General features: G+C 43.5%; 1 protein-coding gene across 1 annotated transcript; it reads right to left on the bottom strand.

The window, feature by feature from the left end:
• Positions 1-34,409: 34,409 nt before the first annotated feature.
• Positions 34,410-106,212, bottom strand: RAB32 (RAB32, member RAS oncogene family). Its single transcript, XM_073557675.1, has 3 exons — positions 105,706-106,212; positions 40,899-41,179; positions 34,410-35,793 (listed from the first exon to the last, which is right to left on the bottom strand). The coding sequence occupies exons 1-3, from the start codon at positions 105,932-105,934 to the stop codon at positions 35,644-35,646; spliced, it is 660 nt and encodes a 219-aa protein (XP_073413776.1). The 5' UTR covers positions 105,935-106,212; the 3' UTR covers positions 34,410-35,643.
• Positions 106,213-144,179: the final 37,967 nt, after the last annotated feature.

The raw sequence follows: 144,179 nt of genomic DNA, 5'->3' as shown, positions 1-144,179 counted from the left end.
CCCAGGACATGCAGACCATGATTCAGAGGAAGACTCGGATTCTGATATTGAAAGCGACACCGATGTAGGCGATGACTCGAGAGACAACCGGGTCACACGCTCCTTCATTAAGCGGATCCTGTCCAAGGCCCTTAAACCCATCAGAAAAGAGCTTGCTGAAATTAAACAGGACCTGTCGCAACAGGGTCACAGACTGGAAGACATGGAACAAAGTCAAACTGTCATGATCCAAGGTGGATCTGACAAGTAAATGGACAAAGTGAACTTTTTTTCCTTTGGCTTGTTGCCAAAGTGGGTTGATTGCCCCTGGTGGCCATTAGAATTATTACACGTGGTGTCGTTCATTCTAAGGTGCCCTGGTGATGGTGAGCGGTAGTGCACTTTAGTTTCTTTGGTTTAATGTGCACTTAATTACAAATCAGGTGTGAGGCTCTATAAAAAGAATCAGGTGTGTTCAATCACTGTTGGTGATATTGTGAGTTAGTCATTCTCAAGGAAGCCTGGGTGAAAGAAGGAGCTGAATGAGAGTCCTGGGCAGCCCAGCCAGAGGGGTTGAGTCAGCTATGGAGTCTGCATGGAGGGCTGGAATGGTGTGGTGGAGTCACAGTTTATGGTGTCAGCAGGAGGTGCTTGCATGGCTTGGTGGAGTGGCGACGATGGTGAGAGTTGCACTCAGCATGCTGGACTTGGTTGCTGAAAACTGGACTCAAGCATGCTGGACTTTTTGGCAGAAGCTGGACTCATCTTTGGGACTGTTTACTGGGCAGCTGCAACTGGTGGTGGACTCTGCTCCAAAGCTGCACTATGGTGATGGATCCGATTATGGTGATGGATCCGGGTGGAGGAGAAGATGCACGCAGGTGGTGGGCTCTGTTGCTAGGAGCGTATGCAACAGAGCAAAGCTAAGTGGTGTTCCCCCTGTATTGTCATTTTCCCTTGTGTGTGTTTAGTTCAGTGATGGGATTAGTTTCCGCACCGACCAATTCCCTAGTGAGGGTTTAGGGTCAGGGCGAGTCAGGGTTTTAAGGTTCCTGTGCGTTGCCCGGTGCGGAACCGGCATAGGGAACGTTAGGAGTGCAGGGACTCTGGCTCAGGGGAGTGCAGAAGGTCTCCACGTCCCTATTCCCTATCGCAGGGCCCACCATTGTTAATGTTACCTAGGTTCCCCTTTATTATTTAAATTCGCCTTACTGGAGGCGGGGTTTCCAGACTATTGTATAAATACGTGTTTTGCCTAAATTCGCCAGTTGGAGGTGGTGTATCCAGCTGCACGTCTTATTATTTAAATTCGCCCAGCTGGAGGTGGTGTATCCAGGGTCACGTGTGTCATATGGGTTCGCCTTGCGGTACTCGCTGCGTCCAGACACACGTGACCATGACACAAACAGCATTGGCTCAGCACTCTAACAACCTCCTAGACAGCTTAAAAGCCCACGAAAACCAATTGCATGATATACAGTCCACACTAGAGGACCATGAGAACCGTGAACGTAGAAACAGTATTCGAATCAAGGGCCTCTCAGAATCTGTTGCATCTGATGCTCTGGCTAAAGCGGCCAAAGAGATCTTTGGAAAGCTATTGATAGAGGGGGATCCCATGGACATTGAGCTTATTCTAGTCCACAGGTCTCTACGCCCTAGACCAAAACAGGGCGACCCCCCAAGAGATGTTCTATGCCGCTTTCTAGACTTTCGTACAAAAGATCTGATTATGCGCAGAGCTCGAGAGTCAGAGGAGATAGTCTATGAAGGCGCAAACTTGAGACTGTTTCAAGACCTCTCAACCACCACCCTCAAGAAGCGATGGCTTGTTAAACCATTAACAGAGGCTCTAATCCAGAAGGGCTACCGCTTCCGATGGCTGTTTCCTTTTGGAATCTCTATCTCCGCAGATGAAAAAACACTCCAGGTCAGGTCGTCTGCTGACATCAAAGATGTTTGCAAAACGCTGGATATTGTCCTCGAGACCTACCCCGACTTGGAGGCTTTCCATACAGCTTCTCTTATTCGCCCTCTTCAACCCCCTTCTCCATGGCTTACTGCGAGCTCCCCCAAAGCGCAGAGGCCAAGAAGGAAGACGACGAAGACACCATCATCAAAAGGGGACACAGAGGCAACATGAACTTGTGACCTGCCTCTCATCTGATCTGAGTGCTTCCTTACTGTTATTAAGTGTTATATAACTTGAATGATCTTCAACTTAGAGTTATAACAGCTAACGTCCTAACGCACCTTATCCTTTTTTTTATTTTTTATCCCGTCACTCCCCACCCAACCTTCCTGAACCAAGTACCTTCCTGTTACTCTTAAGTAGCTATAGAGTTTGCATATCTTTTCTTATTGAGGTAACTTACTTGATGTGCTAATACAACTCCCTTCTTTTGTTTTTTTTTCTCCTATTTTCATTTCATTTTCATCCCTCACCCACCCCTCCCTGGTTTTCCCTGCCCCCACCCCCCTATACTCTATCTTGCCACAGAGTATTGGTCCATCTAAGCTATAGGTACTTCTTCACGTTTATGAAGCTTTAATATTTCCCCTATCGGTCGACAAATATGACTAACAGATCGATAGTTATGTTCTATAATAGTTCGTTAAGAATCGTTTCAAAACTGAATCTAATGATGTTCATCTTTTATTTCCTTTCTTTATTCACCCTTTCTTCTCTTCCCTCCTCCTCTTCCCCCGCACATCTGACTAGTTCTGACATCACAGCACGAATGAGGTAGCAAAGGAAATCTACTAAGTGTAGCCCGGCCACCTCCTACCACATTACCTATGGATACTCGAGATAAGGTATTTACCTTTGCAACATTCAATGCGCATGGCATGAACTCGCCGTCCACTAGGCGCCATACATTGACCCTACTTAAGAGACAAAGAGCAGACGTTCTATTAGTACAAGAAACTGACCCTCTGGGGAGGTATTTAATGATTAAGGGCCTGCTAGCCGGGCACTTGGTCACTATCTGCAGTCTATATGCCCCTAACAAGAAACTGCTGAAGTGGCTGTTGGCGGCATTGAAAAAAATTGAAGACTTTAAAGAAGGTATACTTATCATAGGAGGTGACCTAAATGTCGCGCTAGAGACATTAATAGACACAACAAGAAAGAAAAGTGCAATATCCTTCAGAGATCTTAGCAGAATAAAACAACGGATCCAATCCTCACAAATGATTGATATCTGGAGATACCTGCACCCAAATGACCTAGATTTCACTTTTTATTCTCACCCCCACGGGTCCTACCATAGGCTTGACTATATCTTTATCCCCAAAAGATTTCTCTCCAATGCAAAAAGATCCAATATCTTACCTAACATATTCTCCGACCATTCAATAGTAACACTAGAGATGTCTCTGGCTAGGCCTTTCCCCTCCTGCAGAACTTGGCAGCTCAACGAATCGATCCTGAATATTCCCTCGGCGCATGACCGAATCACTAAAACACTCATCCAATATTTTGATCAAAATGATAATGCTGAAGTCTCAGCCCCGACTTTAAGGGAAGCCCATAGATCAGTTATTAGAGGAGAACTGATTTCAATTTCCTCCTACCTGAATAAACAAAGACAACAGCAGGTAAACACATTATACGCTGAAATAGCTACACTTGAGATTCAACATAAAAAACAAACTGAATCCCAAATTCTGGCCCAACTATCTCAAAAAAGACAGCAATTGAAGGACATTTTAAACTCACAGTCTGCAAAATGGTACGCTTCTTGGCGAACCAGAATGTTTGTACATGGAGACAAAGCTTCTAAGCTAATGATCTCAAAAATCCGGCAGCGCCAATCTCGCACATATGTCCACTTGATTAAAAATTAGAAAGGCACCCGTACCCTCGATTACGATCAGATAAAATCAGAGTTCTTAAACTATTATAAACAACTCTACAACCTACGCCCATTTGAATCGTCCCAGGAGAGGGCCAAGAGAAGACAGCTTATTGAGTCTTTCTTGACCCGTTTAAAATTGTCAAAACTCTCGGATTCGCAGTGGCAATGGCTTGTTGAACCTTTTCGTCTGGACGAGCTCCAGTCCACCCTATCAGGCTGTCCGTCAGGTAAGGCACCAGGCCCAGATGGACTCCCCTCCATCTATTACAAGACTTTCCCCTCGATTCTCCTCCCTCGTCTATTAAACATGTGCAATTCTATACTGGGGGATGGCTCTTTCCCTACTCAGGCTTTCGAAGCCAGAATATCGTTAATCTATAAAGAAGGCAAGGATGCCGAATTGTGTAGCAGCTACCGTCCGATTTCCTTGCTGAATGTTGACCTAAAGCTGTTCGCTAGTATGGTTGCACGAAGAATTGCTAAATTCTTACCAGAATTAATCTCGTTAAACCAAACGGGCTTTGTTGGGGGAAGAGAGGGGAGAGATAATAAACAAAAAATTCTTCATCTTATGCATTTTGTGAAGCAGAGAGACCTCCCCTTGGTGCTTCTTGGGACAGACGCGGAAAAGGCTTTCGACAGGGTGGACTGGACCTATCTAGGTGAGACGTTGGCCGGCTTTGGCTTCCCCTCCCATCTCATTTCGGCCATAATGAAGATGTATAGAGACCCCTCAGCACGTATTGGGATCAATGGTTCCTTGACTGACACATTCGCTATTAAAAATGGCACAAGACAGGGCTGCCCTCTCTCTCCAATTCTTTTCATCTTAACAATGGAACCACTATTATGTGCAATTCAGCAGAGTTTGGAGATTGAGGGTGTCACAATAGGTAAAATCCACCATAAGACTGCTGCATTTGCCGACGACCTGTTGGTCTTGTTGACGAACCCCCTTCGAGGCTTTCCTGCTTTGATGAGAATCTTTGAGGAGTATGGTAACCTCACCAACTTTAAAGTAAACGCGTTAGAATCTGAAGCTTTAGACCTAAATATACCCGCCCACATGTTGAATAAGTTAAAAGAAGTATATCCATTTACTTTGCCCAGTAGAAGTATTACCTATTTAGGTACTAAAATAGCCAGATCCGATAAAGAAATCTTCCAACTCAATTATTACCCCTTATTGGACAGAGTTCAGACCTCTATTAGGTCATGGAGAGATCCTTTCCTGTCATGGATGGGGAGGAAGAACCTTATAAAAAGCCTGATACTCCCCAAATTTACGTACTTATTTTCAACCCTACCCATCCACGTCCCAAACTCTTTCCTCTCTAGAGTTAACTCTTTATTTTTCAAATACATATGGAAGGAAGCGAGGCCCCGTATAAACTCACGCACGTTGTCGCTGCCGAGGCGCAGGGGGGGGATGGGAGCCCCTGACATTAAAAACTATTATTATGCAGCTGTGCTTTCCCGGTCGGTAGACTTGATAAGAGACACAAGTGACAAATATTGGGTCAACATAGAAAACATTATCTCGCCTGTGCGTCTTAGGTCCCTTTTACTAACATGTACAAAGGGAAGGAAGTTTTCCTCCTTCTCCAACCCCCTGACCCGAGCTTTGCTTAGGGTCTGGTCGAATCTCCATGCCTTCTTGACTCCTCCCTTGTCCCCATTACTGAGACTCTCAGACGTCTTTCAACCTCCGTTGGATGTTCTGAGGGAGGGAGGGGACCTAGCGCGGAGACTGGGACATATTTCCATTGACCAGATTATGACTGGGGGGGCGCACCTCCCGTTATCGGAATTGAACGACCTCTTGACACCCTCGAGCATTAATTTTCTACAATATAACTCTCTGAGAGAGCTATTGAAACACATACAGTGGGGCAAAAAAGTATTTAGTCAGTCAGCAATAGTGCAAGTTCCACCACTTAAAAAGATGAGAGGCGTCTGTAATTTACATCATAGGTAGACCTCAACTATGGGAGACAAACTGAGAAAAAAGAATCCAGAAAATCACATTGTCTGTTTTTTTTTCATTTTATTTGCATATTATGGTGGAAAATAAGTATTTGGTCAGAAACAAAATTTCATCTCAATACTTTGTGATATATCCTTTGTTGGCAATGACAGAGGTCAAACGTTTTCTGTAAGTCTTCACAAGGTTGCCACACACTGTTGTTGGTATGTTGGCCCATTCCTCCATGCAGATCTCCTCTAGAGCAGTGATGTTTTTGGCTTTTCGCTTGGCAACACGGACTTTCAACTCCCTCCAAAGGTTTTCTATAGGGTTGAGATCTGGAGACTGGCTAGGCCACTCCAGGACCTTGAAATGCTTCTTACGAAGCCACTCCTTCGTTGCCCTGGCGGTGTGCTTTGGATCATTGTCATGTTGAAAGACCCAGCCACGTTTCATCTTCAATGCCCTTGCTGATGGAAGGAGGTTTGCACTCAAAATCTCACGATACATGGCCCCATTCATTCTTTCATGTACCCGGATCAGTCATCCTGGCCCCTTTGCAGAGAAACAGCCCCAAAGCATGATGTTTCCACCACCATGCTTTACAGTAGGTATGGTGTTTGATGGATGCAACTCAGTATTCTTTTTCCTCCAAACACGACAAGTTGTGTTTCTACCAAACAGTTCCAGTTTGGTTTCATAAGACCATAGGACATTCTCCCAAAACTCCTCTGGATCATCCAAATGCTCTCTAGCAAACTTCAGACGGGCCCGGACATGTACAGGCTTAAGCAGTGGGACACGTCTGGCACTGCAGGATCTGAGTCCATGGTGGCGTAGTGTGTTACTTATGGTAGGCCTTGTTACATTGGTCCCAGCTCTCTGCAGTTCATTCACTAGGTCCCCCCGCGTGGTTCTGGGATTTTTGCTCACCGTTCTTGTGATCATTCTGACCCCACGGGGTGGGATTTTGCGTGGAGCACCAGATCGAGGGAGATTATCAGTGGTCTTGTATGTCTTCCATTTTCTAATTATTGCTCCCACAGTTGATTTCTTCACTTCAAGCTGGTTGGCTACTGCAGATTCAGTCTTCCCAGCCTGGTGCAGGGCTACAATTTTGTTTCTGGTGTCCTTTGACAGCTCTTTGGTCTTCACCATAGTGGAGTTTGGAGTCAGACTGTTTGAGGGTGTGCACAGGTGTCTTTTTATACTGATAACAAGTTTAAACAGGTGCCATTACTACAGGTAATGAGTGGAGGAAAGAGGAGACTCTTAAAGAAGTTACAGGTCTGTGAGAGCCAGAAATCTTGATTGCTTGTTTATGACCAAATACTTATTTTCCACCATAATATGCAAATAAAATGAAAAAAAAACAGACAATGTGATTTTCTGGATTTTTTTTTCTCAGTTTGTCTCCCATAGTTGAGGTCTACCTATGATGTAAATTACAGACGCCTCTCATCTTTTTAAGTGGTGGAACTTGCACTATTGCTCACTGACTAAATACTTTTTTGCCCCACTGTACGTTACTGCCCAGACACCTTACGCAAACTAAAACCATATGAAACCCTCTGCTCTAAATCGTCTAGGCCAACTAAGGTCCTATCAACAATCTACCTGATGCTTCTATCTAAAGATCTGCCCCCGGGGAGAGCTTACATTGCACATTGGGAAAAAGACTTGGGCTATAAACTCTCATAATCACAAATTGATCACATCTATGCGCATCCTCATGGCCCAACGAGCTGTGTGAAAATTCAAGAGAATGCTTTCAAAATTGTATCACGATGGTACACTACACCAGCGCAGACCTGCGTTTGGCAGTCTGGGGCGCAGGAGAGTTGTTGGCGCTGCGAGGGGAGTAAGGGAGATTTCTTACATATTTGGTGGACATGTCCTGCCATCCAACCCTTCTGGGCGTTAACAGAGAAACTTGTTAGTAACATAACAGAGGTCTCGGTGTCGCTAGCGCCGGAAACAGCTTTACTAAACCTCCCTTTGAGTTCCAAGCAGGAGGGGAGTTCCATACTAATTCTTAATATTATTGCTGCGGCCAAACTTTTAATCCCCACTTATTGGGGTTCAATCCAGACTCCTACTCTCCACCAACTGCTGTCAAAAGTAGACCAATTGTATCATATGACCGAAGTTGTTGCCTCGGTGAATCATTCACAGCGCTCCTTCGAAGAAAACTGGCGCTTATGGATCAAATACAGATCCTCCTTCAATCCATGAGCCGCACGAAACTCAACCTGTGATATTGTCAGACCCCCCCTCCTACCCCCTCCTGTATCCTCCCTTACTGCTTCCTCTACTCCCTCTCTAATTATTTCTCTCTTTCCTTTCTCTGTTCTTTTTTCTTTTGCTGCAAAAAAATAAAAAATAATATATATATATTGTTACTGGTATTACACCGTCTGTACACTTGTGTATGAAAACTGAATACTTCTTGATCGGTGTTGTTATACTTTTAAGCTATCAATAAAAAGATCATTGAAAAAAAAAGATTAGGGTTAGGGGTGGGTTGGGGTTGGGATTAGGGTTAGGCTTGTGGTTAGGGTTAGAGTTGGGATTAGGGTTAGGGGAGTGTTGGGGTTAGGGTTGTGGTTAGAATTAAGGGGTTTCCACTATTTAAGCACATCAGGGGTGTCTAAATGCGACATGGTGCCACCATTTATTCCAGCAAATTTTGCGTTCAAAAAGTCAAACAGTGCTCCCTCCATTCCGAGCCCCGACGTGCGCCCAAACAGTGATTTACCCCCACATGTGGGGTATCAGCGTACTCAGGAAAAATTTCACAACAACTTTGGTGATCTAATTTCTCCTGTTACCCTTGGAAAAATAAAAAATTGGGGGCAAAAAAAATTTTTGGGCGGAAAAAAAATGATTTTTTATTTTCACGGCTCTGCGTTATAAACTTCTGTAAAGCACTTGGGGGTTCAAAGTGCTCACCACACATCTAGATAAGTTCCTTGGGGGTTTAGCTTCCAAAATGGGGTCACTTGTGGGGTTTCTACTGTTTAGGCACATCATGGGCTCTGCAAACATAACATGACGCCCGCAGACCATTCCATCAAGTCGGCATTTCAAAACGTCACTTCTTCCCTTTCGAGCCCCGACGTGTGCCCAAACAGTGGTTCTCCCCACAACAACTTTTGGGGTCCAATTTCTTCTGTTACCATAAAAAATAGTGGGCTAAAAAATCATCCTTTGAGGAAAAAGAATGATTTTTTATTTTTACGGCTTTGCGTTATAAACTTCTGTGAAGCACCTGGGGATTTAAAGTGCTCACTATGCATCTAGATAAGTTCCTTAGGGGGTCTAGTTTCCAAAATGGGGTCATTTGTGGGGGAGCTCCAAAGTTTAGGCACACAGGGGCTTTCCAAACACGACATGGTGTCCGTTAACGATTGGAGCTAATTTTCCATTCAAAAAGTCAAATGGCGCTCCTTCCCTTCTGAGACCTGCCGTGCGCCCAAACAGTGGTTCCCCCCCACATATGGGGTACCAGCGCACTCAAGAAAAGCTGGAGAACAACTTTTGGGGTCCAACTTATCTTGTTATCTTTGGGAAAATAAAAAATAGCTAAAAAATCATTTTAAGGAAAAAAAATGATTTTTTATTTTCATGGCTCTGGGTTTATAAACTTCTGTGAAGCACTTGGGGGTTCAAAGTTCTCACTACACATTTAGATAACCTCCTTGAGAGGTCTAGTTTCCAAAATGGGGTCACTTGTGGGGGGTTTCTACTGTTTAGGCACATCAGGGTTCTGCAAACGCAACATGATGCAACATGACATTGCATCAAAGTCTGCATTCCAAAATGGCGCTCCTTCCCTTCTGAGCTCTCCCATGCACCCAAACAGTGGTTCTCCCCCACATATAGGATATTGATGTGCTCAGGACAAATTGCACAACAACTTTTGTGGTCCAATTTCTCCTCTTAGCATGGTGAAAATAAAAAATAGTGGGCTAAAAAAATCATTTTTGAGGAAAAAAATGATTTTTTTATTTTCACTGCTCTGCATTATAAACTTCTGTGAAGCACTTGGGGGTTCAAAGTGCTCACCACACATCTAGATAAGTTCCTTCAGGGGTCTAGTTTCCAAAATGGTGTCACTTGTGGGAGGTTTTCACTGTTTAGGCACACAGGGGCTCTCCAAACGCGACATGGTGTCCGCTAACTATTGGAGCTAATTTTCCATTCAAAAAGTCAAATGGCGTTTCTTCCCTTCCGGGCCCTGCCGTGCGCACAAACAGTGGTTTATGACCACATATGAGGTTTCGGTGTATTCAGGAGAAATTTCCCAACAAATTTTAGGATATATTTTATCCTGTTGCCCATGTGAAAATGAAAATCTGAGGATGAAAAAAATTTTTGTGAAAGAAAAGTACTTTTTTTTTACGGATCAATTTGTGAAGCACCTGGGGGTTCAAAGTGCTCACTATGCATCTAGATAAGTTCCTTGGGGGGGTCTATTTTCCAAAATGGGGTCAGTTGTGGGGGGATCTCCAATGTTTAGGCACACAGGGGGTCTCCAAACGTGACATGGCAACTGCTAAATATTCCAGCATATTTTCCATTCAAAAAGTCAAATGATGCTTCCCTACTGAGCCCTGTCGTGAGCCCAAACATTGGTTTATGACCACATATCAGGCATTGGTGTACTCAGGAGAAATTACCCAACAAATTTTAGGATCCATTTTATCCTATTGCCCATGTGAAAATGAAAAAATTGATGCTAAAAGAAAATTTTTGTTGGAGAAATTAAAATGTCCATTTTTTTCCTTCCACGTTGCTTTAGTTCCTGTGAAGCACCTGAAGGGTTAATAATCTTCTAGAATGTAGTTTTGAGTAGCTTGAGGGGTGCAGTTTTTATAATGATGTCACGTTTGGGCATTTTCTGCCATATAGACCCCTCAAAGTGACTTCAAATGTGAGGTGGTCCCTAAAAAAAATGGTTTTGTAAATTTTGTTGTAAAAATGAGAAATCGCTGGTCAACGTTTAACCCTTATAACTTCATAACAAAAAAAAGTTGTTTCCAAAATTGTGCTGATGTAAAGTAAACATGTGGGAAATGTTATTTATTAACTATTTTGTGTCTCATAACTCTTGGTTTTAACAGAATAAAAATTAAATTTTGAAAATTGCAACATTTTCACCAAATTTCCGTTTTTCTTTCACAAATAGACGCAAAAATTATCGACATAAATTTACCACTAACATGAAGCCCAATATGTCACGAAAAAACAATCTCAAAATTGCTAGAATATGTTGAAGCATTCCTGAGTTATTACCTCAAAAAGGGACACTGGTCAGAATTGCAAAAAATGGCCAGGCCATTAAGGTCAAAATAGGCTGGGTCATGAAGGGGTTAAATGAAAAACTGCGGAAAATGCAGTCCCTTCTAGGACACTACAAAAGGCAGGTATAACTTGTGACAACTGGTCCTAAACACTCCCGTAGGCACCAGGTCCTGGGGGTGACAGCTACCTCCTCTGCACAAGTATCACTGTGCATTTACATGGAGGAATAGTAAAGATTATTGATGATTTATTACACAGACTTTTAAAGGGCTGCCACTAGTAATTTTGGGGCCCCATACTGGCAAAATTTATGGAGCCCCCTTGAGACTCTGCCCAGGCTCCACCCCCAATTCTGCCTCCACCCTAGCTCCTCCTCCACCACACAAACCTTCCAAAATCCCTCCGCCCTTTCTTGGAAAAACGTCACTTCTGCACCACGCCCTCACCAATCATATTAACACCATATCACATACATAGCCATCAGCTTTAGTTTTGACCAAAAGATTTTTTAAGCCTGCCACCACAACAAGGTAGACTCTATTGACAGGGCCCTACTCTATAACCTATTAAACATTTGGTAACTTTTTTAACCATTATTGTGCATCCATCTTCAGACAATGACCAGATAATACTGTGTTAGTGCCTGTCTAACTCTAACCTACTCCAGCAAGGTGGCAAAGGCAGTCTCTTATATTAGGTTGGTCACATATTACGTCAATTGTTATGAATGAGTCACCGAAGGAGGAAAAAACAAAAATACAAGCTAAGTCCAGAAAACCGGAGAGGTTGGTAGCTATCGGATTGCAGACCCCTGATCCTATCCACAACAACTAACAGTAGCCGTGGGGGGTTCCTACAATGCCCTAGACCCCTCGATCACAGCCGGAGAACTAAATAGGCCTAAAGAAAGAAAGGGGAAATCTAAACTGCCCCAGAGCAGACCCCAAAGCAATAGGCAGCCCCCAACATATAATGACGGTGAAGCAAGATGAAAACACTAACACAGATAGAAAGATAGGTTGAGCAAACGATGGGGCCCAAGCTAACTAAAAAGGACAGGATAGAAAAGCTGCTGTCTGCAATCCGCAAAAAACCCTACCAAAAAATGTCCCAACCGTCTGATAGGAAAAACAGGCCCTGAAGTCGCTAGGACTTCAAAATGACTATATCAGCACTCAGGTAAATTCTGAAGACAGAGCAAAGAGACAAACTGATCAAAGACAAAAAATGGAACTCAGCACACCCCCGACCGGGGATGGCTGAACTCCAAAAAACAAGGTAAACAAAACAAAACTAATAAGTTCAATAGCAGTGCAAAAACTTATCTTTGGGAAGCAGGAATCAGACTGGTCTCCAAGAATCCAGCAGAGAAATCACCAGCGACTCAGAAGGGCGTCGGCTGCCTTATATCCAATCAGCAGTTCCTGTTACCCAGTCATCATCTACCAGATCAGGTGTTTGGTAATCAGCCTCACTACCTTCCTTCACCAGAAGAGGGAGTTCATCAGACATCGACGGTGAAGGGGAAAATGAACTCACCAGTACCTCCCCCTTGAGGAGGGGTCACCGAACCCTCATCCACGCCACCAGGGCGATCAGAATGGGCCCGATGAAAGGCACAAACCAATCTTTCTGCATGAATATCGGATGCAGGGACCCAAGAATTATCCTCCTGGCCATAACCCTTCCATTTAACCAAATACTGGAGTCTCCGTCTAGCCAGGCAAGAATCCAGTATCTTCTCAACCTCATATTCCACATTACCTTCAACCAATACCGGGTCAGGAGGTGCCACCACAGGAACTACTGGCTCAACAAACCTCTTTAACAGAGACTTATGAAACACGTTATGGATCTTAAATGTAACAGGAAGAGCCAATCGAAAAGAGACTGGATTAAGAATCTCCAAAATCTTGTATGGTCCAATAAATCTAGGTTTAAACTTTGGAGAAGCCACCTTCATAGCGATATTTTTTGATGACAACCAAACCATATCACCCACCTTAAACTGGGGACCAATGGTCCTATGCCGGTTGGAAAACCGCTGGGCCTTTTCCTGGGAGAGAGACAACTTATTCACCACTTGGTCCCAGATCTGGTGCATTCTCTCCACCACAGTGTCAACACCTGGGCAGGCAGAAGGCTCCACCTGCCCTGAAGAGAATCGAGGATGAAACCCAAAGTTACAAAAAAAAGGTGACATCAAAGTGGCAGAACTAGCTCTATTATGTAAAGCAAATTCGGCCAAGGGCAAAAATGAAACCCAATCATCCTGATCAGCAGAAATAAAACATCTCAAATACGACTCCAAAGTCTGGTTTGTTCTCTCCGTCTGCCCATTGGTCTGAGGGTGAAACGCAGAGGAGAAGGACAACTGAATTCCCAGCTTGGAACAGAAAGTCCTCCAAAATCTAGACACAAACTGAACTCCTCTGTCAGATACAATGTTCTCAGGAATCCCGTGCAAGCTAGCCACCTGTTGCAAAAACAAGGGCACCAACTCTGAGGAAGATGGCAACTTAGGGAGTGGTACAAGATGGACCATCTTAGAGAATCTATCACAAATCACCCAAATAACAGTCATTCTCTGAGAGACAGGCATATCAGAGATAAAATCCATTGAAATATGAGTCCATGGCCTCCTGGGCACCGGCAAAGGCATCAACAACCCACTAGAGCAAGAACAAGGTTTAGACCGAGAGCAAGTCCCACAGGACTGCACAAAATTCCTGACATCACGAGACAAGGCGGGCCACCAAAAAGACCGACTCACCAAATCTCTAGTACCAAAAATACCTGGATGACCAGCCAATGCAGAGCAATGAACTTCAGACATCACTCTCTTCCTCCACTGGTCAGGAACATACAATTTTCCAATGGGACAACGCTCAGGTTTGTCCTCCTGAAACTCTTCCAGAGCACGTCTCAAATTGGGTGAGATGGCAGAAAGAACTACCCCCTCACCTGAGATGGTAGCAGGCTTGGTCACAACAGGAGAATCAGCAAAGAAACTCCTAGAGAGGGCGTCTGCCTTGACATTCTTAGTGCACGGAAGAAAAGAGACCACAAAATCAAAACTTGTGAAAAACAAGGCCCACCTAGCCTGTCTAGGATTCAAGCGTTTGGCCGACTCCAGGTAAATCAAATTCTTGTGGTCAGTAAGGACCACGACTTGATGTTGAGCTCCCTCCAACCAATGTCTCCACTCCTCAAATGCCCATTTCATGGCTAACAGTTCCCGATTCCCCACATCATAGTTACGTTCGGATGAGGAGAACTTTCGGGAAAAGAAAGCACAGGGATTCATTTTAGATGTTACAGGATCCTTTTGGGACAAAACAGCTCCTGCACCAATCTCAGAAGCGTCCACCTCTACTTGAAACGGGAGTGAGACATCAGGTTGCCGCAAGACTGGAGCAGAAGTGAACCTTCACTTCAGCTCCTGAAAGGAAGAAACAGCCTCCGGAGACCAATTCAGCACATCAGCACCCTTCTTAGTCAAGTCAGTCAATGGTTTGCAATACCAGAAAAATTAGCTATAAATTTACGATAAAAAGGGGATTTCTTTGTTCTTTAATCAGAAATTGGAAAATCCCCAATGTTTAGCACTAGACCTGTAGTGAGGGTCAGCCCTAAAGCCCCCATTACACATATCGATATCGCTAGCAATATGCTGTAACATCACTGGCTTACCTCCGACCGGCTCCCCCGCTGGTTATCGCTGATCACGCGAGAAGGTCCTAGCCCATTTCTCATCGGGCGCTTCCTGCTGGGCTTCCTGTGGCGCCGACGAGCGACGCGTGGACGCGGGCGGGAGGACGTCAGGATCGCCGCGTCTGACAGGTAAGTAGCGACCCCTGACCCCTGCTATGTCGCTGGTGAGATCTGCCTGTGTGGCAACTCACTAGTGACCACTTAGCGATGCACCAGCAATCCATATCGTTGTCGGGATCGCTGGTGCATCACTAAGTGTAACGGTACCTTAAGAGTAAGCGCATGAGCAGCACATTCAATGTGGACTTTCCTTAACAAAATCATGTGACACGTGTGGATCTTGTCACATACAAGTGACACACTGTGGATTTTAAAATGCGCATTTGAGTGGGAATCTCCTGCTCGTTTGTATTTACTCACACACACCACACATTTCCTGGAGGAGTATCAATGCATATTTATAAGTAGCTAATGGTCCCAACCTCCAGGACTGCGCTTTATGTTACATTACCATCACAAATTTGTTCTGTCAAAACCCCACAAAAGAGCCCTGACCCTAAAAATGCCACAGAGTGGACCGAGAACCAGTGGGGCTATAAAGTCCCCAGTCAATTTTACACCGCAAAAACACCATCATATGAGAAGTGTGAAGCTTTTATGGGGTGGGAAAGAACAAGTTCGCATAAGGTCAAACCAAAGCAGACTTCTCCGCTGCCTTGCACATTGTGAGAATAGAGCAGTTGGGGGGGCTTTGTTTACTGTATTGGGAGTCATCTGGGGACAAGTGAAAGACCCCTAGATGACATCTCATGCACATAGGGCAACCTGTAACAGTGGGGTAAGTGGGCAGGAGCCGGCTCTGCAGCACAGAATATAGGGCAGTCTACCCCTGTGGGGTACAACATGGGGATTTACCCTAAGGCTCCCTGCCCCACAATGGCACTGCAGCCCCTCAGGGGGAGACAGGTTTATTGAGCTGGACGGAGCCGCTGCTCCACAGAGCCGTGCACACCCAGCATCAGAGCCACAGTCATATCGCAGCTGCTGCAGAACTCCTATCTGAAACGCGGTTTCCCTTATCCCTTTCACACGGCCATAAGCGCCCACCGCCCACGTTACTTAATAACTTTCAAGTGGGCCCCCCCAATGCCAAAATACACGCACATCTCCGTACACCTCGTACATGCGCAACTCCGCTCCGTACACTTCGTACATGCGCGGCTCTGCTCCGTACACCCCGTACACACGCGGCTCCACTCCGTACACTTCGTACATGCTCGGCTCCGCTCCGTACACATCGTACATGCACGGCTCCGCTCCACACATCTCGTACACGCGTGGCTCCGCTCTGTACACCTCGTACATGCGTGGCTCCGTACACCTCGTACACACGCGGCTCCGCACACACACGGCTTCGCTCCGTACACTTCGTACACACACGGCTCCACTTCGTACACCTCGTACACACATGGCTCCACTCCATACACCTCGTACGCAAACGGCTCCGCTCCGTACACCTCGTACACAAACGGTTCTGCTCCGTACACCTCGCACACACTTGGTTCTGCTACATCCACCCTGTAAACCCCTCCTGACCCTACACAGAAACTTTACCTCATCTATCAGTACACCATGACAACCAGCACAGCAGAGTCCTGCATACATCGAGGCCCCGATCATCGAGGCCCCTGACCATGTGACCCCTGACTCCTCCCCTCCTGTGACCTCATCACAGGTCCTGTGCACACACAGCAGACAGCGCTGGACACGACCATGATGCATGGGGGGGCCTGCAGGCGCTGCACGCTGGGTCAGGATTTAATAAGAGAAGCCTGAACAAAATGTAGGGGGCCCCGGGCCCGAGCGCGGACCCGGCTGCCAGTGTGCTCGGGCGCCGGGGCGGTCCCCCCTAATCATCGGGGCCCCGTACACGTGTACGGGTTGTCATGCACTGATGGCGGCCCTGGACGTTTACATGAAGCTTTACAGACAGCAGAATATAGATGAGGATGTACAACCCAGGGATTGTAGTACTTTACCCCCTTCTCAAACACGGTGCTGTTGTAGAGCTTGAACAGCCACGTTACCAACTCATGTTTGGTCTCCTGAAAATCCATCACATACAGAGATACTGGGGATGTGATGTCCTCTATGAAGCAGCCCTGGATGTTACAAATAGCCCTGGAAGAACAGAAGATCATACATGAAGCCTTAGGTCATATCTCAGAACATATAGAACATTTACCTCTTCATTCCTTTTCCCTACAATTTAAAAGGGATTTCCCAATAAAGGATGAAGTTATCCCAATGGTAGAAGGTCAGGAATACAAATACAATAGGGGCAGCCAGCAATAAGCTATGAGTGCGGTTAGGTGGAAGTATTAGCACTGAAATAAGTCTCCCAAAAATGTCAATGTCATTGCTATGTGAGCGGGCCTGGAAGGTCTCATTGGGTGCCAGGAGTTCTACAGGGCAGAGAGGAGGAATAAGTACACCCTGACATGGGTTGGGAGTAAAATAAGGAGATGTGGGAGTGCTGGATTTTGTGAACTGACCGGATGGCAGAGGATGTCCACCAGTAGGGGGCACCACTTCTTAGTTTATAGTGATTGGTTGGTGATACACACATACATACATTCATTTTTATATATAGAGATAACTTTATTTTACTCCTCCTCGGAGGTGGATCTCTCCAGGTATCCAGATGATTCTGCATCTGGAAGGAAACATGAAGCAGTGAAAATCTTTTAAGCTTTGGTCATTTTTACATTAGGGCATCTATATAATATTTTTAAAGAGAGTAACAAAATTTGCAGTCCTTGATTTAAAGGGAGTGAAAAGGTATCAGACATTCAGGGCCACTACTCCTTTTTATTCTACAGTGCCATGGCTGTGACCACTTGTTGGCTATCCGGGCCAAGATGCACCTGTCTATTGTTAGATTATGTTTAGGGGAAATATATGTAATCTTTATAGATTGTGATATAATCCATAGTTTTGGACACTGACCAGTGACAGGAGATGACGGTGCTGTTATAATATAGTCATCACCATTGCTGTCAATATAAATCTCTGGAAATCCGCATTGTTCAGGGGCATCGTCAGCTTCGATGTCCGAAGTCCTGAGTCCTGTGAATAACATAGAACAGAAAATAGATTGATGGACTGTGTCAGATACCAGAAATCTAGGTTGTGTCTAGAAAACACAGTTAATTAGTTCTTACTTTTTGGAGATGATGTTTCCTCCCCAATAGAATAATCCTTGTCATCAGACACAACAATGACATTGTAGTCACTGTGAAAACAAATAGAGAAATAGGAATCAATGGGGAAAATTCTAATTTAAAGCTAAATGAATTTATGGCTACAATTATTGATATAAATGGATCAGATAAAATACTGTAATTCAGAGCCCAGTAACCACCAGGATCTCATATGAAGCTGCGATGAAGGACTCTGATTGTTCCCAAGGGAAATGTCTTCCAATGGGACCTGAGCTCAGAGGTGGAGAAGATGAGATTCATCCTACCTGTAGATGTCATTGCTGCATGACGGTAAAGATGTAATTACATCTGAGGAAGTAAAAAAAACATGTTATTATGCAATAAGTGATAATTAAAGGGATCTTCCAGGATGTAAAGATTGGTAGCAAAACTTAGGATATACTCATAATGATTGGTGTGCAACTAATCAAAATAATGAATTGGCTGCAGTGCCCCTGGAAACATTATCATTGCCCCCGTCACTGTTTATAACCCAGCCCCATTGTGTGAGCTGCAGTACCAGAATCGGATGCCCAAGCAATCTAGCCTGAGCTTACAATGAAGGATGTTTTCAAGGATCCAACCCCCATTGATCAAACACTGACAGCTTTTACTAAGAATAGGCCATTCATGTTTAAGTCACACACAAGACATTTATAAAAATAAGAAAGTATAGAGGCAGCAAACCCTACAATCCCAAGCAAAGCTGTTCTTATAAACCCATTATTGTTAGGGCACATATAAGCAGACTGGATTGTGTCAGGGATCAGTATCTGGGTCTCTTAGATGCTATTCCAGTATCACATTCAGCTTCCTGTTGATGTTCCGGAAGTTTTGATCTTTTTTTGGGATCGGACTTGAAATAGAGAACAAATATAAAATGTCACAGAGATCATCAGAAACATGAGTAAGGGTATGAAAATAACACTACAGCACACGAGGTAACGGATCCAGGGTGCGGGGGGCATGTTTTTCTTATATTAATACTAGTAATGTTAGTGACAGTCTAGCAAGATGACTATAACTTCTTTTGCGATTTCCTAAGGTCGCAGCTTATTAACCCAATACCTAAACAGGAAAATTACTCTTCATTATCAGGAATTAAGAAGCCAATAATCTGCAATATTGGTCATTCTAACACATAAATCATTGGACCATAAATGAGTTATATATAAGAATAATGCAGAGAAGTGACGGCTTAGGCTAGGTTCACATTTGCGGCTAGGCGAGCTGCGGAGGGTTGCGGACGTCTTGCATGAAGCTCCGCCCACGGCCATGCCTCCTCCAGTCAGCGCAGCCTACGGCCGCATACTTCTGCATGCGGCCTGCATACTCTATCTTTAGCATTGGGTACGCAGGTCATGCCGCAGTATGCGGATGCCTCCGCATGCGTCGTTTTGACGATGCGACAAAAAAAAACAAATTCCGACATTGTGCGTTTGACGCGGGTCGCCACATCGTCAAAACGACGCATGCGGAGATTTCCGCGTTGGATGCAGCGAACATGCGCTGCGCCCAAAGTGCTGCCACTTCCAGATAGTCTGCACATACCCTTAGGAACCTGGTTGGAGCCTATGGCCAAGCAGTGGAACAATTGCTGTAGCTACAATAGCTGTAATGAGACACGGGAGGACAGGGGGACCCAGGACCCCGGACAAAAATAAAAACAGCAATAGATGTGCCACAGACACTGGCAGAAGAGGGGTGATGCTCTTCCCCAATCTTCTAAACTAGATGGAGGCCGGCAGTAATGTCACGATGGGGTCAGGCTTTGCAGCGTTGAGAATCTGTCCCCCCATTGTGCTCACCCACCTATCCACTCTCTCTTTCCCCTTGTGCTGACTTCTCCTGTCTGTGCTCTTTTCTTTGACCTGTCTAACCCATGTGCTATCCCCCTTGTCTGCTGTCTCTCTCCTTCCTGTGCTGTGTTCTCCCCTCATGTGCTGTCCTGTTTGAGCTGTCTCCCCCTGTGCTGTCTCTCTCACCCCAGTGCCCTTTCTCTCTCCCCTATCTGCTGTCTCCTCCTCTCATGTCATCTCTTTTTGACCTGTGTACCCCATGTATGTGTGTGTGTGGTGCGTACGGCTTATACAGTGTGTATGTGTATATGTGGTGCGTACGGCGTATACAGTGTGTGTGTGTGGTGCAAGGGTGTTCCGTTGGTGGTACCCCACAAGAGGCTGGTGCCACCAGCAGTTTCCTTATTGAGACAATCATCACTTGGGTGTCCCAATATGGCGATCGTGAACTTCTGTTGCTTGGAATTCTGGGATCTGGACACATCAGGACGGAACAGGATGTGAAGACATTACAAGGTAAGTATACATTAAGATAATGCAGTAAGCTCCTGAGCTCCATCTAGTGGCTTCCGCAGTCAGGTTTTACTCTTTTGTATATATAGGGAGTTATATAAAAAAAATGGTGCTATGACCACCGAAAGATATATTAAAAAAATAACATCACAGAATTTAAAACCTATTTCAATAAAAAAACAACAATGTGTAATGAAACTGATCAACCCCCTTTTTTGTACCCATTAATAAAGCTACATAAGGTTTCCCATTGAGCAGATGTGAGGGCTTCAACCAATTTTTTGGAGATTTTGCCTCAATATTTTCTACCTATATCCTTTTGCAACCTTCTATTGTAGTGTCTTCAAAACCTTCTTCAAGTTCCTGAAATAAAAAACAAGGTTCATCTCTGGGTCCCTTCTTTTATTAGTTGGAGACAGGATGCAGAATATACTAGGTTTGGCTCATCTTTTTCCCAAACTGATATGTTATATATATTAGCTCTGGAGGGGTGAGAAAGAAGAGAAGACATTTATATTATTATTACCTTTTATTACCGAACAATCTTTATTTTGTGATGTAAGAGTATGACTAACAGGTATAACTGATTAAGTATCTATCCTAATTATTATTGGTCTACCATTTAGAGATGGGTGAGAAAGTGGGACAGTGACTAAAGTTTTCATGATGGAATACATTCCTCCAGAGGAAGACAACAACAAAAACTTCCTGAAAGAACTTGCTAAACAGGTAAGGTAATAGATGTGAAGTTGTACAATCAATTTTTCTTGTGTGTGACCAGGATACATTGATTGATCTCCGCAGTATAGTCTCTGCCAGTGCAGTTCCCATATCATAATCTCCTGGCCCTTAGAGATCTAAAATGTATGAGTGTGTGAATGCATGAACGTTCCAACGGTGGATCTCACTGTATAGACCTGTGAATGTAATGATGTGATGAAGCATAAGGGAAATATGACTTCACAGATTGGAAAATACCGTAACTAGTGTCCAGAGTTGAGTCACCCATGAGAATTGCATTGTATTGCAATTTGTTAGCAAATGTCACCCGTGATCTTCTTTGTTCACTATGCACCATCCAGCTGGTCTAGGAAACTTGTTTAGGCTATGTTCACACTGGGAGTTTTAGTTGCGTTTTTTGCTCCTTTTTTATGCTAATTTTCAGCTGCTTTTTACAGTACCAGCAAAACCTATGAGATTTCAGAAATCTCATGCACACACATTGTTTTTTTGTCATCAGGATTTTGTGCTTGGCTGAGTTGTTTTTACATAGAGCAGGTCACTTCTTTCAGCATTTTTCACCCATTGACTTGAATGGATAGGGAAAAAACGCTGCAAAAACGCAGGTTGTCTTTTTTGCAGGGTATTTGCTGCAGAAAAGTCAAGGACAGCAGGATGTGACCTCACAGTCAGCTCTGCTACAGCTAGATGGCAGGCTGCATGGTTTCATGATGCGCCCATACAGACTGTCATCCAGCAGAGACATTGAGCAGCGGACCAGGACTCCATTCACTTGAATGGGGTCCCGAACATACAGTGTTTGCCACGCTGTCATGTGCATGACAGCACGGAAAACACTTCTGATTGGCGGTGAAATCGCAGTTCAAATTCACTGCAGTGAAATTCTCCCGGTAAACTTGCCTGTGCACTGTTAGACTTTCTCACTGTGCTAGCAGTGATCTCACCAAGGTCACCTCAGTTCATTTGCCTGGCTGGGGACACAGCCTCAGTGTCAGTGACCGGCAGTAACCTCGATGACGTTGTAAGATTCAGCCAGGACCATAGTTGTGGCCAAGAACTCCGGGGCAACGGACTCCTGGCCTCCACTCACATATACATAACAGTTTTCTGTAAGCATACCTGTCGCTTACTCGAGCTCCCCATCAGGGCTTTCTGTTATGTGCTGCACATTCTCCTCAGATGATGTGGAACAGAGTCACAGTCCTGTTCAATACTTGAACAATCAACTTTACTGTTTCCTTTACACACATGGCATACATATTCACTCCAGCATCAGCATCAGGGTTGGCAATGGATATTTTAGCATTTTATGTTAGCATGCAACTAACAGAATGGTTTTTAACAGGGAGAAATGCAAAGTACCACATCTGGGCAATAAAAATGAAAAAAGCATATATAGAATGGGAGGAATAGGGCTAAGTGACAGCACATGTGAAAAAGACTTGGGTATACTAATAGATCACAGACTGAATATGAGTCAACAGTGTGATGCAGCAGCAAAAAAGGCAAATGCAATTCTAGGATGTATTAACAGAAGCATACAGTCTAGATCACGTGAAGTAATTATTTCCCTCTACTCTTCTTTGGTCAGACCTCATCTGGAATATTGTGTCCAATTTTGGGCACCACATTTTAAAAAAGACATCAACAAACTGGAGCAAGTTCAGAAAAGAGCGACCAGAATGGTGACCGGTCTGCAAACCCTGTCTTATGAGGAAAGGTTGCAGGATTTGGGAATGTTTAGTTTGCAAAAGAGAAGACTGAGAGGAGACTTAATAGCTGTCTACAAATATCTAAAGGGCTGTCACATTGTAGAAGGATCAACTTTATTCTCATTTGCACAAGGAAAGACTAGAAGCAATGGGATGAAGCTGAATGGGAGGAGACACAGATTAGATATTAGAAAAAACTTTTTGACAGTTAGAGTGATCAATGAGTGGAACAGGCTGCCACGAGAAGTGGTGAGTTCTCCTTCAATGGAAGTCTTCAAACAGAGGCTGGACAGACATCTAACTGGGATGATTTAGCGAATCCTGCTTTGAGCAGGGGGTTGGACCAGATGGCCCAGGAGGTCCCTTCCAACTCTACGATTCTATGATTCTATCAGGGTTGGCAATGGATATTTTCTCTTCTGTCCCTGTCTTTCCCTCTCTCCCACTAAGCTTGCTTCCGGGATGGACCGTACTCTCCGGTCTTTCAGCATCAACTCTGCTTAGTCTTACTTCAGTGGGGGACCCTCTTAACCATTTACCCCAGTCTCAAGAATATCCACAGATTAAATAAGCCACCACATTCTGAGTGACCTGCCCATACTGCTTAGTCTTCTGGCAACTGCAGACACTAATTCTGCACTGTCCGCACATCTCCTTGTGTTACTCCCCGATGAGATACTGGCCCGAATTCTGTATGACTGGGCTCTTGACTTTAACGTTCTGGAGCCAACAGCCCTGTCAGTGCGCTCCCACCCCAATAATTCAAATTCCAGATGCTCTCTGGCTTAACAGCTGTTAGCCCCTCCTACTTTAACTATTTACAAGCTGTGCATCTCTCACCCCATCTAGTGGGAAAACTAGGGTACTACATTTTCCCTTTCTATATAACAATGTCCAATGTTAAATACATAACAGATACAATAAGTAGACATTTACATGGCATGTACAATAAATACGAATAACGTTAAAGGGAAAGGGTACATAACATCCGACATTAAATATATATATATACATATATATCTGTACACTTTGCAACATCACTGCTAGTCACTGAGGCTGCACTCGCAGCAGCTCATTCATCAGTGATTCTCAGCCTGGACGGTCGCATCTTGGCACTGTCTAGGTTGAAAACTGTTTAAACCCAGACAAGGATTAGGTCCATGAAATAGCCTTGAAGTCAATTGTCCAATTACTTTTGGTCCCTTTAAAAACAGGGTGGCACATGTTAAGGATCTGAAACTCCTAAACCCTTCATCCAATTTTAATGTGGATACCCTCAAATGAAAGCTGAAAGTCTGAACTTCAACTGCATCTGAATTGTTTTGTTTAACAACTTTATTTTATTTGCATGCACAAAGACAACACAAGTTAGCCCAAAAACGCATGAAAAAAACGCACCAAAACATGTTTTTGCCGCAGCTTCTTTCCTGCCAAGAAATCAAGTTTTGCTGCAGAAAAAAATGCAGCAAAAACGGCCAGTGTGAACTTACCCTTAAAGTACTCTAATTTAAGTCATTTATGACAATATAAACAATTCCGTTGCAGGATACAATAAAATTGAATATTTAATCATATGAATTTTATTTATTTAGCGCCAACATATAACACAGCACTTTACAATTAAATATTTGAACATTTTCTATATTTTTGGAGAAAATTATTTCTCCTGCAAAGCCGAAGAAGAAAGATGTCACTTTACAGAGACCATCAGTCTAGGATGAATCTATAAAAACTAAGATACAATTTACTACAAGTAGCAGCAATATATCACATATTTATATATGCAGTTTATACAGTCGTGGCCAAAAGTTTTAAGACCTACACAAATTCAGGTTTTCACTAAGTTTGCTGCTTCAGTTTTTATTTTAGCAATTTGCATTAACTTCCAAGATTATTCTGAAGAGTGATCAGAGTTGCAAAATAATGCATAGTGCTTCTTTGCCATTAAAATTAACTTAATTACAAAACCCCCTTATCCCCTCATTTCAGCCCTGCCAAGAAAATTACCTGCTTACATAATTTCATTGAGCTTCTTGTTAACAAGAAAACGCTAATGAGGGCAAAGCAGCTGATATCACTCTGCCATGGTTATTGAATTATAAGAGCAGACTGGTTGCTTTAAAGACCCCGTTACACCTAACGATGTCCCAGCGATCTCACCAATGATCCGACATGGATGGGATCACTGGGACATCGCTAGGCTGATCGCTGGTCACATAGACAGCCCCTTCAGCGATCAGGACCAGCGAGCAAGCTGGTTTCCAATGTAAACAGCGGGTATCTAAGAGCCGCGCGGCTCTTGGATACCCGCTGTTTACCCTAGATACCAGTGTGCGCTGGTATCTAGGGTAAACAGTGGGTATTCAAGAGCCGCATGGCTCTTAGGTACCCGATGTTTACGTTGGAAACCAGCGTCGCTGGTCTATCGCTGCCACACGCAGTGATGCGTGCTGGCCAGCGGGAGACCAACGATCAAAAAATGGCCCAGGACAATCCTGCAAGATCAGCAATACCCGGCAGGGGGGCTGGTCGCTGATCCCCGTCACACAGAGCGATATTGCTGGAGTGATCGCTGATGCGTCACAAAATCAGTGATCTCGCTGTGTGTGATGGGGCCCCAAGAGTAGGCTGGTAGGGGATGTGAGGCAGCAGAAGTGTTGAGCTCCCACCATCCTGATAAATATCCTGAGTAATACCTGGCTCCTGCTGATGTCTTGTGCCTGAAACAACTGCTTTGGTGAAGCAGAGCCCCCAAACTTCAGAGGTGTTGCTGCAGTGAGGGCTCCGGTCTGCTGGGTCCTGTAGACACCGGGGAACAAGATCCTCAATGATAAGCGGTGGCAGCCATCTTGCGGTCCTCTGAAGGCGGCAGAGTCTGAATTTGGCAGTGTAAATTGAAAGGAACCCCCACGACACCAGGGTTCTACATTATGAAGTTTATTTTTATTTTACTCATTTATATAGCGCCAATAATTCCACAGCGCTTTACAGACTTTTTTTATGCGTTTCGATGAGATCTCAAGAATCTCAATATGTACAAAAATTCTCTCCTGCTTTGTTTATAACAGAAAGAAAAGATTTGGGGGGCTATATACACTACACAAAAAATAAATACATGTTACCATAGAAAAAAGACGACTGAGGGGTGATCTAATAACCATGTATAAGTATATAAGGGGACAATACAAATATCTCTCTGAGGATCTGTTTATACCAAGGAAGGTGACGGTCACAAGGGGGCATTCTCTGCGTCTGGAGGAGAGGTTTTTCCAGCAACATAGAAGAGGATTCTTTACAGTTAGGGCAGTGAGAATCTGGAATTCCATGCCTGAGGAGGTGGTGATGGCGAACTCAGTCGAAGGGTTCAAGAGAGGCCTGGATGTCTTCATGGAGCGTAACAATATTGTATCTTACAGTTATTGTTAGGTTCTTTAGAAGGACGTAGATCTGGGGATTTATTCTGACAGAATTTTAAAGACTGAACTGGATGGACTATTGTCTTTTTTCGGCCTTACTATGTTACTAAATAACACAATGTAACTCCAAGTCAATCACACTTCTGTGAAATCAACTTGTCCACTTATGAAGCAACACTGGTTGTTCCATTTGTACAACAGCAGGAGATTCACAGACAACAGTTAGATATTCAATTAGCAAGACAATCCCTATAAAGGACTTGGTTCTGCAGGTGGTGACCACAGACCATTCCTCTGTTCTCATCCTTTTTTGCTGTTGTTTTAGTCACTTTTGAATTTGGTCATTGCTCTCACCCTTAAATGTACAGTAGTATTAGGGGATGTCTACAACCTACCGAAGTTGCTCAAGTAGTCCAGCTCATCCAGGGTGGCACATCAATAAGAGCTGTGACAAGAAAGGTAGCTGTATCTGTCAGTAGTATCCAGAGCATGGAGCAGATACCAGGAGACATGGAGGGGGCTGTAGGAGGGTAACCCAGCAGCAGGACCGCTACTGCCTTTGTGCAAGGAGGAACAGTAGAAGCAGTGGCAGAGCCCTGCAAAATTACTTCCAGCAGGCCACTAACATCCACGTGCCTACTCAAACCATCAGAAACAGAGGGTGGTATGATGGCCCACCATCCACAAGTGGGCATGTTCTTACAGCCTAACACCGTGCAGGGCAATTGGCAAAGAACACCAAGATTGGCAAATTAAACATTGGTACCATGTGCTCTTCACGGATAAGTGCAGATTTACACTGAGCACATGTAACACACAAGACAGAGTCTGGAAATGCCACGGAGAATGTCCTGGTGCCTGCAAAATCTTCCAGCATGACCAGTTTGGCAGTGGGTCCGTAATGGTATGGGGAGGCATTTCTTCGGAGATCCACACAACCCTCCATGTGCTAGCCAGTGGTACCCTGACTGCCATTAGGTATCAGGATGAGTTCCTCAAACCCATTGTGAGACCATATGCAGGTGCACTGGGTTCCTTCAGATGCACGACAATGCCAAGCCTCATGTGACGGAAGAGTGTCAGCAGTTACTACATGATGAAGTCATTAATGCTATGGACTGGCCTGTCCATGCCCCAGACCTGAAACAATCAAGCACATCTGGGACATCATGCCTCATTCCAAACCCCAATGCCACGCTGCACCACATACTGTCCAGGAGTTGAATGATGCTTTAAGCCATGTCCAGGAGGTGATCTCTCAGAACATCCGCCACCTCATTAGGACCATGTCCAGGAATTGTAGTGAGGTAACGTGGAGGCCACACACACTACTGAACATCATTTCCTTGTCTTCAGGCATTTCCACTGAAGTTGGATCAGTCTGCAATTTGATTTTCCATTTTAATTTTGAGTATCATTCCAAATCCAGACCTCCATGGGATATTAATTTTGATTTACATTGATCCTTTTTTATGTTTTGTTTTATTGTTCTCAATGCAGTCTACTGTATAGTGAATAAAGATTTGCAACTGGAATATTTTTCAGTGAGATTTAGGATGCGGTATTCTAGTGCTCCCTTTATTTTTGCTTGAGCATTTACATACATACACCCATCTGATACTTGTTTAAACTACAGGAAAGATATACATCTTTGTACCGTGTTAGCCAGTAGATAGAAAAATATTCAGAATTGAGAGTCCTCAGTGGTTGATACCTTTTAATGGCTAACTGAAAAGATGGTAACAAATTGCAAGCTTTCGAGACTACTCAGGTCTCTTCATCAGGCATAGGCTAATACAAAATCTGAAGAATCAAATATTTGTACACAACACAGCACAGAAATAATGCAATACATAAGACAAGTGACGTGAAGCAGAACTATCATTATAGGAGAGTGATAGACAGTTATGACCATAAATGTTGGAACAGTTCATAGATGAGTATGAATGTTTTATTGTCCTCTGATTGGGGTCTGGTTCTGTATTATAATCCCCCACAAGGTCTAAGCTGCAAATTCCTTAATTGATGTAAAAAGACATAAATCCATGTGGCACATTCATTCCTGCACGGAGTGTGTCAAAGGTTGTCATGAGTTTATACTCCTAGATTCTTCTGTCTCTCTGAGATTTGAAGTTACCTTTCAATACAAGTAACTTCATTTCTTATGGTGCGATAATCAGGCATACAAAAATGTTTTGCCACAGGTAGATCCATTCTTTTTACTCTTATTGTGTGGCGATAAGAATTCATCCTTGTTCTCAGTTTTTGCCTGGTCTCCCCTACACAAAGCCACCAGTTGGACATTTTGTACAAATAATTAAGTACACCATATTAGATGTGATGCAGCTGAAAGTACCCGAGATCTTGTATTCCTGATGTGAATTGGGGATCTTTACCTTGTCTTTGGTCATTATAAATGGACATGCTTTACATTTTTTCTGGTTGCAAGGAAAGGTTCCTGCAGCTGTTCGACAGGACAGGGAGCTTCTGACAATGAGGCTTCTTAGATTTGGGGTCTGCCTAAAACACAGTAGTGAGGGTTCTGGAAATATGGATTGTAATCGGGCATCTTTTTGTAGTAAATGATGTAATTTCCGTACAGCTCCCCTTAGCACCTACAGATTTGGATTGTAGGTGATTACTAGAGGCACAGGGTTATTTTTTTCTTTAGATTTGTAATATAGCAGGTGATTCCTTGATATTCTGTTGGCTCATATAATTTGGTTTTGAATTGTTCTTGGATGGTAGCCCTGATTCAAAACGGTCTTTCTGAGGCGACCAAGGTGTTCATCTCTATCCATGGGGTTGGAACATATACGATTGATTCTGATGGCTTGGCTGTAAACAATAGTTTGTGTTTTGGATGGAAACTGTCCCATTTAAGGTATGTTGGACGGTCAATTGGCTTCTGCTACAGGGATGTCTCTATTGCATTGTTGTTTAGCTTAATGATGGTGTCCAAAAAGTTAATTTCAGTGCTAGAGTAGTTGAGTTACTGGTGGGATAAAATTGATTAAACTATTCATGGAACGTCATTAGCTGTGGTTCAGACTCTGTCCAGATAATTAAAATATCATCAATGTAGCGGTAGTATGCAAGAGGCCTGATGGGACATGAGGACAAAAAAATCGCTTTCAAGCTTGGCCATGAAAAGATTTGCATACTGTGGAGCCATTTTACTTCCCATGTGCCAGTCTCCTGTAGATATATCTTGTTGTCAAGTTCAAATTGTTTGTGAGGATGAATCTTGTAAGTTTCTCCACAGAATCAGCATCAGTCCCTGTGTTTTCCATGAAGAATTTGCAGGCATTTAATCTTAATTTCATATCTACTGGCTAACACGGTACAAAGATATACATCTTTCCTGTATCAAAATGGATACCAGAATGTACCGCATCTTTATGGAACTAAAGCCACGTCTGAAGAAACGTGCACAAATGAACAGCAACGTTTTTTTTCTTATCTAATACAAAAAGGAAAATCTAATTCCCAAACGACTCTGGATTACAAACCCAATTCTTCATACCTTATAACACCCATTATGCACAAAACCTTTGTCACAGGACTTCTGAGAGACTAAGGAACCACCTTTTGAATGTCTGCTACAGCATAAAGAGTAAAGTCCAAGGGCAATTGGAAACTCTAAGGTAAAAGCTTACAGAAAACAGAGCAAAGATTACAACAATACTACAACAACCTACGGACCTTTCTGATTCATAACAAGGAAAGAAACTACACAGATTGTATAGAGTCCTGAATTGAGGCGCAAAGAGATACAAAGCCAAAACCTGACAACTTGGACAACCACTCTATTCCAGAGTCAAAAGCATCTGTGTCATCAATCTCTCAGATTATAAACCCAACACCTTCACCTGGACACAACTCTCATTTGGATAAATATATAAACTCCTTCAGATATTTGATAAAAGCCACCATCATAAACAGTAACAAGAGACCAGCATCCAACATCAGTGCCCAGGAGAGAAAGGTCATACAGACTTTGAAAACCAACAAAGAAATCATCATTAAATCTGCTGACAAGGGAAGAGCAACAGTCATGAAGAATACATCAGACTACATGAAGGAAGCAAACAGACAACTTATGGACACACGCTACTACAAAAAATTGGGAGTCAGATCCTACACAGGACTAAATACATAAGACCGGATGACCTGATACCAGAGTCCAAGAATAGGGACATTCTACATGCTTCCCAAAATCCACAAATCCAGATAAGACCAATTAATTCATGTGTGGGCACCCTTACTGAGCAGGTATCTGGATGGGTAGAGGGTGTTCTTAAACCCTTGGTAAAGGATACACCCAGCGACATTCAGGACACAACTGACACATTGAATAAACTAGCAGCAATAGGTCCTGTGCCAGAAGGAATCATCCTGGCCACCATGGATGTGGAATCCTTGTACTCTAATATCCCACACCAGGATGGATAAAATGCCTGCAAATTCTTCATGGAAAACTCAGGGACTGATGCTGATTCTGTGGTGAAACATATAAGATCCTCACCCAGAGTTACTTTGAATTTGACAAGATACAGCTCTGGCAAAAATTAAGAGACCACTGCAAAATTTTCAGTTTGTCCGATTTTTCTCTTTATAGGTATATTTTTTTAGTAAAATGTAAATTGCGCTTTTATTCTGTAAACTACTGACATGTCTTTGAATTTCCAAGCACTAAATTTTATATTTATTTTCAGAAAAGGAGAAATGGTCAAAATAACAAAAAATGCAGTACTTGCAGACCTCAAATAATGCTAAAGAAAACAAGTTCATAATCATTTAGAAACAAAAATACTAATGTTTTAACTCAGGAAGAGTTCAGAAATCAATATTTTGTGGAATAACCATGATTTTTAAATCACAGCTTTCATGCATCTTGGCATGCTTTCCACCAGTCTTTCACACTGCTTTTGGGTTACCTTATGCCACTTCTGGTACAAAAATGTAAGCAGTTCTTTGCTTGATGGCTTATGAATATCCATCTTCCTCTTGATTACATTCCAGAGGTTTTCAATGGGGTTCAGGTCTAGAGATTGGGCTGGCCATGACAGGGACTTGATGTGGTAGTCCTTCATCCACACATTGACTCACCTAGCTGTGTGGCATGGCGCATTGTCCTGCTGGAAAAAAGTCCTCAGAGTTGGGGAACATTGCCTGAGCAGAAGGAGTCAACTGTTTTTCCAGAATAACTTTTTTGTATGTGGCTTTATTCATATGTCCTTCACAAAGATTAACCTGGCCAATTCCAGTCTTGCTGAAGCATTCCCAGATCATCACTGATCCTCCACCAAATTTCACAGTGGGTGCAATACACTGTGGCTTGTACACCTCTACAGGTCTCAGTCTAAACATTAGACGACCAGGTGTTGGGCAAAGCTGAAAATTACACTCATCAGAGATTACCTTACGCCAGTCCTCATGGTCCAATCCTTATGGTCTTTGGCAAACTTCAGTCTGGCTCTCCTTTTGCTTCTCATTGATGAAAGGTTTTTTTTCTAGCTTTACATGACTTAAGCCCTGCCTATAGGAGCCTGTTACAAACTGTTCTTGCCGTGCACTTCACCCCAGCTGCTATTTGCCATTCCTTTTGTAGATAACTTGATGTCACACTGTGGTTGCTGAGTGACATTCGAATAAGATGACGGTCATCCTGGTCAGTGGAGAGTCGTTTTCGCCTGTGTGTCTGTCTGTAGCTTTGTTGTCCCCAGTGTCTGCTGCTTCACCTTGCTGTAATGGACTGCTATCTTAGAAATTTTAAGTATGGAAGCAACATGACACTCACTATATCACTCTGCTAGTAAAGCCAGAACTGAGCCCTTCTTTTCCTCACTCAAGACCTTTTTTCTACTCCTTTGGCATGGCTAAAAGTTACTTTTTCTTTCCAATTACTTTTGGGATATTACTAGCAGTTGTTTTGCCATCCAGCTTGTCCTATTGCAAGAGGATTGTAAACACCACAGCAGGGTTTTTTCTATTTCCTTCATAAAATAAGATTTGGCTCAGGTGATCACCTAATAAGAAGCACATTAAGTACAATGAGGTGTACACTGGTTGGAATTCAACTGACACTGGAATGGAATGGCTGCCAGACATGTAGAGAAGCTGATTTTTATAAAACTGCAGTGGTCTCTTAATTTTTGCCAGAGCTGTATATCTACAGGAGACAGGCACAGCAATGGCAAGTAAAATGGCTCCACAGTATACAAATATTTGCATGGCCAAGCTTGAAAGCGACTTTTTGTCCTCATGCCCCATCAGGCTTCGGGCCCAATACCGCTACCTTGATATTTTAATCTAGACAGAGCCTGAGCCACAGCTGAAGATGTTCCATGAACAGTTTAATCAATTTCATCCCACAATCAACTGAACTACTCTAGAGAACAATGAAATAGAGACATCCCTGTATCAGAAACCAGTTGACAATCCAACATACCTTAAATGGGACAGCTTCCATCCAAAACTATTGTATCTGATGACTTGGCTGTAGACAATCGTATATGTTCCAACCCCATGTTTAGAGATGAACACCTTGGTCACCTCAGAAAGACCTTTTTGATTCAGGGCTACCATCCAAGAATTCAAAACCAAATTACAAGAGCCACCAAAATATCAATGAATCACCTGCTACATTACAAAGCTAAAGAAGAAAATAACCAGGTACTGCAGGAACCTTTTCTTGCAACCAGAAAAAATGACCACAGAAAAGAAAGATCCCCAATTCACATCAGGACTACAAGATCCCAGGTACTTTCAGCTGCATCACATCTAGTGTGGTGTACTTAATTATTTCTACTAAATGTCCAACTGGGGGGCTGTGGGGAAGACCAGACAAAACCTGTGAACAAGGATGAGTTCTCATTGCCACACAATAAGAGAAAAAAGAATGGATTACCTGTGGCAAAACATTTTTGTATGCCTGATCACAGTACTATGGACATGACGTTACTTGTATTGAAAGGTAACTGCAAATGTCAGAGAGACAGAAGAATCTGGGAGTATAAACTCATGACAGCCTTTAGTACACTCAGTGCAGGAATGAATGTGTCACTTGGATTTATGTCTTTTTACATCAATTAAGGAATTTGCTCCTTAGACCTTGTCGGGGATTACAACACAGAACCAGACCCCAATCAGAGGACAATAAAAACATTCGTACTCCTTATCTATGAACTGTTCCAATATTTATGGCCATAATGATAGTTCTGCTTCACGTCACTTGTCTTATCCACTGCATTTTTTCTGTGCTGTGTATAAATATGTGATTCTTCAGATTTTGTATTAGTCTATGTCTGATGAAGAGACCCGAGTAGTCTCGAAAACTTGCAATTTGTTACCTTTTAATAGCTAGCTGAAAAGATGGTATCAACTACCGAGGAATCTCAATTCTGAATATTTTGCTTAAACTTGTCAGTCATATAAGACACTTAGTGCCTTTAAAAATCCTGCATTTATTGTATAAAACTTCTCCTGGTGTGCAAAAAGGCTCTTCATTCCCTTATGCAAAATAGGGTACTAAGCTTCACACTCAGGGCAAGTCGATGTGTCAGATGAAATGGCGGTGGCTGAGCTCACGACTGTAGCTGCTCCACTACAGTATAATGCATGGACTGACCGCAGATCTCCCGACCCGAACATGACTGCTCCATAGAAATAAATTAAAGCTTTCATGCTCAAAGTCGGGGAGACCCATGACTAGTCCTTGCATTGTGGTTGGAACCTGGACTGATTTGCACAAATGTCTGAATGCACCCTATCAGTGAGTAAGCATAGATGCCAAACTTTCTCCTGAAATAACGCAGGCTCTGGGCAAGCCTTTCCTGCTCATCAGAGAGGTGGGCAGGGGTGAATTTCCAATATATAGCTGCAAATGTGTGTAAAGAATTATGTGGAGTCTATAGCATAGGATTTATATATTGAAGTAAAAAGCAGTAAAAAGCACAACAGCTGCGTGTGGCAGCCCAGATTTGATTTATCGTGTTTGGCAACCAAGGATAAGGTAAGATTTGTGTTTCTCACATCAAACTCCATTTTGGGACAGAATGGTGAGAGGTTCAAAGCCAGAATTTGAGAATTTGGGACCCATTTATATACCACAATTTAAAAAAAGAAAAAAAGTTAACACAATCTCAATTTATTTGACGTTCACCATTTAACTTATGCAATGCATCTGGAGTTTATCAATGCTTGCACAGGCGGCAAAAATGGAAAAGAAAACAGGTCCATCAAATGTTTAATTCATGTTGACCCAATTCTGGAATAAACAAAACAATAGAATACATATTTATAGCACGTTCTAATACCTTGGAAATATAATATATGAAACATTGTTATTGGAGATAACTTTTCTCTACGTGTAGAATGCAAGCTAGATATTGGTTAGACAAAATGACAGCTGTACAACAAGGTCACGAAAATCGGCTTCAGATGTATCTATTTGTTCAAGCCTTTCTAAGGTGTATATATGTATATTTATTTGGCACCATTCCTGCAATTCTAGAGTAGTGTCCTTGGTGGTCACATCACCCTGCTATATCTTGTGACAGCTGCAGCTGATCAACAAATGCTGATCGGTGGTGGTCATGTGACATAGGAACAGCCACTGTCCGATAGGCAAGTTTGAAGGTTTATTTTTCCCCCATGATGGGCAGTGAAGATATTAAGAAGGATTTGTCCAGAGATTGATATCTCCTTTAATTTAGTTATTGTCTTGCCTATTAAGGAAAGATGACTAAAGCCATTTTATTACAAGTGTGAAATAACAAAATAGCAACTAGTTAAATATTTGCCCTCCATAATTAAAACAGAAATATAAATGAACACTGGGTCATACTTTTGTGATCCACTCACTTCATACAGGTCCCATCTTACATTCTACTAATAAATTCTAGAACAGGATCATACAGGCCAACATGAATGTTACAAGTGTGGCAGACAGCGCCATAAATTACAGCACATTACCAAATAAATAGGAGTGGCTAACAATACCAAGCACCAGGGATGGCGGCAGCTTAGGAACTGCAAAACCATGCATAAAATGCAGATGACACAAACATGTGCAGTTACCCAACGGTGTATGCGCATAATACAAAACATTCTTCAAAATGGTAATATAAAACGGACATGGCATGTATGGCTTTGAGATCATGGTTAGATATAAAACTGCCTAGGTTTAGCAGCAAACAGCTTTAAACTTGCAAGCCAGTATTTACACAATTAATACACAGTCATTAAATCCTACACAAAGAACAATGTAAACGGTATCATCCAGATATAAGAGATGATGGAAGGATATCGGTGGCATTTTGCGCAGTGTTATCGGGTTTGGCTTCCTCCTTCGCTGTGCTCATAGTTAACAGCACTGGGATTTGCTTTCTGCTGGCACGGTTTCTTGGTCAAGCTGCACACTGCTGACATCATTTTCTTCTACAGGAAAGTCCTTGGAGTTTGTGAGAATGTGGTCTACCAAGCATCGAGCAGCGTCATCAATGTTAACATTTTCCTGAAACAAAAACACAGAGTTCATCATATTTCCGTACGCTTGAAGAGAATCTACAGATGAAACTAAGGAAAGCAGCTTTGATCGCTAGACTGGAAATTTACCAAAATGATGGGCAGATGCACAAGTTAAAAAACACAAAAGTTGAGCTTGGTTTGAGTTGATGCACATATTAGTGATACTTTAACCAGGTAAATCAATTTGTCCATTGCAGATTGCCTACCTCCTGTATAAGCCATCACATACCAAATTGTTGGGTGACAAAATATGCAGCAGTAAAGGCCTTTAAGCCAAAACCAGACCAGGACTTGACCCTTCAAAAAGTAACCAGACTATTTTTGAGGTGCAGGGAGTTGTGAACCAATATATAGTTGAGAAGTTCTTTATATTTGTTGGGTATGTGCACACGTTGCAGATTTTGATGTGGATCCGCAGTGTTTTTTTGCCAGGCGGATTTGCATCAAATCCGCAGTGAAGTGCACAGGCAAGGTTAGTTTATGGTAAATGAAGAAACGCTGTGCACATGCTGCAGAAAAATCCATGCAGATTTGCAGTGGCTTTTATTCCGCAGCATGTCATTTCTTTTTGCGGTTCTGCAGCAGCGTTTTCCAGTCTCTCTCGGGAGAAAATGTACAGATCCAAAATCCGCACAACAAAAACGCATTACAATACGCATCAATTCAGCAAGTGTTTTCACCTGCGGTTTCAGCTAAGGGATGCGGATTTTGTGCAGAAAATTCGGCAGACTAATCTGCAATGTGTGCACATACCCTAAAAATGTATTTTAGACACTGGTAGGATTTGGCATAATACTGTCAGTTTGAGCAATAGTCACGGGACCGACCATATGCGAGATGCATGCTCAGTCACATGCCAGCTGCCTTCTCTTCCCATTTCTCTCAGTGGAGCATTGAGAAAAGCAGGAAGAGATGGTAGTCAGCAGGTGACCACAAGTATGCAAATCGCATGAGTCAGCTGACTACCACGCAAACTGAAAAGCAGTGGAAGCTAGAATCAGAAAAAGGCCATATTTACTTGAAATTATTACTTTTTTTTTTTATTTTGACACAAGTATCTGGTATTAAAAATAAAAAAGCTTTTCAAAATTCTCACACTGGCTTTTTTTAGACTCATACTTACTTTTTGGGTCAGGAAACAAAAACATATACATAGGGTTGGGATACAATCATTGTGGCTATGTTTTTTAATAAACTATTTAATGAGCATGTGCAAATGTTAACCCCTTACTGCCATCGGATGGTATAGTACATCCGATTGCAGTATCCCCCCCGCTTTGATGTGGGCTCCGGTGATGAGCCCACCTCAAAGCTGGGACATGTCAGCTGATGTGTCTGCAATAGCCGCGGGTGGAATCGCGATCTTCCCCGTGGCTATTAACTAGTTAAATGCCACTGTCAAACTCTGACAGCGGCATTTAACAAGCGCTTCCGGACATCTGGATGGAAATGCGCTTACCAGTGATCCGCGTCATGTGATTGCGGGTCACCGGTGTGTCGGCATGACAACCAGAGGTCTCCTTGAGACCTTTATGGTTGTTGTTGCCAGATTGCTGTGAGTGCCACCCTGTGGTCGGCGCTCATAGCAATGCAGTAATTTTGCTACATACAGGCGATCTGCTCATTGGCTCTGCTACATATAGGCAATCGGGTTATGGCAGCTTCTAGTCTCCCATGGAGGCTATTGAAGCATGCCAAAAGTAAGAAAAAAGGTTTTTAAAAATATGACATTTTTTTAAAAAAGTTCAAATCACCCCCCTTTCACCCCAAAAATAAAAATACACACATATTTGGTATCTCCACATTCAGAATTGCCCGATCAATAAAATAAAAAAAAAAAAAAAAAGGACTAACCTGATCGTTAAATGGTGTAGCGAGAAAAAAAATCAAAACGTCAGATTTACCTTTTTTTTTTTTTGATTGCAGCGACATTGAATTAAAATGCAATAACAGGCAATCAAAAGATGGTAACTGCACAAAAATGGCATCATTAAAAACCTCAAATCAGCACGCAAAAAATAAGCCAACACCCAACCCCCATTCACGAAAAATGGAGACGCTACGGGTCTCGGAAAATGGTGCATTTTTTTTTAATTTTTAGCAAACTTTGGAATTTTTTTTCACCTCTTAGACACCAAACATGTCTAGATTCTTTTTTATCCATGAACTCGTAATGACCTGGAGAATCATAATAGCAGGTCGTTTTTTAGCATTTAGTGAACCTAGCAAAAGAGCCAAAACAAAAAGTGTGGGCTTGCACTTTTTTTTGGGCAATTTCACCACACTTGGAATATAGGGTCAGATATGCCATCTCCTAAATGTGGATCCTGTGTCATCAGCTGCCATATTTCTCAGCAGTGCAAGTCCTGTTTACATAGATGATGCACCATTGAGATTGACAATCTTTTATGCTGCACAAAAGACTGTTCATTCATCATCGGGTAAAACAAACGCGTTCCGGTTATTGACAGCCTTTCTACACAGCATGGTAATCGTAATATCAAGCTGTTTTTAACGTTTGTTTTTAATTATCCTGTAGGGTAAAATGCCCCTTAGAATGCCAACAACAAAAAAAAACCCTGTGTGGCAAGATTACAAAAAAAATAACTTTCATAAAGTAATCGTAAAATGAAGAAAAAAAATAATAAATTCACGCAACACGAAAACCTTATTTAAAATCGGTCACTTTCTTAGGAACCAAGTAGGAAGCAAATCACTTTACTCAAGGAGGGGCCTGCTACCACTAGAAATACATCTAAATGAGTTTCTTAAAAGCACAACTCCACCGCTTTTTATTTTACCATTACAGTAATGTCACCAATCTGGGCTCCGTGCCCCTAGTATTTTACGCCACCAGCTTGATCTGTTAGTGGCACCGCTCCAGTCATCATCTGCAGGTTGCGACCTACCAGGTAGCTCCAGTGTTTGCTGCGTGAGACAATACCTATATAGGTTACTGCAGAAGATGTTCTTTGCAGCGATTAAGGGGTTTATAAAATACACTAAGACAACAAAAGGCATACAACGACATCAAATCCATTATTCTCTGTGCATGTTTCCCAAGATTCAATTAGTCATTTTCTCTGAGCAAATATTTATAATACATCATTCGGTTATCCTGTAAGCGTTTACACATTACCAAGAAAATAAAAGAAAAATATTCTACGCCACTTCCAGATTAGACGGCTTATTTGTATTAGGAAACGTTCTATTGATTTGTACAGACTGCCTACAATCATTTATAAAAACCATAGCACATTTCTGTTTCATATCTTCAGACTGTAAAAAAAAAAAAAAAAAGTAAAAGCAAATTCTTTATCTTAACAGTATTACATTTAGTTATGAAAGCTGAGGCCTGCTGTAGAAAAGGCCATGATAAAACCTACTTCTGTTACATGATTTTGCAAAGAAACTGGTGAAATCCACAGCAAACCAGGAAAAAAAAAAAAACCAGTCTGATTCCCAGGCCATGTTCACACGTTGTGTATTTGCTGTGTTTTTTAATGCAAATTTTAAGCTGCGTTTTGCAGTGCCCGCAAAGCCCATGAGATTCCAGAAATCTCATGCACGCCCATTGGTTTTATTTTCTTGATTCCGAAAACTGCTGCATTTTTGCAAACTGAAGCAGGTCACCTTTTTCAGTGTTCTTAGAGCATTGTTTCACCCATAGGAAGCAATAGGTCAGTGAAAAAACGCAGCAAAAAATGCAGGTATTAGATTTTGCATCATGATTTTTTTTGGGGGGGGGGGCACTAAACGTTATCAGCATGCAGAAGAGAAAAACACAGCAAAACCTGCTATTTTGTAGTGGCTTTGGAGCAGGTTTTACCAGCAGAAAACAAAACATACAAAAACACAATGTGGGAACATATTGCACGCCCCACTTTTCAGTTTTTGAATTTCCACAAAAATTTAAAATAATCAATAAATTTCATTCAACTTCACAATTGTGTCCCACTTGTGGATTCTGCACCAAAAATTTACATTTGGCATCTTTATGTTTGAAGCAGGATATGTGGGAAGATGTTGAAAAGTTCCAGGGGGCCTGAACACTTTCACAAGGCACTGTAGCTGCACTCTGCCAGCCTATAAAGGAGCTGGAGTGTGCATGCCCGACATTTACGCCATTTAAATGGGGCTCTATAGAGTTCTGTTATCCCTGCAGTCGGAACCCCATTGATGAATAGGTTATCCCTATCCTTCATTCAAATTCTTATTCAAGTCAAGTCACTATTACGCCACTTTTCAGACCCTTTTGAATGGAAATGGCTCAGAGATCCCACAAGGTTCTATCCGTACCACGCTTTATGAACACATTCAGCACACGAGTTCATAAGCTCCCTGTGTATATGCTGAAAATCAGAACATACTGCGCAATAGAAAACTACCCCCCCACCAACGTGAATATCTGTTTGTAACTTTGTGGCATACATTAGCAGAATTGGGTATATCCATGTACAGCGCTAGGAATGATCGTATTAGGCTCTGTTCACACAGATGTGTATATCAGGAAAAGAAATTTATGAGGAAAGGTTGCAGGATTTGGGAATGTTTAGTTTGCAAAAGAGAAGACTGAGAGGAGACTTAATAGCTGTCTACAAATATCTAAAGGGCTGTCACATTGTAGAAGGATCAACTTTATTCTCATTTGCACAAGGAAAGACTAGAAGCAATGGGATGAAACTGAATGGGAGGAGACACAGATTAGATATTAGAAAAAACTTTTTGACAGTTAGAGTGATCAATGAGTGGAACAGGCTGCCACGAGAAGTGGTGAGTTCTCCTTCAATGGAAGTCTTCAAACAGAGGCTGGACAGACATCTGACTGGGATGATTTAGCGAATCCTGCTTTGAGCAGGGGGTTGGACCAGATGGCCCAGGAGGTCCCTTCCAACTCTACGATTCTATGATTCTATCAGGAGGGTTTATCAAACTGTTGCTTCATGATGTAAGTTTATTGCCCTCAAGTACAATGAAGAGGTTATTGTTAATTTACTGAAAAAAATCAGCCCCTGGTGTTCATTTAAAAACCTCCTGGTGTCTTTCTTTGGAAGAAACTTTTACTTGAGGGAATTTGTTAAACGTAGTTACCTTTGCAGAGGTTTCATACCATGCAACAAAACCATTTTCTTTACAGAAGTGGTCCATCTGAGAGGGACTCTGTGTGCTGTTCTCCCTTTTTTGATCACATTTATTTGCAAGAAGAATAGCCGGTATGGGACCACCATTCGGAAGGTGAACTTTGTTATCCAGGTCAGATTTCCACTTTGTGATGGCTTCAAAGGTGGAACCCCTGGTTACATCAAAAACTACAAAGGCACCCACTGCTTCCTTGTAGTACACTCTGGTCATGTTTCCAAACCTTTCTTGTCCTAGGAGGAAAAAAAAACTACAACAAATTAGGAAAACAAATTGTATTAGTACCAAGTTGTACAATGTTCTTTTAATTCAGTGTGATCTCGCAAAATGCTGCTAGAACTAAAGTGGAGAGAAACGTAGACAGTATTTAGCAAGGTAAATACATTTCCACCAGAGAACTGCTTTTCCATTTGTGACCCGCTAGTGATATCCTGAGATCGTATCGGTCAAATTAGGGAAGGTAACAGTGCACACTCTAAATTTCTTTGTTAAAATACACCCACTTTCTTTCAGCTTTACATCACCAGCTGATACGATCTTAATATGTAAGCCACAAGTGACCCAAAACAGAGTTCTAGCAGCAGACACATCTCTACAACTGTTAAGAGGAGACTTTGTGCAGCAGGCCTTCATGGTAAAATAGCTGCTAGGAAACCACTGCTAAGGACAGCAACAAGCAGAAGAGACTTGTTTGGGCTAAAGAACACAAGGAATGGACATTAGACCAGTGGAAATCTGTGCTTTGGTCTGATGAGTCCAAATTTGAGATCTTTGGATCCAACCATCGTGTCTTGGTGCGACGCAGAAACGGTGAACGGATGGACTCTACATGCCTGGTTCCCACCGTGAAGCATGGAGGAGGAGGTGTGATGGTGTGGGGGTGCTTTGCTGGTGACACTGTTGGGGATTTATTCAAAATTGAAGGCATACTGAACCATCATGGCTACCACAGCATCTTGCAGCAGCATGCTATTCCATCCGGTTTGCGTTTAGTTGGACCATCATTTATTTTCCAACTGGACAATGACCCCAAACACACCTCCATGCTGTGTAAGGGCTATTTGACCAAGAAGGAGAGTGATGGGGTGCTACGCCAGATGACCTGGCCTCCACAGTCACCAGACCTGAACCCAATCGAGATGGTTTGGGGTGAGCTGGACTACAGAGTGAAGGCAAATGGGCCAACAAGTGCTAAGCATCTCTGGGAACTCCTTTAAGACTGTTGGAATACCATTTCTGGTGACTACCTCTTGAAGCTCATCAAGAGAATGCCAAGAGTTTGCAAAGCAGTAATCAATGCAAAAAGTGGCTACTTTGAAGAACCTAGAATATAAGACATATTTTCAGTTTCACACTTTTTTGTTAATTATATAATTCCACATGTTAATTCATAGTTTTGATGCCTTCAGAGTGAATCTACAATTTTCATAGTCATGAAAATAAAGAAAACTCTGAATAGAAGGTGTGTCCAAACTTTTGGTCTGTACTGTATAATATATATATATCTATATCTATATATCTCATGCTGCGGATTGGAAAAATGCACAGCAGGCGAGTTTCATGTGCACACAATCTCTTTTATATGTTGGCATACCCACATCTTTTTTTGGCAGAGTTTTCCCTGAAGAGCTTTCTCTGATGTCCTTTGCAGTAGCTCTGCCACCTGTATTCATGTATTTTTTAATGCTATACATAACATAATAGATAGAGGTATCCAAGCAAAAGATACAAGAAGGATCAGAAAAAAAAAAAAAAAAAAAAAAAAAAAAAAAAAAGAGAAAAGTGTGTTTCCCTCAATATACAGAGAGCCAAAAATTGTGTATGCTCACTTGCCTGGGTTGTGATTTGGCACAACATTCTTTAAGTACAGAAAAGGGCTACTGCACCAACTGCTGACTCAAGCCAGTGGGAAGAAACATTCAGGCTGTGTTCACACGTAGCGATTTTTTCACGGTTGAATAAACCGCATCAAAAATGCTTAAAAGCTTACCATGCATTTAAATGAATTTCGCAATTTTTGTGCAGATGTATGTTTTTTTTTACCGTGAAAAAAACGCTTTGTGGTAAAAACGCAGCATGCTCATTAATTCGCGGAAAATCCCGCATTTTTAGCTATTTTCTATGGGTCTGGAACGTGCGGAAATAAACCGAAAAAACAAACAAAAAAAAACGCAGAAACCGCGCATTTTCTGGGAAGGATTCCGGATTTTATGCAGAAATTTTCTGCATACGTTTGCACATAGCCATAAACCAAAACAGAAAAAAGTAGTGATTTCGGTGCGATGCCACAAAGGGAAGACAAGGAGGTATGTTCTTTGGCTCTTTCTTCATTAAACGTGTTTTGAAATTGGGTTGACTATCAGATATAGTATGTTTTACAGAGCCACCTCCCTTATATAGGGGAGGGAAGAAACTTGTATGCAACCCAAAACAATTAATACAAGTCACATATGTAAAATTTGCAGCGAGGAACAGTTTGTTTTGTATAAATGGGAATTGTGCTGAGTATTGTATTTGGACTATAAGATGCACCAGACCACAAGACACAGTCTTATAGGCCAAATTTACAGTAGCTTACCAGGTAAGGGAGGGAGCGGCGGCACTGGGTCACAGGAGGCATTGACGCTGATGCTGGAAGCAGACGGCGAGAGTGGGGTGATACTACCAGTCCTTGGCTGGAACGAGGGGTTGTCCCTCCCCGCGGTGCGAAGATACAGTCTCTGGGCTTAAAAAAGATTTCAGTGGTGAAGTGGGAGCAGAGTCCCATGCTCTGCCCATTGATTTCCTGGAAGCAAGCTACCATTTTATGACTAGTTCTAACAGCGCTCACGCTGACGTCATTAACAGTATCCATTGGGCCTGAACTCAGATGACCAATCTGTCCGCACCGCGACCTTGCAAACTTTCTCACGCTAGCGATGACGTCAAATTAGTTAATTGGACATAAACTCAGCTCAACTTTAGCATGTCACCGCAAGGCGCTGAGCAAGCATGCGCTGCTCAGTGTCTTTACTGGATGGCAGGCTTGTATAGTCCCATCATGCAAAAATTGAGCCTGCCATCTAGATGTAGCAGAGCTAGATGCGTTGTGGGCCAATTGGATCATCTTCTCGCAAAAAAAGACAGATGATACAAAAGTGACATCAACTACAATACTATCACCCCATTTGACACCGCACTGGGACAAGTAGGAAGAACAAGGCTAAGTGCCAGAATTAATCTTATGGATGTGCCATTTCTAGAGCGGTTGAAAGCTGATGTTTTTAGTCTGGGAGGTGGCCAATATCCATGATCCCTTAAAGGCCAAGTATACAGCCGTTAGCTGATATTAACAGCCTGGAAAGCTCCATGGGTATTACTCCCTTCCCAGGCTATAAACATCTGCTCGCAGCGATCCTTTTTCTCTCTGCTGGTTAATAAAATTGGGGGGACACAACACCATTTTTTTTAAGAAACTAGTTTAGTAATTAAAAACATGTACAGTAAGCTACACAAGCACTGTGACTAATATATAATTTATAGTATTCACATATATATGTGTTGGGTCATGCTGTGATTTTACTGTGAGCAATTTGTTTTTTCTCAGCCCAATCTGAGCAAAAGAAAAAAAAAAAAAAAAAAGAAACTGCAGATGAGCAGGGACTCCGAATAAAATTTGGTTTGAGTGCAAAGAGTATGAAGTCTTATCAAGATTGATATGTAGATATTGTAGTAAATTTCTATGTCTTGAGTATCAGGTTTTCACCTTGAAGAATTCCGATTTGGAGTATTTGGTTGGTCAAACATCCAGAGATCTTTTTTGAAAGTGCAAACACATTACTTGTCCTGATATGACTGACTATTCATAAGATTTTTCCTACAACTGGTCACATGCATGGGTAAGCCTAACCTCAAAATCATAGGACCAAATCCCTTATGACCATGTGGAGGTCACAAGATATCTATATGATGAAAATACACCAGTTTCATTTAAAACACATACATCTTCGGTTCTATTCACCCATTTAACATTTTTCACATTTGTAAAACTGATGAATAATGGTGCATTTCTTTTTTGGCAAAAAACTTATGCGTCGGAGCCGCTCGACACTACACAAGCACGGGATTGTGGAGCAGATTCCTGTGACATTGGTGCACCCCGAAATGACAGTGCATGGGTGTCGACAAAATCACAAGCCCATTCCTGAAAGAAAATGAAGCACCACCCATATGACTGAAAGAGCAGGCACTATATAACTAAACAAGGTGATTTTTCGAGAGGATTGCAGCACAATTTTGATTGAAAACGGGTTAGTGAAGCACATTGCATCACTAACACAATGGGGACAGTTTAGTTGCTAAAAATGACGTGACAGGTTCCCTTTAAATGTATGCTATTCTATAGCCATCCATCACTGGTAGGCTGCCACAAATAAAACCACAACACACAATATAACAGCCGACCGGTATTCCATACATAAAAGGTGCGCCAGTGTATGCCAGCATAACAGGGGACACAATGACAATTGGCTTCTGCCAACAGATTTAATTTCCACCTTTGTGTACTTGAATTCCACATTTTCTAGAACTGATACAAAAGTAAACAAAATTCAGTGTTGTGAAATCTTCATCAAAAAAGTGTCCACAGGACCAGGGAAGAAATATCAAAAGTGCAATCATATAATCCCTTTAAAAATATGAAACTTTAATAAATTGAGGTAAAAAACACCCCCCTAGTGCAATAACACAATTAACAAACTCTATACAATAATAACCTACGATAGCCCTACACTAGCCTGCTATCCCTTCCTGACAGTGGAGGATGGCACCCTAAAAGATATGATTTGGCGCCCCCACTCCGCGGCGGCTGTCCCAGACTCGCCCTAAATGACCCTTATAAACTACTGGTGGGAAAACAATAAGCAAATAAAAGAGATGAAAGATAGTGCTTAATATAATACACAGGCTATTAATGTACAATATATAAGACAGGCTATTACATGTAAACAGAAAAACCTCTTGTATAACCAATAGATAGTAGCAAGTCTTGTCTTTTTGGGTATTAATAGACCACAGAAAATATAGATTCCATAAGCTACCAGTAGATAGTGGCAATCTTGTCCTTTTGGGTATTAATAGACTACAGAAAGCATAGATTCCATATGCATTATCAAATAAAGCCAAAAAAACTCTCTGCAGTAAAATCAGACAAGATGAAAAAAATAGCGTGGTTCAATAAAGGAACATCAGAATTATATCCATATTGGTTCCCATAGAAGGCAATGGATGATACCTATTGCCAAAAAAAAAAAAAAAAAAAAAAAAAAAAAAAATTATAGAGACAGCTGGGGGTTAACCCAAACTTAGCTTCCAGCCTCAATGTGTTTCCCCATCCACATGGTTCATCAGGAGGCACAATAAGGAACCAGCCAATTCATGGATGTGAGGTGTCCAGATAGAGAGGCAAACCTGTCCAAATGCCAGTTTATATATCCTAAAATGGAGTCCAAGGACCAATCATGTCCCGCCAAGACAGACACACCCACATTTTCCAGGTCACACTAGGTCATAGATTGAGCAAATTCATTAAGGATACTCTAAGGAAAAAAAAACAAAAAACCCCCACACATCAAACCCTATTTCCAGCGGTATGATTCAAAAAGGGGATAGAATGATATTATGCAAAAAGCAGGAGACATAGAATGAAATAAATACCTGAAATACACGCTGAGTGTTTCAAAATCAATTCACTGTGATGCTAAACGTTCATAAAATATAACATGTCTAAACAGTTATAGCCGTGCGCTCCAGATGATTGAAATACAAGCTGAGCGTTCTAACATGGTGCGCACCCAGTGTCCTGTGGCGCTCCTCTGGGCATGCGCAGACAGGCGTCTCATACTTGATGAGTGCAGGCGTGCGCTCCAGTGTGGAATGCAAGCCACTTTCTGTATGCTAGGAGACGGCATGTTATTGGACATGCGCAACGGAGGTTAGATATAACGCAATACTTCACTGCGCTCCAATAAGGAGCGCTTTTAACCCTTTCTTTCCACTTGTATAGATATTTCAGGGTCAGTCTTATACTGCACTATGTAGCTGCATGCCAATGCGGACCACATATATGGACATGTCCACATACTGCAATATTTTACTGCACTCCAATAAGGCGCGTTTTCAACCCTTACTTTGCGCATATACGAACATTCCAAAACAGCCTTAGAACGCACTATCTAGCTGCATAATGTGAACTGCATACATAGGTGTGTCCACATCTCATTACATAGGACAAAACCGCACATGATGTTAATAGTGCGGAATGATTTAGCCATTGTCCCCCGTTGTTGTAGTTAAAATAGCCTAAGGAGTTATTATTAGCGTGTTTTAGTGGCATCCAAATCATATAGACGATATGAGAAATAGAAGATACCTAGATTAATTGGCCATAATAGGTACTTAACATAATATTAAGATTAAAGAATGGGGTCTAGTAAAGGATCCCCCATCAACACTTGGAGTAGAAGAAGAAGTAAGACAGTCTAGACAACAAGATGTAAAAAAGGGAAAATCAGAACAACTGTACTAAACAATGCAGGCATAAGTAAGGGATTCATTTAGCCCCTGTGGTGATACAGATTGCATTCTAAATATCCACTCAGCCTCACGTTTTAGGGTACCGTTAAACTTAGCGATGCACCAGCGATCCCGACGATATGGATCGCTGGTGCATCGCTAAGTGGTCGCTATTTAGCTGCCACACAGGCAGATCTCACCAGCGACATAGCAGGGGTCGGGGGTCGCTACTTACCTGTCACACTAGGCGATCCTGACGTCCTCCCGCCCGCGTCCACACGTCGCTAGTCGGTGCCACAGGAAGCCCAGTAGGAAGCGCCTGACGAGAACTGGTCCAGGACGTTCTCTCGCGACCAGCGATGAGCAGCGGGGGAGCCGGTCGGAGGCAAGTATAAGACATAGCGATATCGCTGCTACGTCACAAAATCGGTGACTTTACAGGGATATTGCTAGCGATATCGCTATGTGTAACGGGGGCTTTAGAATTGCCTTATCAAAATCTCCTCCCCTTAGTTTGGGTTTAACCAATTCAATAATAGAGAAGGAAATTTCCTCCAAATGTCCGTCATGCTTTTTATTCCACTGTCAGGAAGGGATAGCAGGCTAGTGTAGGGCTATCGTAGGTTATTATTGTATAGAGTTTGTTAATTGTGTTATTGCACTAGGGGGGTGTTTTTTACCTCAATTTATTAAAGTTTCATATTTTTAAAGGGATTATATGACTGCACTTGTGAAATCTTCATCACAGAATATACAAAATGATCACAATATTTCACTTTACGCTGAAATGCTTTAAAGTGGTTTAAAGAGGGAAGAGGGGTGGTGGGCATGGCTTTTTCAGAAGTTTAAAGAGGTAAGCCCTGCTTGCCAATGAAAAAGAAGCCACACTAGTCAGTCGTTGAAACAACCCTCTAGTAGCCTTAACTAGATGAGGGCAGAGAATGGAGAGTGGAGATGAGAGATAAAATAAAAAGGTATAACCCATCTGCAGGCAATAACTTTATAGCTAGAAGTCTGACATCTGGAACCCCAAGGATCCAGATTTGGGCTTTGGAATCCAACCCCCCCCCCCCCCCCCCAAGATTGGGCCGCTGCAGCACTATACTGAACGGAGATTAGGTGTGCTTGCTCAGCCTCTACTCCACTCATTGGACTGCCAACTGCAGCACTCTTTTTGGCAGCCCCATGTGAAATTTATGGAGCGGAGACGAAGTATGGGCACCTCTTCTCCATTCAAGACGAGGTTACGGAGCGCTATTCTTAGGGATCCAAATCCCAGATCTGGGATCACTAAGGATCATAGAAATCAAATCCTCAGCAATCGGCAAGTTTCCCTAATACTATGCATATATTACCCTTTAAAAACGGCTTCGTCATTCCAGCAGTGCTGCCCTAGCAGTCCCTGGCAGTGTTTCATTTGTTCTGTAGAGGTGTGTTGTACATGCTGTTCTGCCTTCTGCCACATATGACGCTGTGTGGATTCGAGCATACAGATAAACCCTTCATCCACTCCCAGTAACAAGACTGTATGGGTGCTTAAGTCTATGTTTATTGGGATGGTATGGACAACAATGGGAGATGGTAACAGATGGTATAGTAGAACACAGTAGTAGATGATCTCAGAGGTTGTTGAAAACAATTGTAGATGAATCAGATTGTTGTACAAAGTTGTGGATGATTTCGGGTAAAAACTATCAGTAAACAGACAATGCAGTATGTCAGTACTTGCAGATCAATAACACAAGGTGCTATCATAACAGTAAAGCAATGATACAGAGTGCTGTTATACAGAGGATGAGCAATACAACATACAATGCAGTGGAACAAACTTAGGCTGCTAGCATTGTGCTAACTGAACAGAAAATGCATATAACTACATGCAGAGCAAGAGCATTACAAGCTGAAATGCATTGCAAATATCATGGGGGGGTTGCACTATGGCCAGCTAACAGAGATGCATAGCACATATTACATAAATGCATTAAACCCTCAACAGAATCCACTTGATATAAGTAGTGATTTTGCAGGTAGCTGGACACATGTGAGCAGCTCAGGGATCTGAGGGAAAATGGCTACATGCTTCAGCTCTGGAAGCTGAAGGGGCGGTTCTGAGCAGATTAACCATTAGAGGGACAGAAGATGCCAAACACATGAATAGGAAAGAGAAGTGCAACTATGACATCTAATGGCCATAGCTGGAACAGCACTTAAATGTCTTGCTGCACATGAATGGACAGAACACATGCACAAGTGGGAGCAGCATTCAATATACATGGCACATCGTCCATGTCATCACTGTAGGCTAAGAGAAACCAGTGGGGCCCACCGGAGTAGCAGAGATGATAGCATAAGAATATAAACTTTTTTTTCTTAAAAATCTTTTTGTATTTTTTGTCCTTGACCGTTTCTTAGATACATTTTATAAATTTCTTCAAGGTAGAAAGTATGTGATATTGGCACACATGGCAAAACTATAATGGTCGAGTATTACACAAAGAAGCCCAGCAACTTTTATAACATTCAACATCTTTGCTTCATTAATTCACTAGAGAAATATTTAAAAAATCTTTGCTATTCTGAGCACGACTCTAAAGTCATGGAATGCATGTTAATCCATTTAGTGCATAACTTACATCTGTGGACCTCAATGGTTAAGAGGGGTCATGCACTAATCAAGGATAATGTTTATTTTGGGAATGCTTGCCTACATTAGGTGCAGTGAGCATGGTGCTTTACAGTTAGAAATATGAGATTATGCAAGGCCAAGATATACACTATGTTCCAAATTATTATGCAAACAAAATATTTCCTCATATCTTCTCTAAATTACCTATATGAATTGCAGTCATTGTTATTTTCCAGTCATCTAATATTCTAGTATAATTGCAATGTTTTTGAACAAACTGCCTATGAAAACAGTATATTTTTAAAAATAAGAAACTCAAAATGCATGTTCCAAATTATTATGCACAGCAGAGTTTTCAACCTTTTTATTTTGAACAAAAAAATGGTCAATTGTGAAATTATAAGCATTATCAGCTTATTACAAAATGAAGTCAAACAGTTTTCAAGTCAAAACTTTATTCTAGGTGATGTTACATTTGCACATAGGACCCCTTGTTCGAAAGAAGCTTCTGAACTCTCTCGTCCATTGAATTTGTCAGTTTTTGGATGGTTTGTGCTTCAATTGTTTTGCATGTGGACAGAATACCCTCCCAGAGCTGTTGCTTAGATGTGAACTGCCTCCCGCCATCATAGACACTCCTTTTGATGATGCTCCAGAGGTTCTCAATGGGGTTGAGGTCAGGGGAAGATGGTGGCCACACCATAAGTTTGTCCTCTTTTATGCCCATAGCAGCCAGAGACGCAGATATGTTATTTGCAGCATGAGACGGTGCATTATCATGCATGAAAATGATCTTGCTGCGGAAAGCACGGTTCTTACTCTTGAACCATGGCAGGAAGTGCTGTTTTAGAAACTCTACATAGATTATGGAGTTCATCTTTACCCCTTCAGGGATCCTAAAGGGGCCGACAATCTCTCTCCCCAGGATTCCAGCCCAAAACATTACTCCACCTCCTTCTTGTTGGCGCCTTAGCCGTGTTTTCATGGGGTGTCCATCAACCAGCCATCCTTCACTCCATCGATCTGGACCATCGAGCGTTGCACGGCACTCATCGGTGAATAAAACAGTTTGGAAGTCAGTCTTCATGTATCGTTTGGCCCACTGGAGCCGTTTCTGCTTGTGTGCAGTGGATAGAGGTGGTCGACAGAATGGCTTACGCACAGCTGCAAATCTCTGATGGACCCTGCATCTTGTTGTTCGGGGGACGTTGGAGGCACCAGCAGCTTCAAAAACTTGTCTGCTGCTATGACAAGGCATTTTTGCAGCTGCCCTTTTAACCTGACGCAATTGCCTGTTGGAAAAAGTCCTCAATTTTTCCTTATCAGCACGCACACGTGCTGGTCACGATGAAGTGTCTTGCCAATGTTGATTGTAGTCATGCCTTGACCTAAATACTCCACAATTTGTTGCTTCTCAGCAGCCGACACATCATTTTTCTTTCCGATTTTGGCAAAAAATGTAGGCTGCTTAATAATGTGGAACAGCCTTCTTAAGTAGTCTTGCCTTTATTTGGACACACCTGACAAACTAATTTGCACAGGTATCTGCAATTGCTTTCAGTGATATAAAGAGCCCTGACACACATCACCATCAATGAGTTTAAATGCCAAACAAAAAAATTCTAACCTTATCACTCCTAAACTCTTTATGCATAATAATTTGGAACACAGTTTAATGCAATTAAAAAAAAAAATTATTAAAATATGAGAGTCCTCAGTGGACGATACCAATTCTTCAGTTAGCCATTAAAAGCTAACAAACTGCAAGCTTTCGAGACTACAAAGGTCTCTTTATCAGGCATACAATGACAAAAACTGAATAGTGACTTTTCTACACAACAGGACACAGGAATAATGCAGTAGATAGATCAGCTTCATGTCACTTGTCCTATCAGAATGAGAGAAGAAGCAGTTGTGGCATAAATATTGGAACACTTCATAGATAAGGAGCGCAAAAGTTTACTTGTCCTGTGATTGAGGTCTGGTCCATGGTTGTGATGCCCCCAAATTGTCTCAGGAGACCATTACCTAAATGCTGATTATATAGGTCACCAGTATATATACACACAATCAAAAATATCAAAAAATACAAAGATCAATTAAATATGAGAACTTGAGTCGTAATGTGACTGATTGTTTATATGCATTGCTTTCCACATGTACAGTACAGACCAAAAGTTTGGACACACCTCATTCAAAGAGTTTTCTTTATTTTCATGACTATGAGAATTGTAGATTCACTCTGAAGGCATTAAAACAATGAATTAACACATGTGGAATTATATAATTACAAAAGTGTGAACCAACTGAAAATATATCTTATATTCTAGGTTCTTCAAAGTAGCCACCTTTTGCTTTGATTACGGCTTTGCACACTCTTGGCATTCTCTTGATGAGCTTCAAGAGGTAGTCACCAGAAATGGTTTTCACTTCACAGGTGTGTCCTGTCATGTTTAATAAGTGGGATTTCTTGCCTTATAAATGGGGTTGGGACCATCAGTTGTGTTGTGCAGAAGTCTGGTGGATACACAGCTGATAGTCCTACTGAATAGACTGTTAGAATAGACTGAACCCAATTGAGATGGTTTGGGGTGAGCTGGACCACAGAGTGAAGGCAAAAGGGCCAACAAGTGCTAAGCATCTCTGGGAACTCCTTCAAGACTGTTGGAAGACCACTTCCAGTGACTACCTCTTGAAGCTCATCAAGAGAATGCCAAGAGTGTGCAAAGAAGAACCTGGAATATAAGACATATTTTCAGTTGCTTCACACATTTTTGTTAATTATATAATTCCACGTGTTAATTCATAGTTTTGATGCCTTCAGAGTGAATCTACAATTTTCATAGTCATGAAAATAAAGAAAACTCTTTGAATGAGGTGTGTCCAAACTTGGTCTGTACTGTATATGTAACTCTTTCGCATAATAAGTTGTTCTGACCCACCCTGTGACCGTTACTCCATTTTTTGGGATCACAGTATTTTATTGTATTTGTCTTTAGTCTATGTGGTAAATATCTACCTTTAATAAATCTAGTGCCACCTATTGGAGGTAGCAATCCTAAAAGTCAATGCTGACCCTTTAACGAGCGTAGCTACATGACTTAGGATAAAAGCCAAGCCAGAATCTTCCTCTCTGAAGAGACAATTTGCATAATTAGCATATTTCCCAGAGGAGCATTGCGGCTTTAAGTCTCCTCACCTCGACATGCTTAGCATGTCATTCTCCGCAAGGAGAAATGATACTTCTTGGATACCTTTAATAAAATATTTATATTTTGAGATACATTACGACTAGGGATGGGCGAATCCTGAAATACTCAGAATCGCTAGACTCTAACGAGTCCGACTCAGAAACTCGCTACTCGTTGCGAGTCTAGCGAGTCCAATGTTAATGAATGGGGATGCGAGTATTGCAGTGATTCCTGTGCTGCCATTTTTTTTGTTCCGCTTACTTCCCGCATGTGGCTGTGCCCACCATGCGGAAAGTAAGCAGAACAATTGCGGATGGTACCCACGGTCCGGAGGAGAGGAGACTGTCCTCCGGGCTTTGGGCACCATATCCCTGTAAAAAATAGAATTTAAAAATAAAAAATATTGTTACTCTCACCCTCCGACGTCCCGCGCAGCCTTCCCGCCTCTCCACGCATCCGTTCCCAGTAGTCCTTTGCGAAAATGCCCGCGATGGCGTCCGTTCTCGCGGTCATCGCGAATTACCGTGAGACATCGCGATCCCGCGAGAACGGACGTCATCGCGGGCATTTTCGCAAAGGATTACTGGGAACGGATGCGTGGAGAGGCGGGAAGGCTGCGCGGGACGTCGGAGGGTAAGAATAACAAGATTTTTTATTTTTTTTTACATTTTATCTTTTACTACTGATGCCGCATAGGCGGCCTCAGTAGTAAAAAGTTGGTCACACTTGTCAAACACTATGTTTGACGAGTGTGACCAACCTGTCAATCAGTTCTCCAAGCGATGCTACAGATCGCTTGGAAAACGCTAGCATTTGCATTGGACTCGTTACTGTGCGAGTAATCGCTTGGAAACTCACAGAGTACCGACTCCTGCAAGTCCCCTACTACTCGCAGAGTAACGAGTCCCAACGAGTAGATTCGCCCATCCCTAATTACGACTCAAGTTCTCCTCATATTGCTGTAGAAAGCCATAAATCAGTGAAACACATTCATTCCTGCTCTGTCTCAAAGGTTGTCTTAAGTTTGTACTCCCAAATGTTTGTCTGTCTGAGATTTGAAGTTACCTATTAATACTAGCAATTTCATGTCCATGATTCAGTGTTCAGGGATACAAAAATGTTTGGCCACAGGTCTCATACCACATGAAAGATGTCACAACTCCCCTGATGAATCAAAGATGTAATGCGTTGGGAGACAATCTGGGATAGAGGACACTCAGTAAGGCAGGGGCGCCATGACATGATGAGGCTGGGACCCCATATGAGAGTGTGGCTGCAGGCATCGGTGTACAGAATCACGATACCTCAGATGAGTATAATGATACAATGAGAGCAATATATATGTAGATTTTGGTGGATAAGCCAATTGTTTGTATCTATTGGACTCCATAGGTGGGGTGATCATTGCAATAATGATGAGACGGTTATTTCAAATGTTTTTAGATTTTGCACCAAGACAATAGATCATCCCGCCAAAGAACACGAAGGACATGCATCATAATATGATTTATAAGTGGATGTATGCGGGGCCAGTTTGGACATATTTGTGAATGCATTTTTCTTTGGATATTAAGTTGTTATAAGGTATCTGCAATATACATAGGTGTGGCTATCAAGTTATGCTATATAACAGCTATTGAAAATGTATTTATATGAATTATTGGTCCTTCAAAGTTAAGAGGCGGTATAGCACAGGTTGCCATTTTATTTGCACATTTTGCACGAGCACTTTTTGGCACGTTATAAGGTTTTTAACATTTAGAATAAAGGTTAAGTTTTAATTTAACAATCTGCTACAAAAGGAATTGAAAATTGATTTGGTACATTGGCCCCTGCTTGATACAAATTCAGCTTCACTTTTGTTAAAAATATATAAAATTTATAATTTTTTACTAAAATACACTGCTAAAAAAAAAATAAAGGGAACACTTAAACAGACTAACTCCAAGTAAATCAAACTTCTGTGAAATCAAACTGTCCACGTAGGAAGCAACACTAATTGACAATCAATTCAAGGTAGTGCAGCTCATCCAGGATGGCACATCAATGCGAGCTAAGGCAAGAAGGTTTGCTGTGTCTGTCAGCGTAGTGATCAGAGGCTAGAGGCGCTACCAGGAGACAGTTTAGAACACCAGGAGACAGGGAGGGGCCGTAGGAGGGCAGCCACCCAGCAGCAGGACTGCTACCTCTGCCTTTGTGCAAGGAGGAACAGGAGGAGCACTGCCAGAGCCCTGCAAAATTACCTCCAGCAGGCCACAAATGTGCATGTGTCTGCACAAACGGTTAGAAACCGAGTCCATGAGGATGTTACAGGGCCCGATGTTGTGAGCTCATTTTCTCGTTCACCTTTGATGTCCGATGAACTCCCTCTGCTGGTGAAAGGAGGTGGTGAAACTGATTTGGATGGGAGAGACCTGTCACCTGAACAGGTGGATTGCGATTGGACATCCGGAATCTGAGTGGATATAAGGCAACCGACGCCCTGTAGGGTTGCTAGTGATTTCTCTGCTCTGAGCTCTGGCCTCCAGTTCAGTTCCTGTCTTTTAAAGCTAAGTTTTGCTCTGTTATTGTTCCATGAGATTTTGTCTGATTTGCTTAGTTTTGTGTTCAGCCAGCCCCGGCTGGGGCTCTGCTGAATTTCCATTTTTGTCCCTGATCGGTTAAATCTTTTTTGCTCTGTCTTCAGAATATATCGGAGTGCTGACATAGGGATTTTGAAGTCTAGTGACTTCAGGGCCGTTTTTCCTATCAGACATGTTGGGACATTTTTGGTAGGGTTTCTGCGGATTGCAGCCAGCATCTTTTCTGTCCTTTCCTATCTAGTTAGTTGGGCCCCATCGTTTGCTCTGCCTGTCTTTCTGTCTGTGTTTGCGTTTTCACCGACAATACACGTTGGGGACTGTATTGCTTTGGGGTCTGCTCTGGGGCAGTTTAGATTTCCCCTTTCTTTCTTTAGGCTTATTTAGTTCTCCGGCTGTGAAGAGGCATCTAGGACCACCGTAGGAACGCTCCACGGCTACTGTTAGTTGTTGTGAATAGGATCAGGGGTCTGCAATCCGCTAGCTACCAACCTCTCCGGTTTTCTGGACTTAGCTTGCATTTTTGTTTTTTCCTCCTCCGGTGACTCATTCATAACAGCCCGAGGTCCACAGATGGGGGTTGTGCTCACAGACCAACACCGTTCAGGACGCTTGGCATGTGCCACAGAACACCAGGATTGGCAAATTCACCACTGGCACCCTGTGCTCTTCACAGATGAAAGCAGGTTCACACTGAGCACATGAGACAGATGTGACAGTCTGCAGACGGCGTGGAGAGTGATCTGCTGCCTGCAACATCCTTCAGCATGACCAGTTTGTCAGTGGGTCAGTAATGGTGTGGGGTGGCATTTCCTTGGAGGGCCACACAGTCCCCCCATGTGCTTGCCAGAGGTAGCCTGACTGCCATTAGGTACCGTGATGAGATCCTTAGACCCTTTGTGAGACCATATGCTGGTGCGGTTGGCCCTGGGATTCTCCTAATGTAGGACAATGCCAGACCTCATGTGGCTGGAATGTCAGCAGTTCCTGAAAGATGAAGGCATAGAAGCCATGGACTGGCCCGCCCGTTCCCCAGACCTGAATCCGATTGAGCACATCTGGGACATCATGTCTCGCTCCATCTGCCAACGTCACATTGCACCACAGACTGTCCAGGAGTTGGCGGATGCTTTAGTTCAGGTCTGTGAGATTCCTTAGGAGACCATCCGCAACCTCATCAGAAGCATGCCCTGGCGTTGTAGGGAGGTCATACAGGCACGTGGAGGCCACACACACTACTGAGCCTCATTTTGACTTGTTTTAAAGGACATTACATTCCACTTTCATTTTGTGGGAGACTCCATATCCAGGCCTCCATTGGTTAATAAATTTGATTTCCATTTATGATTTTTGTGTGATTTTGTTGTCAGCACATTCAACTTTGTACGGAACAAAGTTATTCAATGAGAATATTTCATTCATTCAGATCTAGGATGTGTTATTGGAGTTTTCCCTTTATTATTTTGAGCAGTGTATATACAACTCTGGCAAAATTAAGAGACCACTGCACAGTTTTATAGAAATCAGCTTCTCTACATGTCTGACAGCAATTCCAGTGTCAGTTGAATTCTAACCAGAGTACAACTTATTCTACTTAATGTGCTTCTGATTAGGTGATCACCAGAACAAAATCTTATTTAACGATAGAAAGTATAAAAAAAACCCTGCTGTGGTGTTCACAATCCTCTTGCAATAGGAAAGCTGGATGGCAAAACAAGTGCTAGTAATATCCCAAAAGTAATAGGAATGAAAAAAAATAACTTTTTACCATGCCAAAAGGAGTTGAAAAGAAAAAAAGTCTTGAGTAAGGAAAAGGGTTCAATTTTGGCTTTACTAGCAGAGGAATACAGTGAGCGTCATGTTGCCTCCATCCTTAAAATTTCTAAGATGAAAGTCCATTACAACAAGGTGAAGCAGCAGACATTGGGGACAACAAAGTTACAGACTAGCAGAGGGCGAAAACAACTCTCCACTGACAGGGATGACAGTCATTTTATTCGAACGTCACTCAGCAACCGCAGGATGACATCAAGTGACCTACAAAAGGAATGGCAAACGGCAGCTGGAGTGCATGGCAAGAACAGTTCGTAACAGGCTCCTAGAGGCAGGGCTCAAGTCATGTAAAGCTAGAAAACAGCCTTTCATCAATAAGAAGCAAAGGATAGCCAGGCTGAAGTTTACCAAAGACCATAAGGATTGGACCATAGAGGACTGGAGTAAGGTAATCTTCTCTGATGAGTCTAATTTTCAGCTTTGCCCAACACCTGGTTGTCTAATGGTTAGACAGAGACCTGGAGAGGCGTACAAGCCACAGTGTCTTGCACCCACTGTGAAACTTGGTGGAGGATCGGTGATGATCTGGGGATGCTTCAGCAAGGCTGGATTTGGGCAGGTTAATCTTTGCGAAGGAAGTATTAATCAAGCCGCATACAAGGTTATCCTGGAAAAACAGTTGATTCCTTCTGCTCAGGCAATGTTCCCCTACTCTGAGGACTGTTTTTTCCAGCAGGACAATGCGCCATGCCACACAGCTAGGTCAATGTGTGGATGAAGGACCACCACATCAAATCCCTGTCATGGCCAGCCCAATCTCTAGACCTAAACCCCATTGAAAACCTCTGGAATGTAATCAAGCGGAAGATGGATATTCACAAGCTATCAAACACAGAAGAATGGCTTAAATTTTTGTACCAGGAGTGGCATAAGGTCACCCAAAAGCAATATGAAAGACTGGTGGAAAGCATGCCAAGACGCATGAAAGCTGTGATTATAAATCATGGCTATTTTGTTTCTAAATGATTATGAACTTGTTTTCTTTAGAATTATTTGAGGTCTGCAAGCACTGCATTTTTTGCTATTGTGACCATTTCTCATTTTCTGAAAATAAATACAAAATTTAGTGCTTGGAAATTCAAAGACATGTTGTCAGTAGTTTATAGAATGAAAGAAATTTACATTTTACTCAAAAATATACAAAGGGAAAAATCCGACAAAACAAATGTCAATGTTGCTAATCCCATCAATCTCCTAACGGAAGGACATCATAGTTTGTCACAAAGGTAGACTGTGCCATGTCTCTTTAAAAAGGTAACCTCACAGCTTATATATGATACCTGTATATCAGGCAGCATGCATCAGACACTGGCAGAACTATTTCAGTCATACATTTAACTCTGAAACACTGCCACCAGGTCCCTTGAGTGATAGGTCTCTACCTATACACGCCTGCAGAGTGAGACCCGTCACTCCACTCCAATAGTATCTGACTATTGTCCCGTGCAGCTTGGTCCCTGGCACCTATTAAACTAGGTCATCCTCAAACACCACAGCGTGGATTGGGCAGCATATATTAGCTGTCAGGTTCCCTTTAATTACTGCTCTATAATATGACCGGGGGTGACTTACTAGGTGTAGGAGTAATTTCCATTTATTATTGGTGTAATGATACTGTACGATATGACATAAGGTTCCCTGATTACTGCACTACAGATGAGACTTTGCCTGCCAGCAGCTGCAGCCCCTCCTCCTTCCCCCCCCACAGCTCACACACATTGCAGCTCTGTGCCTGCATCTGTAACAGGACACCATACACTTCCTGTGCAAACCTTCCCCCCCTCCCCAGCTAAGGAATATTAATTAGCAGGGAAAGAATGTCCTTTGTCCTCACCATGTGGCAAATTCAAGTGTGGGAAATATTAAAAGAGATCATACAGCAGACCCCATTCACGACATAAAAATGAAACAGACATTTCTGCGATGTGCTCTGATCTGGCTTCAATACGGTGGTTATTGCTAAATTCTAGCCCCGACAGAATCCGAGAAATGGATTTCTCCTAAACGGTGTGACGTAATTACTGCATGTTTGGTTTTGAATGATTGCCTTTGACAGGCTAAAGAAAATGATGCTATGTGCGTTTATACATGGTACCCTCTGTGAGATATAGTTATTATAAGTTTTGTAGTCAGATTCTAACTCCAAGAGCAGGGGGAGGACTGTTATGAATTCTCTCTCTGGCTTCCCTCTGGTGACTACTGAAGATAGTGGAGCTGGTCAGATTGAGTTCTCTTTCTGGGCTCCCTCTGGTGGTTACTGGAGGTAGTGGAGCTGATCTGATTGACAAAGGCTTGCCACCTGACAATGAGGAAGAAGATTGCAGATCTGGGGTTTCTGATTGGGATTTAAGACAGCTGACTCCCTCTATCCCTGCTGGCGATTTTCTTCCTGTGACTCCTGAGGTTTGATGTCTCCTGCTCTTTCCCTGCATGTTCAGCTAAGTAGTTCATTTGCTATTGTTTGCATTTGATCTGATTTTGTTTATCTCTGCTTTGTGCGGGTCAGCTAGCTCCGTCTGGGGCTATGCTGAATCACCGCCCATATGTTACTGCATGTGCCAGTTTGTTTTGTCACCTTTTATATTGGTCTTTTTGCTTTCAGAATATACCAGAGTGCTGATATAGTGGGGGGCGAAGTCGTGCGACTTCAGTGTTTTTGGGCATCAGACGTGTTGGACTTTTTGCAGGGTTTTTTGCGTGATTGCAGACAGTGTCTTTCCTTTCCTGTCTCCTGTCTAGTCAGTGTGGGCCCCATCATTTGCGCAGTCTATTTCTCTGCCTGCGTTTGTGTTTTCATCTTGTCTCACCGACAATATGTTTGGAGGCTATTCCTTTGTGGTCTGCTCCAGGGCAGTTTAGATTTTCCCTTTCTTGCTTTAGGCTTAGTTAGCTCTCCGGCTGTGCAGAGGCGTCTAGGATCATCGTAGGTACGCTCCACGGCTACTGCTAGTTGCGTGGACAGGATCAGGGGTCTCCATCTGCATAGTTACCAACATCTCTGGTTTTCTGTGGCTTAGCCTGGCCTGCTATCCTCCTCGGTGACCCATTCATAACAGAGGACCATAACCAGACGGCCTCTTTTGAGATGTCACTAGCCCAGAGCTATAAGGCATTGTCCCCTAAACCTTCAGCATTCCTGCCAGAGATGTCATGCCAAGAGGTTCTCAGATAAGTGTGTGATCTGTGACGAGACAAGTGCCGGAAACCGCATCCAGCCTAACGCCCATCACCACTGACCTCCCATGCCTCATAAGGACCTGCTATACTACCACATGCAACTAATAACTACAGAGAAACTCGTAACAAGCCTCCTTTTCAACATAACAGGTTCCTCCTCCAACTATTCTAAATTAATATACGATACTAGGGAGCTGGACAGCTCACCTACAAGTTTTCCATTACAGTAGGAACTCACGCTTGTTCCCCATTTCTCCACAATACTTTTAAGCAGTCGGACTGATAAAGGCCATGTAGGCCGAAACGTTTTGCAGACTGCATAATAAAATTTTCTTCTATGGACCCTTAAGTTGAGTGCCAAGTTACTTTTCACTCAGATGAGTGGAGACTTGTGGCTGTCTGCCCCTCCTCCCCACATGGCTAGCCTAAGACCATCTAAGCACGTGTTAATTTCGGTTTTTAAACCCGTTTATTTTATATTTGAATCATTGAGGCAGCCGGCCAGCCACCAATTATCCCAGGTGTAATTACCTGAGGGTAAGGGGGGCGCCGGAGAGCTGCGAGTTCCAAAGTGGAACTGAAAAGTTTCGTGACGTATTGTTGGCAGTGGTGGGACACCCAAAATAACCCCCTTGCGATAAATTGTTAGGGCAAGACTAGCTTGCTGTTTTTTTATCACATGGTGCCAGCAGTGGGATAAGCAAGATAAGCCCCCTGTGCCTGTGATAGCCGTGTGTTGGCAGTATGTTGCGTCCCTCCTCCATGACATACCAGTGTCAGCGGCGGGATTGTGATATACTGGTGGCAGCGGTGGGATAACTAAGATAAGCCCCCCTGTGCCTGTGATAGCCGTGTGTTGGCAGTACGTTGCGTCCCTCCGTCCGTGACCTACCGATGTCAGAGGCGGGATCGTGACAATTGGTATGGACCATCGAAAGCCAGCTCTGTTCACCGCTCGATCCCAAACAATTGTCAGTTTAGAGACCCTACAATGTAATCTCCCGATGTGGTTTCTATCCCTATGTGCTCATATGACCCATTCATTATGCATATTACATAGAAAACCTCAACATTATTTAAGGCAAACATACTAATACAAGCTTGCTCATTGTATACAGAGCAATGTACCGTACTTGTCGGACTTTCAGCATTTTATTCACAAGCCAGTCACAAGACGCAGCACAATGTTAATCCGAGTGTAGTGGAATGCATGCCCGTGCCTTATACAAATTACACTAGTTTTACAGTGCTAGAAACTTTGGAGCAAACTCATTTCTTAGCACTACACAATAAGTCTATTTTGCAACCTTTTCATCAGTAATTCATAAGAACCTCAAATCATGGTGGGGCGGCAGAGTGACATTTGCAGACTTGACTAGTGCTCTTATTGAGGGAACCTTTATACACAATGGTATGGTAGCGCATATTTACTGGTATTCTAATTTACAGACACTAAAATATTCCATGGTTATTTACAAAGTTGTAAAAAATTTTGATATGAAGACTAGCCTAAATGGAGTAAAACTATGCGAATATGGTATCTTAGATGCCACAACAGCCGCTGAGAATTTTCCCAGTCATTGCCACTTAAGGAAAATGGCAGTTGCCCTTTATTGCTGTAGCTTCACCACTCTGCTGCCATCTTTCACTCATACTGTTAAGTATAGAGAAAAAGCCACAACAATGAGCATGCCACTTAAATGCTTCAGTTTCTCACCAAGGACAACATCTACAAGGAGTTGGTATGTTCTCCCCCCCAGCTTGCGTGGGTTTCCTCCAGGGTTCTTCTGGTTCCTCCCACAGTCCAAAGACATACTGATAAGGAATTTAGATTATGATCTCCAATGGAGACAAGTGATGATATCTGTAAGGCGCCATATGCAAATTGCCTCTTCAGAGAGAAAGAGGACTTGAACTCTATAGCGCCACCTGTTGGAAGTAGCGATCCTACAAGTCACAATCGACCCTTCAACGAGTCTTGCAATATGACTTAGGATTAAAGAGAAATCAGAATCTCAGTTTGTAGACACGGTGTTTCGGGCTATTCGCCCTCGTCAGTGCAAAGTATGAGATCTGATTTGGCTAGGTGAGAGGCTTTGGACTGGGGTCTAAGGGGTAAGGTTTCTCCTTGTGGAGAGTAACATACCAGCGCTGGCTTGTCAAGGTAAGGAAGCTTATTTGTCATGCAATTCTCCTCTGGGTAACTTAATATGCAAATTGCCTCTTTAGGCAAAAGAGCAGTGGAATTAATGGTGCTATACTAAAGTGAGTAAAATAAAAAATAAAAAGTAGCGATAAGACAGCATATGCACAGCAATGTCATTATGTGGCGCCTCTGCAGTCTCAGTCACCACAGGGTACTGCACTTGATCCAGAGGTGTGGTACTCTGCTCTCAGGTAAGGAAGGAGCACTGCCAGGACTCAATCCAGCACCCAACACTAGTCCCCATCTGGCCAGAAGGGAGTTAAGTAGAGGGTGTGGGTGGAGAAAGTAGAGAAGGGGCAGAGCTTAAGGGAGTGACAGTTGGTGGGAGGAGTTACTGCGAAGGTAAAGAGATTGTTCTGGAAAGCGTCAGAGAGTGGTGTGAGAGGACAGAAGTCAGAGGGGAGTGAGGGCTGACAGAGTCTGAGGAGATTTGGCAGGAAAGGAGAAATTTGGGGAATCTGGAGAGTGAAACAGAGAATGCTCACCCGGTGCTGAGCGCTGGAAAGAGGACGCCGGAGTCCGTGGCTGCGTAGGTAAAGAGCCCGACAGGTAAATCCAGAGGGCAAGGGACTGCAGGCCTCCTGGCCCCATAAAACACTCGGCAGTACAGTAGCATAAGAGAGCCCGGAGCCGCCACGAAAGAGCGGCACATGTAAAAAGAAAAAAAAAAAAAAAAAAAAGGCTCAAGCTGCCTGCCATATGGGCAAGTGCTTAAAGAAAAGCAGGAATAGAGGCCCAAGCGCAGCCTTAGGCAGCAAGGACCTCAGAGGATAGTGAAGTAGGGAAGTCTCCATACCCATCTGGCTCAGTGGATCCTGAACTGCTTCCAGGCTAACCGGATCTCCCTCACCATCTGTGATCCCCTGGTGTGCACCTCAGACAATAAGGTAAAGGTAAAAGGAAATTGCAACCCAACTGTGTCCTCAGCTTTATTACTGCATCATCTACTCTGCATTACAACAGTCACCACCATTTTAAATAAAACATACAACTGCCCTGGGGCCTAGCTCTACCCGTGGAGACTATGCTGTGTCACCAACTGCATCAGTTGACCTGAACTGCGGTGTCGGCCATCTTCTCAGTGTCGAGTACCACGGGTGGCATCACAATTTAATCCCCCATAATAACTATTCCCTTCATCATTTGATTACTCGCCCAGGGCCACGGACCGGGTCACTGCTACCGTGACATCCCCTGAGGTAACAGAACCGGCCCGGTACAGAGTACCTCACGTCCCTGCGGGGTGCAGCAATTATGCACATTGCTGTTCATTTTAAGGGGCACTCTTGTGGCTTTTTTCCTGGCAGAATCTTCCTGAAAAGACTCCATGTACACATTACCCAATGAGTGTTTACAATGACCTTTTGGAGCATAAACTCTCCAAAATTCAAGAAGAGTTCAATAACTACAACTTTCGATTGGAAAGTTTCTGCTCTGAAAAACTCAGCAAAAAAGAACTTAATGTGAACACTCATGGATCGCAACAAAAAAGTTGTTGCGCTATTCAGTGAAAAGCGTTCTAAAGTGCTCTCACTCTTGTCCAGAGCGGTGTCAGGTATAGCAACTCCACACTAGTCCTCATAGTCCTGTGTATCAGCTTGAACATGGTCTGTTGAGATGAGAAGGTTCAGCTTCTTCCCTTTTCAGTGATTTTAGAGCATATACTGGTTATTTCACACAAACTACTATTTAGGCTGTAAATTGGCTAACAAGCAGTCACACTATTTGTTGGACACCAACATGCCAAACTACCGGTTCATCTCATAAGTGATTGGGTTATTAAACAGGAGAGTTAAATTGCTGGACAATCTCACTGTTTGTGATTGCAGAAGTCAAGATATCCATACCTGAAGAAGCCAAGAGGCCATTAGATGGCACACTATACCCTATAGTCCCAGGTCATATGTAGGTTAGTACTTTATTCATGAAAATATGTAGTCTTTTAGTGCCTTGATCACAAAACATAGCACTGTTACTTTATAGTTAACTTTACAATAAAAATCATAGTGACATGCTTATTTAATAAAAATTGTGTGGCTACAATAGGGCGAGGCTCTGACTGCTTCTGATATTAACAGGCGTGACAATCAGGTTTCACAAGGGAGGGTTAGGTCATGAGCGAGGCTTATGCAACATTATCACTCACTTGATTTTATGCTCGCCTAGTTTCATTGATTTCTTTTACCGCAGATTCACGAGCTATAAGAAATGACGACAAATCTTCTAGAGAATGTCTAACCTGCACCAGAGCTGTAACAAGATGACGTTCATAGTCTATTCATTTTTTTTATTAAATAAAATGGACACAGCAGGAATTTAACAAGGACTGATCGTTGCAGCATATCTATGAATACATGAAATACAAGTGCCTCAGTTTCCACCTAGAGCAGAAAATTAACTGTTTCTTATCAAAATTTGAACAAATTATGTTACAGGTATTCTGCAAAGAGTAGTAAGAAAATAAAGACTTTTTTTTTCCCTTTCTTATTGGAACAACTATAACCATGAAGATACCCCGCACACAACTGCAAAAAGTGTGCAGCAAATTACCTTGAATGGGTTTTTCAGGATTCACAAGTTTCTGCAGTCTCAGACTGCATATTGACACATCCCGACAGTGTGCAGCCTGGACACTGTCAGGATTCATCTTTTGTCAGCTTAAGCAGTCATTAAAGAAGCATTCCCATCAAAGTTTTTGCCATCTAAATAACTGCCCTACTACCCAGTTAATTCATCTCTTTTCCTTTAGGTCTATGACACCACATACCGTATATACTCGAATATAAGCCGAGATTTTCAGCCCGTTTTTTTGGGCTGAAAGTCCCCCTCTCGGCTTATATTCGAGTCATATACACCGGGAGGTCAGAGGGGGGTCAGTGGGGGAGGGGGGCGGGGGTGTCAGGTCATACTTACCCGTCCTGACGCTCTCTTGAGCCCCCAGCTTCTCCCCGTGCCCTCTCTTCCTGCCTTCAGCGGTCACGTGGTGCTGCTCATTAAAACTCATGAATATGCGCATATTCATGAGTTTTAATGAGCGGTATCACATGACCACTGAAGGCAGGAAGAGAGAGCACGGAGAAGCTGGGGGCTCAAGAGAGCGTCAGGACGGGTAAGTATAGTGATACTCACCTGTCCTGCGTCCATGGCTGCTTGCTGCTGTCTGTCATCGGTCAGTGACTTCAGACAGCAGAGGGCGCGGTGATGTGATTAGTGCGCGCCGCGCCCCCTGCAGTCTGAACGTCACTGACTGATGACGTGGCAGATAGCGGTGAGCAGCCATAGACGCAGGACAGGTGAGTATCTGACACCCAGCGACGGAGAGGTGAGTATGTCATTTTTTTTATTTTTACATGCTGCAGCAGCGGCAGCACATGGGGGAACCATCTATGGAGCTTCTAATGGGGGAACAATCTATGGAGCATTTCCCACCCTAGGCTTATACTCGAGTCAATAAGTTTTCCCAGTTTTTTGTGGCAAAATTAGGGGGGGGGGGGGGGGGGTCGGCTTATACTCGAGTATATACGGTAAGTAAAAACAGACTAGCTGAATCTTTTTAAGCTTCATATTGAAACAGGAAGTCTTTTTCCTGGACAAGTCATTAGGGAAGCGTCCGACAGCCGGATCGCAACAGTGCTCAGACTGTCAGTCAGCTCTCCCGGTCCAAGCGTGACAACTAGTGATGAGCGAGAATACTCGTTGCTTGGGTTTTCCCGAGCATGCTCGGGTGATCTATGAGTATTTTGGCATGCTCGGAAATTTAGTTTTCGTTGCCTCAGCTGCATGGTTTGTGACTGCTAGACAGCTTGAATACATGTGTAGAATGCCTGTTTGTTAGGGAATTCCCACATGTATTCATGCTGTCTACAAGTCGCAAATCATGCAGCTGAGACTGCGAAAACAATCTCCGAGCACGCTCAAATACTCGGAGACCACCCGAGCAACGATGTTACTCGCCCATCATTAGTGACATGCAATTCTATTCAGCTTACATGGCTTACTGGCCGATGGTCAGTCTGAGAAATGCGTTGTGATCCTCGTCCAAGTTATATGACTGTCGGACTCTTTCCTTAGGTCACATGCACACGTTGATTTGGCGAGATTTTTACATCAGTATTTGTAAGCCAAAACCAGGAATAGAAGAGTCAGAGGAAAAAGTATAATAGAAAAATGTGCGTGAACATCTGTCTGTGCTGGGGATTCCTGACAGCTTGAACATCGCATGCAGTCAATTCAGCAATCTACAGACACACAGAATCTATCCCTCCATTTCTTGATGTATTATCCATCCATATATATCCTCAGACTATACTTCTTGAAGTAGTAAGCAGGCTCCTTGCATCTTCTCGCCCAACCACTTGCACCAGTGACCCATTTCCATCACATCTACTCCAGCCCCTTTCCCCTGCTGTCACCCCTCAGCTAACTAAAATATTTAACCTCTCTCTCTCTTCTGGTATCTTTCCCTCCTCATTTAAGCATGCCGTCATACATCCACTACTTAAAAAAAAAAAAAAAAAAAACATCCCTCAACCAAAACTGTGCCGCTAACTATAGACCTGTCTCTAATCTTCCCTTCATCTCTAAACTCCTGGAACGCCTGGTCCACTCCAGTCTCATCCGCTATCCCTTTGATAACTCTTCTCAACCCTCTCCAATCCGGTTTCCGCTCTTTACACTCTACTGAAACTGCCCTCACTAAAATCTCTAATGATCTACTAACAGCTAAATCAAATGGTCATTACTCCATGCTAATTCTTTTGGATCTCTCTGCAGCATTCGACACTGTGGATCATCAGCTCCTCCTCACTATGCTCCGTTCCATTGGCCTCAAGGACACCGTTATCTCCTGGTTCTCCTATCTCTCTGACCGCTCATTTACTGTATCTTTTGCCGGTTCCTCCTCCTCTCACCTTCCCCTTACTGTTGGGGTTCCTCAAGGATCAGTCCTAGGTCCCCTCCTCTTCGCTTTGTACACTGTCCCTATTGGTCAAACAATCAGTAGATTTGGTTTCCTTACCATCTCTATGCTGATGACACCCAATTATATGCTTCTCCTGACATCACGCCAGCCTTTCTAGAAAACACCAGCGATTGTCCAAACGCTGTGTCTAACATCATGTCCTCACTATATCTGAAACTGAACCTGTCAAAGACTGAACTCCTTGTTTCCTCCCGCTACTAATGTACCTATACCCGACATTGCCATTTCCGTGTGTGGTTCCACTATTACTCCCCAGCAACATGCCCGATGTCTTGGGGTCATACTTGACTCCGAGCTTTCTTTTGTCCCCAACATATGATCACTGGCTCGCTCTTGTCATCTGCACCTCAAAAACATTTCTAGAATTCGACCTTTTCTTACTTTTGACTCTGCAAAAACTCTTACTGTTTCTTTCATTCTCGTCTCGACTATTGTAACTCTCTTCTAATCGGTCTCCCTCTTACCAAACTCTCACCCTCCAATCTGTCTTGAATGCTGCTGCCAGGTTCATATTCCTCGTCAATCGTTACACCGATACCTCTACCTTGTGCCAGTCATTACACTGGCTACCCATCCACTCCAGAATCCATTACAAACTTATTACCCTCACCAACAAAGATCTTCATGGCTCAGCACCACCCTACATCTCCTCCCTTGTTTCAGTATATCACCCTACCTGCGCCCTCCGTTCTGCTGATGACCTGAGGTTAGCATCCTCAATAATCAGAACCTCCCACTCACGTCTCCTAGACTATACACGTGCTGCGCCAATTCTTTAGAATGCACTTCCCAGGTCAACACGATTAGTCCCCAATCCCCACAATTTTAAGCGTGCCCTGAAAACTCATTTATTCAGACTGGCCTACCGCCTCAACACATTAACCTAATCTATCCCTATGTGGCATAGCCAAAAGTTTTTACCATAACCAGGTTTCCCGCATCATGTTCCCACATGCTTTATGCATCCATTAGCCCTCTGTGTCTGTACTGTTACACAGTTAACATTATGGCTGGTCCATACAATCAGGGCATCTGCTACCACCCACCTTTCGTGTCTACCTCTTTTCTCATAGATTGTAAGCTTGCGAGCAGGGCCCTCATTCCTCTTGGTATCTGTTATGATCTGTGTGATTATTGTTATGCTGTAATGTCTATGTCTATTGTCTGTACAAGTCCCCTCTGAAATGTAAAGTGCTGCGGAAAATGTCGGCGCAACAGAAATAAAATTTATTATTGATTTCTTCTTTCAGTCACATGAGACTGTCATGTGTCCCTAATGTCCTGACAGGATCTTCAGTCTTTGCTGAGATTGAACAGTGATGGAAGGAGCTTTAGCTCCTCGTCCCATGTTCAATTACTCTGTCAGTCCCTGCTAACAACTGGTTAGTCCAATCAGCTGAGTCCTGCCACTACTGGCTTGCACTGTGCCGGCACAAGGAGGCTGAAGCAGGAGGCCGGGGGACTGTCTGGCAGAAACTGGGGGCATGGTGTCTGTTGTGATGTTTTGTCCAGTCTCTACCAGACAGAGGAACACAGTAGACAGGGTGCGAGCAGATCCTCCAGAATCAGGAGAGTGCTGGTTATATCCCCAAGTGTGGTATCTAGGTAACAGTACAGAATGCTTACAGTGTGTGTATTACAGTCAGCATTCTGTAGCCTAGATCTACACAGAATAGGAAAAAAGCCAAGAAAAACCCCTTCAATAAAATAAAAGTAAGCACACTAAACAGAAGAACCAGATATGGATAGATGGTGCCAAAAACAACCCACCTTATAAAATTGCCAAAACACGGTTCTTGACATTTCATCTTATGCGGAGTATCGAGTCTCTAAAATTTAGATGTAAATTTTTAAGGAAAAGTAGAAGTTGCAGTAGAAACATGCTTTTTGTCCGTGCAGCTAAAATTCCTTTAAGGTGAATAAACATAGGGCCATTATGAAATAAAGTTGCATTGTCAGATGTTACTACACAGTGTAAAACTGATGTCAGGCTATTAATAGGACTTTTTTTTTTGCATAATTACAGATACCATTTTTAATTCAATACAAGCCCTTATTATAAATCTTTATATATAACTGATGCAATTTATCCCCTACAGGTTACAAAAGCTTTACTTCATTGTGTCACTGAAACGTCTGCAAATTCCTCTCTCTCCAGCACATGGTTTAGTTCTGCACACAAGACAGGTTTCACCCCTATTCAGATATCAAGCACCATATAATTATGCAGAACGATCCTTTTACAGATTAGATAGCAGCTGAAATTACTACATCAAACTGACTCCTCATTTCTGCTATTCCATCCCTTTATCCACTGCAAGTATAGTTAATAACAGAGGCGGCATTAATTAAGTGCTGATCTACTGAGGCTTAACATACAGTACAAAAAAGTGCCATTTACAAGATCACGGCCCAGCGCCTACAAAGCTAAAAAGGGCCGACTTCATTCATGGACTAGTTGTTTATTTGCACATATTTTCCAATAATTTGCAGGAAAACAATCTGCTCGCTTGGCAATAACATTGTTCCCAACTGTCCTTTTTCTAGGTTTTAAAGCATTGCCCTGGCAATGTCCACAATTACTGGCACAATTGAGTACACAATAAGGCCTGCTTCACGTCAGTGTCTCTGGTACATGTGGTGACAGTTTCCATAAGTACCGGAGTCATACAAGTGGACCCATTCAAGTGAATGGGTCCGTGCACGTCATCTTTGTGTGTCTCCATGGACCATGTGTGTGCAAGACACTGACATGTTCATTTTTAGCCAGCAGCATGGTCTTCTAAACGTCCCGCACTCATGCACACTGATGACACAGATGACATCAGTATGACATGTACCAGCGACTGGAAAAAGCAGTACAGTTAGCGCTGTTCCCAGGTGCTGAATGCATCTCATTATCGCCTTGTCTCCCTGCGATCAGCGAGACCAGGTGACTGATAGGAGATAGAGTCTGCACCTGCTCTGTGTATATTGTGTATTACATAAATTAAAAAATGGTATGGGGGGGGTCACCCTTCGATTTCCTAAGCTGCTGAGAGAAAGCAGATGGCTGATGTTAGCATTCTGACATTCTGAGAAGGGGCCATTAGCCAAAAAGGTTCCCAGGCTATAAATATCAGCTCACAAATGTTTGCCTAGCCTTTACTGGTAAATATAGGGGAACTACCCCCCCTCAAAAAAAATGTTTCCCATCCCCCTCAAAAAAAATTCTGTGGGTCCTCCCTCTATATTTACTAAACAGCAAAGGCTAAATAGACTGCTGGATGCTTATATTAGTGGCCTAGGAAGGGGCCATGGATATTGGCCCCCTCGCAGACTAACACCAGCCCTCAGCCGCCCCAGAAATGGTGCATCCATTAGATGCACCAATTCTGGCGCTTAGTCTCCTCTCTTCCCACTTGCTGTGGTGCGGTGGCAAGTGAGGTAATTTTTGTGGGGTTGATTTCAGCTGATTTATGTTTCCTGACATCAAGCCCAGGGTTTAGTAATAGAGAAGTGTCTATAAGATACCCCTATTACAAAGCCCATAGTCAAATTTATTAAAAGACAGAGTAAAGCTCTTTAATTGAATTAAACACTCCCTAACCATCTTTACCCAATTATACACCAAAAAATAAAAAAGCAAAGTTATACTCACCTTTCTGCGGATAATCCATTAATGCTTATGTCCTACGACGATCCAGATGGTTTGGTGAGCAGTCACATCAGTGATGTGACTGCTCACCACGCCAGCTGGAACACACTGAGCTGAACATTAGAACAAGTCTGCGTGTGACAGATGGTGACATCATTAATGTTACTGCTGGTCACAGGCAGTGGATCGTCACGAGACATGGGCATTAATGGATTATTGGCGGAAAAGCATTAAACAGCTGACATCAACCCCACAACTATTACCCCACTTCCCAGAAAACTGACGGCACATCAAGAACTAGTCTGAATAGGTGCATGACAAAAAACAGCTTACATATCAAAATTAGGAAATGGTTGCACTCAATTGCGTTAAGGCATATCAATGTGAAATACAAGAAGTGTAAATAGCATAATGGCTTTTGAAATTTAGGAATAACACATGAGATACTCAGCACAAAATTTGGCTAAAAAATGTGAGCCATTAATTCCATCCAATCACATTTGGTTCCGACCTTCCTATAAATACAGGCTTTACCAAGTTATTAGCAATAGGTAAGTGTTCACACTAGGCAGTCAGGTCCCCATTCAATGGGATCACCTTGACGTTGGTGAATGGGCTCACATTTAGGCCAAATTTTGTGCTAAGTATCTCATGTTATTCCTAAATTTCAAAAGCCATTACGCTATTCACACTTCTTGCATTTCACATTGATATGCCTTAACGCAATTGACTGCAACCATTTTGTCATTTTGAAGAGTGGAGGCCAAGCGCCAGAATTGGAGCAACTCATGGGGCGGCTGAGGTCTGGGGTTCTTAGTCTGGAAGGGGGCTTAATGTCCATGGCCCCTTCCTAGACTATTAATATATCAGCCCGCAGCTGTCTGTTTAGCCTTTGCTGGTTAGTAAATATAGGGAGGACCCCACAATTTTTTTTTTTTTTTTTTTGGGGGGGGGGAATTCTCCCAATAAAACAACCAGTTTGGCTAAGCACACAGCTGTGAGCTGATTTAATAGCCTGGAGATCTTTATAGATATTGGCTCCTTCACAGAATATTAACATCAGTCCCCAGCTGTCTGCTTTCCCTCAGCTGGTTAGGAAAATGGAGGACCCTACGCAGTTTTTGCTTAATTTATTAATTAATTTAATACACAGACAGCGGGTACCAACTCCAACTCCCATCTGTGTCGCCTGGTTTAGCTGATCACAGGGAGACCTGGTGACAATGATGAGAGAGGCATTCAGCATCCGGGGCATGGGAACAGTGCTAACTGTACGGCTTTTCCCAGGCGTCGGTCCATGTCACACTGATGTGGCACACAGATGTCACATGTATGAAACAATCAGACACAAAGCACCAGTACTGGGTTTTCCAGTACCGATAATAATCAGGATGTCTGAAGGAGGTCTAACAAAGGCAGTGGGGTAAAGTATTTAAGACCATGAAATACAACACACCAAATTAGGAAGTGTATGCCTCAAAAAATTTGGAGTATATTTCAACTGTGTGTCTTAAAAGCAAATCCATATTGGCTTCGAGCAGGGAGGCATAGTTTTGTACTAGGATCTACCTCAATTTCTGGCTTAAGCTAACTCTGCCCGCTACTTAATAGAAATAAATATTCACCGTGCTCCACTCCCATGTGTGTGGAATGCGGAAATTATTCATTCCTTTAGTAGCGGGGACACGTGAAAGTCGGCAGCTGCAGGAACTTGGCAGCTGACTGTGCTCGCTAATGAATTCTCACTGCCCTCCACACACATAGTCCCGGCGTGCAGAGCATCGAGTATTCTGGCAGCTATCCTTCGGCTCGTAAGCAGCGCATGACGTCCCTGCCATGCGCTGCTTTGAAGCATAAAGCAGCTGCTGGCATCCGAACAAGACGCTGCGAGGAAGTGCAGGAAAGTGTAATGGTTTGTTTTTTTTAATGTTTGTCCTGGTATGCATGGCCCCAACAGAAAGAGATGGGGACCCTGCATACCATGATGGGGATGGGAGCATGAATGTTAGGACGGAGACTGGGGAGATGCCAGGATAGGGACGAGTGGGACATGCCTAACAGGCTAGAGATAAGGGGGACATGCATACCAGGATGGGAAGGAGGAGACCTATGCATACCAGGATAGAGATGATAAGTACGATATGATGGCTAGGGTTAAAGGCAAGTGCTCGCTATTTAAGTTTGCATTGGGTGCTCAGGTATTGCCGGAGTATCGCGGATCCCCACTTTTTTTTGGATGTCTAACATTCGTGAAATCAACCTGAGGCTACAAAAAATTATTTTTAATATGCTGTTTTTTATTATAGAGAGCAGTCACGCAATGCCCAACGTTTCGGCCGCACCGGCCTTTATCAAGGGAATTTTATCTAAATAAAACATAACATCAAGTCAGAATTTTAATATATAAATTAAACCTCGAGTTGCTGACTGATATTTGATGTAGAAATTAAAGTAACAAATATATACATTGACATCCAATCAATATTCACAAAACTGAAACATAGTGTACACAATAGGGTAACCATCATTGATGGCAGTTGCTATTAAAGGAGAAATAATCATATCTAAAGATACTACAGCCTAAGGCAGATTTTGGTATCGCAGAAGATAGTGCACAGAACAATAATGAATTCAGTACCTGTGTGGCTATATATTGGAGATTCAGAGTTCTACAAAGTAAACAGAAAAAAAGTTTTATATAAAAAATAAGATATAGCAAAGAAGAAAACCGCTATAGGTATAACACCCTACGTGTGTCTGAGAGAGACCAATATGAAATTCGTATTGACCAATCTGTGACAGGAACATGCGGTAGAACAGGACTGCGTCACTGCTTGGAGATGGAGTGAGTGTATTCCAAAAGGTACGCCGATTTATGCCTCTTTAATGGGTATATATGTAAACATTGAATCGCGCTGAAGGTGCGCATGCGCCGACCGTCTATGAGGACGGAAGTGGGGCATAAGTGAACTTCAGGGAGGTGTAGGGGCGGCGTTATGTTAGAATGCGCATGCGCTAAGCGCTAGGGAAAAAAAAGAACATGTAACATTGTGATGCAACTGTGGACACTACCTTGCACCGATGGCCGGTTATCTAAAAAGACGGATCGCACACAAGCCAAAAGGGGGGGGGGACATATGAACGCATAGAAAGATATGGAGATGGTGCATTTTTACAGCGCGCCTGCGCAGAGTGTCCTACAGACAAAAGTAGAGTCTGATATGTAATATTGTGGTAAGAAAAAAAGGGGGAGAAAAAAGGGAAAGAAAAAAAAGCAAACAAACAGAAGATATAGAAACATGCCATTATTAACATCCAATCACCTAGTGAAGTGAATATCAATAAGCCAAAAGGTGAATACCATATTTCTGCGATTAGGACTGTAGAGAAAGGAGAAAAAAAATATATAAATAAATACAAGTCAATCACCTTAATAAGGACATACATATAAGTTCATAAATCTAATATATAAAGCTCAAAGTGTGTATGTATGTGTGTATGTCCGGGATAGGCATCCGCACCATCGCAGCTACAGCCACAAAATTTGGCACAGTCACGTCTGGACCCTGAGAGCGTCCTAAGCTATGTTGTGAGGCGAAATTTTAACCCTGTGCATTCCAATTCACCAAACAATTTTGCCCCTATCTACATAATGGGGAAAAAGTGTGTGCGCGTCAAGCCCCGCCCCTCATTATGATGTCGTAATGCCCCTATCTACATAATGGGGAAACAGTGCGTATCAAGCCCCGCCCCTCATTATGATGTCACAATGGTTGCCATGGCGATGCTGATGTCATCATAGGTTGCAAGCCCCGACGCTCATTATGATGTCATAATGGTTGACTATGGGATGGAGGATGTGTGATGGGTATATGGGCACTGGACTATGGGATGGTGGATGTGTGTGATGGTTATATGGGCACGGGCCTATGGGATGAAAGATGTGTGATAGGCATATGGGCACTGGACTATGGGATGGAGGATATGTATGACGGGTATATGGGCATGGGACTATGGGATGGCGGATATGTATGACGGGTATATTGACACGTCACTATGGGATGGAGGATATGTATGATGGGTATATGGGCATTGGACAGTGAGATGAAGGATGTATGATGGGTATATGGGCACGGGCCTATGGGATCGTGGATATGCAAGATGGGTATATGGGCACGGGACTATGGGATGGAGGATAATTATAATTTGTTATAACTAACCAGTTAGTTACTATGCCCGGGCAGCGCCGGGCTCTTCAGCTAGTTGCATATAAAGAGACTGCCCATTGTATTTTATTATAAGACAGAGTATAAACAGAAAAATACAGCAAAAAAAACAGAAAAAAAACAGAACACAAAAAAAGGGCACCATCACCCCATCACAAAGTCAAAAATAAACATTTAAAGGGGAGAAAAAAAAATTGAGGAAGAGAATTAATGAAAAACCTCATACTCCCGATTCAGGCCAAAAGGCTCCAACGTTTGAAGCACAAATATTCAATACTCTCTCTTTCCTTCAATCTCTGTACTCTATTACCCCCTCGTCTAGCCAAAAGGTACACTTTCTATAATTTGATAGCGAAGCTGAGAGATATTTTGATTATGGGAAATAAAATGGGCTGGAATGGGCAGTAGAGTCCTTTTACAACAAATTGTAGATTTGTGTTGTGAGATGCGGTCTCCGATATGTTGGGTTGCCTCTCCGAGACCGCACGGACGGTTGGAGCCTTTTAGTCTGAATCGAGAGTATGAGGTTTTTCAATAATTCTCTTCCTCAATTTTTTCTCCCCTTTTAATGTTTATTTTTGATTTATGTGATGGGGTGATGGTGCAGTATTTTTCTGTTTTTTTCTGTTTATACTCTATGTCTTATAATAAAATACAAAGTGCAGTCTCTTTATATGCAATTTATGAAGTTATATGTATGTCCTTATTAAGGTGATTGACTTGTATTTATTTATATATTAATGTGAAGCGAAAAAAGAAGAAGTAATATGCAGCACTCACCGATATAGCTGAGAAAACTGTGCAGGACCTGGACCCGTAGAAGCGAGTAATAGCAAAATGGCCGTTGTCCGGCACCTCCCTCCCCTAGCATTCCTCTAACGTCCTGCATGTCCACACATTTGATGGAATTTATGTGAAATAAAGACGCAGTTTTCTCAGCTATATCGGCGAGTGCTGCATATTTCTTTTTTCGCTTCACATTGAAATATTCATGTTTTTTCATGCAAGCACCTCCAATTTTTGACTGAATTATATGCCGCAATACTTCAGATAAATAGCTCCGTCTGGTAATGTGGTGATTTGTGTGCCCTAGTATGCTGTTCATCTGTTTACTCTTTGCTGGGATCATTTATATATTGACGAATATTTTTTCTCCTCTCTCTATAGTCCTAATCGCAGAAATATGGTATTCACCTTTTGGCTTATTGATATTCACTTTACTAGGTGATTGGACTTTAATAAAGGCATGTTTCTATATCTTCTCTGTTTATTTGCTTTTTTCTTTCCCTTTTTTCTCCCCCTTTTTATTTTACCACAATGTTACATATCAGACTCTACTTTTGTCTGTAGGACACTCTGCGCAGGCGCGCTGTAAAAATGCACCATCTCCATATCTTTCTATGCGTTCATATTCCCCTCCTCCTTTTTGGCTTATGTGTGGTCCGTCTTTTTAAATGGCCGGCGCTTGTGCGTTATCTGCGCAAGCTAGTGTCCACAGTTGCATCACAATGTTACATGTTCTTTTTTTCCCCCTAGCGCTTTCTAACATAACGCCGCCCCTACACCTCCCTGAAGTTCACATATGCCCCACTTCCGTCCTCAGACGGTCGGCGCATGCGCACCTTCAGCGCGATTCAATGTTTACAACTGCATCATATCTACCCATTAAAGAGGCATAAATAGGCGTACCTTTTGGAATACACTCACTCCACCAAGCAGCGGCGCAGTCCTGTTCTACCGCATGTTCCTGTCACAGGTTGGTCAATACCAGTTTTTTTCCGTTTTCTTTGTAGAACTCTGAATCTCCAATATATAGCCACACAGGTACTGAATTCATTATTGTTCTGTGCACTATCTTCTGTGATACCAAAAACTGCCTTAGGCTGTAGCATCTTTAGATATGATTATTTCTCCTTTAATAGCAACTGCCTCCAATGATGGTTACTCTATTGTGTACATTATGTTTCAGTTTTGTGAATATTGATTGGGTATCAATGTATATATTTGTTACTTTAATTTCTACATCAAATATCAGTCAGCAACTCGAGGTTTAATTTATGTATTAAAATTCTGATTTGCTGTTATGTTTTATTTAGATAACATACCCTTGATAAAGGCCGATGCGGCCGAAACATTGGTCATTGCGTGACTGCCCTCTAATAAAAAACAGCATATTAAAAAGAATTTTTTGTAGCCTCAGGTTGATTAGTACTATTATATTGTTCTTTTCCTGACTGCTTGTTTGTCTTCCCCCATTTTTACATAAAATTTGTGAAACACGCGAGGCAGGGACTCGAGCAGGTCACACAAGCACCCGTGATATTTGGTACATACCCGAGCACCCAACCCAAACTGGTGTAGCGAGAACTTGCACTCGATACTAATTACGACATTCAGTTTCACCTAATGTTATCAAATTCTGTGTCATATCTGTAGGTTCAAAATGTTCACTATACTCCTGAATAAAATCCATGATGGGTGTGGCTTCCAAAATGGTGTCACTTGTGGGGGATATCCATTGTTTAGGCACATCAGGGTCTCTCCAAATGCAACATGGCGTCCGCTAATTATTCCAGCAAATTTTACATTAACAGAAAAAAAAAAAAAAAAAAAAACCACACGACTTAAGTCAAATGGTTTGTGAAAAAATGAAATGTTCATTTTTTCCTTCCACATTGCTTCAGGTCTTGTGAAGCACCTGAAGGGCTAATAAACTTCTTGAATGTGGTTTTGAACACCTTGAGACGTGCAGTTTTTACAATGGTATCACTTGTGGGTATTTTCTATTATTTAGACCCCTCAGGAACTTCAAATGTGATGTGGTCCTTTATATAAAAAAAAAAAAATCACTAGTCAGATTTTAACCCTTCTAACTTCCTAACAAATAAAAAAAATGTTTCAAAAATGGTTCTGACGTAAAGTACACGTGAGAAAGGTTATTAGCCATTTTGTGTGACAGCCCTCTCCGATTGATGGGCATAAGAAATAAGTTTGAAAATTGTGAAATTTTCAAAATTTTGCCAAATTTCTGTTTTCTGTTTTTTTTCCCCTCACAAAGACCCAAATTTTATCACTACCATGAAGTAGTGTAAAGTCACACAGACAGAGAATACTAGAAGTTTATATAAAAAAAAACATAAAATATGTAAAAAGACATGCACACTGTATGCTTATTTACTTAGTGATTGCATATATCCTTGATATTTTATTTTACCTATTCACTTTTTACCAGAGGCTCTTATATGGACTTTTATTACCTTTGTGGGTTATCATATACATCTAATTAGCACTGTATGTTCTTACTTGGCATCTTCAACGGTCCTGCATAAGCACACATTTTTGTTTCTTTAAATCTTTGAACTTTTAATATTGCTTTGTCATTATGCTTATATGTTAACCTAAATAAATATTACCTACATTTCCTGTTTGGAATTCCCTATTTATTTTGTGCTCTTGGTTATTGGGTTTTGCTGTACACTACCATGAAGTACAATATGTCACGAAAAAAAAAAAAAACAGTCTCAGAATCAGAGGGATAAGCTGAAGTGTTCCAGAGTTATTCCCTCAAAGTGACAGTGGTCAGAATTGTAAAATTTGGCTTTGTCATTAAGGTCAAAGTTGGCTTTGTCATTAAAGGGTTAAACATGTGGGGAAAAAAAAAAAAAAAAAAAAAAAAATAGTACCAGGTCAATATTTTGCAACAGTGTCAGTTTTACACCGTTAACTTTTTTCACAGCTTGACCAGTAAATAAATGACATAGCTCTTATTAGGTGCCAAACCAAGGGCCGTCGGTAGACTGTCCAATAGTGAAGTATGGCTCGTTACAACCAATTTACACCAAATAACAGACAGTCCTCATGTCAATATGCAAAAATGTAATGTGGATTTTATTCTAGTGGTGCAAGCTTCGTTACTTCTTTAGGCATTGGGGCCCTGTGGTCACCTGCATTGCAGTGTGCTATGGATGCTGACATTCCTACAGTGCAAGACGTCATCAAGAAGTTCAGTACAACACTATTGTAACGACACAGGATTTCATATGGCTGAGCCGGCTATAATTACAAAAGGTTAACACACTTTCGATCATAAAGTATGAGTATACGCACAAAGAAGTAGGCAGACTTGCAGAAAACTTTGGTTAATTATGAAAAGGAACAGAAATGACTTCTCTGCTAAACTTCCCCTTCCCCACATTATGCAATATGGTTGCAAAAATATGTATCCATTATATTCTAATGGATACACCAAACAAGTGCTGTTCTCGATGGAATATTGCCATTCCATCAGTTTTTCAAAGGCAAAAAAACCTACCATAGTCTGCAGCACTACTTTCTGTCAAATCATGTATGGACCAGGAGCTGCCACCTGAACACGGGTCCTGTGTTAGGGGATAGGGTCCTGCCCGCGGGATTCATGACGATACGGGGTGGCAGTACACGCCGTACTCACAATCCCGGTGTGGGAATACCAATGTAGCATATCTACTCTGTATCCTTCCATGGCTACCTGAAAAGGAACGACGCACATTGAGGTAGGCATGTGTCTGCGAGAGACCTCTATCCACCTCCTGCTGACACTAAGCAAAAAAACTGATTGTCCTACAGCCGGTCGGAGGTGTGTATACTGCGGAGGCGGAGATAACATTTTTTTCATGCATAGTGTCAACCTCCTAGTGACAGCAGCACACACCCACGGTTCTTGTGTCCCCCAATGAGGCGAAAGAGAAAAACAATCGTTCACTATGTCAATGGATTCGTCTGAAAAGCAGACCACTCCTAACAGTCATGGTTTCCTTCTGGATGGAAGCAATGAGTGAATGGAAAAAAAAAAAAAAAAAAGGGGGGGGTTCTTTGTGAAGCAAATCCTGGAATACGTCCCATTAGGACACATGGAAGTCATGAGGGTAGAGGACAGCTCAAATCGAAAAACAAAACTGTGATGATCGAAAAGGTGGACTGGAATTGCATTGCTTTTAAAAATAATCTTGCCTTCGCACAGGCTTGTACCTTTTACCAAGGTCTAGAAGACAGCTCTTTTTCCGTCTTCGAATCCACACAATAGTATCCAGTTTTGCAGGGGTTCGGACGTCAGCCCCCAAACAGGTGGATGAACGCAGTGTGAAATCACCCCAACACAACAACCTGATTTAACAATAGATTGTTTTCTACCACTAGGTACCCTTTGGGGGTGTGTACACCCATTCAGTATTTGACACAAAGATTTGCTGCAAATATTTACAACATATGTTGGCTGTAAAAATGTTTTGTAAAATGTGTGGGGTTTTTTACTTGCATTTTTTCCCATTAAAATGAGTGAAAATCTCTGAAAGAATTGACATGCTGCAATCTTGAAACTACTTCAGATCTGCAAGGATAAATAATCACTGTGCATGAGGTTTCAGAAATATTCACTTTGCTAGGAAAGTGAAATGTTAATTTAATTTTTTGTGGATGAACTTTCAAAAAACACGATGTGTGAATATAGTGTCTAAGGTTACTTTCACATTAGCGTTTTTTTAGCGCAGCGCTTCGTGCGCAATAGAAACACATGCAAAAAACGCATCATGCATTTTGCATGCGTTTAGGTGCATGCGTTTTAACCAGTTTCTAGCCATGTTAACTCTTAAAACGCATGCGTTTTCAAACACAGGCGAGCGCAAGTCCATGCGCTCGCCTGCATTCCCATAGACTGTTACTTTGGCGCATTCTGTGCGCATGCGTTTTTTTGACGTCATTGATAGGATATAGTAGGGATCAACCAAATAGGGTAGCCAAAGTTTTTTATTACACATGAAACTTGTAAACCTGATTTAAACAAGACATTTCCTGATGACGGCTTCCCTTAAAAAGGGGTATTTCAGTCTACCAAAATCAGCGCCCATCTACCCAAGACCACGGCTAAGGAGGGAGAATGAAGCGGCCTTTTGTGCATGTGTCCTTCTCTATTCACGGTCTATGACGTCAATGACAAACATAGCTGAGTGCTCTGCGCTGTTAAAAGCCGCTGTTACACAGCGAAAAAGCAATTCAGCATGGCCATCAACAATGAAAGTGCTTTTAGCTGCTGTCATCTGCAAACAGTCAATCTGTATGGTGGCCTCAAGGTGTCTTATCAAGAGGTGACCGAGTGGAGGGATGATGTTATGGGAACAGCTGAGCAACCTTTACATCAGACACAGCAAGATGGTGGAGACAAACTGGAGAGAGAAATCGCACCTGCTTATGAAAGGCTTACACATTTCACTATTCGCATATAAAAGGACCCCGTGTTAGAGAACGTAATCACTGACTATGCTCCTTTTGGAGGGTAGGCATTCACTCTCAGTGGGGGCATTCAGCGCTTCAGCAACAGTTCCAGTTACGTGACAATGTAAGATGAAAACCTCACACTAATACTGTGTAATACAGCGCTTATTTGGTGCAGTTCTTGCAAAAAAAAAAAAAAATGTATATTACAGTTAATATTTATGAAAATTTCAGCAGTCTTGTCTGCAACATGAGCGAGCCACACATTCGGGTCACTTATTAAATTGTATACATGAAAGCAAACTAGCAATTACTGCTAGTCTTCAGATAGAAAGCAATAAACCAGGACAGAATAAATCACAGCTAATTTGCGTCCACTTGCCGTGGCCCTTGCACCCCGTTTTCTCAACAGAAAAGCACTTTCATTTCAAACACTCTGCTTAATAGGGAAAAGGTAATTTGTTAAACAATCTATAATTTTATCATCTCACTAGAAAACATAAAAATGCAGGGGAAAGCTTTCCACACTGTAAACGGCCAGTAGCCACTGCAGCTAGGCGCGCACATCTAGCCTGGCAGGAGCCATGCTGAATCCATGATACAGTGCTCTCTGCCCTGATCTTTGGCTCCGGGTGGGTGAGGTCACATGCCCTGTACTGTAATACCTTCTGCACAGCCAGGGTTCATTTAAATTTTTTCTATAATCAGGTTTTCTAAGAGCCTTTTTTCCTACTACTAAATAAGAGGGTTAATTTTTGTAGAAGACGGGAAAACAAGGCGATAAAGGGGGCCAATGACAAGAGTTACTGGTGGGTACAAGTTGTACAATATAGCTATAACATGCAAAACACAAGCCGCGGAGACACCACCACATGTTTCTCAACGCAAGCAATGACTAGCCAGTTCTTTCCCCAGGAAGGAACAACCACGGGAAGGGCAGTCTCCAATGAAGGAAACCACCTATGCCAAAACATGGTATCCATCCACAGACCTCTATATCGGGGTATTGCCTCTCATCAGTGTGGAGTAGGAAACTGGCCAGTAGGTGCAATGCCTAGTAGAAGACTGAAAAATGAGGATGAATGAACTCATGGAGATCAACATCCAACACTGCGGAGACACCATCACATGTTTCTCAACGCAGTGATTCTAGAGCAATGCCCCCATCCCTTATGGGAAATGTTTTGCATGTTTTTGCATATTTCCCATAAGGGATGGGGGCATTGCTCTAGAATCACTGCGTTGAGAAACATGTGATGGTGTCTCCGCAGTGTTGGATGTTGATCTCCAGGAGTTCATTCATCCTCATTTTTCACAGTACAATACAGCCAAGACCTGCCATACATGGAACAGAGCCAGCTCAATGCACATGCATTCGGCATATGGCATACACATATGCCATACACATACAGTTAGGTCCAGAAATATTTGGACACTCACATGTTTTGGCATTTTAGCCGTTTACCCAAATATCTTCAAGATACTGTTATATAATCAAAAAAGGCTTAAAGTGCAAACTCAACTTTAATTTTAAAATATCTATAATATTTAGCTGCCTCTTTTCAAAAAGGATAAAAGGTAACTTGACAATTATGTCAAAAGCTCTCTAACGGTCAGCATGGGCTTTTCCCTCATTAATCCATCAATAATTACACAGGTAAAAGGTGTGAAGCTGATTCTAGGTGTGGCATTTGCATTGGAAGCAATTACCGTGAACCCACATGCAGTGAAAGGATCTCTCAATGGAAGTGAAACAGACCATCATTAGGCTGCAAAAAAGAAGAGATCCATCAAATAAATAGCAAGAGTAGAGTGGTCAAATCAACAGTTTGCTCTTTTTTTCCCAAAATGTACCACACTGGTGAGCATGGGAACTCAAAAAGGCCTGGACGTGCATGGAAGACAACAGTGGTCTATGATTGCAAAATCCCTATAATAAAAAGAAAAACACTGACACAACATCTACCCAAGTTACTCTCCAGGAACTAGGTGTTTCAGTGGGTCAAGTCAACAATAAAAGAGAAGACGTCATGAGAGCAAATACAGAGGGTCACCACAAAGTGCAAAACAATCAGCCTTAAAAATACAAAGGCCAGATTAGACTTTGCCAAAAAAACATCTAAAGAAGCCAGCCCAGTTCTGGAAAAGCATTCTTTTGACAGATGAAAATAAGAACCAACTCAAGGGAGTACAGGAGGGGCAGAAGGTGAGACATCTGCCCCGGACACAGCAGGCAAGGGGGCACAATCGGGCTGCCTGAGGCGGTGGTACGAGGATTCTTCCCGGCGGAAGACAAAAATATTCATTTATCCAATTACTGGTGAACCGCTGAAATGAGGAGGCTTTGAAGAAAAATAGCTGTAATTCCTAAACGGGTCACAGGATATTTTTGTTCAAACCCTTTAACCCCTTCATGACATCTGATGTACGTTTAGGTCAATAGTAGTGTCCCAGACTTTGATGCAGGCTTGCACGTCGAGCCCACATCTTTCCCCGACCCATTTTATCAGCCATCATGTACCTTTAACAGCTGGTGTAGAGCAGTGCTGTGCACCTGGCTATTAATCAGTTAAATCCCGCTGTCAATCACTGACAGAAGGATTTAACATGCGCCAGCTGGAAGCGAGTCATTTATCCTGCCCATCAGCGCCCCTGTTAAGTGATACGGGGAGTTAATGTGTTGTCATGATAGCCGGGGGTTCACCGATGACCCCCATGCCTGTTATTACGATCCTCCTGTGAATGCTGGCCCAATGCTTAAGCACTGCTATGTATAGAACAGGTGATCAGACGATTGTGGCTTCAAGTCCCTTAAGAAGATTACTCAATACATTTAAGAGTGGGGGGGGGGGGGGAGAAGTTAAAAATATGAAAAAAAAAAAAAAAAAAAGTTCTATCACCCCCTTTTTGCTCCATTAAAAATAAAAAAACAAAAAACATTTGTTATTGCTGCATTCCTAAAAGTCCGATCAATATATAAAATAAATTAATCTGATAGGTAAACATGATGGGGGAAAAAAAAAAAAAAAAAAAAAAAAAAACACCTAGAAATAACTTTTTGGGGCTGCCAGAATATTGTAATAAAAGTTTAATCAAAACATAGTATCATCTACCCCAAGATGGTATTAATAAAAACGTGAACTCAGGGCGCACAAAATGAAGCCCTCACTCAACCCAAAAATGAAAACGCTACGGGTAGCGGAAAACAGACACTTTTTTTTGTAAAAAAACAACTATAACTATTACTGACCTGGAGAATCATATTGCTAGGTAAGCATTGCCATATAGCGAACATGGTAAACAATTGTGAAATTGCATTTTTTTCCCCCAATTTTAATGAACTTGGAATTTTTTTTCCCAGCTTTCCAGTGCATCACATGATAAAATGAATTGAGTCATTCAAAAGTACAAGTCATCCTGCAGAAAACAAGCTCGCAAGACAATAAAGGGGTTAATTAAACCTGAAAGCCTACACTTCAATTGCATCTGTTTCACTTTAAAATCCAAAATAGTGTCATGCAGAGCCCAAACATTTCTAAACCTAAACTACATCAGATGTCAGGAAGGATATACACGAGAACCACACTAGTTTAAGTGTTTCGTTATCAAGCTCAGGCAAGGGTTTCCCAGTGTTTTTTTTTTGGTGTGTCCATTGTGACTCTCCTCTCATACATTTTGGACCAAATTGTTACCTCACTTGAGTTTTGACAAAGTCTTCATCCCAGCCAGATCTGCTTTCAGATGGTCTACTGGTGACCACTACCTGGGTACCAGAGTTCTGCTCCTCCGGTCAGCCTGCGCCAACCTAATAAGTGTCTAAACTGCTTTTCAGCCCCACTGCCAAAGCTGGTCTTCCACCCACAAAGACCTACTTCATCTCATTTCCAACTGTGCTACTCTGAAAATACATGACTTTGCCAGGTGGCCAAGAACTGGCATCCAAGCACGCTCATTCACTAGAATTCGTACTGGGTTGTCCCAGAATGCTGGTGATAGGGACCTTATGGTAACAGCCTATTAGAGAACAGTTACATCATCTGTACAGTAGTAGAAGGAAGCTGTTGGACAATAGGGCAAATAGGGTCTTCTACAGTATTTAAGGTTGCATTGGAGGGCAGGGAATTGCTCACCTGTTGGAGTTGTGTAATACACAATATAAGAGCTTTGAGAAGGTCAGCTTCTGCAGATCCACAGCTTAAAAAAACAAAACAAAACACAAACAAAAAAACAAACTTTTTTTGGTTAACAGGTAGTTCCTTTGTGCTGCTGATGGAAACCAGAAATATTCCAGGAGACTCAAATACTTGGTGCGGTTTTACCATCTACGCTTTTCAAAATCATCCAATTTTCTTCATCAGGAGATATAATGATTGAGTTGCAGAATCTGTACATTAGAGAGCTTTCTGCAGGAAGCTGAATTTATGGTCAATACAGAGAGACAAACATACAACTATAAATAAGGATAGAACAAGGGCAGAACTTTAGTGGTGAACTGGCATGTTAATGGCTTATCTGGCAAGTTTCTGATAAGTGGGTGGAGCTTACAAGAAGACACCGACAAAGTTATTAGGCTGGTTTCACATTAGCGTTCCGGGGCTCTGCGGAAGGCTGCGTACATCCTCCCTGAAGCTCCGCCCACTTCAGCACTTATTCCATTTAGGTCCGCCTACTTCTGCATGTGTCCTGCGTACCCATCTATAACATTGGGTACGCAGGACATGCGGATGTAAGCGGATGCATTGTTTTGACGCGCCCGCCGTCTGCGCAAATCGCAACTTGTTGCCTTCCCGCGCGGTCGGCGGTCGCTTCAAAAAACATCCGCATACATCCACGAGTCTTGCATTCCCAATGTTAAAGATAGGCACGCAGGATGCATGCAGAAGTAGACGGACCTAAACGGAAGTGAGTGAGTGGGCGCAGCTTCAGGGAGGACGTACACAGCTCTCAGCAGAGCCCCGGTATGCTAATGTGAACATGGCCTTAGAGTTTACATTAGAATAATGCATAGCTGATAGCACTGCAGTCCCTGACTAAAGGATTTGGATTATCTCCCACCTGAAGATTCTGCATGAAGACTGGTGGTCTGGCAGAGCCACAGCATGTTTTGAAACAAACTCATGGTGCGTTTCTCCAGGTGAGGCAGCATTACCACCACTGGGGTCTTATTTGTCCCATAGACCACAAGTAATATTCTATAGATTGCATACATTTTCCTGCACGTGTCATAATGTGACTTTTGGTCACTTTATTTCCCCTTTTTTCCTTTCCTATGTAACTGGCAAAACATGGGTCAGATTCATTAAGACTGGCTTTTTGTATACACCTGCCTTACTAAGTCTTGCAGGAATAAGATGTCAAGAATTCATTAAAAGGCACATGCCATTTAATTAGTATGGCGCAGGAGTGGCGTGTGCCTCGCCAAAAGTTTTACTACAGTCAGGGACTGGGGTAACATTTCTGGAGTACAAAACACTGGCACTTTACATGAATTTTAAGAATGTGCATAACAAGTCCTGGCTCCTCTCCAGCTCTGCCCATTGTGGCTTCAGAAAGGATTTACATGCCAAAAGTTGCAGAATTTTTGCCTAACCCCAGATTGAAATGTTGCAACATTTTTGCGAAAAGGGTTTTACAAAAAAGTTTGCTGGCTTATAAAAAAAATAAAAAAAAAAAAATAAAATCACAACTGATGAATTGCCCTTATAGTTTTAATATCTATTCTTATTTAAGGATGCTGATTATCTTGTTAATGATGTTGGTCCAGGCAATCCAAATCACCACATTTATAATCTGATGTATGGAATTTACCCAATTGTACTGATATGGACATTGTAACGAGTTGTTTTTAGTCCATCTCTTACTTTCTTTGTATCGCATATATTGTATATTTTATATAGGTTTCATTGCCTTGTATAAAGTGCTGCTCACGATTATTGGCACCCATTCATTGTTTTCATAGACTGTACAATATCTTCAGACTTCATATGGAATTGTACCATAGTAATATCCTCAGGATTTTTTCATTAGTGGTCCAAAGTAATACAACACTAAAACATTGAAAATTGCAACATGTAAAAATTGAAAAACAAAGAAGAAACAGAACAAACAGCATGTGCATCAATAAAAGGCACCCATAATTAATACTTGGTTGGACAACCTTTGACATTGATGACAGCCTCCAAACATTTCTTGAAGCCATCTATAAGATTCCTGCACTTCTAAGCTGGTATTTTCTCCCACTCTTCCTTTGCACTTTGTTCAAGCTCTTGAATGTTTGCAGGGTTCTATTTCCCAATGGCAGATTTCAGCCCACCCTAAAGATTTTCAGTGGGATTGAGGCCAGGACACATTGCTGGCCATTTTAAAACTGCCCATTTTTTTAATTTTTCAACCATTCCGGTTTACTTTTGGATGTTTGCTTCAGGTCATTGTCTTTCTGAAGACTCATGATTTTCAACTCAAACCAAGGTTTCTTACACTGGGTAGGACATTTTTCTCTAATATATCTTGATGATTCTCTGATATCATGATCACTGTGATACGGTCAAGGCCTCCAGGTCCAGACGCAGCAAAGCAAACCCACAGCATTATGGATCCTCCATCAGACTTAACTGTTGGTAGGGTGTTCTTTTCCTTATAAGCTTCATTACGCAGTCTGTAAACAAACTGTTGCTTTACATTACCAAAAACCTCTATTTTTGTTTCTTCTGTCCACAGAACATTTTCCAGGAATGTCAAAAAGTACCTTGCCAAACCACAATCAAAGATCAGTTGGTCCTTTTTATGCCTTTTCTTCAGCAATGGTTTCTTCCTTGTCTTTGCCCATAAAGCTCTGCTTGATTTAGTGTGCAGTGTATGGTACTTGTTTAAACCATGACCCCAGACTGCTGCCAGTTGGCCTTCAGGTCAGGGCTGCCATCAGGGCATTACTGCACTGACTGGTGTATGGGGCCCGGTGGGCAGAGGGGGCCCACATCGGGCCCGGTCTCCTCTGCTCACCGGGCCCTACCGGCATGCTAAATCGGGCCCTCAGCGCTGCGGCATATAGCTATTGACATGCGGGCCCGCGCCCGCATGTCAATAGTTAACAGCCGCCAGCAGCCAGCGGCTGGCAGCTGACATCCGCCGCAGCGCGCACCTCGCCGGCATCTGACGTCATTGTCAGTCGCCGGCGAGCGCGCACTTCTGCATGGAGGGACGCCCGGAGCTTCGCCGCTGGACCGTGACCAGGTAAGAAGAGCTTGTGCTTTTTTTTTTTTTCTTTTTATTCATTGAGAGCAGGGGGCAGAATGCGACAGTGAGACACAGGAAGGGGCAGAATGAGATACGGACATGATTGGAGACACAGGGGGTAGGATGAAAGACATGGGGGCATGACTGGAGACACTGGGGGCAGAGTTGGAGACAGATTGTGCAGGATCATGGGGCAGGATGGATACGATGGAGACAGATGGGGCAGGATGGAGAAATCGTATGGGGCAGAATGGATACTCATGAGGTTGGGATGGGAGAACGTATGGCTGAAGCCAGGAATGAGATACATGGGGGCTATGAAGGGGGATATTATTACCACAGGGTCTAATTAAGGGATATTACTGTAGTGATGTATTCATTTTATTTTTTGAGTATACGGTTTTAAATCGGGGGCGGTACTTTTACTGTGTAGAGCGACACTATGCTGCCTTTTTTTCATGTGATGTAATGTAGAAGTTGGGAAAAATAAGTAATGTGTTCTGCAAGCGGAGCTCTAGGTAACTTATTTCCTGCAGAGATGAGCCCTGGCTGGAAGACGTGATGGCGATCTGTGCTGGATGAAAGATGAAAAACAAAGATGAAGGACTTCACCTAGACACGTCACTGGTGAGTTAGTGTGTTACCTATACACTGACACTATACACTGTTTAGAGGCCCTGTGTATATTGTCATTGATCACTGTATTACCTATACACAGATACTGCATACTAAGTACAGATCTCCTGTGTATAATGGCACTTATGGTGATAGTATAGTGTTTTGTTTTTTTATTACTGATCAGTATTGTAGTATTCAGTCACTGTGGTGGTAATATGTGGTCTGGTCATGGTGCGGTGGTATTTGTTCCTTGTATGTCATATTATTCGGTCACTGTGGTGGTAATATGTGGTCTGGTGGTATTTGTTCCTTCTGTGTGGTATTATAGGTCACTATATGGTCTGGACATGGTGCAGTGGCATTTTTCCCTTGTATGTGATATTGGTCATTTTAAAAATTGAAAAACAAAAATATACCTAAATTGTATCACATTTTAACAAATATTTAATAGGTTACAGTAGATTAGGGCATGGCCAAAAGAGTCTACCGTGTTATGGTGGCGGCTTAAAAATCTTTTGGCCAAAACAAAAGCTACTGGCTATATGTGTAATCCGGTGATGGGAACTGTTAACGTGTGATTGCTGAGAAGTGGAGTTTTTCCCAAGAGACAGCGATGGGACTTTGGACAGTTCGAGGGGTGGAGGCGGAGCTGGGGTGGAGCCTGGGCGGAGTCTCAATGGGTCCTCGAAATTCTTAGTGGGAGCCCTGCTTCAGGTCTTTGGATGTTTGTCGTGGTGCTTTTTTCCATCATTTGTACCAACTTTCGAAGACATCTCTTGTCAATTTTCCTCATGTCCAGGGAGGTTCTTCTTGAAGGTTTCATGCTTGGCAAACCTCTTAAGGCATTGTGCACTGAAACTGGGATACCAAGGTCTTTGGAGATGGCCTTATACCATTTGGAGTTCTTAAGTTTGCTAATAATATCAGTTGTAATGTCCTCAGCCAGCTCCTTTGTCTTCACCATTGTGACAGAGGAACAGGGCCTACCATGTGGCTTTTTTAAACACTTATTCATTGGCTAATTCATGTCACATGGTCACCAACAGTCACAGGCGATTCTCAATTGTGATTTACCACAGGTGAGTCAAAATGCGTTTCCATACTAATTTAATGTGAAGGGTGCCAATTAGAGTTGAGCGACCGGGCGGATCGGGTTTCGTGAAACAAAATTTGTTTCGGATGAAACTGGTCCGACTAGGGCAAAAAAAGTCGGAGTTTCGTCGGAAACCCGACCCCAATGCAAGTCAATGGGGAATAACTCAATAGCTCAACTCTAGTATACAATACCAGTTCTCTCTGTGTTAGGGGATGCTCACATGTTGCATTTTTGCAGCTTTTTTTTTTTCTGTAACACCAGAGTGGCATCTACAATGAGTGTTTCTCACCCAGTCATTTGAATGACATGCGTTAAGTTGTAGCAAAATCATGGCAGGCTTCAAAATAAGCATGGAAAATAAATTCAATGTGTGTACATGAGATTTCAGAAGTCTCCTCAGTTATGTTGGTACTGTAAAAAGCTGCGTATTTTACACACCAAATACGCTTTGTAAAAGATGCCACATGTGAACACACACCTAGAGCCACCACATCCTCATACCTAAAGGTCATTTATTATCTCTCCGTACTTCCCATTCGCTGTCAGTGCAGTTATGTGATCTCCATATCTCTACTTGACAATGTACATTTAGTGTGTCGCTCATTCTGAAAGTGTAAGTGACAAATCTCTTCTGCTTAGATTTTGTTTTTTTTTCCTAGCAGCCGCCCTTCTGTCGGCTCAGAGTGGGATTAACACTGAATTCTCTTGTTTGCCAACATATCTACTAACCTGTACCATCTTAGTGCTGAAATGTCTAGCAGCATATTTATTGTATTTGATCACAATCCAAAAGACTGCTACAGGCCATATGTTCTACAATATAAGCTACTTAGAAGTGCAACACATCGGTATAATGTGCCCAAGTAAATATTTATATCCAGTTTAAGAAAATTCCATAATTTGGAAGTAAAGATCATTTCCTCAAATAGAAATAAAATACCTGTATAAGGGGGTTATAGTAGTGTGGACACCAACGCCTAGTGTATGGGCACCCCGTACCCATCTTACACTAAACTAGACCGGCTGCATGAAAACAATTTCTAGGACCTCCTACACTACCAAGGCCACATTCACATGTCTGTAAATCATAAATATACCATATAGTTTTACTGACACATTGGAAAACAAAACCATAATAAATCAGTAGGATTATAAATGCTATGCATATCTACAGCCCATAATTCTGATATGAAGACAACAGCTGCATTCATGGTAAAATAGTCTAAATAATCTGTAAAAAATTCTTTAGTCTCAAAAAACAAAAACAAACGAAAAAACTTATGTTGTGTGACTAAAGCAGATACAGGTGTTTCTCACCAAAATTAGAACGTCAAAAAGTTAAAATTATTTCAGTTCTTCAATACACAAAAAAGTCAAACTCATTATAGAGAGTCATTACTAAAAGAGTGATCTATTTCAAGTGTTTATTTCTGTTAATGTTGACGATTATCGTTTACAGCCAATGAAAACCCAAATGTCATTATCTCAGTTAATTAGAATAATTACCGTATATACTCGAGTATAAGCTGACCCTAATTTTGCCACAAAAAACTGGGAAAACTTATTGCCTCGAGTATAAGCCTAGGGTGGAAAATGCAGTAGCTACTGGTAAATTTCAAAAATAATAATAGATACCAATAAAAGTAAAATTGAGACATCAGTAGGTTAAATGTTTTTGAATATCCATATTGAATCAGGAGCCCCATATAATGCTCCATACAGTTCATGATGGCACCACAAGATGCTCCATAAAAAATACGCCCCATATAGTGCTGCACTAAGGTTAATAATGGCCCCATAAGCTGTTCCATAGATATATGCCCCATAAAGGTTGATGGCCCCATAAGATGCCCCATATAATGCATAAAGGTTATGTCCCCATAAGATGCTCCATGAAATATGCCCCATATTTTGCTGCTGCGAATAAAACAAAAAAAAAAAAAATTAATAATGACATACTCACCTCTCGTTGCTGGGGGCCAGGTGCCGGTGTCCTGAGCAGGCAGGGACACTGGCGCGCTATGGGGGTCCAGGTGCCGGTGTCTCCACTGGCTCAGGGCCCTTGCACCCGCGATATTCACCTGTCTCCATTCCACCTCCAAGCGCCACTCCGTCTTCGGGGTCTCTGCAGTGACTGTTCAGGCAGAGGGCGCGCACTAACTACGTCATCACGCCCTCTGACCTGAATGTCACAGCCAGAGGATGCGGAGGACAGAGCGACGCTCAGCGGTGGAACGGGGACAGGTGACTATCGCATATGCTCCCCCATCATACTCACCCCCTCCTGGCGCATCTCTGCAGTCCCTGCTTCTCCGATGCCAGCAGCTCCTTCCAGAGTTCAGCGGTCACGTGGTACCGCTTATTAAAGTAATCAATATACACATTCATTACTTTAATGAGTGGTACCACGTGACCACTGAACACCCGGAGACGATCTGGGAAGCAGGGGCTGCAGAGACCGGCCAGGAAGGGGCGAGTATGATCTGACAGCTGCGCTCCCCCTCCTCCGCCGACCCCCTGGTCTATGATTCGAGTATAAGCCGAGAGGGGCACTTTCAGCCTTAAAATGAGCTCAAAATCTCAGCTGATACTCGAGTATATACGGTAAAAAAAAAAAAACGCAAAGGCTTCCTAAGTGTTTATAAAAGGTCCCTCAAGCCAGTTTCACATTTGTGTATGGAGTAGCTGTGGAGGAATGCGGGCTTCCTCCGTGAAGCTCCGCCCACGGCCACACCTCCTCCAGTCAGCTCCGCCTTCATCGGCATACGGCCTGGGTACCCCATCTTTAGCATTAGGTACGCAGGCTGTGCCGATGTATGCGGATGCCTCCGCATGCGTCGTTTTGATGGTGCGGCGACCGCACCAAAATGCAACATGTGTTCGGCGCAGGTCGCTGCACCATCAAAACGACTCATGCGGAGGCATCTGAATACATCGGCATGGCTTGCGTACCTAATGCTAAAGATAGGGTACGCAGGTCGCATGCCGACGCTGACTGGAGGAGGCGTGGCCGTGGGCGGAGCTTCACGGAGAAAGTCTACATCCCTCCACAGCTACTCCATACGCAAATGTGAAACCGGCCTTAGTCTGTTTCAGTAGGCTCCACAATCACGTGAAAGACTGCTGACTTGACAGATGTCTGGAAAGCAGTCATTGAAGCACTCCACAAGAAGGGTAAGCCACAAAAGGTCATTGCTAAAGAAGCTCGTTGTTCACAAAGTGCTGTATCCAAGCATATTACTTGAAAGTTGAGTGGAAGGAAAAAGTGTGGTAGATAAAGGAGCACAAGCAACCAGAATAACAGCAGCCTTGAAAGGATTGTTAAGAAAGGGCCATTCAAAAATTTGGGAGTGGACTGCTTCTGGAGTCATTGTTTCAAGAGCCACCACAAACACAGACGTTTACAGGACATGGGCTACAAGTGTTGCATTCCTTGTGTCAAGCCTCTCATGACCAATAGACAACACCAGAAGTGTGTTTCCTGGGCAAAGGAGAAAAAGAACTGGACTGTTGCTCAGTGGTCCAAGGTGGTGTTCTCAGATGAAAGTAAATTTTGCATTTCATTTGGAAATCAAGGTCCCAGAGTCTGGAGGAAGAGTGGAGAGCCCACAATCCAAGCTGCTTGAGGTCTGGTGTGAAGATTCCACAATCAGTGATGGCTTAGGGAGCCATGATATCTGCTGGTGTAGGTCCACTATGTTTTATCAAAACCAAAGTCAGCGCAGTCATCTACCAGGAAATTTTAGAGCATTTCATGCTTCCCTCTGCCAACAAGCTTTTTGGAGATGGAGATTTCATTTTCCAGCAGGACTTTGCACCTGTCCACACTGCCAAAAGTACCAATACCTGGTTTAAAAACAACAGTATCACTGTGCTGATTGGCCAGCAAACTCACCTGACCTTAACCCGATAGAGAATCTATGGAGTATTGTCAAGAGGAAGATGAGAGACACCAGACCCAATAATGCAGACGAGCTGAAGGCTGCTATCAAAGCAACCTGGGTTTCCATAACACCTCAGCAGTGCCACAGGCTGATCACCTCCATGCCACGCCACATTGATGCAAAAGGAGCCCCGACCAAGTATTGAGTGCATTTACTGAACATACATACTGCACACAGATGTCACATACATACACATGGATCTCACCAGTACTGTTTTTTTTTTTTTTGGAGAGATGTCCCCATTTAGAACGTCTCCAGGTCTATATGTTAAACAGAGGCCTTAAAATAAGGTGTGAACACAGCCCTAGGACCCCTTCACATGTAGATTCCTGTACTGAAAAAAAAAAAAAAAAAAAAAAAAAACCAAAAAAAAAAAAACACAATACTGGTATCCATGTGTATGTATGTGACATCTGTGTGCAGTCCGTGCCTTGTCAGTGTGACACGTATGGAATGAAGTGTAGCACCAGTAATGGGAGTTTTATTTATTAACTATGCTCAAAGGTAGAGAAATGAAGTGTAGCACCAGTAATGGGAGTTTTAGTTATTAACTATACTCAAAGGTAGAGATAGCTATGAGAAATCTTATAGATAGATGGATATGTCAGTGAGATGGATGTATCAGTGTGATTTCTAATCCGTACTTTGCATGCTTATTTTTCTGTACTTGTACTTAAAAAAGCTGGGGGCTGATGTTAATATTCTGAGAAGGTTCTCAGGCTATTAATTTCAGCTCACAGCTGTTTACTTAGCCTTTAATGATCATTGGAGAGATTCCCTCCCTCCTAAAAAAAGAAAAATACATTATGTGGGGTCACCCCTATATTTACCAACCAGCAAGGCTAAAACAGACAGCTGCAGTCCGATATTAATAGCCTAGGAAAGGTCCCCCCTCCAAGACTAAGAACATCAGCCCTCAGCTGCCGGATAAATGGCGCCTCTATTAGATGCGCCAATTCTGGCACTTAGCCTTCGCTCTTCCCACTTGGGTAATAGTTGTGGGGTTGATGTCAGCTGATATATCTTTGTTGACATCAAGTCCAGGGTTTAGTAATGGAGTGACATCTATCAAACTAACCCCATAGTCAAATTTAATAAAGACTGAGTAAAGTCCTTTAATTGAAAAGCACTCCTGACCCTCTTACCGATTTATTCACCAAGAGATAAAAAAAAAAAAAAAAAAAAAAAAAAGCCAAGTTATACTCACCTGACGGATAATCCATTAATGCCCATGTCTCACGACCGATCTGTATGGTGATCAGTGATTCGACCTCTCACCACACCAGCTGGAACACAGCATGAGAACATGTGACATCATTAAGGTTACGGCTGGTCACAGGCAGCGCTTTTCAAGCTCAGCACATCTGGCACTAATGGATTATCGGGGAAAGGAGAGTATAAAACTTTGCTTTTTTTTAATTTTTGCTGAATAAATGGGTACAAGTTTTGGGGAGTGTAGTTCAAATAAAGAACTTTACTCTGTCACTTTATTAAATTTGACTGAGACACCTCTCCATTCTAAACCCTAGGCTTGATATCAGCAGACATAAAACAGCTGAACACCCCACAACTCTTACCCTACTTGCCACCACATCAGGACAAGTGGAAAGAGCAGAGACAAAGCGCTAGAGCTGGCGCATCTAAGGGAGGTGCCATTTCTGGGGCAGCTGGGGGCTAATGTTCTTAGTCTGGGAGTGGGGACAATAGTCATGGCCCCATCCTAGGCTATTAACCCCTTCATGATCAGAGGTATTTTCGTTTTTTTTGCTCCCTTCTTCCCACAGCCATAACTATTTTATGGTCAACATGGCCATGTGAGGGCTTGTTTTTTGCAGGACAAGTTGTACTTTTGAACAACACCATTAGTTTTAACATATAGTGTACTGGAAAACAGGAAAGAAAAATCCAAGTGCAGTGAAATTGCAAAAAAAAGTGCAATTACAGGTTTTTGTTTTTTTTTTTAACCATTTTCACTAAATTCTAAACCTGACCTGCCATTGATTCCCCAGGTCATTACGAGTTCACAGACAAACATGTCTAGGTTCTTTTTTTTATTTAAGTTATAAAAAAAAAAAAAAATCCAAACTTTGGTAAAAAAAAAAAACGAAATTAAAAAAGCGCCTTTTTTCACAAGACCCATAGCGTCTCCAATTTTTGTAATTTGGGGCTGGATGAGTGCTTGTTGTTTACACGCTGAGCTGACTTTTTATTGATACCATTTTGGTGTATATACAATCTTTTGATTGCCCGTTATTGCATTTTATTGCAATTTAGCGGCGACCAAAAAACGTAATTCTGGTGTTTGGAATTTTTTTTTTCTTGTTACGCCATTCAGAGATCGGATTAATTTTTTTTACGTTGATAGATTGGTATAGCTGCGTTCAGAATCGCCCAAATGTGTGCATATTTGATTTTTTTATTATTTTATTTTGAATGGGGCGAAATGGGGGTGATTTGAAGTTAAATTTTTTCAATGTTTTTTAAAACTTTTTTTTTCCTTTTTACTATTTGCATGCTTCAATAGTCTCGATGGAAGTCTAGAAGCTGAAGTTGTCAGATTGGCTCTGCTACATACAGGCGATGATCAGATCGCCTGTATGTAGCAGAAACACTCAATTGCTATGAGCGCTGACCACCGGGCGGCGCTCATAGCAATCTAGCTATGACAACCATAGAGGTCTGCTGGAGACCTCTGGCTGTCATGCTAACCCATCGATCAAGTGACTGGGTCAACGATGGGTGGGATTTCTGGTGCGCTTACCTGAAGCGCGTGTTAAATGCCGCTGTCAGATTGACAGCGGCATTTAACAGGTTAACAGCTGCAAGTGGATCGCGATTCGCCACAATTCAGCTGTTAAAAACAGCGGAGATGTGCCAGGAAAGATGTGGGCTCAGCGCTGGAGCCCATATCAAAGGGAGGGATTCAGGCGTGGCATATTATTACACCCAATGTCGGAAAGGGGTTAATATCAGCTCACAGCTGTCTGTTTAGCATGAGAGCTGCATTCAGCAGCAGATGCCGGTAGGTATCACACTGAGGATATCTGTGTGTCATCAGGGTGCACATGTGCAGCGCGCATTTTGTCCATCAAGCGTGAAGGGGGAAAAAAGAACCCTACGTCATGTTTTTCAAACGGACACACGGCAAAAAATATGCAGGATACAAAAAAAACAAAAAACAAAACCTCATTGTGGGAACTAAGCCTTACAATAGGCCCTGCAGGGTTTAGGCAAGATAACCAATAACCCAGATTCATCAAGATTGGCATTTTTCATGCTGATCTCAAGGAGGAGGGGTGGAGCAGGAGGCGCCTGGGAGGGACGAAGTAAAAGTCTCTCCCCTCCTGAAATGTGCCCCTCACCCTTGGGATTCCACAGGATCATTGTTTTCTTTTAATTAAAAGAGCTAGGAAGAAACTCTGAAGCTCTTAACACAAGGGTGCAAACTTTTTTTTGCAGCTGCAGCCATCTGGCTCTTTTGACTGAAGCACATGGAGACCCCATGGTACAACTAGTCACAGCAGGCTCTGGAGGTATTGAATCTGGAAAATGACCTATAATAACAGAATGCAATCTGAGACTAGCCGAGCACATAACCGGAATTCCTTTCTCCACGCGCCCATATTTAGCTACCTCCAAAACCCTGCATTATGGAGTTATAAAGCATAGCTAACAAGAATTACGTACGGTAGGCGTATTTGGTCTCTATGCGCAGATAAAATCCAGCGGAACCCAGTGGTTGCACAACCAACACATTCAGAGCTTTGGGCCATCCACAATTCTGGACAGAAACTCTTATTCTCAGACATGGGAGGAGGGAGGCAGCCCAGCCCAGGGGGGGGCAGCAGAGTATGGGAGGGAACAGCCTAGGAGATATAAGGCAGACCCTCATTTTCTACTGGCAAGAGGACCGGTTAGCTGACGCGGTCAAGGGAACCATGTAACTAAGATTTGGACCTGTGATCACGTGCTACATAATATGGTAATTGCAACCTATCTATAGACTATCCTTGTACTACACTTGTGACTGTATACCTGTATATTGTTCTTGTCTTGTAAATATATACCTGTATATTTCTAGTGTGCCTTTTCGGTGATTCAATATAAAATTAATCTTGGGCTGCTCTTTTATCTCGATTCACCATGTCCGCACACTTGTTAGTCAATTGTACGCTACCCGGGTTGATTTCTGACCCGATATAAGCCTGCTGTCGGACGGGGCTTATGTCGAACGAGGAACTGGTGACAGAATACCGTATTGTTTAGCGAGGAACTCTGGCAGTGACGGCTGGGAGGTTTAAATATATATCCCCAGCCTGGACAGGTGATATACATCCCCCTTACTGGGAGCGCCTCACTAACTCGTACCTCTAAGGTAAGCCTTTCCGGTGGCTATTTGCCCTCAGTGCAGTTCCCTGACTGACCTGGAGCAAGTGGTGGTGCCAGAGAGCTGATCCCTGCCTGTCCTTCTCTCCCCTCCCCCAAGGTGAGTGAAGTCGACACCCCTTCCTCTGTGAGAGCCCTCACAGAACCCATTAAGCAAATGGGATACTTGCATTTTTTTTTCCAAAAAACATGCAGCAAAAAAAAAAAAACAAAAAACCTCAAACTCATTGTGGGAACTAAGCCTTACAATAGGCCCTGCAGGGTTTAGGCAAGATAACCAATAACCCAGATTCATCTACACAGGCATTTTTCATGCTGATCGAGGAGGGGTGGAGCCGGAGGTGGCTGATTTTTATAATTTATTTATATAGCAACATTGATTCCATGGTGCTTTACATGAGAAGGGGTTACATACAAATTACAGATATCACTTATAGTAAACAAACCAACGACAGACTGGTACAGAGGAATAAGTACCCTGCCCTGGTGGGCTTACATTCTACAGGATGATGAGGAAGGAGACAGTAGGTTGGGGCGTTTCAGTGGCTCTGGAGTTGGTGAGGTGGCAGCGTGGTCATTGCACACTACTAGCTTTATTGAAGAGATGGGTTTTCAGGTTCCGTCTGAAGGATCCAAATGTGGTGGCTAATTGGAAGTGTGAGGCTATGTTCACACGTGGCGGTTTTTTCGCGTTTTCGACGCGCGATTTTGCCGCAAAAATGTGAAAAATAAGCATCCCATGCAATCCTATGGGATTCCGCAATGCTGTGCTAATGCTGTGGTTTTTACCGCGGCGTAATCGCTTCGCATGCTCATTAATTTAGCGGAATTGCGGCGATCCCGCACCCATAGGAATGCATTGTTCTGCTTACTTTCCGCATGTGGCTGTGCACACCATGCGAAAAGTAAGCAGAACATTTGCGGATGCTACCCACGGTCCGGAGGAGAGGAGACTGTCCTCCGGGCTTTGGGTACCATATCCCTGTAAAAAATAGAATTTAAAATTAAAAAAAAAAAAAAAAATAATAATTGTTATTCTCACCTTCCGGCGTCCCGCCTCTCTCCATGCTCCCTGTCCCAGTAATCCTTTGCGAGCGATGACGTCCATTCTCGCGGGATCGCAAAGTCTCGCGGTCATCGCGAATGACCGCGAGACCTCACGATCCCACGAGAACGGATGTCATCGCGATAATTCTCGCAAAGGATTACTGGGACGGGGAGCGTGGAGAGAGGCGGTAAGGCTGCGCGGGACGCCGGAAGGTAAGAATAAGGCTGGGTTCACACGTAGCGGAACTCTCGCGGAAATCACCGCGAGAATTCCGGAATTCCATTCCGCGGGAAAATCGCATTTTAAATTCCCTTGATTTTCCCGCGGAAAAACTAGCATTTTGCAAGCTTAATTAGCTTGCAGAATTGCTAGCGTTTTCCAAGCGATCTGGAGCATCGCTTGGAGAACTGATTGACAGGTTGGTCACGCTCGTCAAACACAGTGTTTGACGAGTGTGACCAACTTTTTACTATTGAGGCTGCCTATGCGGCATCAATAGTAAAAGATAGAATGTAAAAAATAATAAAAAAAAAAAAAATATTGTTTTTCTCACCTTCCGACGTCCCGCGCACCCTTCCCGCCTCTCTCTCCACACTCCTGGTCCCATTAATCCTTTGCGACAATTACCGCGATGACGTCTGTTCTCGAGGGATCGCGACATCTCACGGTCATTAGCGATGACGTCGCGCGAATGACCGCGAGACTTCGCGATCCCGCGAGAACAGATGTCATCTCTCGCAAAGGCTTACTGGGACCGGGAGCGTGGAGAGAGGCGGGAAGGCTGCGCGGGATGTCGGAAGGTGAGAATAACAATATTTTTTATTTTAAATTCTATTTTTTTACAGGGATATGGTACCCAGAGCCTGGAGAACAGTCTCCTCTCCTCCGGACTGTGGGTACCATCCGCAAATGTTCTGCTTACTTTTCGCATGGTGTGCACAGCCACATGCGGAAAGTAAGCAGAACAATGCATTCCTATGGGTGCGGGATCACCGCGATATTAGTGAGCATGCTGCGTTTTTTTTACCGTGAAGAGATTCCGCCGCGGTAAAAACCGCAGCATTAGCACAGCTTTGCAGAATCCCACAGGAATGCATGGGATGCTTACTTTTCGCGGCAAAAATGCGCGGAAAATACCGCCGCGGAAACGCGAAAAAAACTGTACGTGTGAATGAGGCCTAACAATATATATATTTTTAATTATTTTTTTACATCCCATCTTTTACTATTGATGCCGCATAGACAGCCTCAATAGTAAAAAGTTGGTCACACTGGTCAAACACTATGTGTGACCAACCTGTCAATCAGTTCTCCAAGCGATGCTACAGATCGCTTGGAAAACGCTAGCAATTCTGCAAGCTAACACTTGCAAAATGCTAGTTTTTCCGTGGGAAAATTGCGGGAATTTAAAATGCGATTTTCCCACGGAATGGAATTCGGAATTCTCGCGGTAATTTCCACGAGAGTTCCACTACGTGTGAACGTAGCCTGAGGGAACAGAATTCCAGAGGATGGGGGACATTCGGGAGAGGATTTGGAGGAGATTGGGTGAGGAACGAATAATTGCAGAGGCGAGAAGAAGGTCTTGGGAGGACCAGAGTTTACGTGAAGGAAGATATCCGAAGATTAGCTTGGAGATGTACGGAGGAGAAAGGTTATGGATGGCTTTGTAGATCAGTTTTAGTAGTTTGAAATGGATATGCTGGGGAATTGGGAGCCAATTAAGGGATTTGTAAGGGGGGGAACCAGGGGAGTAGCAGGGACAGAGATGAACTAGTCAGGTGGCAGAGTTAAGGACAGACTGGAGAGGTGCAAGAGTGTTAGAATGTAGGCTACAGAGGAGGATGTTGCAGTAGTCATGGCTGTAGATGATTAGGGCTTGCACAAGCATTTTAGTAGATTGAGGGTTGAGGAAAGGACTGATTCTGCAAATATTTTTGAGCTGCAGGAGGCAGCAAGCACTTGGATGTGTGGCTTGAAGGATAGGGCAAAGTCAAGGGTTACTCCGAGGTAGCAGATTTCCGGTACAGGAGAAAGTGTGATGTAATTTATTGTGATGAATAGCTCAGTTAGGGAACATATATGAGATGAAAAAAAGATAATGAGTTTAGTTTTGTCGCATTGAGCTTTAGGAAGTGAGAGGAGAAGGGCAATATGTTGATTGGGATTCAGGACAGCAGAGAGGTGACATCTGGGCCAGAGAGGTAGATCTCAGTGTCATCAGTGTACAGATGGTACTGGAAGCCATAGGACTTTGAATTGACCCAGACCAAGGGTATAGATCGAGAATAGTAGGGAGTGCTAGGATAGAGCTTTGAGGTACTCCAGAGAGAGGGCGTGATGGGGAGGTAGTGTGGGAGTAGGAAATGCTAAATGTGCGGTTGGTTAAGGCCCCGTCACACTAAGCGACTTACCAGCGATCCCGACACCGATATCAAGGTGTCAGGATCGCTAGTAAGTCGCTATGTGATCACTGGTGAGCTGTCACACAGACAGCTTCACCAGCGATCAGCACACGATGCCGAGCGTGCGGCATCGCTGGCCACCCCTGTAAAAAATAGAATTAAAATAAAAAATAATGTTATTCTCACCTTCCGATGTCCCGCGCAGTCTTCCGGCCTCTCTCCACGCTCTGGTCCCAGTGATCCTTTGCGAGAATGACCGCGAGAATGTCACGGTCTCGCAGCAGCGACGTCTTGCGGTCATTCGTGCAAAGGATCACTGGGACCGGAGCGTGGAGAGAGGCCGGAAGACTGCGCAGGACATCGGAAGGTGAGAATATATATATATATATATATATATATATATATATATATATATATATATATATATATATATATATATATATATATATATATATATATTTTTATTATTTTTTTTTTTACACCTGATCGTTGGTCTCCCGCCTGTCACACACAGCGATGCGTGCTGGCCAGCGGGAGACCAGCGACCAAAGAAATGTCCAGAGATTTCCCAGAGCGATCAGCGATACCGGCAGGGGGGCCGCTCGCTGATCGCTGTCACACACAGCGATCTCGCTGGGGAGATCGCTGTTACGTCACAAAAGTTGTGACTCAGCAGCGATCTCGCTAGCGAGATCGCTTAGTGTGACGGTGCCTTATGGCATGAGGAGATCCAGAATAGGACAAGGTCTTTGACCTCAAAAGGAAGAGAGGATCTGTAGTAGGAGGCAGTTGTCAACTGTGTTTAGGGCAGAAGACCGGTAAAGAAGGAGAATAGAGAGTATAGAGAATTGTCTTTTTGCCTTGGCTGTAAATAAGTCGTTAGTAATTTTGGTCAGGGCAGTTTCAGTGGAACGGTGGGGACGGAAGCCAGATTGTAGGTTGTCAAACCTGGTTTATTAAAGGGAATCTGTCACGTATTTTTTCGACTATCAGCTGCCGGCACTGCCATCAGGGGCTTATCTACAGCATTCTGTAATGGCTGCAGAAAAGCCCCCGATGTAACCTAAAAGATAAGAAAAACCAAGTAATTTTATACTCACCCAGGGGCGGCCCGGTTCGGCGCTTCCCATCTTCTAACCGTGACGTCCTCTTCTTTGCTTCGTGGCTCCGGCGCAGGCACACTGCTCTGCCCTGGGAGGTGCCGGACCAAGACCAGACCCGGACCGCCCTTGGGTGAGTATAATATAACTCGCTTTTCTTATTTTTCAGCTTACTTCGGGGGCTTATCTACAGCATTACAGAATGCTGTAGATAAGCCCCTGATGGCGGTGCCGGCAGCTGATAGTTGAAAAAATAGGTGACAGATTCCCTTTAAAAGGTGTACACAGGAGAGGCACGAAATAGACGTCCATGCTAATTGGACTATAAAGCTCAGACTGCTTGCAGGTCTCAGACTCAGAAATACATGGAGCAGTCATGCTTGGGTGACCCACAGTCAGTCCATGTATTGGCAGTCAGTGCTCAAGTGTCTGAATGAGTCCTTTCTTCAATCATGAATTTGACAAATGGGGGGCCCCAACCATTTAAGTCGCAAAATTTAGCCTTACGTTGCTAAAAGAAAAATTAGAAACTTTTCAAAGATTTTCACAACAAACTTTTGGCGAAAAAGCGCTGAGGACTCGGGTTCTATGTATTGACAGGAATAAGAGCAGCACGCATATGGCTGTAAGGCTAAGGCTATGTGCCCACGTATGCAGATTTTTCCTGAGAAAAACCGGACTCCTCAAGAAATCCACTTTTTTTTCTCACGTTTGCTTGTTTTTTTTTGCGTTTTTTTTTTTCAGAGCATCCTAATACAATGAACAGTGGCAAATCCGCAGACTTTCTGCAAAATTAATGAACATGCTGCGTTTTTTTCCGCGATGCGTTTTTTGCGGAAAAAAAATGTATCATGGGCACAAAAATTGTGGAATGCATTCTAATAGGATGCTTAATGTATGCATTTCTTAAGCGGTTTTGCAGAGGCAAAAAAAACAAAATCGCGAAAAAAAAAAACACGAAAAAACCTGAACATGTGCACACAGCCTAAAACACTGTCATATTGCAACATGTAACTACATGTAATGATTTCCTATTGTGTCACGTTGCGACCTACTGCAAGAGAGTTGAGAAAGATTTCAAATGTGTTGGATTTTCCGTCACTTGTAGCATATGTCTCAATTGTCACAAATTAAAGTGAAAGTCATATGCAACATGTGACCCATGTGCGACTTACTGTATCTGCAACTCAGCGAAGCTGCACAGTTTTTGCGGGCCACAAACCCAGACTTATTAAGGGTGGCTGATTGTAGGCACGTTGCAGTCTCCAATCCCCAGGATGCGCCCTCCCTGGAGATCACTCTGGGTACAAATCCCACCCTGGAGGAGGTATAACATCATCACAGCGATCTCGGAATCTTGCAAGGCGCCTATGTAATACATGGGGTTACCCTGATCCGCAGATTACTAGCTAATGAACACCAACCGATACAAGCTATGGATTTTCTGGATAAGGTGCCATAAATGCCTGCTATAGGTCACATTGGATTAAATATTAACTACTAGGTGCCTAAAAGGTGAAATCTTGCTACAAGCTTCATAAATGAAGAGGATCAGGGCATCTGAAGAGTGAAGCAGTCCACTCCCTGTACAGTCAAAAGCCACATTGGGTCAGATTCCCATGGCTGAGCAGATTGTTGGAGCTCCCCTTTAAGAGATCAGCTGGCGCCCACCTACCTGCGATGTCCCATAATTGCAGTCGGACCAGGGTCTTGCTGTCCCAGTTGATGACTTTGAGGGCGAAGTCCACCCCTATGGTGGCCCTGTAGTGCTGAGAGAAGAGCTGGTGCACGTAGCGCTTGATGATGCTGGTCTTCCCCACACCCAGTTCTCCGATCACCAGCACTTTGAAGAGGTGCTCCCTGCGCTCCGGGCCCCCCGCGGCAGCCCCAGGCTCCCCGGCCATGTAGTCACCGTCCGCCGCCGCTTACTCGCGACGCCTAGTGCACCAGCTCCAAACGCGTGTGTACGGCGCGCTATGTCCGCATCCCTCGCTGCGAGCACAGGGGAGCCGCTCTGCTCACACGCAAACTTTTCTGCACGCAAACTTTTTTTTCCTCCACTTTTCTCTCCTCCCAGTTACTCAGGGAACCAACCACCTGACTGCAAGTCACAGGACAGGAAGCGGCCTCCGGGCGAGGAAGGAGGGCGCGGCGAGGAGCTACACAGCCGGCCCGTCCTGTCACCGACCTTCCCAGATAGTCCGGAGCCGTGCACAATCCACAGGCCCCGCCCCCTACACTGGCCACGCCCTTACCGCGGCAGGTACATGCCCCTCATGCACAGTGGCACTCACTGTCCCCATTGGGGTATGTTCACACTGAGTTGTTTTAGGAGGCTTCAAAACCAGTATTTCAATCGGAATCTGTTTCAGGAAACTCCCTTTTTTAAGAGTTTTTCTTTTCCTGAATAGTTATTGGGGTGTCTGCACACAGAGGATGTACAGTCATGGCCAAAAGTTTAGAGAATGACACAAATATTATACTTTCACATGATCTGCTGCCCTCTGGTTTTTATGTGTGTTTGTCAGATGTTTTTATCACATACAGAAATATAATTGCAATCATATTATGAGTAGCAAAAGGTTATATTGACAGTTAGAATGAGTTAATGCAGCAAGTCAATATTTGCAGTGTTGACCCTTCTTCTTCAGGACCTCAGCAATTCTCCCTGGCATGCTCTCAATCAACTTCTGGATCAAATCCTGACTGATAGCAGTCCATTCTTGCAAAATCAATGCTTTTATTTTGTCTGAATTTGAAGGTTTTTGTTTGTCCACCCGTCTCTTGATGATTGACCACAAGTTCTCAATGGGATTAAGATCTGGGGAGTTTCCAGGCCATGGTCCCAAAATCTCTATGTTTTGTTCCCTGAGCCATTTAGTTATCACTAGTGTTGAGCATTCCGATACCGCAAGTATCGGGTATCGGCCGATACTTGCTGTATTGGAATTCCGATACCGACTTCCGATATTTTTTCAATATCGGAAGTCGGCATCGGAATCGGAAGTTCAAAGTTGATTGACAGCCTGACGTCATCATGATGCGCGGTGTGTGCGCATCATGATGCGCCGTCATTTCGGGCCTTCCGGGGGTCTCTGCCGGCCTGCCGGGGGGGCTGTGTGGACTGCCCGGGGTCTGTACCGGCCTGCCAGGGGGCTGTGCCGGCCTGCCGGTGGTCTGTACCGGCCTGCCGGGGGGCTGTGCCGGCCTGCCGGTGGTCTGTGCACCCTGTGGGGGTCTGTACCGGCCTGCCGGGGGGCTGTGCCGGCCTGCCGGGGGGCTGTGCTGATGTCCGGGGGTCTGTGCAAGCATCGTCCGATGGGACTACAAGTCCCATCTGGCGATGCCTGCTACCATGACAGTGATTGACACATTAGCCAATGATGGGACAGTAGTAGTCCCATCATCTGGCTAATGTGTTAAATGTTAAAAAAAAAAAAAAAAAAATACTACATACATACTACATGCTACATACATACTACATATATACTACATGCATGCTACATACATACTACATGCTACATACATACTACATATATACTACATGCATGCTACATACATACTACATGCTACGTACATACTACATACATACCACATACATACTACATACATACTACATACATACCACATACATACCACATACATACCACATATATACCACATACATACCACATACATACTACATACATACTACATACATACTACATATATACTACATGCATGCTACATACATACTACATGCTACATATATACTACATACATACTACATACATACATACTACATATATACTACATGCATGCTACATACATACTACATATATACTACATACATACTACATACATACTACATGCATGCTACATACATACTACATGCTACATACATACCACATACATACTACATACATACTACATACATACTACATGCATGCTACATACATACTACATGCTACATACATACTACATATATACTACATGCATGCTACATACATACTACATGCTACATACATACTACATATATACTACATGCATGCTACATACATACTACATGCTACATACATACTACATATATACTACATGCATGCTACATACATACTACATGCTACATACATACTACATATATACTACATGCATGCTACATACATACTACATGCTACATACATACCACATACATACTACATACATACTACATGCTACATACATACTACATATATACTACATGCATGCTACATACATACTGCATGCTACATGCATGCTACATACATACTACATACATACTACATGCTACATACATACCACATATATACTACATACATACTGCATACAATACATTCATACAATACATACATAGACATACAGTACATATAACATAGAGTAACATACTTACCAATACTTGTCACATTGTTCCCCGAAGCCATTGTCTTTTACGGAATAAATATTAACATAACAAACCACAAAAATACTCACCCACGATCCGAAGCAGTCCACGAGTGTGTCCCATGACGATCTTGGGTAGAGAACTGCAGCATCAGCTGTTGCTGCCGTTCTCTACGGGCTGCAGGAATCCAATGACGGAAGGTAGGTATCCTTCCGCACTGTATTCCTCCGCCACTTAAAAAAAAAAGTCCCTAGTCTCACTTTATGCCATTGCTGTGTGGGAAATTCCACATGGTGGGCATAGCCACATGCGGAAAGTAAGCGGATCAATGCAATCCTATGGGAGCGTAATCGCCGCTATTCTGCAAAAAGAATGGGCATGCTGCAGATTTTTCTGCTATGCAATTCGGCAGTGGAAAAATCCGCACCTGTAGTTACCTTTCTAGGAGTTTCCCTACAGCTCCTAGCTCTGTGGAGCTTAGGCCACGCCCCCAGCAGTCACGTGCTTCAGGTCCTTATACTCTGAAGCACGCATCGTCACCGCTGCTGCCCTGCTCCACAGGTATCTTTGAGCACTGTTTTTGTACTCAGGACACACGCACAGGCTCAGTGAGCAAGTGCAGTGCGGGGTTCCTGACATTTATGTTGCGGAGATGCTCAATCTCCATAGCCTAAATTACCCATAGACTATCATTACATGCGGTAAAACTGCATTATCTTTATAGTTCCATGCGTATTAAGTGCTGGAACGCAGCTTACTACGCATGTGTACTAATTTAAATAATGTCTTACATTGTGCCACAGCCGGAAGTTCGCATCCACTGCTGTTCTCGTGATGATCTGAGCTGACCGCAAGAAAGAACTGTTGTGCACATGACGGTCGGGGACGGGGTTATCTCCGGTCACTTGCGAAGTTCTCACGATCAGCTGATCGTGAGAACTGCAGTGCAGGTGACCGCCAGAGTCCGAGTTATCTCCAGTGGTCATCTACAAGCTCCACTGTGTCTGGATGTCAGGCTGGATGGTGCCATAATGCCACCGTTGAGCCAGCCAAAGACATACAGATATAGCAGAACTGGACTCGTCGTGGGACAGGATGTATATCTTCTCGGCAGACAGGGATATTGTTGCTTTTTTATTTTATTTCTATTACAGGAAGTCAATGGCTTTGGTGGAATAGGTGATGCAATAAGTATGGTTTAATTAAGATTATTAAAGGAGTCTGTGTCTTTATTTAAATTAAAATACTTTATTCTTGCTGTGTCTTTATTTACCATGTAACTATTGGATTAGTAATGGATAGGTATCTTATAGACGCTTCTCCATTACTAAGCCATGGGCTTGATGTCACCTGACAATACAAAGGTGACATCAACCCCACAAATATTACCCCACTTGCCACCGCTACAGGGCAAGTGGGAAGAGCTGGGTAAAGTGCCACAATTGGCGCATCTTTGGATATTGGATCCTTACCAGCCTGAAATACCAGTCCCAGTAGTCTGCTTTAGGCTGGTTTCACATTAGAGTATGGGGGCACAGCGGACGCTCAGCGTGAAGCTCCGCCCCTGCCGCGCCTCATCCAGTCAGCTCTGCCTATGGGTGCATGCCGCTGCATGTGGCCTGCATACCCTATCTTTAGCATTAGGTACACAGGCTGTGTACAGGTATGCTTTTTCCACCGCATGCGTCCTTTTGACGGTGCGGCAACCTGCACCAAACGCAACGTGTTGCATTTTGGTGCGCTTGTCGCACCGTCAAAAGGATGCATGTGGTGGCAAAAGCATACCTGCACCCGGCCTGCGTACCCAATGCTAAAGATAGGGTACGCAGGCCACATGCAGAGGCTTGCGCCTATAGGCGGAGCTGACCAGAGGAGGCGTGGCAGAGGCGGAGCTTCACGCTGAGCGTCCGCTGCGCCTCCAAACGCTAATGTGAAACTAGCCTTAGTCTGGCTGGTTAGCAAATAAAGGGGACACCATTTTTTAAAATTATTATTTATTGAAAAGGAGAGGACCTCTCTCTGTGCTTTCCTCTGTTGTGAGCTCATTTTCTCATTCACCCTTGATGTCCGATGAACTCCCTCTGCTGGTGAAAGGAGGTGGTGAAACTGATTTGGATGGGAGAAACCTGTCTTCTGAACAGGTGGATTGCGATTGGACATCCGGAATCTCTGAGTGGATATAAGGCTGCCAACGCCTTGTAAGGTTGCTGGTGATTTCTCTGCTCTGAGCTCTGGCCGCCAGTTCAGTTCCTGTCTTCTGAAAGCTAAGTTTTGCTCTGTTATTGTTCCATGAGATTTTGTCTGATTTGCTTAGTTTTGTGTTCAGCCAGCCCCGGCTGGGGCTTTGCTGAATTTCCATTTTGTCCCTGATCAGTTAAATCTCTTTTGCTCTGTCTTCAGAATATATCGGAGTGCTGATATAGGGATTTTGAAGTCTAGTGACTTCAGGGCCGTTTTTCTTATCAGACGTGTTGGGACATTTTTGGTAGGGTTTTTGTGGCTTGCAGCTAGCATCTTTTCTGTCCTTTCCTATCTAGTTAGTTGGGCCCCATCATTTGCTCTGCCTGTCTTTCTGTCTGTGTTTGTGTTTTCATCTGTTTTCACCGACAATACATGTTGGGGGCTGTCTATTGCTTTGGGGTCTGCTCTGGGGCAGTTTAGATTTCCCCTTTCTTTTTTTAGGCTTATTTAGCTCTCCGGCTGTGACGAGGTGTCTAGGATTACCGTAGGAACACTCCACGGCTACTGTTAGTTGTGTGAATAGGTTCAGGGGTCTGCAATCCGTTAGCTACCAACCTCTCCGGTTTTCTGGACTTAGCTTGCATTTTTGTTTTTTCCTCCTCCGGTGACTCATTCATAACAGAATCACCAGCCATACCACAGATTCTAGGGTACTCAATAGCAGGAAAGAGTTGTAAAAAAAAAAAGAGTTTCAAAATTTTTTTTTTTTTTTTATGTATATTTTTTCCTCTTTTTCTCTGGGGCCGTAGGAGGAATTTTTTCTTAATAGAGATTAACCAATTGTCTGATCGTGTGGAGCAGCTTACTGCTGAAGTGCGGGGAATTTCCGCCTATCTTGCTCATTCACATGCTGCTGAACTAAAGATCCCTACTCCTGATGTGTTTTTTGGGGATCGGTCTACATTTTTGAATTTTAAGAATAATTGTAAAATATTTCTTGCCTTGAAGACTAGCTCATCGGGGAGCTTTGCGCAGCAGGTTAAAATTGTCATCTCTTTGCTGCGCGGCGATCCCAAGGATTGGGCGTTTTCTTTGACACCTGATGATCCTATTCTAACTAATGTGGATGCATTTTTTTCAAGCCTTGGGGTTGTTGTATGATGAACCTAATGCTATTGATCAAGCTGAAAAAGCCCTGTTGGCATTGAGCCAGGGTCAGGATTCTGCAGAGTTGTACTGTCAAAAATTCCAAAAGTGGGCGGTCCTTACTACATGGAATGATGGTGCCTTGGCAGCTCTCTTTCGGAAGGGTTTGTCAGAGACCGTAAAAGATACTATGGTGGGATTTCCTGTTCCCTCTGGTCTTGATGATTCTATGTCATTAGTAGAGTTGAGTAACTTTTGGTTTTTTAGGGTCGCGTTTCGCTTCGTGAAACCCGACTTTTCCAAAAGTCGGGTTGAGCAAGATCGTCCGGTTATAGGGAAAAGTCGGGGTCGTCCCGAAACACGAAACCCAATGTAAGTCAATGGGGAATAAAAGTCGGCAGTGAGAGGACAGGAAACACACCTACAGTGCCCATTTGAATGCCAAAAGCATCAATTCTTCTTACTTAAGCTTGTCAACCTTAATTAACTTCATAATACAAGTTACGCACTGAAAAATGGGGGTTATTTAGCTAAAGTTGTGGGGGGGGAGGGCTGGCTGCAGGTTTTCATGTGCCCTGGGCGAAAGAGCGCCCCTTTAACACATACCACAACTCATCATGCTCCGATACGGCAGAGAAATAGCGGTATAGTACAATGAAAAATACCTCACTTTTTACATCTCATGACGAGGCCCATCTATTTCTCCATACAGAATCATTGGTCCCATATAATGTTTGAAACAGTATATGATGAGCTCCACATAATGCTACAGTATATGTTGGTCCCCATGGATGAAGCTCCACTGTCTTATGGGCCCAAATAATGCTCCAAACATAATGGGCCCCATTTCTAATGCTCTAGTGTATAATGGGCCCTGTAAATGCTGCTCCAGTGTCTGATGTCCACCTTTGGAATGTTCCAGTGTATGGTGGGCCCCATCTATCATTCTCCAGAGTATAGTGCTCCCCAAAAATTGCTGTCCCAACATTGAAAACAATCAAATAAGTCTCCTCGCTAGGGAATCCCTGTACTTGTCTGGACTCCTCGTCGTCCCCATCTTCCATCTCACTGCACAGTATTTCAACTTTGCAAGTGCTGTGATCCTGAGCAAGCAGGGGGGGCCCACTCGTTGGCGATGGCACTGGCACAGGGCCCCTGATAGTACGGTGGTGTGTCTGATGGCGGGTGGGCCGAACCTGCACTTTCATCTGCAGCTTCCTCTTTGTCACCGTGTAAGATGGAACTGTATATGGGAAGGGTAACCTGAGTTGCATCAGGGTCAGATTCAGGTCGTGTAGCGTGCGAGGGGAATGTAGTGGTCTGGGTCAATGTACCAGCAGATTCATCGAGCAGTGGCTGGGCATCAGTGCACTTGTGTCGCCCTCAGGAGTACGGTCGCCACAGTGGCATTACCTTCTTCCTAGGGAGTGTGATGTCATGCTTGGGAGCAACGAACGATCTCTCTAGCAGGTGAACTGATTGGGCGGCGTTATTCCCACGAGTCATGACCCTCCAAACAGCGTTCATGAAGGCAAAGTGTTTGTTTTACGTGGGCAGTATGGTTGCAAAGCTGAACCTTAAAGGAATGTCCAGAAGGGCACCACCAGGAGTGGAGCCTACGGTTAAATTTGACTCCACCTGGGAAACCTCAACCATGCCAGCTACAGAACAGATGCACACATTGCAAGCTTAATTCCGTTAACGAACGAGACTCCGTCATGCCCCGCGGTCCGAGTCCGGCTTACTAGTCAGGGACACGTGAGGCTCTGGCACATGAGATTGGCCAATAACTTGTGTGTCATGCCCTTACATGTCCGTGGCTGCATGTGCGCTACACTGAAAAGGCCAGCGTTTGTCGCTTACAGGTGCAGATAACCCGCTGAACAACGTTAGTGATGGGGATCACTGATTACAATTATTACCCGCGAACAATGATTTCCCAGTAAGTGCAGGTCAACCGCAGTTCCGGAATTAGGCCTAACCGTCATTCCTGAAAAAATGAAAAACTTACGTGTGCAAACCACAGGTGCTGTAGCTTGCTTAACAGCTCACCAGCCGTTCTCACGCCCAGTATGGATTACACGTGATTGCACAAAGGTGAGAAAGGGTACCGTATCCCCAGATAACATGTATGGATAGTGTACACATTCAAAATATATGTCTATACATCAGGAGGCAGGCTCAGACGGTGTTAGGCCCAGTATGGATTGCACGTGATTGCACAAAGGTTAGAAAGGGTACCGTATCCCCAGATAACATGTATGGATAGCGTACACATTCAAAATATATGTCTATACATCAGGAGGCAGGCTCAGACGGTGTTAGGCCCAGTATGGATTGCACGTGATTGCACAAAGGTTAGAAAGGGTACCGTTTCCCCGGATAACATGTATGGATAGCGTACACATTCAAAATATATGTCTATACATCAGGAGGCAGGCTCAGACGGTGTTAGGCCCAGTATGGATTGCACGTGATTGCACAAAGGTTAGAAAGGGTACCGTATCCCCAGATAACATGTATGGATAGCGTACACATTCAAAATATATGTCTATACATCAGGAGGCAGGCTCAGACGGTGTTAGGCCCAGTATGGATTGCACGTGATTGCACAAAGGTTAGAAAGGGTACCGTTTCCCCGGATAACATGTATGGATAGTGTACACATTCAAAATATATGTCTATACATCAGGAGGCAGGCTCAGACGGTGTTAGGCCCAGTATGGATTGCACGTGATTGCACAAAGGTTAGAAAGGGTACCGTATCCCCAGATAACATGTATGGATAGCGTACACATTCAAAATATATGTCTATACATCAGGAGGCAGGCTCAGACGGTGTTAGGCCCAGTATGGATTGCACGTGATTACACAAAGGTTAGAAAGGGTACCGTTTCCCCGGATAACATGTATGGATAGCGTACACATTCAAAATATATGTCTATACATCAGGAGGCAGGCTCAGACGGTGTTAGGCCCAGTATGGATTGCACGTGATTGCACAAAGGTTAGAAAGGGTACCGTATCCCCAGATAACATGTATGGATAGCGTACACATTCAAAATATATGTCTATACATCAGGAGGCAGGCTCAGACGGTGTTAGGCCCAGTATGGATTGCACGTGATTGCACAAAGGTTAGAAAGGGTACCGTTTCCCCGGATAACATGTATGGATAGCGTACACATTCAAAATATATGTCTATACATCAGGAGGCAGGCTCAGACGGTGTTAGGCCCAGTATGGATTGCACGTGATTGCACAAAGGTTAGAAAGGGTACCGTATCCCCAGATAACATGTATGGATAGCGTACACATTCAAAATATATGTCTATACATCAGGAGGCAGGCTCAGACGGTGTTAGGCCCAGTATGGATTGCACGTGATTGCACAAAGGTTAGAAAGGGTACCGTTTCCCCGGATAACATGTATGGATAGCGTACACATTCAAAATATATGTCTATACATCAGGAGGCAGGCTCAGACGGTGTTAGGCCCAGTATGGATTGCACGTGATTGCACAAAGGTTAGAAAGGGTACCGTATCCCCGGATAACATGTATGGATAGCGTACACATTCAAAATATATGTCTAGACATCAGGAGGCAGGCTCAGACGGTGTTAGGCCCAGTATGGATTGCACGTGATTACACAAAGGTTAGAAAGGGTACCGTTTCCCCGGATAACATGTATGGATAGCGTACACATTCAAAATATATGTCTATACATCAGGAGGCAGGCTCAGACGGTGTTAGGCCCAGTATGGATTGCACGTGATTGCACAAAGGTTAGAAAGGGTACCGTATCCCCAGATAACATGTATGGATAGCGTACACATTCAAAATTTATGTCTATACATCAGAAGGCAGGCTCAGACGGTGTTAGGCCCAGTATGGATTGCACGTGATTGCACAAAGGTTAGAAAGGGTACCGTTTCCCCGGATAACATGTATGGATAGCGTACACATTCAAAATATATGTCTATATATCAGGAGGCAGGCTCAGACGGTGTTAGGCCCAATATGGATTGCACGTGATTACACAAAGGTTAGAAAGGGTACCGTTTCCCCGGATAACATGTATGGATAGCGTACACATTCAAAATATATGTCTATACATCAGGAGGCAGGCTCAGACGGTGTTAGGCCCAGTATGGATTGCACGTGATTGCACAAAGGTTAGAAAGGGTACCGTATCCCCAGATAACATGTATGGATAGCGTACACATTCAAAATATATGTCTATACATCAGAAGGCAGGCTCAGACCGTGTTAGGCCCAGTATGGATTGCACGTGATTGCACAAAGGTTAGAAAGGGTACCGTTTCCCCGGATAACATGTATGGATAGCGTACACATTCAAAATATATGTCTATACATCAGGAGGCAGGCTCAGACGGTGTTAGGCCCAGTATGGATTGCACGTGATTGCACAAAGGTTAGAAAGGGTACCGTATCCCCAGATAACATGTATGGATAGCATACACATTCAAAATATATGTCTATACATCAGGAGGCAGGCTCAGACGGTGTTAGGCCCAGTATGGATTGCACGTGATTGCACAAAGGTTAGAAAGGGTACTGTATCCCCGGATAACATGTATGGATAGCGTACACATTCAAAATATATGTCTATACATCAGGAGGCAGGCTCAGACGGTGTTAGGCCCAGTATGGATTGCACGTGATTGCACAAAGGTTAGAAAGGGTACCGTATCCCCAGATAACATGTATGGATAGCGTACACATTCAAAATATATGTCTATACATCTGGAGGCAGGCTCAGACGGTGCCAGGCACAGTATGGATTTGACGGCCCAGACTACACAGCGGAGGAGCAGGGAGAGGTAAAGATTGCAAATGCTGGGGCCCTGCCCAAGCAAGGGGGGCACACTCGTGGGCGTCGGTACTGGCACTGGGCCCCTCATAGTACGGCGGTGTGCCTGACGGCGGGTGTGCACCACCACCGTCAGAGACACTTGATTGCACTATGAAGGACCCTGTGCCAGTGCCTGCGCCCAAGAGTCGGCCTACCCACCTGTCCAGGGCAATGGCACTCACACGGTGTCGTGCGCTAGGTGGTGACCCCGGCCATGGGGGGAGGCAGCACAGTTAGTGAGTTTTAGAAAGTGGCATATGTTGATGTTGGACATTCAGCTGATGCAAAAGGTGAAATAGGTCAAGTCCCAGGAAGAGGTGGACCAAAGCAAGCCATTTTTCTGTCACCCTATGTGTCATCATGGGAAGGTGGGACAAAATCCTTGGAAACCCATGCGTGGTTCATTTTAATGAAGGTTAGATCATCCACATTTTGGGTTGACAGACGGGTCCTTTTTTCTGTCAGGATTGATCCAGCTGCACTGAAGACTCTTTCCGATAGCACACTTGCAGCTGGGCAAGCGAGCTCCTGTAAGGCATATTGTGCCAATTCAGGCCAGGTGTCCAGTTTAGCGGCCCAATAGTCAAAGGGGAATGACCTGTGTGGGAGAACATCGATATGGGAGGAAAAGTAGTTTGTAACCATAGTTGACAACTGCTGTCTCCTGTCACTTTCCATCGATGCAGTATTACCAGTTGTGTGAGCGGTACTTGAAAAATCAGTCCACAACATTGTCATGAAACCCCTGTCTCCAACGCCACTTCTGCTGTGTGCACCACGAACACCTCTGCCAAGCTGCCCCCGGCCCGTACGGCTCGTGTGAGAACCATCACCGCTGCTGTGTGCTGGGAATGCCTCAAGCAACCGATTTACCAGAGTTGCTTGTTTATTAGCCAATATTAGGTCAAGGTTCTCCTGTGGCATGATGTTTTGTAATTTGCCTTTATAGCGTGGATCCAGGATGCTGGCCAACCAGTAGTCATCATCGTTCATCATTTTGGCAATGCGTGGGTCCCTTTTTAGGATCTGCAAGGCATAATCTGACATGTGGGCCAATGTTCCCGGTGTCAATGATGCACTGCGAGTGCTGGTTGGAGGAGCACTTTCTGGCAAATCCACATCCCTCCAGTCACGCACAAACCCTGTACCAGACCTTGCCACGCCAACATTTTCACTTGCCCCACGAGATGCATCGTCCTCCCCTAAGTAATCATCCCCATCATCCTCCTCCTCCACCTCGTCCAGGAGAGGTCCCTGAGCAGACAATGGCTGAATGTCATCAAGGATTCCCTCCTCCTCTTCCTCCTCATCAACATTGGCTGCAGACGCCTGCTCCTTAAGGTGCGTCAAAGTTTGCATGAGCAGACGCATAAGTGGGATGCTCATGCTTAGGATGGCGTCGTCTGCGCTTACCAGCCGTGTTCATTCCTCAAAACACTGAAGGACTTTACAGAGGTCTTTCAGCTTCGACCACTGCACACCTGTCAACTCCATGTCTGCTCTCAAAGTCCCTGGCTGTGTATCCTCCCACAAATGCATTATGGCCTGCCTCTGCTCGCACAGCCGCTCCACCATGTGCAGGGTGGAGTTCCACCTTGTTGCAATGTCGATAATGAGGCGGTGGTTGGGAAGGTGGAGCAATCACTGCAGCTTCTGCATACGAACGGAGTGTACAGGCGACCGGCGGATGTGCGCGCACAGTCTTCGCACCTTCTGGAGCAGGGCTGTTAACTCTGGATAATTTTTGAGGAAGCACTGCACCACCAGGTTCAAGGCTTGTGAGCCAAGCAAGGTATATGGCTGAGTTTTGAAAGGGCTATGGCTGCCACAAAATTACGGCCGTTATCACTAACTACCTTGCCTGCCTCAAGATGTACACTGCCCAGCCATGACTCAGTTTGTCGCTTCAAGTACTCGGCCAGCACCTCGGCGGTGTGTCTGTTGCCCAAACACATCATCTGCAACACAGCCTGCTGACGCTTTCCACTAGCTGCTCGATAGGGGGACACATCGTGTGCAATAGTGGCAGCTGCAGATGGAGTGCTCGTACGACTGCGCTCTGTGGACGAGCTTTCGCTTCTGGAGGAGGAGGAGGAGGAGGAGGGTCGAACGCCTACAGCCAACTGTTTCCTATACCGTGGGCTAGGCAGCACTGTCCCACCACCGCTGTCCCCTGTGGACCCTGCATCCACCACATTAACCCAGTGCGCAGTGATGGACACGTAACGGCCCTGGCCATGCCGACTGGACCATGCATCAGTTGTGAGGTGCACCTTTCCGCTCACTGACTGCTTGAGTGCATGGACAATGCGGTCTTTCACATGATGGTGGAGGGCTGGGATGGCTTTGCGAGAGAAGAAGTGGTGACTGGGTAGGTCATAGCGTGGTACTGCATAGGCCATGAGTTCGCGGAAAGCTGTGCTTTCCACCAACCGAAATGGCATAATCTCAAACGAGATTAGTTTGGCAATGTGGGCGTTCAAACCCAGTGTACGCGGATGAGAGACTGAGTACTTTCTTGACCTACTCATAGTGTCTGGGAGGGTGAGCTGGACTTGAGAGCTGCATATGGTGGAAGTAGCGGTGGACAGGGCGGACTGAGAGAGGGTTGATGATGGTGATGGAGTTGGTGTTCTTTCTGATGGCCTAGAATCAGTCTTTCGTTGATATAACAGTGGGATTCCCTGACTGCTGTGGCCTTGCAACGACACCTCAACATTTGCTGCTGTGCTAACCGGTGGGCTTACAGTGGGGGAAACAATGTAGCGTTGCTGACTACCTTTGTTGTGATCAGTTGCACATGTGGCACTTGAGGTTTGGTGTTGTGTCCACGCTTGCAAGTGCATGCTGGTTAAATGTCTAAGCATGCAACTGGTATTCAAATTTTTCAGATTTTTCCCTCGGCTAAAGGTCTTTGCGCACTTCTTACAGATAATCTTGGCCTGATCATGAGGATTTTGGTCAAAAAAGTGCCACACTGCACTCTTCCTACTTTGGCAGACATTTTGCGGCCTAGCACGCTGTGATCTTTTGACCCTCTGGACAAGCTGTCCAGCAACTCTTTTGATGTTTGGAACCTGTCTTTGGAGTGCTCCGGGCCTGCCAGATAACAGCTGTTGCGATGTCGATGTCTGCTGTGGATGCTCCTCATCTGAGCTATTGGAAGCAGCACCCTCTTCCCCCAATGGATGCCAATCTGGGTCAACAACTGGGTCATCCATCACCTCCTCTTCTATGTCATGTGCACCTTCCTCTGTGTCACCGTGTATGGTGGTATAGTGTGCGGGAAGGGGCACCTGAGTCTCATCAGGGTCAGAATCTGGCTCTGTACACTGCGATGACAATGTAGTGCTCTGAGTGAATGTACCAGCAGAATCATCCATCAGCGGCTGTGCATCAGTGCACTCCATGTCAGATTCATCTTGGCCTGGGTAATTCACCATTTGACTTGATAATCCAGGCATGGTATGTGAAAACAGCTCCATGGAGTAATCAGTAGTATGGCCTGCGTCATCCTTCAATCTTGGTTGGGGTGAAGGACACAAGGAAAGGTGTGGTTCATGAACATGAGCCTCCAATGACGACTCAGTGCTTTTACTTTTTACAACTTCAGAAGAGGAGGCGATAGAGCTGGAGGCTGAGTCAGCAATGTAAGACAAAACTTTTTCCTGATGCTCTGGCTTTAAAAGCGGTTTGCCAACTCCTAGAAAACTAAGCGTTCGAGGCCTTATGTAGCCAGACGATGACGCAGGCTCAACACCTCCTGCATTCGGTCCTATTTTGCTCTTGCCACTACCATCAGATCCACCACCAACACCATCATTACCAGCTGCCAACCCCCGCCCAATTCCACGGCCTCTTCCACCAGCCTTCCTCATTTTTGGTAGAAATGTAGACAAAATCCAACAAACTATATAGTAATGTAAAACAAGGTACAAGGTGTCTATAGGACAGGGGAGATTTTGAATATCTGCAGACACTTGTGGACACTGGACACTTTTGGATTGTGTGAGGCCCACTGATATCTGAGCGCTATGTCACAGGCTCGATGGCACAGCTGTGACAAAAGTGATGAGAGGATAAGGGAGATTTTGAATTTCTGCAGACACTTGTGGACACTGGACACTTTTGGATTGTGTGAGGGCCACTGATATCTGAGCGCTATGTCACAGGCTCGATGGCACAGCTGTGACAAAAGTGACGAGAGGATAAGGGAGATTTTGAATTTCTGCACACACTTGTGGACACTGGACACTTTTGGATTGTGTGAGACCCAATGAATATCTGAGCGTTATGTGACAGGCTCGATGGCACAGCTGTGACCAAAGTGACTAGAGGATAAGGGAGATTTTGAATTTCTGCACACACTTGTGGACACTGGACACTTTTGGATTGTGTGAGGCCCAATGAATATCTGAGCGCTATGTGACAGGCTCGATGGCACAGCTGTGACCAAAGTGACTAGAGGATAAGGGAGATTTTGAATTTCTGCACACACTTGTGGACACTGGACACTTTTGGATTGTGTGAGGCCCAATGAATATCTGAGCGCTATGTGACAGGCTCGATGGCACAGCTGTGACCAAAGTGACTAGAGGATAAGGGAGATTTTGAATTTCTGCACATACTTGTGGACACTGGACACTTTTGGATTGTGTGAGGCCCAATGAATATCTGAGCGCTATGTGACAGGCTCGATGGCACAGCTGTGACCAAAGTGACTAGAGGATAAGGGAGATTTTGAATTTCTGCACACACTTGTGGACACTGGACACTTTTGGATTGTGTGAGGCCCAATGAATATCTGAGCGCTATGTGACAGGCTCGATGGCACAGCTTTGACCAAAGTGACTAGAGGATAAGGGAGATTTTGAATTTCTGCACACACTTGTGGACACTGGACACTTTTGGATTGTGTGAGGCCCAATGAATATCTGAGCGTTATGTGACAGGCTCGATGGCACAGCTGTGACCAAAGTGACTAGAGGATAAGGGAGATTTTGAATTTCTGCACACACTTGTGGACACTGGACACTTTTGGATTGTGTGAGGCCCACTGATATCTGAGCGCTATGTCACAGGCTCGATGGCACAGCTGTGACAAAAGTGACTAGAGGACAAGGGAGATTGGATTGCTTTTAAAAAAGCAGTTTGCAGAGCAGTGGGTAAACAGCAATGCCAGCCTGTCAGGAAACCTTAAAAGGCAGCCCAACAACCAACACCACTGATACACCACAATATAGCCTCCCCTTGCACTGCACACACAGTGACTGGTGTGTTGTGCAGGCCAAATCGCTAGCAGCAGAAGCAGTTTTTTTTTCTTCTCAGCAGGACAAAAAAAAAAATTGGGATTGCTTTTAAAAAAGCAGTTTGCGGAGCAGTGGGTAAACAGCAATGCAGGAATGTCAGGAAGCCTTTGAAGGCAGCCCAACAACCAACACCACTGATACACCACTATATAGCCTCCCCTTGCACTGCACACACAGTGACTGGTGTGTTGTACAGGCCAAATCGCTAGCAGCAGAAGCAGTTTTTTTTTCTTCTCAGCAGGACAAAAAAAAAAAATTGGGATTGCTTTTAAAAAAGCAGTTTGCGGAGCAGTGGGTAAACAGCAATGCAGGAATGTCAGGAAGCCTTAGAAGGCAGCCCAACAACCAACACCACTGATACACCACTATATAGCCTCCCCTTGCACTGCACACACAGTGACTGGTGTGTTGTGCAGGCCAAATCGCTAGCAGCAGAAGCAGTTTTTTTGTCTTCTTCCCTGCCTAACGCTCTCCCTACAGAATCAGCAGCAACCTCTCCCTATACTGAGATCGGCAGAAGTAAGATGGCGGTCGGCGTGCACGCCCTTTTATACCCCCTGTGACGCCCACCAAAGCAAGCCAATCACTTGCATGCCCTTCTGAAAGATGGTGGTGACCCCTGCCTATGTCATCATGTTGCCCACAGTGTCCGTGGATCCTGATTGGCTGAAAAAGAGCGCAAAACAAACTTTTGAAACGCGACTTTGGCGCGTAAGTCGCCGACCTCGTGGCCGACCTCATCCTAGGGTCGGGTTTCGTTTCATGAAACCCGACTTTGCAAAAAGTCGGCGACTTTTGAAATTTTTCGACCCGTTTCGCTCAACTCTAGTAATTAGCCATTCAGGTTGATCGGCGTTAACGTAAACGTAAAATTACACGAGAAATGTTGCCACCTGTTGAACAAATGTCTGAACCTATGCAATGTGAGTTTTTTTTTTTTTTTCTTCCAATACACACATGGCCAAGGTTGTTGGTACCCCTCGATTATGATAGAAAAACCCACAATGGTGACAGAAATAACTTGAATCTGACAAAAAGTAATAATAAATAAAAAATGAACAAATGAAAGTCAGACATTGCTTTTCAACCATGCTTCCACTGAATTTAAAAAAAAATAAATAAAACTCATGAAATAGGCCTGGACAGAAATGAAGGTACCCTTAACTTTATATTTTGTTGCACAATCTTTTGAGGCAATCACTGCAATCAAACGATTCCTGTAACTGTCAATGAGACGTCTGCACCTCTCGACAGGTAGTTTGGCACACTCTGCAAGAGCAAACTGCTCCAGTTGTCTCACATTTGAAGGTTGCCTTTTCCAGACTGCATGTTTCAGCTCTTTCCAAAGATGCTCAATAGGATTTAGGTCAGGGCTCATGGAAGACCACTTCAGAATAGTTCATTGGTTTCCTCTTAGCAAATCTTGGGTGTTTTTAGCGGTATGTTTTGGGTCATTATCCTGTTGCAAGACCCATGACCTGCGACTGAGACCATTGTGGGTTTTTCTGTCATTAAACGAGTGGTACCAACAATTTTGACCACGTGTGTAAATAACTTTATTCTGGCTGTGTGTTTATTTACAACACAACTATGGGATTAGTAATGGATAGGTGTATAGATGCTGCTCCATTACTAAGCCGTGGGCTTGATGTCACCGGACAATACAAAGGTGACATCAACCCCGCAAATATCCGCCACAGGGTAAGTGGAAAGAGCCGGGCAAAGCGACATAATTGTCGCATTTGATAGATGCACTTTCTCTGGGCAGCTGCAGGCCATTATTTTTAGGCTGGGGGGGCAATATCTAACCATGGCCCCATATCTGCCTGAGATTACCAGCCCCCCAGCTGTCTGCTTCAGTTTGGCTTGTTGTCAAAAATGGAATGGACCCCAAGCTTTTTTTTTTTTCCCGTTATATAAATTTAAAAAAAATAAGGCATGGGGACCGCTAAGGGTATGTGCACATGCTGCGGATTGGGGTGCGGATTTGGCCGCGCAGATTTTGTAAAATCCGCAGGTAAATCTGCAGGTCAAAAGACCTGTGGTTTTTCATCTCCACAATGGAGGAGATGGCAAACTGCAGCGGAATCCGCAGAAAGAATTGACATGTCAATTCTTTCTGCAGTTTCAAAACCGCGCGGAAAAATCCGCACCATCTGCACTGCTGTTTTTTATTCCCATACGGAATAATGGTACGGTACACCGCAGCAAAAACTGCTGCGGACCTGCAGCGGCCAAATCCGCTGCGGCACCGCAGCAGAATCCGCAGCGTATGCACACACCCTAAGAGCTAAGGCTACTGGTCTCGCCGTCTGGCAGGCGCAGGCTGATGGGAGTAGTAGTAGTAACGGAGGTAAACTTTTTATGCACATGACAGCATGGCTAACACTGGATGTTTGGCTCCCCTTTCAAGTGAATGGAGTTCGAGTCCAGGTACTGTTCTGGTGAACGAACCCAAACTTTTTTTTTTAAAAAAAAAAAGTCCCTAGTCTCACTTTATGCCATTGCTGCGTGGGAATTTCCCACACAGCAATGGCATAAAGTGAGACTAGGGACTTTTTTTTTTTTTAAGTGGCGGAGGAATACAGTGCGGAAGGATACCTACCTTCCGTCATTGGATTCCTGCAGCCCGTAGAGAACGGCAGCAACAGCTGATGCTGCAGTTCTCTACCCAAGATCGTCGTGGGACACACTCGTGGACTGCTTCGGATCGTGGGTGAGTATTTTTGTGGTTTGTTATGTTAATATTTATTCCGGAAAAGACAATGGCTTCGGGGAACAATGTGACAAGTATTGGTAAGTATGTTACTCTATGTTATATGTACTGTATGTCTATGTATGTATTGTATGAATGTATTGTATGTATGTAGTATATATGTGGTATGTATGTAGCATGTAGTATGTATGTAGCATGCATGTAGTATATATGTAGTATGTATGTAGCATGCATGTAGCATGCATGTAGCATGCAGTATGTATGTAGCATGCATGTAGTATATATGTAGTATGTATGTGGTATGTATGTAGCATGTAGTATGTATGTAGCATGCATGTAGTATGTATGTAGCATGCATGTAGTATATATGTAGTATGTATGTAGCATGTAGTATGTAGCATGCATGTAGTATATATGTAGTATGTATGTAGCATGTAGTATGTATGTAGCATGCATGTAGTATATATGTAGTATGTATGTAGCATGTAGTGTGTATGTAGCATGCATGTAGTATGTATGTAGCATGCATGTAGTATGTATATGGTATGTATGTAGCATGTAGTATGTATGTAGCATGCATGTAGTATATATGTAGTATGAATGTAGCATGCATGTAGCATGCATGTAGCATGCAGTATGTATGTAGCATGCATGTAGTATATATGTAGTATGTATGTGGTATGTATGTAGCATGTAGTATGTATGTAGCATGCATGTAGTATGTATGTAGCATGCATGTAGTATATATGTGTTATGTATGTAGCATGTAGCATGCATGTAGCATGCATGTAGTATGTATGTAGTATATATGTGGTATGTATGTAGCATGCAGTATGTATGTAGCATGCATGTAGTATATATGTAGTATGTATGTGGTATGTATGTAGCATGTAGTATGTATGTAGCATGCATGTAGTATGTATGTAGCATGCATGTAGTATATATGTAGTATGTATGTAGCATGTAGTATGTAGCATGCATGTAGTATATATGTAGTATGTATGTAGCATGTAGTATGTATGTAGCATGCATGTAGTATATATGTAGTATGTATGTAGCATGTAGTATGTATGTAGCATGCATGTAGTATGTATGTAGCATGCATGTAGTATGTATATGGTATGTATGTAGCATGTAGTATGTATGTAGCATGCATGTAGTATATATGTAGTATGTATGTAGCATGCATGTAGCATGCATGTAGCATGCAGTATGTATGTAGCATGCATGTAGTATATATGTAGTATGTATGTGGTATGTATGTAGCATGTAGTATGTATGTAGCATGCATGTAGTATGTATGTAGCATGCATGTAGTATATATGTGTTATGTATGTAGCATGTAGCATGCATGTAGCATGCATGTAGTATGTATGTAGTATATATGTGGTATGTATGTAGCATGCAGTATGTATGTAGCATGCATGTAGTATATATGTAGTATGTATGTTGCATGTAGTATTTATGTAGTATGAATGTAGCATGTATGTAGTATGTAGTATGAATGTAGCATGTATGTAGTATGTAGTATGAATGTAGCATGTATGTAGTATGCATGTTGTATGTATGTAGCATGTAATTTTTTTTTTTTTTTTTTACATTTAACACATTAGCCGGTTGATGGGACTACTACTGTCCCATCATTGGCTAATGTGTCAATCACTGTCATGGTAGCAGGCATCGCCCGATGGGACTTGTAGTCCCATCGGACGATGCCTGCACAGACCCCCGGAGCCTGCACAGACCACCGGCAGGCCGGCACAGCCCCCCGGCAGGCCGGCACAGCCCCCCGGAGCCTGCACAGCCCCCCGGCAGGCCGGCACAGCCCCCCGGCAGGCCGGCACAGCCCCCCGGAGCCTGCACAGACCACCGGCAGGCCGGCACAGACCACCGGAGCCTGCACAGACCCCTGGCAGGCCGGCACAGCCCCCCGAAAGGCCCGTACAGACCCCAGAGAGGCTGTACAAGGGCAGGAAAGGGTTTTTCTTATTCCGATACCGGAAGTCCCATAGACTTGAATGGGACTTCCGGTATCGGAATCGGCGATACCGATACTTTTTTTAAAGATCGGCCGATACCATCCGATACGATACTTTGAAGTATCGGACGGTATCGCTCAACTCTAGTCATTAGTCATCATTAGTCACTATCATCATTAGTCATTTAGGACAACATTGCATCATTCAGAGATCCACAATGAACTTCTGGAGTGAGTTTGCTGCACTGAAAGTAAACGGGGCGAATAATACTTCACGCCCCACTTTTCTAATTTCCACAAAAATTTAAAATAACCAATAAATTTTGTTCTTCACAATTGTGCTCCACTTGTTGTTGATTCTTCACCAAAAATTTACATTTGGTATCTTTATGTTTGAAGCATGATATGTGGGAAAAAGTTGAAAAGTGCCAGGGGGCTGAATACTTTCGCAAGGCACTATACATGGTCCACTTCTGCATTTTTTTTACCCACTCCTAATTTTGGTTTGCAAACATGGAGATAAAAAAACTCACCAAATTCTCAACGTGTGCATGTGGCCTTGTGGAATTAAACTCACTTAGGCTACTTTCAGACTTGCGCTACCAGGCGCAGCGCAGGGCCGCCACTAAGCTCCGCCCCTGTCCGTGCCCCCTCCGGTCAGCTCCTCCTATGGGCGCATGACGCTGCATGTGACCTGCGTCCCCTATATTTAGCGTTGGGTACGCAGACCGTGCCCTGGTATGTTTTTGCGGGCGCATGCGCCCTTTTGGTGCTGTGCCGACGTGCACCAAACATACCGTGTTGCATTTTGCTGCGCTCGGCGCAGTGCCAAAAGGGCGCAAAAACATACCAGCGCACGGCCTGCGTACCCAAAGCTAAATATAGGGGATGCAGGTCGCATGCGGTATCATGCGCCCATAGGAGGAGCTGACCGGAGGGGGCGCGGCTGGGGGTGGAGATTAGCAGCGGCCCTGCGCTATGCCTGGTAACGCAAGTCTGAAAGTAGCCTTAGTCTTGAGATGAGACGACTAAGGGGGCATGATTAACATGGGCCAAGTACATAAGTGGCCCATACAAAAAGTAACTTGTCTCTCCATCACATGTCCAAGACATTTCCTGGAATTCCTGGCAAGCAGAGATCTTGAAACTGCAGTGTAGTGGAAAGTTGTACCACTTTTTAATCATACAGAAAATAAGACTTACTAAAATGTAATATCCCTCTAAAATAAGTCTACACCAGCATATTTCCAGTCCATGTGCTGTAAGTGTGTGCAACTGATCACACACGAACCAATGTTAGTCTAATGTATGTACTAGTGCACATGGACTTTTTTACATACACAGTGCAGCAGCTAATATTATTACTATACTGACTATAACATTATTTTACTAATCAGATACTTTATTTATAAAGCAGTATTATTCTGATATGTTTGTTATATACTTTTTATGTAACTGCGCTACTATTATCATCCTACAGTGTATTGTAAGGCAGGTAATGTTTGCCTAGTAACAGTTATGTCTTTCATTTCTCATGTCTTCAGTTCAAGGCCAAGCACTGAGCAATTGCCATCTTGTCTCTTATTGAGTCAGGTCATATCACAGCACTTCAGTTATAATCATCTGTTGACTGCAGATGGCATTTCGCACTGGTGAATAAGAGGCACTAATGGAGATATCAGGAAACCTATCAAACTTTAAGGATATGTTCATACTTAGTGTCTGGCAGGAAATCTCCAACTGATTTTTAACCATTTCAAGACTGGACTACTTTTTCCTATTCATGACCAGGCACATTTTCAATTTTTTTTCCCACATATGATGTTTTAAGAACTCTTCTTTTTTTTTTCTCTCAATTAATTATTGAAATAATCGTTACAACTTTCTTCAGAAGTGGACAATAATTACGGTATGTCATATTTATATTAACTTTTGTTTGCGATATCAAAGGAAAATGGAGTAAAAAAAAAATTACATGTACATTTCTCTTCTTTTTGTCAAACTATTTTTTAAGAGCATAAAATACTCTAAATTGCATTGCCATTATCGATTCAACTATTTTTATAAATTGGACATTTTGGGCGGGCACAGCACAAGAACAGCGGTTTTTCTTTATTTAAATCTGTTTTATTTTTTTTTGTTTTGTCTTTATTTATTTTACAGATTGTGCCCCTCATAAGGTTATAAAATATTAGAGGGAATTTCATCATTAAAATACAATGGCATGAGCGCAAGTCATCTTTTAGACATATGGGAACCCAGTGAGTTTTTCAGGAGGAATACACCCCATGACACTTCAGCATCTCTTGCTCTGAAACGTCTATTTGGGTGTTTTTCCAGTCATTTATGTGACATCCTTGGCTGAAGGTGTGTTTTTTTTTTTTTTTAGTTGGATTGAATCCAATTGAAGAATGGTCATGTCAGTTGTTAAAATTGTTTTGCGTGTCAACAACGCGTGTTGAAGTATCACTTTCCTTCAACAGGACATACCACAATTTTGAATTTTCACTCTTCTTCATAAGGAAGAAGTATACTACTTTAAAACTTCACTTTGACCAATAAACCACATTCTTGTGTTTCGGTTTTACCCTTCGCCACGACAGCACCCACTGGAGAGAGGGATCCGCCTACAGGAACAGGAAACCTACAGAGATAAAAGAGGGCGGTCCGCCTCACCTCCTCAGTTGGTTTCCTGTTCCTATGGAAAACCGCAAGATTCTTCTACAGACTTACCTGGGCCAGGGAGCCGCCTGTGCAGTCTCTGTGGGAATGGCAGGGGCTCCAGTCCAGAAGCAGCGACGGGGGAGTGCTGTATTCTGGCTCCATCCTCGTCTGAACAGCCGTAGCAGCACTGGCAGAAACAATGGGTCCGGGGAAGGCCGCCCGGGGTTTCCTTGCACATACACATGCCGCCGGGGTCCGGAGATGGTTGTCCCGGCCCGTGGGGAAACGCGGGGCTGGAGGAAAGAGATGCCGCCTCCGTGTTCCCCATGGCTTCAGCGCCCAGAAGGAGGACGCACATGCAGCACCGATACTGGAAGTGGTAAGGGGGAACTTCCGAGTCACCCAAAGATCCCCAGTGGCAGGGCGCACGCGTGGTCTTGGGAGCATCGTGAGACTGCGCATAGGCATGTAAGCGCTCTCCACCCCCCCCCCCCCCGCAGGAGCTGCAAAGAAAAAAAAAGCGGTATTCAGCAGCGCAGCCCGGTGGCGGCATACCAGGCTGAGCACGTGCAAATTAGCTTCGCCTACCCTGAGGAGGCTCCCCGGCGGGAGGTACCGGCAAAATGGTGGAGTGCATAAAAAACCCTGCTGCAAGGGGTCCAGCATGCAAGAATGTCTGTCTTCTCCAAGACAAAGCACGCATCCCCCGGCAGGTGACATGGTGGCATCCAAGGACCACTCTAGCAGAGGTTCCTTGGACAGAAGCCACGCCAACAAGCCTCCATCTCAGCCTCCTGATCCGGTACCTACAGATTCTCAGGCAGAGAGTCGTCCACTCGGCCAATCAAGCTGACAAATACTCCTCTCTCTCTCCCTCTCTCTCCTCTTCGCTACGTCTCCTCCCTCAGGCTAAGAAAAAATAAAAATAAAAAAATAAAGAATGTGCCCTTTGTAGACGCCTCCTACTGGACACTTACACCTAAAGGCTCTGTAAAAAATGCATTAATGAGACTGCGAAACAAGCATCAGCGTCAGCCACAGACATAACGGCCATAATAAGGGAAGAGTTACGGGTCCTAACCCAGTGTAGTAGTACACCTACGCATACTAAGAAACTGACTGTGGCCAGCTCAGACTCTGATGAGGCTGTGATCTTTGATAGCTCCAACGCATCCACATCGTCATCCTCCTCAGATATGGAGGGGCTTTTGCGTATTCCCTTAGAAAACATGGACAACTTAGTGAAGTCTGTGAGAAACACCATGGGGTGCACAGAGACAAGGGAGCTGCCAACAGCGCAAGAAATAATGTTTGCAAGACTAACTGATAGGAAGAGGAGAGCCTTCCCTGTTATACCGGCCATAAAAGCCCTGGTTAAGAAAAAATGGGAGAAACAGGACCAGAGAGGTTATCTCCCTTCGGCCTCAAAGAGAAGGTACTCCTTCAGTGACGAGGAGTTGTTAATGTGGTCTAAGGTCCCAAAAGTGGACGCTGCGGTCACCTCTACCTCAAAGCAATCTTCTTTACCGGTAGAGGACGCAGGCATACTAAAAGATCCAATCGACCGTAAAGCCGATGCCTCACTGAAAAGGGCATGGGAGGCAGCTACTGGCACATTTAATCCGGCAATAGCCAGCACTTGCATGGCCCGTTCTATGCTGGTCTGGATTGATCAACTAGACCAGCAAATAGACCAAAAGACCTCCAGGGACAAACTATGAGCCGCTATTCCCTTGATCCGTGGCGCGGCTGCGTTTATAGCGGACGCTTCTGCTGACTCGTTAGGCTTGGCAGCCACAACAGCAGGCTTACTTAATAATGCCAGGCATAGTCTGTGGCTTAAAAGCTGGAGAGGCAATACCCAATCCAAGGGAAAGCTCTGTGCCATTCCTTGTGAGGGTGAGTTTCTGTTCGAGAAAACCTTAGATGAGAGCCTCACCAAGGCGAAAGAAAGAAAAGGGCTTCCCTAACCCCACTTTCCCATTTTATAGGAGGGCATTTAGGAGACGGCCATTTGACAGAAGAAGGCCAGCGGAAAACCAGAATCGTTGGTCCACAAAGGAGGACAAAAACAAAGGTGTCATATTTAAAGGATCCTCCTTCCATAGAGACAGAAACTAAAGAGCCAGTGCCTCCAGTAGGAGGAAGACTAAAATTTTTCCTCCGAGAATGGGAAAAAATCACAGCCAGTTCTTGGGTCCTGGACATTATTAGGAGTGGGCTAAAGATAGAGTTCCATCATGTTCCACATAACTCGCTAGTTATCTCAACTCGCCAATCCAACAGCAGGCACTGGAAGTTGAGATGCTAAGCTTTTTGGACAAAAAAGTATTGGTCTATGTACCCAAATGGCAGGAAGGGAGAGGATTGTACTCCCCAGATGGCTCTGTCAGGACAATCATGAACCTGAAAAAGCTAAATACATTTGTCAAAAATCATAGATTTAAGATGGAGTGTATTAGATCTACAATTAAGCTCATCTTCCCCAATTGTATGATGGCGGGCTTAGATCTAAAGGATGCTAATTATCATCTTCCCATCCATTACAGGTATCAGAAATACCTCAGAGTGGCGATCTCCCTCGATGGCACCATGCACCATCTCCAGTTCACAGCCATGCCATTCGACCTCTTCATCGCACCACAAGTCTTTACAAAGGTGATGCTGGAAGTAATGGCTTTCCTACGCCAGAAGGACACTTTGATAATACCCTATCTGGACGACTTTTTAATAATAGGGAACTCAACTCGACAATGTAATAGACGAGTTGCTGACGCAATCTTATCCCTACAGGCTCTAGGTTGGATAATAAACTTCAAGAAGTCCAGAGTCGAGCCACAATCCGTCCAGTCCTTCCTAGGTCTCCAACTAGACTCCATAAAGCAAAAATGTCTGCTACCACAGGTAAAGATTGCAATGATCAAAGCAAAGATCACACTAGCAATGGACAAACCATGCATGTCCTTTAGGGAAGCAATGTCCCTCTTGGGGTGCCTTACCTCCTTTATCCCAGCGGTTCAGTGGGCCCAGTTCCACACCAGGGAACTGCAACACCAAATTCTCCTAGAGGAGACTTGTGCCTGAGGGAATTTGGCAAAGAAAATGACCTTATCCCAAACAGTCCTAACTTCCCTAGCATGGTGGTTAGATGACAACAATCTATCGGGAGGAGTGCCATGGGTGATAACACCTTCCCGAATAGTTACTACCGATGCCAGCCCTACAGGATGGGGGGCTCATATGGGAGGGACCTTCTCCCAAGGCTAGTGGGATATAAGCGAGAGACAGGAATGAATGAACTGCTGAATGCAGTTAGTCATGCGTTATATCACTTCTTTCCACAGCTACAAGGGGAACACGTGAGAATCCATTCAGACAACACCACTGTAGTAATATGTTATATGTTGATGTGGCCTCTAGGGGTCTCACTACTTTGTGTGTACTATATAGTGAAAGAACTTCTTGGTTAGTTGTTGTTAGCAGACATCTTGTAATGGAGGAATGTATCACAAGTCTCATGTAATAAGCAAGCCTGGAGATATCCAAGGAGTGTGATCCTTGACCGGAAATACATAACAGAACATGGTGGCAGCTGGGCACAGAACTTGCAAATCCTCAGAGCTTGTGTGAGGCAGGGACTGTACAGAGGATCACAGAGAATCACAGCACCTGTAAGTACAGACTCCCTGACATTACTGCAAAATGGAGACTGGTCTGAAGCCCCCTCAGGGACTGGATGTGACCATGTAATTTGTCCCAGACTTGGAGACATTGGAAGGAAGAGTTTACACTGTATGTGGATCTCACAGTGGCCCCCACTGATGACAAATGAAAAGTGAAGCTGTTTTATTACCTTATTGGGGAAAATGGCAGAGAATTAGTCCACACCTTACTCCCACACACAGACAACCTCCTTCTAGCAGATATTGTGCAGGCATTTGATAAACACTGTGACCCAAAGAAGAATGAGACAGTGGAAAGATATAACTTTTTCACAAGACATCAGGAGGATGGTGAAAATGTGGACAGATATCTGACAGAGCTGAGGATGCTGGCAACAACGTGGTTTTGGAGAGATCAGGGACAGTCTAATCAAAGAAAGAATGGTGTGTGGCATATGAGACAGTCATCTCAAAGAAAGATTACTGAGAGAGGAAGACATGACTTTAGAGAAATGCATGCAAATCTGCAGGGCTGCTGAACTGACAAAACACAGCCTGAAGATGATGGCAGGCACCAGTGATACTGCATGTACCTTATCATCATCATTATCTATGAAAGGAAAGACAAGACCAAGCTCCCTTATAACCACTGTCCACTGCAAGTATTGTGGGAATAGACATGAGAGAGACAAAACCAAGTGTTCAGCATGTGGTGAAACCTGCAGATTGTGTGTAAAGAAGAATAATTTCTCAGCTGTCTGCAGGCAAGGAACAGGCAAACAGTACAGACAGCTCCACACTGTGACACCAGACACTGACAGTGCAGTGGACATTTCATTGCTACAACTGCAGCCTGCAGCAGAGAAAGTCAATGTAGTCAGGCAGTCAGTAGGCAAGGATGCCAAGCAGCTTTATGCAACATTCTTGTTGGATGAGAAGCCCATTCGATTTCAGCTGGATTGTGGAGCAAGCTGCAATGTAATTCCATCTGCTCTGCTGAACAAACAGATTTCTATTGAGCCAACTGACAAGGTACTGGTGATGTACAACAAAAGTGTTCTTAAACCGATCGGGACATGTAAGCTCAAAATACGGAACCCATGTAACAGAAAGAGTTATAGAGTTGAATTTACCGTTTTGCATGGTGGTAACCATGTACCATTATTGGGAGTAAAAGCTGTTCAGGCAATGGACTTAATAAAAGTACAGTCACAGAATATTATGTCTGTTGAAGTTTCCCAGGATATACCACATGCCAAACTAAATGCAGAGTACAACTTGGATATTCAGAAAATAAAAATGAAGTATGCTGATTTATTTGAAGGTGATGGGAGCTTTGAAGGTAAATATAGGCTAGAAATTGACAACACCGTGCAGCCTACCAGATTACCTACAAGGAGAGTGCCTGTAGCTTTAATGCAACCACTGAAAGTAGAACTGCAAGATTTACAGAGAAGAGGCATGATAGCACCAGTCCATAAGAGCACAGATTGGATCAGCAGTTTGGTCATAGTGCAGAACCCATCTGGCAAGTTAAGAATATGCATTGATCCTAAGCCACTCAACAAGGCGCTGAAAAGAAATCATTACCCCATGCTGACATTAGATGATGATCTACCAGATCTATCAAAAGCTAAAATATTTTCTGTATGTGATGTGAAAAATGGATTTTGGCATGTGGCACTGACAGAAGAATCAAGTTTATTGACAACATTTTCGTCACCATTTGGACGTTTTAAATGACTGAGAATGCCCATGGGACTAAAACCTGCTCCAGATGTGTTCCAGCAGACATTAATGCAGGCTTTGGAAGGACTTCCTGGAGTGAAGACAATAGCAGATGATATACTAATAGTGGGAGAAGGTGAAGATATGGAATCTGCAATCAAGGATCACGATCAGAAGATGATACAATTTTTGGACAGATGCAGAGCAAAACACAAAGCTGAACCTGGACAAATTCAAATTGAAAATGACAGAAGTGGCCTATATTGGACATCATCTGACTTCAAACAGTGTAAAAGTGGATCCTGAAAAGGTGAGAGCAATACAAGATTTGCCTACCCCTACTGATGTTTGTGGAGTAGAACGATTTTTGGGCATGGTAAATTATCTCTCCAAATTTTGCAGTCATCTGTCAGACATGTGTGAGCCACTGAGACAGCTAACCCACAAAGATGTGCTCTGGGAATGGACGGAAATCCAGGAGACTGCTTTCCAATCAGTAAAGAAAGCTATTGCAGATGCAGCAACCCTAAAGTATTTCAATCCAGATCAAGAAGTAGTGGTACAATTTGATGCTTCAGAAAAAGGCCTTGGAGCTACATTAATGCAGAACAAACAGCCACTCACATTTGCAAGCAGAGCCCTTACAACAACAGAGCAGGGATATGCTCAGATTGAGAAGGAACTACTGGCTGTGGTATTTGGGTTGGAGAAGTTTCACCAATGCACCTATGGTCGACGGGTAAGAGTACAGTCAGATCACAAACCTTTGGAGAGCATTACAAAGAAACCACTACTGAATGCCCCAAAGAGACTACAGTGCATGCTGTTACGACTTCAGAAATATGATTTTGACATCGGGTACGGTCCAGGAAAAGACTTACTGATTGCAGATACGCTAAGCAGAGCTTACCTTCCTATCACAAATGATGAGAAAGACATAGTTACACATATTGATGGTTTCAATCTTGCAGTGTCAAAAGAAAAGTTGAAGAAAATCCAGACTTTCACAGAGAAGGATAAAAGTCTCCAGAGTTTAAAGAATGTCATCTTGCAGGGCTGGCCAAAATGCAAGCAACATGCTCCAAGGGAAGTTTCACCATTCTTCCACATAAGAGATGAATTGTCAGTGCAGCAAGGAATCCTCTTTAAAGGAGACAGGGCGGTTATACCAGAAGTTCTCAAAAGAGACATACTGAAAACATTGCACTCTTCCCACTTAGGCATGGAAGGATGTCTACGTCGAGCGCGAGAATCTGTTTATTGGCCTGGTATGAATGACCACATTCAAAATTATATAGCACAATGTGAAATATGTGCATCCTGCAGTGATAAACAACCAAAGGAGACATTGAAACCACATGAAATTCCACATAGGCCATGGTCAAAAATAGGAACGGACTTGTTCACATGGAATGACAAAGAATACCTGATTACAGTGGACTATTTCTCTAACTTCTGGGAGGTTGATTTGTTGCAGGACACAAGGGTGGGAACAGTGATTAAAAAACTCAAGGCCCATTTTGCCAGGTATAGCATTCCAGATGTTGTTTTCTCGACAATGCGGCGCAGTTTAGTTCGGAAGAGTTCAAAACCTTCAGCAAGAAATGGGAATTTGAACACCAGACGTCTTCTCCCAGATATCCTCAGAGTAATGGGAAAGCAGAGTCAGCAGTAAAAACAGCCAAAAGACTCATGCAGAAAGCAAAACAAGCAGGTACTGATGTATATATTGTCTATACTGGGTCATAGAAACACACCCACTCAAAGCCTAGACAGCAGTCCAGCACAGAGGCTCATGAGTAGGCGTACAAAGACACTCTTAGCAACTGCTAGTTATCTGTTAAAGCCAAAGTTGCTGGGAAACATCAAAACTAAATTACAGAAGAACCAAGATAGGCAAGCTTTCTATTACAATAAATCTGCAAAGGATCTGCCTGAGCTCCAGAGAAATGACAACGTTCGGCTGCAGCCAAGCAGCTCGTTTGACAAACACTGGCAATAGTTGTCCAGAAACTAGGACCTCGGTCCTACGAAATTCTAACAGAGGAAGGAAGAAGACTAAGGAGAAATCGGAGATACCTGAGGAGATCACAAGAAAGAGAATTCATTTTCATGGCCTTTTTGAGCAGTATCCTGACACCCAAGACAACGAGGCAGCAAGTACAAGTCAAGTACCAACAGTGACAGCTGACCATCAGGGTGAGGATTCTGGCCAGAGACAGATAATATCAGAAGGCATATTACCAGAATCAGAAGAACTACCAGATGTAGTCAGTGACACATCTTATGTTACTAGAGCTGGCAGAATTATCAAAGCCGGCGCACCTCAAGGATTATATCTAACTGGACTTATTATGTTATAGCTCTAACTTGGTCATGGTATACATTGTTTATTAATTTTATTGTTCTTTCAGTTAAAAGAGAGAGGATGTAGCAATATGTTATATGTTGAAGTGGCCTCTAGGGGTCTCACTACTTTGATGTGTGTACTATAGAGTGTAAGAACTTGTTGGTTAGTTGTTGTTAGCAGACATCATGTAATGGAGGAATGTATCACAAGTCTCATGTAATAAACAAGCCTGGAGATATCCAAGGAGTGTGATCCTTGACCGGAAATACATAACAGAACAACCACAGTGGTAGCATATCTGAACAAGCAAGGCGGAACTCGATCGGACAGCCTAATGTCTTCTGCAAGAAAAATCTTATCCTTAGCTGAAAAACAATTTTTGTCTCTCTCGGCTCTCCACATAAGAGGAAGAGACAATTCGGAAGCAGACTTCCTAAGTTGCCACACGTAACAGCAAGGAGAATGGTGCCTGAGCCAGCAAATATTCGAACACATTGTGCCACTGTGGGGCGTTCCCCAGATAGATCTCTTTGCCATAAGACAAACAGACAGGTGTGAAGGTTCGCCTCCCTGAACGTGGCAGACTGCCGGACATTCTGGATGCCCTCAAAGCCCCGTGGCAGTTCAGACTGGCATATGCTTTCCCCCAATCATACTACTGCCGCAGGTCATCAGGAAAATCAGGGCAGAAAAGGCGAGAATAATCTTAATAGCGCCATTTTGGCCCAGGAGGCCATGGTTTTCGTGCCTACAAGCAATGTCAGTGACAGACCCTTGGGTGCTCCCGTCAACCCCCAAGCTCCCCTCTCAGGGGCCATTCTTGCATCCTCAAGTGGACAATCTCTTGACAGCTTGGAACTTGAGAGGGAAATGTTGAGAGCAAGAGGGTTCACGGAGGGGCTAGTCAATACCCTCCTACAGAGTTGGAAATTGACTACTACAAAAATTTATACCAGGGTATGGAGAAAGTTACTAGAGTTCCACACAGCTCCCGACTCTAGACAAATCCTGATAATACCTATCCACACAGCTCCCGACTCTAGACAAATCCTGATAACACCTATTCTAGAATTTATACAAAAAGGGAAAGATCTAGGGCTATCAGTCAACACACTAAAAGTTCAAGTGTCTGCTCTAGGGGCCCTCTATAGTTATAATGTGACAGGCAATAGATGGATAGCCAGATTCTTCTCTGCCTGTGAACGGAGCGAAGCAGTACACATACCCAGAGTACCTCCTTGGGATTTGAATCTAGTACTAGATGCTCTAACATGCTCCCCCTTTGAACCGTTAGACTCAATATCCCTTAAGCACTTATCTCTTAAGACGGTTCTGCTAGTGGCACTAACTTCAGCCAGGAGGGTCAGCGACATACAGGCACTTTCAATAGAACCTCCGTTCCTATTAACATTCCAGGATCAGTTGATGTTAAAACCAGACCCCTCATATCTGCCAAAAGTAGCGCGGAAATTTCATAGGTCGCAAGAGATCCACCTCCCTTCATTCTTTAGTAACCCTTCTACTCCAGAAGAAGAAAAACTCCATGCACTAGGCGTGAGAAGAACAGTATTACAATACATTGAGAGGTCTAGCAGCTGGAGGAAGATTAGGGCTCTATTTACTTCCTTCCAGGGCTAAAAGAGGGGCTATGGAGTCACAAGGGGTACCCTATCTCGGTGGATCAGGGACGCGATCTGTCTGGCATACTCCATGAGAAATGAAGATCCGGAGGATATCAGGGCTCATTCCACCAGAGCTATGGCATCCTCATGAGGTGGAGAGGGGAGACGTCGCAATCGAGTCTATATGTAAGGCCGCAACTTGGTCGGCACCTTCTACCTTTTATAACCACTATATTCTTGATTTATCATGCTCATCTGACCTAGCCTTTGGTTGAGCGGTCCTCAGCACGGTGGTCCCTCCCAGGTGAAGGTCTCTGAAAGTCTCTCCAGTGGGTGCTGTCGCGGCGAAGGGTAAAAAGCCAGATTACTTACTGGTAATGCTCCGTGTGTGTGTGGTCTCACACACTGTATAACGGACTACATTAATTTCTGTGTAGACAACACGGTACCCACAAAAGTAGTGAGGTGCTTCTCTAACAACAAACCATGGATCAGCCCCAGAATAAAGGCTCTTCTCAAAGAGAAGATGTTGGCCTTCAGATCAGGTGACAAGGGCAGGCTGCGAGAGGTGCAGAAAGAGCTGAAGAATCTAATCAGGCAGGGTAAGGCTAATTGTAAGAGAAAAATTGAACTGAAACTGTCACAGAAAAGGATCCATGAAGTCTGGGAGGGTCTAAAGTCTATATCAGGGCATAGACAGACTGTCTCCAGGATGGTTGTAGATAAAGAGGGGCTTAATGAACTTAATCTATTCTTTAACAGATTTAATCACACATTGGCTGCTCCTGCCCCTGCATACCATTCACACCTCTCTGCTACAATAACCTCACCCCCTGCTGCAACTTGTCAACTGAGCCAGGGTCTGTTCTTCACAAGTACCCAGGTTGCAAAAGAACTGAATAAGATCAAAGTTTTGAAGGCTGCAGGTCCTGACGGCATCAGTGCAAGACTAATCAAAACCTGCGGGCACCAGCTGAGTGAGATCATTACATATCTGTTCAATATGAGCCTGAGAATGGGTATAGTACTACAACTGTGGAAATTATCGTGTGTGGTACCGGTTCCGAAGAAACCTTATCCGAAAGACCTTAATGACTATAGACCTGTAGCATTGACATCACACCTGATGAAAGTATTATAGAGATTGGTTCTCACACGTCTCCGTCCTCTAGTGAGCTCGGATATGGACCCTCTCCAGTTCGCCTACAGGCCGGGCATTGGTGTGGATGATGCCATTATCCACCTTCTAGATAGGACTCTCTCTCATCTGGAGAAACCTGGGAACACTGTGAGAATAATGTTCTTCGACTTCTCTAGTGCTTTTAACACCATACAGCCAGGTCTACTGAGAGACAAGCTGGGCCTTGCTGGTGTGGACCTCCAGCTCTCCACCTGGATCCTTAACTACCTCACGAACCGACCTCAGTTTGTAAAGGTTCGGGACAGTGTGTCAGACATGGTGATCTGCAATACAGGGGAACCTCAAGGTACAGTTCTTGCCCCTTTTCTCTTCACACTGTACACTGCGGATTTTAGGTGCAACTCATCTAGCTGCTACTTGCAGAAGTGATGAAAGAGAGTACAGAGACACTAACCAAGCTTTTGTGGAGTGGTGTCAGAGGAACCACCTTAGGATTAATTCCGGGAAGACCAAGGAATTGGTGGTGGACTTTCGCAAGGGCAAAAATCCACCACTAGTGGTGAACATTCAGGGAAATGACATTGAGATAGTCGACACCTATAAGTACCTTGGTGTGATCCTCAATAATAAGGCCTCTTTCACACTTCAGTTATTTGCATCAGTTAAAATCCACCAAAAAGGCAGACAAGCGGATCCGTTCTCAACTGATGTGAACGGATGGCACAGGATCCGTTTTTAGACGGACCCTGAAAATGAGGAAATTTAAAGGAACCGCTGGCCGGGAAGGAGAGAGAGAGAGAGAGAATTTATTTTTTTTTTTGTCCGGCACCCAGACAGAATTTGGGGTTAGTTCAGTGTCTGGAGGATCCGCCGGCCAAAGAAACATTGCAAGCTCCGTTTGGAAATCTTTGAGGATGTTGACGGACACTAACATTGTGGCGGATCCTCACAAAAACGGATGCAATGGATGGCAATCAGTCAGGATCTGCTAATAATGAAAGTCAATGGGGGAAAAAACGGATCCGCAAAGAAAAATGGCGGATCCGTTTTTTTTCAAAATTGGCGGATCTTGACTGATTGTCAAAAACGGAAGTGTGAAAGAGGCCTAAGCTTGACTGGGCCCATCACTTGGATGCAGTGTACAGGAAAAGCCAAAGCAGGCTTTATCTGCTCAGAAGGCTGAGAGCCTTTGGAGTTAGAGGGGCACTCCTTGCATCCTTCTTCAACTCTGTTGTGGCATCAGTCATCTTCTTTGGTGTGGCGTGCTGGGGTAGTGGCATATCAACCAAGGATAGGAATAGGCTGGACAAACTGATTAGAAGGGCCAGCTCTGTCCTGGGATGCCCCCTTGACCCAGTTCAGGAAGTAGGCGACAGGGGGATACTGGCCAAGGTGAGCTACATGGTGCAGAATGATTCCCATCCCATGCATGAGACCGTGACAAAGATGTGCAGTACTGTCAGTGACTGGCTACTTCATCCTAAATGTGTGAGGGAGAGCTATCGAAAGTCCTTCCTTCCTGCTGCAGTTAGGCTGTATAACCAGCACTGTCCAAAACGGAGAATGACCCAAACAGTGAACTGACAGATCCAAAGTTGTGACAGTCCGGTTACATTTTTTTTTTTTTGCCCCCCGTATATGTACCTACCTACTGTCAATGTAATGCCTTTATGCATCTGTATCTGTACTTGTTCCTGCCTTGCTGCTGTAATGCTCTGAATTTCCCCATGGTGGGACGATTAAAGGATTATCTTATCTTACCTTAATGAGTCCACGACAGCACCCGCTCACTACCCTCCCTAGAAGTTAACATAATGTGTATACATCTTCTTAGATATAAAACTGATAAACTAAAACTTTGAATAATATAATGGCCTAATAATAGGCGGTCCTCTGGGTACTCTGAAATCCAACTGAGGAGGAGAGGCGGACCGCCCTCTTTTATTTCTGTAGGTTTCCTGTTCCTATGGGCGAATCCCTCTCTCCAGTGGGTGCTGTCGTGGGCTCATTAAAAGAGCATTACCGGTAAGTAATCCGGCTTTTCCGGCTCATCACTGATCGATTGGCAGTGCAGATTTTAACCCATTCTCCAGCCTCGTATGTTATGAAACATTGGGCACTCTACATACTGTCATAGCCCAAAGTGTTGGCACCCTTGAACTTGTTCCAGAAAATGAAGTATTTCTCCAAGAAAATTATTGCAATTACATATGATTTGTTATACATGTGTATTTCCTTTGTGTGTATTGGAAGAACACAAAAAAAAACAGAAAAGAAAAGGCAAATTGGACATAATTTCACACTAAATACCAAAAATGGTCAGGACAAAATTGTTGGCACCTTTCCAAAAATGTGGGTAAATAAACTTTGTTTCAAGTATGTGATGCTCATTCAAACTCACCAGTGGCAAGTACCAGGTGTGGGCAATATGAAAATCACAGCTGAAACTAGATAAAAAGGGGAGAAATTGACTCAGTCTTTGCATTGTGTGTTGTGTGTGCCACACTAAGTATGGAGAACACAAAGAGGAGAAGAGAACTGTCTGAGGACCTGAGAACCAAAATTGTTGAAAAATATCAACAATCTCAAGGTTACTAATCCATCTGAAGAGATCTTCATGTTCTTTTGTCCACACTGCGCAACATAATCAAGAAGTTTACAACCCATGGCACTGTAGATAATCTCCCTGGATATCAGAGAACAATTGATGGAACGTTGCAACATAGGCTTGTCTGGATGGTTGATAAGCTGTCCCAATCAAGTTCTAAAGAAATTCAAGCTGTCCTGCATGCTCAGGGTGCATTAGTGTCAGCACAGACTATCCATTATTTGAATGAAATGAAACGCTATGGAAGGAGATCCAAAAGGACCCCACTATTTACAGAGACGTACTGTATAAATGCTAGACTGTAGTTTTCCAAAATGTACGTGAATAAACCAAAATCCTTTTGTGAAAGCATCTTGTTGACAGATGAGACAAAGATAGGGTTTTTTGGTTAAGCACATTGTTCTACTGTTTACCGAAAATTGAATGAGGCCTAAAGTCAAATATGATGGAGGTTTAAAGATGTTTTGGGGTTGTCTTGCTGCCTCTGAAACTGGGTGCCTTGACTTGTGTGCAAGGCATCATGACATTTGAAGAGTACTAGAGGATTTTGAGTCGCAATGTAGTGCCCAGTGTCAGAAAGCTGGGTTTGCGTCCTAGGTCATGGGTCTTCCAGCAAGATAATGACCCCAAGCATACTTCAAGAAGGACCAAGAAATGGATGAAAACAGAGCACTGAAAAGTTCTGAAGTAGCCAGAAATCAGTCTGGATCTAAATCTTTAAATATGAGAGACCTGGAGCAGTTTGTAAAAGAGTGGTCCAAAAGTTCAGCTGAGAGGTGTAAGGAGCTTACTGATGGTTATAGAAAGTGATTGATTGCAATTATTTAATTTATTTCAAGGGTTTGCAACCAAATATTAAGTTGAGGGTGCCAACAATTTTGTCTGGCCTATTTTGGGGGTTTTGTATGAAATTATGTCCAATTTGCTTTTTTTTTGTGTTGTTCCAATACTCACAAAGGAAATAAACATGTGTATAACAAAATATGTGCAATTGCAATATTTTTTTGGGGAGAAATACTTCATTTTCTGGAACAATTTTAAGGGAGCCAACACTTTTGGCCAAGACTGTATGTTTAAAAAAAAAAATGGAAAAAAAATAATTAAAATTGTTTCCATGTAAAACTTCAAAGCAGAGCTGGGTAAATAAATGTTTTTTTTTTTTTGCATGTGTAAATGGAACGCCCCGCCCCACAGGGCCAGGGGAACTCGGTACCGGGCCTTTCAGGCTCTTTTAAGGGGGGGGAAGTGTCACGGTGGTGATGGTGACCCGGTCCGTGGCCCTGGGTGTCCAATAAAGAAGATGGAAGTTCAAAGAGGGGAAAGATGGTGGGAAAATTAATTGGGAAGAGGGGAATCGTGACGCCACCCGTGGTACTCGGCTAGGGTGGCCGACGCTGCTATGCAATCCACTGGGACGGTGTTAAAGCAGCCAAGATGGCGAGGCTCTCCACGAGCAGAGCTGTGTCCCAGAGCAGTTGAGATGGTACTTGTGAGCCGGTGACGGTGGTGGTGTATGCAGTGTATGGCAGACGATTTGTAAATGACTCCAAGGACACAGTTAGGTGCAGTTTTTGGGTTTTTACTCACAAGTCTTGTGCACAAGATAACCCGCTTGGTACTGTGTCCTCCGAGGGATGGGTCCGGCAAACTCCCAGGTAGATCAGGAACACCTGTTCAAGACTCCTCTTTGTGTTCTCCTCTCTAGGCCGTGTTTCTGCGCTGATCTCTCCCTACCTGCCCTGCGCCTTCACAAGCAGTGTCCCAAGCCGGCAGCCACGGATCACACCGGGC

Source organism: Dendrobates tinctorius, unplaced genomic scaffold (genome assembly GCF_039654945.1).
Source record: "Dendrobates tinctorius isolate UK_male_01 unplaced genomic scaffold, ASM3965494v1 ptg000250l, whole genome shotgun sequence".
Lineage (NCBI taxonomy): Eukaryota > Metazoa > Chordata > Amphibia > Anura > Dendrobatidae > Dendrobates > Dendrobates tinctorius.
Note: the sequence above shows the minus strand (reverse complement) of the source record. Positions and strands in the feature narration are given on the sequence as shown.

Excerpts from the sequence above, each read along its gene's own strand:
- RAB32 (XM_073557675.1), bottom strand. The coding sequence starts at position 105,934 with ATGGCCGGGGAGCCTGGGGCTGCCGCGGGGGGCCCGGAGCGCAGGGAG. Across the intron at positions 41,180-105,705 it reads GCAATTATGGGACATCGCAG|GACAAGAAAGGTTTGGAAAC; the intron begins GTAGGTGGGCGC and ends TTTTCCTCCTAG. Across the intron at positions 35,794-40,898 it reads GGTATGAAACCTCTGCAAAG|GAAAATGTTAACATTGATGA; the intron begins GTAACTACGTTT and ends TTTTTGTTTCAG.